Raw genomic sequence first — 144,179 nt, 5'->3', positions numbered from 1 at the left:
TGATATGGCTAGAATTCCGAGTTCAGGTAGACTCTGGCATTAGTTAATCCACAATTATCAAATATGGTGGGATTATTTGTTATATTTCCTCTTTTGTTGCTCTGAAACCAACTATGACGAATCTTGGTGTCTCCATTTGAACAGGGTTTTAATAGCCCACTTATGTCTGCTTACAAGTGGAAGCACGTGGTGTTCAAAACGCCTCCACAAGACAGTTAACAGTAGAAATATGGCTGCAGTTAAGACTTTTAAAAGCTTCAAACGCTGCTCGTCAGATACACTAATGTGTGGCATTTTCCATATTATTTTATTGATGGTGACCTCGTTCTCATCATCACCTCCTTGAATGTACGAGTTGTTATCCACTTGACATCATACCAGGATAAGTTCCTCTGTAACGTTTATAATAATCAGTTGCATATCTTCGAAGTAGCCCCAAAGCATTTTTAGAGGTATAGATGGAGTAAATCTCATGCAGTCTTCAACAGAGCTACCTTCCACTTTGTGAACAAAACTTTTCTAAATTGTTCATATCTGAGGGGGATGTAGAAACATACATTTATAAGAGCTGATGTTATATCTACGTGACATGTATGGTCAGTCTCAACCCCAATTAGTTCATACCCTATCTCTTGAAACAGGAACACTAAAACATTATGTGTAAGCTTCGATGCCACTGTAGTGGTACCATCCCTTTTTGGAAATGATGCCTCCAGAAAAATGAAACTCTTGGATAGGAGAGTTAAAGCGTCCTGGTGCTGGATTTCAATCCTAATTTTGTTGTTGTCCTTAAATTTTGTTGAATCACAAGGTTTACGCAAGAAATATTCCTGGCATATAATGTGCTCATCATATTCTGCGGTGCTAGTTAAATAAAACGACGTCATTGTGAGGTTTCAGAATACTGATTTAAGGAACTCATACTTTGCACACGTTATCACCTTGCTGTCCTGTTGTGAAGTGGCATGCTATGTGTTATGCACTTTGCTTTTATATCTAACGTCTATTGTTGATTTTTCTTAAAAGGTGGGCGCTAGTGCAATGAATGCTGCTGCTGCTACCGCTGCTGGCTGCCACAAGTTCAAAGTCAACACCATTTCCGGTGTTCCTTGTTCTTGCCAAGAGGACTGGTCAGTCAACCCCTCCACAATACGCAGCTCCAGATAGCCCAGTGTATCAATTGTGACTGGGAGGTAAATAGCGCTGGTGGGGGTTTCTACGATCTTACACCCTTTTCCAACTGTTTCGAAGAATCCACAAATCATATGAACCAAACTGTTATCGAGATATGAGTTTGTTGCAATGTTACACTCGACGCTGATCGTGCTGACAGCAAGTACATCTACCAACTAGTCGGATCTGTACAATTTATTAGGATCCTTCTTCAAAACTTGTCCTTTTATGCAACCCAATAGTGACCCTAGTGAACGTTTCTGGTTAAAGGCAATCATTGCACCTGTTGTCTTTATTTCACATTTAAGAGTATTGGTGTTTGCGCATAGCACAATCCCTTACAACTCTACAAAATTGTTAAGGCTTTCGTGGCCACTTGTTGACAAACTGCCTATTGGCTTCTGTCTCGGGTTCTTCGGCCGACGTTCATCTAATGATTTTTCTGACGTTTCGCCAGCACGAGTGGCTGGCATTGTCAAAGCTGCACCCTCCAGTTCACCACCGGCAATGGAGGGTGAAGCTTTGACAATGCCAGCCACTCGTGCTGGCGAAACGTCAGAAAAATCATTAGATGAACGTCGGCCGAAGAACCCGAGACAGAAGCCAATAGGCAGATTGCCTTACAATTCTGTTTTAAAATTTCGTTCAAATCGTCAATATCGTATGCACCAGGTTCTGTATCCACAATTTCTTTTCCACTATCATTTTCCAGATGAAGTTTATTGTTAGCCTTCAATATATTTGGAATGTTATCATGTGCCTCCAGTCCAATCAGTGAAAAACTCCACTCCTGATTGCTTAAATCAATCGGTGGAAAGTAATCAGTGTCTAATACTGGCAATCGTTCTTTTAAAGTCAGAGTATATGACATTGCATCTGAACTGCAGCTGATGAGTGGATTTTAATGCACTTCCTTAAATGATGATAGATGGCCACGCAAGTAAGTAGTAAAAGTTTTGGTAGCGATGAAAATTGTAGAACACTTGTCTACTGCCAGTGAAGTATTGTTGTAACTCTTCTGGTGGCTGCAGGTCTCCAAATGAGTCCATATGGTAGACGTTATTCGTATTTTTCTTAACATATGCCACCCAGTAGTTTCCCAGTCCTCCAGTAACATCTAAATTCACCACTCCAAATTCTCAGATTTCCAATACTCTTTGGTAACATATCCCACACAAACACTCTGTGGAATCCATGAATGCTGAAATTTGACTTCATAACAAACTGAAGCACATCTGTATTTGTAAGAGGCCTCTCTGGTAGGATGGCTAATGGGCTTTTTTTTATTTATGAAGAGACCTACTCCTTCCTTGTAAGGTTTTGGGCTGCTGCTTCCATCATGTGGTTATGTCTTCGTGCCTCCTCCAGGTGCTTCTAAGAGTTGTGTACATTCTTGACTATTCAGGAAATAGCCACAGCACCGAACCCATTGCTACGAGACCTGTGAGGGCTGGACTGAGGGTGCGGGTAGAACCCTGTATGCTTTAACTGGTCTTTCATGCTTCATAGCACTTTCAGCTGTATACATCTCTGTCAGGATGCAGTTTTTGAGACACTTTTTCTTCTTTGTCGTTTTATCCTTCTTCATCTTCAGTGCATGGAGCGCAGTGTTCATAACTTGGTTGAAACCCACACCACACTTAGTTTTACCACGCATGGTTTTGTCAACTATGTGCTTTCGAATACCAATATCCTTTCTCATGCAGTTTTCTTTAGATTTATCATCTAAAATTTCATCTGCAATGGGATGGATATCTGGGGAGATCTTTGTCTTTTGCATAGGAGATGTCTTGTTCCAAACATGCCTCCTCGAGCATGTTAATCCCTTTATCACCTGGAGCCAACCGGTTTTGAAGCTTTGTACCAGGTTCACAGTAGTTATACACAGGAATATGCAATTCAGCTGAAATTTTATCGATAATACTACAACCTCCTAAAATGCGTCTCTTATGTCGCATGTTACACTGCTGTGCCAGTTGTGCTCTATGCACTCCATTATATAGCAAATTGCCAGTGTCGATCCAACTGTTTTGTGTTACAGGAAAATCAACCCATATAACCAGTGCTTTATTCCCTCGACGTATTATGACCCACTCTATGAGAAACACAGAGTTCTTCTGTGTAAAAGTACCTTTAAACTTCAGTATCAGTGCTATCCTTTAAGATATAAGTTCTGCGATTTGTCCTCTGTGCTTTAGAGACTGTGAATATCTCACTCGGCCAGATCAGGAGGTGTGACTTCCTAAATCGGATCTAGCACTGTAATCATGAACATAGATTGGTCTCATTTTTATTCTGTGATGTTTTGTTCGATATCCTGTGTGCTTATCTGCCGAAGGATATCTCTCCACTTGTATGAACTACAGTGATTAAAGCACATCCACATTTTGGCTTTCACTGTTCTGTTCAGGTGTCCCACAATACTCGCCTTCAGATGGATGAAAGTCAAGTAATGCTGTAACCCATTCCACTCCACCTCAGTTTTGAAATATCTGTTGCAAAACTAACCACCATGATCAGTTTGGAGGTTATCCAGGCATCGATTCATTCCTGTCTGCAGCAGTCGCTCTAAACATCCGCAATATCCTAACCCCCGCCCCCGGTTTTGTTTTAACAGACAGTTTTCAAGTAAATTTAGAGTAGGTACCAATGACTATTAAGATATACTTGGAAACCATTATTCTCATGTGAAAATTCCCTCATATGTGCAAGATTAGCTTGCCAAAAGTCATCCAAACTTTTAATCGTAACATGCCTGCAAGGCTAAGTTTTGCATGCTGGTTTGTGCAGTTCTCGAACTACTGTTATTATTTAATTATACCTCTCTCGCGAAGGTCTGAAATTATTAAGACAACCTCGTTCGAATAAACAGTACTGCCTGCAGCAGCTGATGCCATGAGCAGTTGTAGTCGATCTCTTAGCTCCTTGGGATCATCGTACTGGAAAGGCTGATTGCTGATTCTTTTATGCTGGATGTCAATACCTTCACCACTCCTACACTGACTGCGTAATAATAATAGTTTTATATCATCTCTATATTACACACTGAATTGGTTTCCTGCTTACCTGTGTACACTTTTCAGTTGTAGTATCTCACCAAACATCTCCAGATCTTTGGGTGAAAATTTTACTGTTTTTAAGGATTTTAGAAAGATGTTCAGTAGACCTGGTGTTACCTGAAATTCTCTATCGCCTGTCTGTATTGTTTTTTCCTTTCAACTTATAGGTTGCGTGCCCAACATGTACACATTTACACCACTGACACTGAACATTTTGTCTATCTGATCATCATAGTGATGGGTAATGAAACCAACCATAGCATCATCATCATCATCATCATCATCATCGTTGTGTGGTTTTACCAAGAGTTCCCTGAGCAACCGCAATTTCTCTCGAACGGCCTCTCATGCCTCTATGACTGTGTGCTTAGTCAACATCTTGTTATAGACTAAGCGGACTCCTTCAGAGATTAGGTGTTATGTACACTCAATGCAGCTATTGTCTCTACTTTCTTTCTCAGAATGATCTGGTTGCACGTCACTACTTTCTTAAACTTAGCTTCTGAGTTATTGGTCATCCTCAGAAGGGTCTGGATATACGTCTCCAGGTCCTTTACTTTACACCCGAGAGGTTGAAATTTTCTATCTATGTATAGACGCAATCTTTGTCTATATGTACCTACTCTCTTGGGCTGAGTGTTCGATACACATGCGAACTTGTCCGTGGTGTGATACGTAGTAACGTGCCTGTCACATTTTTCATGGTTATATATAAAGAAAATCCTGTAAGATTTATTCAGTTTTCTTGTTTTATCAGTAACGAGAAACATATGCTGTGTGTGATTCCTGCAATCAGTGCATATCTTTACAAAGTCATCAAATGACATGTCTGTTAGTACATGCAAGTGGTAAATGTGCTTTAAATTCAAACTGTGTTATTTGAAACCTATCACGAGATTTGCATTATCCTGAACCAACCGTTACAGAATTCTGGAATATATCTGGCTCACATAAAATATGTTAGCACCCACACGACGATCAAAACAGAAATATTGTCGAATTTTATCGTCGTTTTCCACAGCAACGTTGTCAAATATGAACGCCATGTTTGGCTTTACTTTATCTGGTGGAAGGATTTGACTGTTTTGACTGAATGGTCCTATATGTTACACCCTATGCGCCCTTGAGTCTTCTGCAGGAGCTGATACTTGAAAAAATACAGACATGTTCAAAGCAGACTCCGTCTGGAGGTGTTTGCAGTGTCATGAGTACATTTTTCCTGCCATAGCTGTATGGTCCTAGCTTGTATATCATCATGAAGGAATATCCCATTCTCCTCCTCCTCCTCCTCCTCCTCCTCCTCCTTCTTCTTCTTCTTCTTCTTCTTCTTGTGGTCTTCTTCCACAACATCACAACAAAGTCTTTGTGTTGAGGACGCTTCATCCACCCTGCCATGGTACCGACTACACTGGGTTTTGGTGTGCAAAGGGCGTTTACAGAAAAAAAATGTAACCACCATAGCTCATTGACTTAACCATCTGAGCTTCAGTGAGTAAACAGAGATTTTAGATATATAAACCGCTAACTCATCATTCAGTTTGACAATGACTGGCGACAACATGACCGAAACAATTTCCTGCTGTTGTGAGGTAATAGATGTTGCAGTGAAATTACCAGCTTTAGTACCTGTGGTATTGTGAGAGATGTGAAATAAATTTTAAAAGCCCATATACAGTTTGACACACTTTTATTTAGCAATCATGCAGTAATTAATTGGTGCTTTCTTCACAGATGTATAGAATTTAGAAAACAAAGCTTTCTTTTAAGCCCAGAATTCAGCATGCATTTCTTTCAAACTTATTGCCAATCCATTAGCTTCTGTCAGCACCATGTTGATACACTCAGATAAACAGTATTAACATGCACGGTATTCACATAGTTCACAAAATAGAGGTAATTCACAATGTGCTTCTACGAAATTTGAATGCAAGGCAACCATATGTTCAGTCTTTCCAACACAATGAATAGCACCATCCATAGGCTGAACAAGTTTGTAATAGTGTAGTGTTGTAAAGAAATGGACTGACCACCTGAACTCAGCATGAGCACAGCACCTTGGAAGAAAGTGAGGGGTGGCTGTAGGATGGTTTTGAGCACCATCTTGTGGGAGTATTGTGGTCTATGGCAACCCATTGTCAAAGTTAGAGGTGAACATACACATGTGTGATCAGAAGAAGTGGGGATGGAAGGTGACAGAAAGTGGGAGTGGGGGCAGGGGTAGGGGATGGAGTGTGGATGACAATCCACCAACAGGATAAAACCACCAAGAACCAAGAACCCATTTCCAGCCAAAAGAAATAAGTAGATACCTTATGTCCTCCCTCTCCCACAGCTCAGCATAGACCAATTCAGAAGTGTGGGAGGGAGTCAAAGGGGTGGATGACGTCACAGGAGCAGGTGGAGCGGTAGCGAAAGTTAGGTTATTGGAGGTAGCCCAACTGACCTATTTCCCACCAAAAAAATATTCCCGCCATTTCTAGGGGTGAAGGGTGGGCATGATATCATGGGCTTTGGGAAAACTCAGCCACCATTCTGAATAAATGATTTGTGCCAGAACCCACTTTGTTCCTCTAGTCGATCTGACTTTCAGAAAAAACGTCATCCTCTCAATTCCCACGATTGCAAGAGCCAACAAGAGTGAGAATTATCGCACAATCAGCTTAACAGCTCATGCATTCAAGTTTCAGACAAGAATAATATACAGAAGAATGGAAAAGAAAACTGAGGATGTGTTAGATGATGATTAGTTTGGCTTTAGGAAAGGTAAAGGCTCCAGAGAGGCAGTTCTGACGTTGCGGCTGATAATGGAAACAAGACTAAATAAAAATAAAGACACATTCATAGGATACGTTGATGTGGAAAAAGCAGTCGACAGTATCAAATGGCGCAAGATGTTCGAAATTATAAGAAAAACAGGGGTAAGCTACAGGGAAAGATGGTTAACATACAATATGTGCAGAAGCCAAGAGAGAACAAGAAGTGAGTAAAACCAAGAACAAAGTGCCCAGATTAAAAAGGGTGTAAGACAGGAATGTAGTCTTTTGCCCCTAATGTTCAATGTATAGATCGAAGAAGCAATGATGGAAATAAAAAGAAGGTGCAAGAGTGGAATCAAAATTCAAGATGAAAGGATATCAATGATAAGATTCACTGATGAAATTGCTATCCTCAGTGAAAGTGAAGAAGAATTACAGTATCTGCTGAATGGAATCAACATTCTAATGAGCACAGAATATGGATTGAGACTAAATTGAATAAAGACAAAAATAATGAGAATAGCAAGAAACTTAACATCAGGATTGGTGATCACGAAGAAGATGAAGTTAAGGAATACTGTTACCTACACAGCAAAATAACCTATGATGGAAGGAATAAGGAGGACATTAAAAACAGACTAGCACTGTCAAAAAGGACATTCCTGGCCAAGAGAAGTCTACTGGTATCAAACATAGGCCATAATTTGAGGAAGAAAATTTCTGAGAATGTATGTTTGGAGCACAGCACTGTATGGTAGTGAAACATGGACTGTGGGAAAACTGGAACACAAGAGAAATGAAGCATTTTGACAAGGAGAAGGGAAAGGGTGGTAGGACATCTGTTAAGACATCTCAGAGTAACGTCAATGTTCATAGAGGGAACTGTAGAGGGTAAAAAACTGTAGATGAAGACAGAGATTAGAATACATCCTGTAAATATTTGAGGACATAGGTCGCAAGAACTACTCTGAGATGAAGGGATTGGTACAGGAGAGGAATTCGTGGTGGGCTGCATCAAACCAGTCAGATGACTGATGACACAAAAAAAGGCTAAAGGCGACTGAGTCTCACACCACACAAACAAAACAAAAATCAACATTTAAATGGCATCTTTGTCGCACTATATTGTAAACTTCAGCAACAGATCACACTCTGCTCACAAAAGAATTTGAAGCACAATGGAGACATCATGAATCTAACACACTATTTTGGATTACATTTAAATAACATGCTCATTCGAAAGAACAGTTGTTGCCAGTCTATATTAGACCATTATTTCTCAACGAGGGTGAATACCTGTCACTATCATTATCAAAGTTCAGCACCTGCCTACATTTGGATTTTAGGCACTCGTAGCAACAATGAGTATTCGGCAGCTATATTCCGGCGGAGTCGTTCTTCCCAGTCTTGGTAGCAGCTCTGAAAGGTTTCAACTGGTGGGTCACATTCTTTTAAAAGTTCTCCAGAGTCCCAAAATTATGTCATTTAAGAAATTTTTCAATTTCTAGAAAAGAAAGAACTTACAAAGAATCAGACAGGTGAATAGGGGACTGTAGAACAAAATAAAAGCTTTTTGAGATCAAAAACTCCGTGATGGATGTGGCCCTGTGAAATACAGCATTGTCATGATGTAGTATGCACTTGTCTACAACGTCCAGTCTCACTCGAATCACCCTTTTCCTGAGCCTTTGAAGGACATCTCCATAATACAATTGGTTGACAGTTTGTCCTGGAGGAACAAATTCTTTATCCACGATATCCCTACCAACAAAAAAGCAAACCAGCATTATTTTGCTCTTCGATTTGCTGTTTCGAGATTTCTTCACTCAAAGAGATGTCTTAGTGTGCCACTTCTCACTTTGCGGCCTTGTCTCAGGAATGTTCTCAAAAATCTAGGGTTCATCACATGTGACCACATGATTGAACCATCTATTCTCACTGGAAATCCTCTCAAGAAGATCAATGTTGTGAATTGGCAGGAGCCAATTCACGGAGTTTGGAGGAAGCCGAAAGGCACGTGATTAAGCTCAAGCAGGCTGGCGTGAGGTCTGGAACAGGTTAGAGAAATAAGACTAGCAAAACAAGAGTAACTGGTAGAATACTTAACTTTAATCCACAATTGTAGAACATCGCTCTTGTTACTGTACAGGCTTCACAATATTAATTATCAAATGCTATGGCGCCTTGCTAGGTCGTAGCAAATGACGTAGCTGAAGGCTATGCTAACTATCGTCTCGGCAAATGAGAGCGTATTTGTCAATGTAGCATCGCTAGCAAAGTCGGCTGTCCAACTGGGGCGAGTGCTAGTACGTCTCTCTAGACCTGCCGTGTGGCGGCGCTCGGTCTGCCATCACTGACAGTGGCGACACGCGGGTCCGTCGTATACTAGCGGACCGCGGCCGATTTAAAAGCTACCACCTAGCAAGTGTGGTGTCTGGCGGTGACACCACATTCCTCCCCAGCAAATCGGCGTAGAAGGCTTCCGCCCGCCGTGGGGAGGACCCCATGTTGACGTATGACGTATGCGACGAGGTGGGGAGCCTAACAACAGGCGAGGCTGTGCCACCCGCACCCGGCCATTCGGTCCGAGGGGAGCTAGGAAACGCCTGAAAACCTAGTCCAGAGTGCACGCCAACATGCGGTGTATGCGCCCATAGAGAGACAGGAGGGGCCGAAGGGTCGACCTCTATCGAGTCGGAGCACCCGACTGGCGAAGACGACAGATGGTCCGGAGCGGGCAAGAGTTCCATGGCGCAGGACAACTGGTCACGGGAAGCGACCGGCGGCGCGTGACCCAGGGAGGCGCCCGGCGGCTGCAGCGACGCGTCCACTGCGGGCGGCGCCGGTGAGAGAACAGGCGGCGGCGGTGGCGGCGCGTCGCCATGGGGCAAAATGGAAGGCAGCGTCGGTAACACCTGGGGATGAGGCGAGCCAGTAGATGGGTCCCCAGGGCGCTGACCGGACGGCACCGTCGCTGAAAGCAGACGGGGAGCGCCAGATCCCGTGCGACGACAGAGGCGCAGCTGATTGAGATGCCGACGCACCTCACCAGAGACCCCCAAAACCAGATACGTGGCGCGGCCGAGGCAGCGAAGAATGCGCCCTGCGAGCCAACGCCGTGAACCGCGATAGTTGCGATAATAGACAACGTCGCCTGGAGCAAAAGCAGGTGCCTGCCGCTGCACAGGAAGCTGATGCGGCGGATGTAGCAAAGACATTAAGGTTCGATGAGGGCGACCATGAAGCAGCTCAGCCGGCGAGCGACCATCTCGGGGCTGAGAGCGATACGAGGACAAAAAGAGCAATAACGCGTCCTCCCGAGAATGCGACTCTTTCAACTTCAACATCTGGGACTTGAAAGTCCTGACCAAACGTTCAGGGGCACCGTATGACTGTGGCGAAAACGGCGCGGACGTCAGATGTTGAATACCATTGGCCTTGCAGAAGGACTGAAATTCTGCGGACATTAATTGTGAGCAATTGTCGGAAACAATAGTCTGTGGAAGACATTCAATGCAAAAGATAGCGGACAACGCTTGGATGGTGGCAGAAGATGTCGTGGACGACATCTGGACAACAAAAGGAAAATTACTGAAGGAATCGACCACAACCAACCATCGAGCATTCCAGAATGGACCAGCAAAATCGATGTGTAAGCGTTGCCAAGGGGAAGTGGCTGTTGGCCATGCAAAGAATTTCCGCGGTGGCGCGGATTGTTGTTCGGCACACGCCATGCAAGAAGCACATATTCGTAATCGCAGCACCGATTCCGAACCAAGTACAGTGCTGACGAGCAAGTTGTTTCATTCGCACTATACCCCAATGTCCTTGGTGGAGAAGCTTTAAGACAGAGGACTGTAACGAACGTGGGACCACGACCCTGGACTGATCATTATCTGAACGCAACAGCAAAACACCACGTCGTACAAAAAGTCTCACCTTGTGAGCAAAAAATCGGCGAACCAACGGATCCTCGATCCGTGACTTTGACAAAGGCCATTGCGGAGCAACAAAACGCAGAACGGTAGCAAGGACAGGGTCGGCAGCTGTGGCTGTAGCTACACAACGAAAATCAATCGGAAACGATTCGACCACGTCATCGGTTTCTGAGTCAATGAACATGTAAGCAAGTTCGGAGGAATCAAATGCTCTATCCTCAGCAACAGGCAAACGGGACAACGCATCGGCGTTTCCGTGCTTAGCAGTGGACCGATACAAGATATCGTAGCGGTACTGCGAGAGGAAAATAGATCAGCGAATGAATTTCCGCGCTGTACGTTGAGGTACTGGCTTGTTCGGATGAAAAAGCGACGTCAAAGGTTTGTGGTCTGTGATGATGGTAAAGTGACGACCATACAAGAAATCATGAAACTTGGTAACACCAAATACGAGAGCCAAAGCTTCTTTCTCAATCTGTGAATAATTTCTTTGCGCTGACATGAGCATTTTGGACGCAAAGGCAATAGGGCGATCATGTGAGCCATCTTTGTGCGCAAGCACAGCACCGATCCCGAATTCCGATGCATCTACCATCAACAAAAGGGGTTTCTGGGGACCGAAGGGCGTAAGGCAAGTATTGGAAAGCAACGCCGGTTTCAACTGGCGAAAGGCACGTTCGCATTCCGTCGTCCAGACGAACGGAACACCTTTACGGCGTAAGCGATGAAGCGGAGCTGAAATGGAAGAGGCATAGGGGATATATCGATGGTAATAATTTATTTTACCCAGCACACTCTGTAGCTGCTTCAAAATCTGCGGCAAAGGCAAGTCTTGTATGGCACGAAGGTGCTCTGGACTGGGATGTATGCCTTGGGCATTGAGTACATGTCCCAGATATGGCAAATCACGAGCAAAAAACACACATTTGTCATTCCGCAAGCGAAGACCATTTTGTCGCAAGACCTGAAATAATGTTCTGAGGTTGGCTAAATGTTCTTCTTCCGTCTTTCCGGAGATCACAATATCGTCCAGATAGTTTGCTGCAGTAGGGACCGACGCACAAACAGTTTGTAAATATTGCTAAATATTGCTGAAACAACGCAGGGGCAGATGCACACCCGAATGGCGGTCTTTTGAATCGGTACAAACCAAGATGCGTGTTAACCACCAATACGCACTGGGATTCTTCGTCCACCGGTATTTGCAAGTACGCATCTGCTAGGTCCAACTTTGAAAAATATTTACCCGGGCACAGTTTGTCAAAAAGATCTTCTGGGTGGGGTAAAGGAAAAGTTGCAGTCACAAATTGTGGATTCACTGTTTCCTTGAAGTCCACGCAAAGCCTCAACTTTCCGGAAGGTTTCTGCAAAATGACTAAGGGTGAAGCCCAGAGAGAAGCCTGCACACATTCAATTACACCTTGTGATTCCAAATCGTGTAATGTTCTTGCGACCTCATCACGCAATGCATGAGGAACATTGCGCGCTCTGAAAAATTTCGGTTGCGCGTGTACTTTCAGTTCCAAATGTGCTGCATAGTCCTTAGCGCAACCAAGGCCCGGTGCAAAAATGTCTGCAAATTCTTCACATAGACGAGAAACACTGGCTGAAGGCACAGTCTGGTTCACTGATAGGACCTGATTTACGATAGACAAGTTAAACAACTGAAATAAATCTAAACCAAACAAGTTCACTGCAGAAGAAGAACGAAGGACGTAAAATGACACAAGTTTTGTTTGTCCCTTGTATGTTGCAAGAAGGCTGCACTGTCCGAACACAGGGATATGCTGTCCTGAATAACTAGTGAGCTTAACATTTGCGGCACACAACGGAGGTTTGCCCAGTTGTTGGTACGTGTCGTGATTGATTAGTGAAACTGCAGCTCCGGTATCGAGCTGGAATGGTATCACGTTTCCATTAATGTCCAAATCTACAAAAAGTTTATTGTCCTGCTGACGACAAGAGCGACTGTCTCGTGCAACGTGAACAGACACTGGTACAGAATCACTTGCAAAGAGACAGGATTTCCATCGACGCCGACGCATACTTTTTGTGGGACGAACACAGTCACTGTTAGAGAGAGTGGCACTGGGCGGAGTGGCATGAACTACATGAATTTCCATGGGCGAAGGTTCACGAGCCTGAGTATTCTTGGTTCGATTCCGATTCTGGCGCGAAGCAAAGGGCCTGGAATGGTTGTGAGAGTCCGAACTAAGCTTTTTCTGGCAAACACTATGAACATGACCTTTTTTATTACAGAAAAAGCAAATAGCTTGGCGTGACGGGCAATTCTCATGCGAATGTCTAGTTCCACACCGCGGGCATGATTTTAGCACTGCATTTGTTTGCTTACGCGACACACGTGGATGCGCGGACGGGCGCGAGGGCTGTTTACTGTTCCGTGCAGCTCGCCCGGCAGGCCAGTTAATGTGACACACGGCTGGCGAAGTTGCAAATGATTCCTGGGCAAAATCAAGTGTGTCCTGCCGATCCAATATGTCTATCACCTGTTGAAGGGAGGGATTGACAAGTTTCAAAATCTGTTCCCATATATGAACATCAGAAACGTTCTGTGCAATTGCATCACGCACCATAGTATCTGAATAAGGGAGTCTACATTCACACTCAAAAGCACAATCCCTAATAAGGCCTTGCAAAGTTGCAACCCACTCCCGAGTAGTCTGACCTGCCGTACGCTTTGTATGAAAGAACGTATACCTATTTGCAACGACATTGACTGATTCTTTGAAATAGGTATCTAAAGCAGACAAAATTTCTTCATAGGACAGAGTTGCTACGTCGTGTCGGGGAAACAATTTCACTATCACACGGTAGGTGGACACACCTACACAAGAAAGGAGATGAGGCTGCCACTCATTACCTTGAATTCTGTAGGCGGCGAGGTGGAATCCAAATTGGCGTGACCACTCCGTCCAGCTTTCCAACGCCGCATCGAAATGACGAAAAGATGGTGCAACTGCGTGTTGTGGCTGCTGTAGCGGTGGAGCGGCGGCTGCCGCATCGTTTTGCAGTGCACGTTGACCCTGGACGAGCTGTCCAAGGGCATCCAATAAGGCCTGCGTCTGCTGATTCTGCAAGCGATAAAATTCGGACAGCACATCTGGAGATTGTGGCGAAGCCATGACACAAGTAAATTAGAGCAATATTTGGTACAAACGCGATGTAGCTCGTCGCCAATGTTGTGAATTGGCAGGAGCCAATTCACGGAGTTTGGAGGAAGCCGAAAGGCACGCGATTAAGCTCACGCAGGCTGGCGTGAGGTCTGGAACAGGTCAGAGAAATAAGACTAGCAAAACAAGAGTAACTGGTAGAATAATTAACTTTAATCCACAATTGTAGAACATCGCTCTTGTTACTGTACAGGCTTCACAATATTAATTATCAAATGCTATGGCGCCTTGCTAGGTCGTAGCAAATGACGTAGCTGAAGGCTATGCTAACTATCGTCTCGGCAAATGAGAGCGTATTTGTCAATGTAGCATCGCTAGCAAAGTCGGCTGTCCAACTGGGGCGAGTGCTAGTACGTCTCTCTAGACCTGCCGTGTGGCGGCGCTCGGTCTGCCATCACTGACAGTGGCGACACGCGGGTCCGTCGTATACTAGCGGACCGCGGCCGATTTAAAAGCTACCACCTAGCAAGTGTGGTGTCTGGCGGTGGCACCACAATGAACACCCACGATTGTCCTTCTGCTCAGTTGTGAGGTTTTTCAGCACCATTTTGGCACAAACCTTCAGATGTGCAAATCTTCGGTCAAACTGTGATGTATAGTGAGAGTGTTTAAATTCAACAGGGCACTCACCGTCCTTGTTGTAAAACGTTGGTCTGATCTCATAAGAGCACGCACTCGTTCGACATTTTCGTCCGTTTTTTAAGTTGAAGAGATGTCTTAGTGTGCCACTTCTCACTTTGCGGCCTTGTCTCAGGAATGTTCTCAAAAATCTAGGGTTCATCACATGTGACCACATGATTGAACCATCTATTCTCATTGGAAATCCTCTCAAGAAGATCAACACCCACGATTGTCCTTCTGAACGACATTTGATAAGAAGAAATGGAAATCGTTACCACCAAAAATACACTGACGGGTAATAATCGCAACAATTTTACAATAGAAAGATAATTTCTGTTCAAAGCTCGTGCCAGTCGCATAAGAGTGGCGCTAGCAGCGTCACTATGAAGACGCAAATTAGGCTTGGTTTAAATGCACGCTGTAACGGTCATAGTTACCTTTGAGACTGGACGTGGTGAGTTGGTGTTAGTCAAGAATGTCTTTAAGGCGAAAAAGACGCCATTATCAATACCTCACTAAGTTTGAACGAGGTCGTATAACAGAGCTTAGAGAAGCTAGATGTTCCTTCTGTGATACTGCAGAAAGACTTGGTAGGGATATAGCCACCATACATGATTGCTGGCAGCGGTGGTCGCGAGAATGTACTGTGGCAAGAACACCAGATTCCGAACGGCCACGTGCCTCTACCAAGAGGGCAGACCATCGTTTCCAGCGTATGGCTCAGGTGCTTCGTACTGCATCTGCAGCAGCAATCTGGGCAGCAGTTGGCACCACAGTGACTCAACGAACTGTTACAAATCAGTTACTTCAAGGGCAGCCCCGAGTCAGTAGCCCTGTAGCATGCACTCCAGTGATCTTAAACCACCACCGTTTGCGACTTCAGAGTGTCAATGAGATCTCTCTCATTAGAGGGATGGGTGGAAGTCTGTTGTGTTTTCTGATGAAAGCTTGTTCTGCCTCGGTGCCAGTGATGGCCATGTGTTTGTTACGAGGTGGTCAGTTGAGGGCCTGAAACCAACCTGTCTGTGTTCTAAACACAATGAACCTACACCTGGACCTATGGTCTAGAGTGCAATTTCATATGACAGCAGGACCACTCTCGTGGTTATCCCACACACCCTTTGCATGCTTGCATTCAACATTCTGGCGGTTACACCAGTTCTGAATGTACCAGCATTTTACATTTGAAATGGCTTTTCTCAAGTTTACATTGCCCTGCGATCTTGCAATGTTAATCACTAAAATATGTTACCTAGACAAGTGTATTCCCAAACTTTCATTATTCTGCATTGATTATTTTTTGGTATCGCGCTTTTTTTTCTTCAGTGTAACTGAGAAGCGTGGGTGTGCATGGAGCAGTGATACCACTGAAGAAGAAGCGGATTCACATGATGCCAATACATACTATTACTCAGACTCCGTTCTGGCAGAACATTGTATCTAGAGCTGCAAGCGTTTCAACTTGGGACATAATAGCTGTGGTGGAGATGGCGACAGAGGAGATGAGTTTAAAAGATTAATTATTTTTTTCCAACAGTTCGCCTGAACCACTGGCACTGCTTTTAGATGTTTCATGGACATCCCACAGGCAGTAAGGGAAATAGAGAGTCCACCCTTGCAACGCACCACTTACGCGGTTAAACCTTGTACAACTGCGGTGTGGCACGTTCCCCTCTAACGACAGTTTCTTCTCAACAGCTCTCTAACGCCTTCAGCGTGTAGAACACGTTCAGGCTGACGTTTTGTTTACGGAGGTCATCGCATCCTCGCAGTCTAAGCAGTTAATACAAGACCCCATTTCCTGTGACACAATGTTCCACCACTTCACGACACAGTGGTTTGCTGAAGCGATCCCAGTATTTGTGCTGAGAGATTTACGGAGGACTGTCGGCATTTACCAGGGGAGTTATGTGCTAACCCCACGCCCTTCCATAACCGCATTCGACGACGCCTTTGAGCTGTAGATGAGACAGTGGTCGGTCGATACCCTTGCGCTGTTCAGACGAAGAGTAGTGCAGGAAAGCCTGTTTGTCAAACGCGAACCCAGACATTGTTCTGAGCTCCGCTTGCCATTTGGCACAACCTAGGAGTCACATGTGGCTCATCCAATGTCACAGACATGGTGAACATTGCCATTTGTAACTATTCAGGTTTTTATTGGCAGATAAAGGAAGAAACTAATTCTCTGATGTAACGAGAAATGTCAGTCACAACTCAGCACCTTCAAATGTATCAGACCTTTTTTTTTTAAAAATAAAAAATAATAATGTTTCTCACTGTTGATTTTCCTACAATCAGTCAACATCTTCATTCTTTGGTTCACAATAAGCCTGCCCATAAACAGCAGTATACCTTTTACATTAACACGTTGCCTGCTACACGCTTAAAGGCTACTAGCTTAGCGGCCGCTGCTTTGCTCGAATAGACCGTGTGGTCTGCGCAGAGTTTTTTGTTCTTGTTTAATCGACTTTGGATCTTGTTACGCCCATTGCTCACGTGTAAATCTACGCACTATAAAAGAGTTAATGACCCTTTACATGCCTGTTAGTCTCTGCATAATTAAAGTGTTTTAACGGCTTTGGTTTAATTTCACACAGAGAAATAAAAAAAAAAAGAGACAAATGAGACAAGTGGTTCCATAGTTATAAATGCTCGTCTTAAACCCAGTCCCGGATCTACGATACTTGATAGTTGCGCCCTCCCCCCCCCCCCTCCCCCCTCAAACGTTTGAGATAGGACGTTAAAATTTAAAAAAAAACTGTTTTTCAAAAAACTGTTCATTTTGTAGCGCAATCTTTCTGAAGGACTTGGTATATAAAACATGTATGTTCAACGAAATGTAAGACACATTATTTGGTCGTAAGTGTGCCAAAGTGCAGTGTCATGCCTCTTCACATACCATTCTTCTATCTCAAGTCACTGTATTTCGAAGTGTGGAATTCAAAATCGTATACTTTGTAATGGAACCATCAAAAAAACCTCTATTCAGGCCAGTGGAAATTAAAATGTCCTGTGGTGCCTCTCCTGCTCCAAGTCGGCCGGTTTGACATCCTACCCCTCATAATAAAAAATAAAAATAAAAACAACTCGCAACTAATACTGGGTGGGATTATTTGCAATCGGGAGAATATCAACTCTTGAGAAAATTTGCACTCTTTATTGCGTATTAGATAATAACCTTCTCTTTTGTGTGACATAAAATTAAATTTAGGAAACAAAAAACCAGTAAACACAAGAGACAAGGAAGACAGTACACATTTCTTCAATCCTGAGGTCCAGCATTTTTTCCTCTCTAATCTTGCCACAGCTTTACACAGCGAGCTTTCGTTTCTGCCAAAGAATCTATTATCTCACCACAGTTCGTCAAACGTTTTGCTACACGAAAAATCAAAATTTCGTTGTCTAATATTGAAAAAACTGTTAATACGAATAGTACCTAAGACTTGAGTGGTTTTTTGATTTCATTACGTTTACTTTGTCACCGTCTGCTATATAAAACGATATGCCAGTAAGTCTTTACAATATTGCAGCACTTGTAACACACGCCAAGTAAGCAGGACTGTTTTTGGCACAAATTGTCATTTTTATCTACCTCATTTACATAAATAACACGACAGAATATAATTCACGACTTACCAATACCAAATTTCAATTAGGCCTACCACATGAAAAAGTTTTATATTGGGGAATATTTTCGCCGCGAAGGATTAGCCAACTGCCGGCACGGTAGCTCAGCGTGTTCGGTCAGAGGGTTAGCTGCCCTCTGTAATAAAAAAAAAAAACTGAGCGAATGGATCAATAACGAACTTCAAAGGGCGTCTGGGGACGTCCGCCACGAACAATTGCAACGAACTATAACGAACAAAATGAGGTTACAATAAAAAAATTTAAAAAAAGCGGTTTAAAGCGCTTCAGTGATGGACTGTGCGGCTGATCCCAACGGAGGTTTGAGTCCTCCCTCGGGCATGGGTGTCCTTAGGATAATTTAGGTTAAGTAGTGTGTAAGCTTAGGGACTGATGACCTTAGCAGTTAAGTCCCATAAGATTTCACACACATTTGAAATACACTCCTGGAAATTGAAATAAGAACACCGTGAATTCACTGTCCCAGGAAGGGGAAACTTTATTGACACATTCCTGGGGTCAGATACATCACATGATCACACTGACAGAACCACAGGCACATAGACACAGGCAACAGAGCATGCACAATGTCGGCACTAGTACAGTGTATATCCACCTTTCGCAGCAATGCAGGCTGCTATTCTCCCATGGAGACGATCGTAGAGATGCTGGATGTAGTCCTGTGGAACGGCTTGCCATGCCATTTCCACCTGGCGCCTCAGTTGGACCAGCGTTCGTGCTGGACGTGCAGACCGCGTGGGGTCAAAGGTTTGTGGTCTGTGATGATGGTAAAGTGACGACCATACAAGAAATCATGAAACTTGGTAACACCAAATACGAGAGCCAAAGCTTCTTTCTCGATCTGTGAATAATTTCTTTGCGCTGACAAGAGCATTTTGGACGCAAAGGCAATAGGGTGATCATGCGAGCCATCTTTGTGCACAAGCACAGCACCGATCCCGAATTCCGATGCATCTACCATCAACAAAAGGGTTTTCTGGGGATCGAAGGGCGTAAGGCAAGTATTGGAAAGCAACGCCGATTTCAACTGGCGATAGGCGCGTTCGCATTCCGTCGTCCAGACGAACGGAACACCTTTACGGCGTAAGCGATGAAGCGGAGCTGAAATGGAAGAGGCATGGGGGATATATCGATGGTAATAATTTATTTTACCCCGCACACTCTGTAGCTGCTTCAAATTCTGCAGCGAAGGCAAGTCTTGTATGGCACGAAGGTGCTCTGGACTGGGATGTATGCCTTGGGCATTGAGTACATGTCCCAGATATGGCAAATCACGAGCAAAAAACACACATTTGTCCTTCCGCAAGCGAAGACCATTTTGTCGCAAGACCTGAAATAATGTTCTGAGGTTGGCTAAATGTTCTTCTTCCGTCTTTCCGGAGATCACAATATCGTCCAGATAGTTTGCTGCAGTAGGGACCGACGCACAAACAGTTTGTAAATATTGCTGAAACAATGCAGGGGCAGATGCACACCCGAATGGCAGTCTTTTGAATCAGTACAAACCAAGATGCATGTTAACCACCAATACGCGCTGGGATTCTTCGTCCACCGGTATTTGCAAGTACGCATCTGCTAGGTCCAACTTTGAAAAATATTTACCCGGGCACAGTTTGTCAAAAAGATCTTCCGGGCGGGGTAAAGGAAAAGTTGCAGTCACAAGTTGTGGATTCACTGTTGCCTTGAAGTCCACGCAAAGCCTCAACTTTCCGGAAGGTTTCTGCAAAATGACTAAGGGTGAAGCCCAGAGAGAAGCCTGCACACGTTCAATTACACCTTGTGATTCCAAATCGTGTAATGTTCTAGCGACCTCATCACGCAATGCGTGAGGAACATTGCGCGCTCTGAAAAATTTCGGTTGCGCGTGTACTTTCAGTTCCAAATGTGCTGCATAGTCCTTAGCGCAACCAAGGCCCGGTGCAAAAATGTCTGCAAATTCTTCACATAGACGAGAAACACTGGCTGAAGGCACAGTCTGGTTCACTGATAGGACCTGATTTACGATAGACAAGTTAAACAACTGAAATAAATCTAAACCAAATAAGTTCACTGCAGAAGAAGAACGAAGGACGTAAAATGACACAAGTTTTGTTTGTCCCTTGTATGTTGCAAGAAGGCTGCACTGTCCGAACACAGGGAAATGCTGTCCTGAATAACTAGTGAGCTTAACATTTGCGGCACGCAACGGAGGTTTGCCCAGTTGTTGGTACGTGTTGTGATTGATTAGTGAAACTGCAGCTCCGGTATCGAGCTGGAATGGTATCACGTTTCCATTAATGTCCAAATCTACAAAAACTTTATTGTCCTGCTGACAACAAGAGCGACTGTCTCGTGCAACGTGAACAGACACTGGTACAGAATCACTTGCGACGTGACGGGATTTCCGTCGACGCCGACGCACACTTTTTGTGGGACGAAGACAGTCACTGTTAGAGAGAGTGGCACTAGGCGGAGTGGCATGAACTACATGAATTTCCATGGGTGAAGTTTCACGAGCCTGAGTGTTCTTGGTTCGATTACGATTCCGGCGCGAAGCAAAGGGCCTGGAATGGTTGTGAGAGTTCGAACTAAGCTTTTTCTGGCAAACACTCTGAACATGCCCTTTTTTATTACAGAAAAAGCAAATAGCTTGGCGTGACGGGCAATTGTCACGCGAATGTCTAGTTGCACACCGCGGGCATGATTTTAGCACTGCATTTGCTTGCTTACGCGGCACACGTGGCTGCGCGGACAGGCGCGATGGCTGTTTACTGTTCCGTGCAGCTCGCCCGGCGGGCCGGTTAGTGTGACACAGCTGGCGAAGTTGCAAATGATTCCTGAGCAAAGTCAAGTGTGTCCTGCCGATCCAATATGCCTATCACCTGTTGAAGGGAGGGATTGACAAGTTTCAAAATCTGTTCCCATATACGAACATCAGAAACGTTCTGTGCAATTGCATCACGCACCATAGTATCTGAATAAGGGAGTCCACATTCACACTCAAAAGCACAATCCCTGGTAAGGCCTTGCAAAGTCGCAACCCACTCCCGATTAGTCTGACCTGCCGTACGTTTTGTACGGAAGAACGTATACCTATTTGCAACGACATTGACTGATTGTTTGAAATAGGCATCTAAAGCAGACAAAATTTCTTCGTAGGACAGAGTTGCTACGTCGTGTCAGGGAAACAATTTCACTCTCACACGGTAGGTGGACACACCTACACAAGAAAGGAGATGAGGCTGCCGCTCGTTACCTTGAATTCTGTAGGCGGCGAGATGGAATCCAAATTGGCGTGACCACTCCGTCCAGCTTTCCAACGCCGCATCGAAATGACGAAAAGGTGGTGCAACTGCGTGTTGTGGCTGCTGTAGCGGTGGAGCGGCGGCTGCCGCATCGTTTTTCAGTGCACGTTGACCCTGGACAAGCTGTCCAAGGGCATCCAATAAGGCCTGCGTCTGCTGATTCTGCAAGCGATAAAATTCGGACAGCACATCTGGAGATTGTGGCGAAGCCATGACACAAGTAAATTAGAGCAATATTTGGTACAAACGCGATGTAGCTCGTCGCCAATGTTGTGAATTGGCAGGAGCCAATTCACAGAGTTTGGAGGAAGCCGATAGGCACGCGATTAAGCTCACGCAGGCTGGCGTGAGGTCTGGAACAGGTCAGAGAAATAAGACTAGCAAAACAAGAGTAACTGGTAGAATACTTAACTTTAATCCACAATTGTAGAACATCGCTCTTGTTACTGTACAGGCTTCACAATATTAATTATCAAATGCTATGGCGCTTTGCTAGGTCGTAGCAAATGACGTAGCTGAAGGCTATGCTAACTATCGTCTCGGCAAATGAGAGCGTATTTGTCAATGTAGCATCGCTAGCAAAGTCGGCTGTCCAACTGGGGCGAGTGCTAGTACGTCTCTCTAGACCTGCCGTGTGGCGGCGCTCGATCTGCCATCACTGACAGTGGCGACACGCGGGTCCGTCGTATACTAGCGGACCGCGGCCGATTTAAAAGCTACCACCTAGCAAGTGTGGTGTCTGGCGGTGACACCACAATCAACACCCACGATTGTCCTTCTGCTCAGTTGTGAGGTTTTTCAGCACCATTTTGGCACAAACCTTCACATGTGCAAATCTTCGGTCAAACTGTGATATATAGTGAGAGTGTTTAAATTCAACAGGGCGCTCACCGTCCTTGTTGTAAAACGTTGGTCTGATCTCATAAGAGCACGCACTCGTTCGACATTTGCGTCCGTTTTTTAAGTTGAAGAGATGTCTTAGTGTGCCACTTCTCACTTTGCGGCCTTGTCTCAGGAATGTTCTCAAAAATCTAGGGTTCATCACATGTGACCACATGATTGAACCATCTATTCTCATTGGAAATCCTCTCAAGAAGATCAACACCCACGATTGTCCTTCTGAACGACATTTGATAAGAAGAAATGGAAATCGTTACCACCAAAAATACACTGACGGGAAATAATCGCAACAATTTTACATTAGAAAGATAATTTCTGTTCAAAGCTCGTGCCAGTCGCATAAGAGTGGCGCTAGCAGCGTCACTATGAAGACGCAAATTAGGTTTGGTTTAAATGCACGCTGTTACGGTCATAGTTACCTTTGAGACTGGACGTGGTGAGTTGGTGTTAGTCAAGAATGTCTTTAAGGCGAAAAAGACGCCATTATCAATACCTCACTAAGTTTGAACGAGGTCGTATAACAGAGCTTAGAGAAGCTAGATGTTCCTTCTGTGATACTGCAGAAAGACCTGGTAGGAATGTAGCCACCATACATGATTGCTGGCAGCGGTGGTCGCGAGAATGTACTGTGGTAAGAACACCAGATTCCGAACGGCCACGTGCCTCTACCAAGAGGGCAGACCATCGTTTCCAGCGTATGGCTCTGGTGCTTCGTACTGCATCTGCAGCAGCAATCTGGGCAGCAGTTGGCACCACAGTGACTCAACGAACTGTTACAAATCAGTTACTTCAAGGGCAGCTCCGAGTCAGTAGCCCTGTAGCGTGCACTCCAGTGATCTTAAACCACCACCGTTTGCGACTTCAGAGTGTCAATGAGATCTCTCTCATTTTCTGATGAAAGCTTGTTCTGCCTCGGTGCCAGTGATGGCCATGTGTTTGTTACGAGGAGGTCAGTTGAGGGCCTGAAACCAACCTGTCTGTGTTCTAAACACAATGAACCTACACCTGGACCTATGGTCTAGAGTGCAATTTCATATGGCAGCAGGACCACTCTCGTGGTTATCCCACACACCCTTTGCATGCTTGCATTCAACATTCTGGCGGTTACACCAGTTCTGAATGTACCAGCATTTTACATTTGAAATGGCTTTTCTCAAGTTTACATTGCCCTGCGATCTTGCAATGTTAATCACTAAAATATGTTACCTAGACAAGTGTATTCCCAAACTTTCATTATTCTGCATTGATTATTTTTTGGTGTCGCGCTTTTTTTTCTTCAGTGTAACTGAGAAGCGTGGGTGTGCATGGAGCAGTGATACCACTGAAGAAGAAGCGGATTCACATGATGTCAATACATACTATTACTCAGACTCCGTTCTGGCAGAACATTGTATCTAGAGCTGCAAGCGTTTCAACTTGGGACATAATAGCTGTGGTGGAGATGGCGACAGAGGAGATGAGTTTAAAAGATTGATTTACTTTTTTCCAACAGTTCGCCTGAACCACTGGCACTGCTTTTAGATGTTTCATGGACATCCCACAGGCAGTTAGGGAAATAGAGTGTCCACCCTTGCAAAGCACCACTTGCGTGGTTAAACCTTGTACAACTGCGGTGTGGCACGTTCCCCTCTAACGACAGTTTCTTCTCAACAGCTCTCTAACGCCTTCAGCGTGTAGAACACGTTCAGGCTGACGTTTTGTTTACGGAGGTCATCGCATCCTCGCAGTCTAAGCAGTTAATACAAGACCCCATTTCCTGTGACACAATGTTCCACCACTTCACGACACAGTGGTTTGCTGAAGCGATCCCAGTATTTGTGCTGAGAGATTTACGGAGGACTGTCGGCATTTACCAGGGGAGTTATGTGCTAACCCCACGTCCTTCCATAACCGCATTCGACGACGCCTTTGAGCTGTAGATGAGACAGTGGTCGGTCGATACCCTTGCGCTGTTCAGACGAAGAGTAGTGCAGGAAAGCCTGTTTGTCAAACGCGAACCCAGACATTGTTCTGAGCTCCGCTTGCCATTTGGCACAACCTAGGAGTCACATGTGGCTCATCCAATGTCACAGACATGGTGAACATTGCCATTTGTAACTATTCAGGTTTTTATTGGCAGATAAAGGAAGAAACTAATTCTCTGATGTAACGAGAAATGTCAGTCACAACTCAGCACCTTCAAATGTATCAGACCTTTTTTTTTTTAAAATAAAAAATAATAATGTTTCTCACTGTTGATTTTCCTACAATCAGTCAACATCTTCATTCTTTGGTTCACAATAAGCCTGCCCATAAACAGCAGTATACCTTTTACATTAACACGTTGCCTGCTACACGCTTAAAGGCTACTAGCTTAGCGGCCGCTGCTTTGCTCGAATAGACCGTGTGGTCTGCGCAGAGTTTTTTGTTCTTGTTTAATCGACTTTGGATCTTGTTACGCCCATTGCTCACGTGTAAATCTACGCACTATAAAAGAGTTAATGACCCTTTACATGCCTGTTAGTCTCTGCATAATTAAAGTGTTTTAACGGCTTTGGTTTAATTTCACACAGAGAAATAAAAAAAAAAAGAGACAAATGAGACAAGTGGTTCCATAGTTATAAATGCTCGTCTTAAACCCAGTCCCGGATCTACGATACTTGATAGTTGCGCCCTCCCCCCCCCCCCTCCCCCCTCAAACGTTTGAGATAGGACGTTAAAATTTAAAAAAAAACTGTTTTTCAAAAAACTGTTCATTTTGTAGCGCAATCTTTCTGAAGGACTTGGTATATAAAACATGTATGTTCAACGAAATGTAAGACACATTATTTGGTCGTAAGTGTGCCAAAGTGCAGTGTCATGCCTCTTCACATACCATTCTTCTATCTCAAGTCACTGTATTTCGAAGTGTGGAATTCAAAATCGTATACTTTGTAATGGAACCATCAAAAAAACCTCTATTCAGGCCAGTGGAAATTAAAATGTCCTGTGGTGCCTCTCCTGCTCCAAGTCGGCCGGTTTGACATCCTACCCCTCATAATAAAAAATAAAAATAAAAACAACTCGCAACTAATACTGGGTGGGATTATTTGCAATCGGGAGAATATCAACTCTTGAGAAAATTTGCACTCTTTATTGCGTATTAGATAATAACCTTCTCTTTTGTGTGACATAAAATTAAATTTAGGAAACAAAAAAACCAGTAAACACAAGAGACAAGGAAGACAGTACACATTTCTTCAATCCTGAGGTCCAGCATTTTTTCCTCGCTAATCTTGCCACAGCTTTACACAGCCAGCTTTCGTTTCTGCCAAAGAATCTATTATCTCACCACAGTTCGTCAAACGTTTTGCTACACGAAAAATCAAAATTTCGTTGTCTAATATTGAAAAAACTGTTAATACGAATAGTACCTAAGACTTGAGTGGTTTTTTGATTTCATTACGTTTACTTTGTCACCGTCTGCTATATAAAACGATATGCCAGTAAGTCTTTACAATATTGCAGCACTTGTAACACACGCCAAGTAAGCAGGACTGTTTTTGGCACAAATTGTCATTTTTATCTACCTCATTTACATAAATAACACGACAGAATATAATTCACGACTTACCAATACCAAATGCCAATTAGGCCTACCACATGAAAAAGTTTTATATTGGGGAATATTTTCGCCGCGAAGGATTAGCCAACTGCCGGCACGGTAGCTCAGCGTGTTCGGTCAGAGGGTTAGCTGCCCTCTGTAATAAAAAAAAAAAAACTGAGCGAATGGATCAATAACGAACTTCAAAGGGCGTCTGGGGACGTCCGCCACGAACAATTGCAACGAACTATAACGAACAAAATGAGGTTACAATAAAAAAATTTAAAAAAAGCGGTTTAAAGCGCTTCAGTGATGGACTGTGCGGCTGATCCCAACGGAGGTTTGAGTCCTCCCTCGGGCATGGGTGTAAGCTTAGGGACTGATGACCTTAGCAGTTAAGTCCCATAAGATTTCACACACATTTGAAATACACTCCTGGAAATTGAAATAAGAACACCGTGAATTCATTGTCCCAGGAAGGGGAAACTTTATTGACACATTCCTGGGGTCAGATACATCACATGATCACACTGACAGAACCACAGGCACATAGACACAGGCAACAGAGCATGCACAATGTCGGCACTAGTACAGTGTATATCCACCTTTCGCAGCAATGCAGGCTGCTATTCTCCCATGGAGACGATCGTAGAGATGCTGGATGTAGTCCTGTGGAACAGCTTGCCATACCATTTCCACCTGGCGCCTCAGTTGGACCAGCGTTCGTGCTGGACGTGCAGACCGCGTGAGACGACGCTTCATCCAGTCCCAAACATGCTCAATGGGGGACAGATCCGGAGATCTTGCTGGCCAGGGTAGTTGACTTACACCTTCTAGAGCACGTTGGGTGGCACGGGATACATGCGGACGTGCATTGTCCTGTTGGAACAGCAAGTTCCCTTGCCGGTCTAGGAATGGTAGAACGATGGGTTCGATGACAGTTTGGATGTACCGTGCACTATTCAGTGTCCCCTCGACGATCACCAGTGGTGTACGGCCAGTGTAGGAGATCGCTCCCCACACCATGATGCCGGGTGTTGGCCCTGTGTGCCTCGGTCGTATGCAGTCCTGATTGTGGCACTCACCTGCACGGCGCCAAACACGCATACGACCATCATTGGCACCAAGGCAGAAGCAACTCTCATCGCTGAAGACGACACGTCTCCATTCGTCCCTCCATTCACGCCTGTCGCGACACCACTGGAGGCGGGCTGCACGATGTTGGGGCGTGAGCGGAAGACGGCCTAACGGTGTGCGGGACCGTAGCCCAGCTTCATGGAGACGGTTGCGAATGGTCCTCGCCGATACCCCAGGAGCAACAGTGTCCCTAATTTGCTGGGAAGTGGCGGTGCGGTCCCCTACGGCACTGCGTAGGATCCTACGGTCTTGGCGTGCATCCGTGCGTCGCTGCGGTCCGGTCCCAGGTCGACGGGCACGTGCACCTTCCGCCGACCACTGGCGACAACATCGATGTAGTGTGGAGACCTCACGCCCCACGTGTTGAGCAATTCGGCGGTACGTCCACCCGGCCTCCCGCATGCCCACTATACGCCCTCGCTCAAAGTCCGTCAACTGCACATACGGTTCACGCTGTCGCGGCATGCTACCAGTGTTAAAGACTACGATGGAGCTCCGTATGCCACGGCAAACTGGCTGACACTGACGGCGGCGGTGCACAAATGCTGCGCAGCTAGCGCCATTCGACGGCCAACACCGCGGTTCCTGGTGTGTCCGCTGTGCCGTGCGTGTGATCATTGCTTGTACAGCCCTCTCGCAGTGTCCGGAGCAAGTATGGTGGGTCTGACACACCGGTGTCAATGTGTTCTTTTTTCCATTTCCAGGAGTGTATTTTCACGTTCCATTCATGCGCTTCAGCTTCTCAAGCATGAGACCGAAAAATAGTAGTATGAAATTTTACACACATTTGGAATCGTCATATTCTTCCATATAATTTGCGTGATGTCCCGGTTTCTCTTCCTTCCTCGTTCTAACAAACAATCTTCTCATCACTAATTCTGTAACTATTCCTGCCATTGTCAAAACTGATTCTCCGGTTAACTTTAGTGCCAGAATCGCCGCATTTGTTCTTCGGTTAGGTGTTATTGCTTCTGTGTACAACGCGTTTTCCGCGCTATTCCGAGAACGAACATAAAGCGGCTTCTAACCAGGGACTGTACAACTGGCTCTTAGCAGTGTAGCGATACGGTAAAAATTTTCTGTCAAAATTTCATTTTCTTAGATACACCGAGAAGGTGATATGTAATCTTTCTCACCTGTTATCCTGTTAGTTGTTTATTGTTTTTGGTCGTCTGAATCTATGGATTTCGCTAATAATTATAACAACGCTGATCATTCGTACACCAAGTCAACCGCGTAAACAGAGATTGGCATTCAACTGTTCATTCGGCTCAGCTGGTATAGCCCCATCCCCCTTATGTCTGCGGTAAAGTTTTTTTGTTTCTAGATGACACTGATCCCACTTTAGCGTCATCACGTACACTATGCACACATTAAAAAATCATCTTCTAATCCGTTCAGAAATCAGCTTAGAATATGTTCAGAAACCAGCAGAGATGCTTTTTAAAATAATATGAATAATCGATAGACCGAAGTGCGCTAGATGCCAGGCGCTTTGTGAAGTAACTTTTTTTTTTTATCCCTTCAAGAATATGAATTTGGCGGGCCCTGAAACTGCCGCCGACGCCAGATACCCTGGTTTACCTCACCATCGCCCCCCCCCCCCCCTCCCAGCCACGCCCCACCTTGATCAGGAGGGCCTCCTTACACCCAGTACTGAATTCTTTCATCTCACACATATGTTCCTGTACATGGAATCGCATTTAAACGTTGTGTCTATTTGGTCATCAGTAATGATTATTTTGCATAGTAATTACAACAAAAATTAATTTTGTAAAGATATGTTAGACCTACTGAAAAATTAATGTATTATAGATCCGTTTCTTTCATGCAATTCTGATAAAACCAATTTGTCATGGTGACTGTTAAATAGCCTTCTTTGATTTAATTAAGAAATTGCAATGCCTTCTAAACTTTTCGTTCAAATTAAAGCCATAGAACCGTGATCTTTCCCGAATGTACTTCTGACCAAACAGCAATTCTGTCTTTATAATGCAATACTTTTATGAAACTTTTCATTCCCTATTTCACCCAGTTAGGAGATGACTTTCCAAAAAGGCTGAAACATTATTTTTGTTTGTAACCAAGAAGTCAAATAGCAATTTTCATAGACATAGCTTTAAAATGCTTTAGTAGTTCTTTAATAATGATTTATTTTTTAAAAAATACTTTGACCCATTATTTCACCCCCTTACAGGTCGAATTTCCAAAAATGCTGAAACGTGTTTTTTTTTTATTTTTGGCCAAGAATCAAATATCAGTTTTCGTAGTTCTAGCTTCGACATTGCCTTAATAGCAACATATTTTCAAAAAACCCTTCATCCCCTATTGCACCTCCTTACAGGTGATTTTCTAAAAATAACTTCTTAAGTGATGCCTACAGTATAAGATAAGCACCCTCTATGTTTTAATATGACGAAATAATTTCATTAAAATTTTCATCCCCTATTTCACCCTCTTATGGGTTGAATTTCCAAAAATATTATTGACAAGCATATTTTTTTTTATTTCTAACCAAAAGGACAAATGCAAATTTTCGTTGTTTTTGCTTCAAGAATGCTTTCATAAATGAATATTTTCATAAAACTTTTAGTCCTCTTTCTCACCTCCTTTGGAGCTGAAACCACCGAAATAATTTTTTTAAATTTCTAACCGGGATGTCAAGTACCAGTTTTCATATCTACATAGCTTTAAAAATGCTTTTAGTAGTTCTTTAATAATTTATTCATAAAAAAATCATTTACAGTTCCATCGCCTTATCGGCTGCATTTCTAACAACGCTGGAACACACATTTTTTTTTTTTTTAACCGAGAAACCAAATATTGATTTTCGTAATTCCAGCTTCAAAATTGTCTTAATAGTGGCATATTTTCAAAAACCTCTCATCTCCTTTTTCACCGCCTTAGGGATGGAATTTCGAAAAACCCTTCTTAAACAATACCTACAGCAGAAGATCAACGCACTCTCGAAATGTCAAGTTTGTATCCTTGGCTGTTTTGGGTGGGCGATGATGAGTGAGTTAGTGACTGAGTCAGTACCATTTGTTTTGTATACAGACGCGTTTGACCACCAGGCCAGGCACACGGCTTTGGGTGAGTGGTTCTGCTTTGGGCGAGTCGTACTGCTGAGGCTGCCGGTGGCCACACGGCAATCAACATGCTGAATTGTTCCTCTCCTGTAGCCATGATGTCACAGAAAAAACACACTGTTAATATTTATTTTTTATATGAGGTATCTCTTTAATCAGCGTTGTGGGTAAAATCTTCGCAGGTATTGTTGAAAGGAAAGTGCGAGTATTAGTTGAGGACCAATTGGATGAAAATCAGTGTGGGTTTAGGCCTCTTAGAGGTTGTCAGGACCAGATCTTTAGCTTACGGCAAATAATGGAGAAGTGTTATGAGTGGAACAGGGAATTGTATCTATGCTTTATAGATCTAGAAAAGGCATATGACCGGGTTCCTAGGAGGAAGTTATTGTCTGTTCTACGAGATTATAGAATAGGAGGCAAACTTTTGCAAGCAATTAAAGGTCTTTACATGAATAGTCAGGCAGCAGTTAGAGTTGACAGTAAATTGAGTTCATGGTTCAGAGTAGTTTCAGGGGTAAGACAAGGCTGCAACCTGTCTCCACTGTTGTTCATATTATTTATGGATCATATGTTGAAAACAATAGACTGGCTGGGTGAGATTAAGATATGTGAACACAAAATAAGCAGTCTTGCATATGCGGATGACTTAGTTGTGATGGCAGATTCGATTGAAAGTTTGCAAAGTAATATTTCAGAGCTAGATCAGAAATGTAAGGACTATGGTATGAAGATTAGCATCTCCAAAACGAAAGTAATGTCAGTGGGAAAGAAATATAAACGGATTGAGTGCCAAATAGGAGGAACAAAGTTAGAACAGGTGGACGGTTTCAAGTACTTAGGATGCATATTCTCACAGGATGGCAACATAGTGAAAGAACTGGAAGCGAGGTGTAGCAAAGCTAATGCAGTGAGCGCTCAGCTACGATCTACTCTCTTCTGCAAGAAGGAAGTCAGTAACAAGACTAAATTATCTGTGCACCGTTCAATCTTTCGACCAACTTTGTTGTATGGGAGCGAAAGCTGGGTGGATTCAGGTTACCTTATCAACAAGGTTGAGGTTACGGATATGAAAGTAGCTAGGATGATTGCAGGTACTAGTAGATGGGAACAATGGCAGGAGGGTGTCCACAATGAGGAAATCAAAGAAAAACTGGGAATGAACTCTATAGATGTAGCAGTCAGGGCGAACAGGCTCAGATGGTGGGGTCATGTTACACGCATGGGAGAAGCAAGGTTACCCAAGAGACTCATGGATTCAGCAGTAGAGGGTAGGAGGAGTCGGGGCAGACCGAGGAGAAGGTACCTGGATTTGGTTAAGAATGATTTTGAAGTAATAGGTTTAACATCAGAAGAGGCACCAATGTTAGCACTGAATAGGGGATCATGGAGGAACTGTATAAGGGGGGCTATGCTCCAGACTGAACGCTGAAAGGCATAATCAGTCTTAAATGATGATGATGATGTAAATACAGTACCTGACAAAGTGAAGCACCTAAAGACATGGTCAGATGTCAATGCAACTTAGTGTATGTACACACCATCGGCAGATATATAAATGATTGGAGTTTCAATTCTTTGTGACAGGTAAACAGCCACCTAAGCACATTCAAGTTGTTACTTGTCTTTGGAGGGTATGTAAGGAGCACAAATAGATCATGTTGATCACCAAGGAGGACATGTAGATGCTGCTTACTTGTGTAAGGCAATGCATTCTGCTCCTGACAAAATTTTGAAGGGATCTCACTGCCATTTGGCTGGCTGGTTGAATCATGCAATCTCCACATTTCTGGGGAATTTGGTTGTGGCAGTGGCCTGAGGTTGGACTATGTGCGAATGTAAGGACTGGCATACTTGTAGGGAGCCATCTTGTATGACTTCAGGTTATGTCTGGCAGTGATTGAAGGAACTCTGACAGCACAACAGATACCTCACGGACATCCTGCATCCTCATGTGTTACCTCTCATGCAACAGTGTGATGATGAGGTACTCCTGTGACCAGCAAGATCTTCACATCTGTTTCCAATAGAACATGCATCAGAACATGTCGGACATTAGTGCCATCATAGCGACCCTACCCAGCACATCGAGGACCAGTTACAACAGTTGTGGGCTAGCTTGCAACATGAGACGTTACGACACCCTTCCAAACCAAATCAATGCATGCATCAAGGTTAGAGATGGTGCAAAAGAAAATGGGGCCATAATGCCAAGTTCCTTGTAAATTTGACTTGATTTTGTAATCATTGCAATAACATCACACACCATTCCCGAACTGGTGTCACCGTCAGGCTCTGCTGTGGCCCATGGCAGGCACACAATAGCATGAGGCTATACTGTGGTTACCAGCAGCCTCACTGCCATCAACATGTTAAATTACAACTGAAATACACAGTGTCCATAAATGTTTACCCTGATTTCAAGATTAAATATTAATTACATTTATGATCGTAACATTTGTTATTGTTAGAGGTCTACCAGGAAACCCATGAAGTTCCTGTACAGCTATGTCTCATTCAACACTTTTGCCAGAAGGTGCACCGTGTAAGCTATGTCATAAAAACACCTTCCCCCCAGGAGAAAGCGCAATGTGATGCATGACTAGCAGAAAGCAAATCATCATTACTGTGCAATGGAAGTTTGCGTCCCATTATGGAAAGAGGCACAGCACCTGATATCAAGTTAATCAGAACATGGATGGAAAATTTTTTTATTAACAGGGTTAGTTCAGAAATGGACAAGCACTGGCAGACCATCTGTTTCGGAGGAGATTGTGCAGGCAGTTCAAACCACATTTATGAGAGTATCACAGCTTTGTGGGAGCTTCAAGTGCCAAAGACTTAAGTGTATAAAGTGGTTTGCAAACGTCTTCAATTGTATGTGTACAAGGTCCAAATTGTTTAGGCATTACAACCAGATGATCACCTAAAACAATTTGCAATGGACATGTTGAAATGTTTGGATGAGGTCAATGATTCCTTGAAGCATGTGTGCTTTCCAGATTAAGCTACATTTCATATCTATGGCTCAGGCAACTCCCATAATGTCCGGATCTGAGCATCAGAAAATCCTCATGCTGTATGAGAATACATTCAGGACAGCCAAAAGTTAATATATGGTGTGGATTAATGTGTGATTGGCCCATTTTTTCCCTCAAGAGCATTGTAAATAGATATGTTTGTCTGGACATGTTGGTGAATTATGCTTTTCCCCAGCTGCAAGATATGCAAGGCATTATCACCTTTCAGCAAGAAGGTGCTCCCCATCATTGGGCTCTAGAAGTCTGCTATTTTCTTGATGAAACCTTCCCCAATAGGTGGGCTTGCAGAGAGAGCCTAATTTCATGGCCCCCGACATCACCTTACATTACCTCCTAATATTTCTGTCTTTGGGGATATGTGAAAGCTACTGTGTACAAAACAGCAGTTCCTCATATTGTGACATTGCAACAACACATCAGAGAAGCCATTGGCACAATCACTCCAAGCATGTTGCAGAATGTGTGGCAAGAGATTGTATACCAACTTGATATTTTGCTTGTTACCAGGGGGGTGCACATGCTGAAGTGATTTAATGTTGTGTATTAACTGTATTAAATATGTACATGAAGTTCAAAACTTAATGAGTTGAGGCATATGTGGTACAAGAGATGTCATTTACTGTATCCAGTAAAGAGTTACATTGTTTTGTTGTGAGGGTAAACATTTATGGAAACCCCAAACACTATTTTGAAAGCAACAGATAATTTCTGTTCTAGCACACAGACATATTTCATAATATTTCCAATGTTTCATGAGTTTTAACATGCTCGATCTGTGTAATCATAAGCCTGGTGGTGAAACAACCACCAGCATTCATACAGCAGTCAACTGTTAAGATGAAATAAAATTAAGAGTTGATGAAATCACAGTACGACCCTTGAAAAATTTTCAAATGTGTTTAGGGAGTTAATTAACAAATGCACAGCTGCATTTCCATAGCTTTGCATCATATATATTGCAGACTGACAGCTCTTGTACCATATCTAAATGTCCATGCTTCACTTTGTTAGCTTTACTCTTGCTCTCTGCCTGAATCCTTACTTTTTGTGAAATTATGTAGATCAGTCCAATTTGAGTAGTAAAAAATCAATTTACAGTCATATATGAGGGTAGTTCAAAAATTGGTGAAAAAAAAAATGTTTCTTTCATAAACAAGTCACCTTACTTCTTCAAATAATCTCCTATGAGGAGTATACACTCGGTCCAGCAATCTTCCGGCTTTTTCATCTCATCAGATAAATAGGTTCTGCCATACTCTGCAAAATACTCATTGACTGCAACTATTACTTCATAATTTGATGAAAATTTCTTTCCAGTAATTCAAGGTTTCAATTAGGGAACAGGAAGATGTCACTTGAGGCTAAGTCTGGAGGATGAGGAACCAATTCAAAGGCCAATACATGTACTTTCACCATTGTTATGGCTGGTGTGGGGGATAGTACATTATCCGAGTGAAAGAGCACTTCTTTGCACCAATCATGGTCTTTTTTTCTGCCAACGTAAGTTTCAAATGATCATCAATGAAGCATGATACAGTTCACTTATGGTTCTGCCTTTTTTCCTCCTTTTTTCCCTCCAAGTAATCTATTAGGATTATTCCTTGGAAATCCCAAAAAACAATGGCCATCACCTTACCAGCTAACAGCTTCGTTGGTTGATTTGGGGCAAGAGGACCAAACAGCAATGTCATCGGTTCCATCAAATTTAGGAAGGAAATCAGTAGTGCCCTTTTCAATGGAATCATCCCCACATTTGCCTGAAGCGATTCAGGGAAATCACAGAAAACCTAAATCAGGATGGCCAGATGCGAGCTTGAACTGTCGTCCGCCCAAATGCAAGTCCAGCTGACAAAATCGTTTTCTTTCACAATTTCTTCATCCATTGTTTTGACTACCATTTTGACTCTGGTATCGTTTCAACAGTCACAAATCAGTGCAAACAGTCTTGCAGATGGTGATTAAACATTGCCACACATTGTGCTGAAATGTTGCGTTGAATGTACTTTCGGTCAACTACGAGCAGTCGCGGCACCCACTTTGCACACATCTTCTTTGTAGGCAATTCTCCTTGTGGGATATTAACGCACTCACTCAGTTGGAATGCCTACAGTCTCAGCAACCTCTCAAAGTTATATTTGACAGTCTCGCATTACCAATCCAATGATTGTCTCAATGGTTTCCTTTGTGGTGAGCTCAACTCTACAGCTGGAGTGCACTTCATATTCAGTGGTTGTTTGCCCATGTTTAAAGTCATTAACCCAAAAATAAATTGCCTTCAGTGACGATACAGAGTCCACACGAACTTCATCCAATCCCGTTTCAATCTGTGCAGCAGTCCAACCCTACAGATGAAAAATGTTTAATAACAGCACAAAACTCTGTTTTCTCCACTCCCTATTGCAGTTGACACCCTGACCAATTCAGACAGCTGTCAACAATGAGCTGTACACTGTACATTGTTGAAATTATTTGTACAATTCTTGGAATAATCAAGCTTACCAACCACAAAGATGCAACAAAACTGTTCTTTTATTCTGTGGAAATTTATCAGACTTATGAAACCACCCTCATATAAGTCATTATTTACTTTCTAGCAATAACAGTTAATGTGTCTAAACTATGGGCAAAATAACATAGTTGCTTCAGTTTAATGTGTTACAGCTAGACTGAACATTGTTAGTGATAATGTTTTACTGACGCTAATATAAACAGCCACTTCATTCACATTACCTGTTAATGATTGTAACTCACTGGAGCCCTTCCCACATAAGGGAGGTGTCACCTATACAACTTACATGTGAGTTAAGAGGTTTAGTGATGGCAGCAACATCAGCAAGATCTAGGAAAGGACCTGGATCTGAAGTCTACTTGAATTCAAATATTAGCTAAGTTATAGAAAGAGCCACACACATTTTGTACCACAAAACTTACTAATTTCAGTTTTCTCAAATTCAGCAAATTATGGTAAACTTATTGAACATACATGTCTTAGTAATCTACAATAATGTGTTTCATATGCAGACCAAAAAGGTTCACACATTTTATCCTTTTATTATGTCTAGCTGGAACACTGTATTACTCAAAAGCGAGGTATTACTGATACTACTGAACTGGATGTGTTGTTTGTTTTTCAAGTTTACAGTGAACCAATTTGTATAAAACCAATTAATAAGTAAAATAGCATCCTTTACTATCTTCACCACTGTTGCTTCTTTGACTGACTTCTTATTTGTGCAACCCATAAAAATAACTAATTCTGTCTCTTTATTCAAATAAAATGGCAGATCATTAACATAGGCACAAACAGTAATAGGTCTAGTCAAATGCTTTTGAGCTTTTCAACAATGCGTATTGCCTGTAAACATTAATCTACAAAACTATACGCTTAACAGAAAAAAATGCTGTGGTTTTCAGCCAACCCTACATTCCTCAATTTACTTTTGAATTGACTGAAGTCTTCAGAAGCTTAGATCATATATTCTGAATGATCCATTGGTCACTGCAGGCGAAGCTCACACTGTAGGCAAACTTAACCAAAATTTCAGCTCGTTCAGTGATATTTTCTGAATACTGATGTATAAAGAACCACTCTCTGGTGCCTGGCTACAAGGTAATAACGCAAATACGATTTATTCAATTTGTTACGCCAACCTATGAAAATACCTTCACAGCAGAAACAAGCCTACCATATACAATCTCCAAAACGTACAACTCAGAACAAAGAGTAACACAACAACATTCAGATGCTAAAGTAATGCGATATGATTGTTGTTGCTCAGCAAACATCTCAGCATAGCGTCATTGTGCAGCTTGTCCATTGCATTCAATGAATCCACACACAAGTTGCATGTCAAGCAATTCATCATTCGTAAATTCACCACTGACTGGAGCGGCATACACCAATTCCTTCAAGTGTTCCCTAAAATCAAAATTCTGAGGTATTATGGCTGTTTGCTGCCCTGGCAGAGTTGGCATCAAAGTAGGAAATATATTAATGAAGAAGTCCTGATAACAAGCCCCATTTAACCTTTGTAGTAAAATATATGACCCCATTACCTACAGCAAAATAAACATGCCTTTATATTGATTGAGAAACACTCCTCCTACAATTGCATGGGGCTTTTCATCATCCTACACACGTTCATTATGAAAATTTGTGACACCATCTCTTGTGAACAGTGGATCTGCACTACTCTTTTGCCAGAGCCTCTGACAAATGTAGTGTGCCTCAGTAGTTTTGTGGCCTCAGGGCTGTAAGGCAGTAATGCCCACTGCTCAATGTTGCGGCAGTAGTCATGTGGGCTTGGCTATCAGCCACTGACGATGATCCAGGCAGTATGCCGGCTACTATTTTGAGGAAGGCGAATGGCTGTACTTCAATTTCTCTTGTGAACAGTGTTTCTTGAAGTGTTGGAATGAGAGAAAATGACTACTGAAACCTTCTGGCAAGCTTGCAAATCCATAATGGCATATAACACTGTGGTATGAAAAATCGCTGAAAACAGAAACAAAGCACCACAACAAGCAATAGGCACACAATAATGCCAGATATATCATAATGGTTATGAAAATGGAAAAAAAAATTATTTCCACTTAGTAGACGGTTGTATAAACAAAATTACCAAGTTATATTAAAAAACAAAGATGCTGTGACTTACCGAACGAGAAGGCACTGGTAGATAGACACAATAAAAACACACACAAACACACACACGAATTTCAAGCTTTCACAACCCACAGTTGCTTCATCAGGAAAGAGGGAAGGAGAGGGAAAAGGTTTTAAGGGAGAGGGTAAGGAGTCATTCCAATCCTGGGAGCAGAAAGACTTACCTTAGGGGGGGAAAAGGGACAGGTTTCCACTTGCGCACACACACACATATCCATCTGCACATACACAGACACAGGCAGACATATGTAAAGGCAAAGAGTTTGGGCAGAGATGTCAGTCGAGGCAGAAGTACAGAGGCAAAGATGTTGTTGAGGGCGGCAACTTGAAATTAGCGGAGGTTGAGGCCTGGTGGGTAACGGGAAGAGAGGATATATTGAAAGGCAAGTTCCCATCTCCGGAGTTCTGATAGGCTGGTGTTAGTGGGAAGTATCCAGGTAACCCAGACGGTGTAACACTGTGCCAAGATGTGCTGGCCGTGCACCAAGGCATGTTTAGCCACAGGGTGATCCTCATTACCAACAGACACTGTCTGCCTGTGTCCGTTCATGCGAATGGACAGTTTGTTGCTGGCCATTCCCACATAGAAGGCTTCACAGTGTAGACAGGTCAGTTGGTAAATCACGTGGGTGCTTTCACATGTGGCTCTGCCTTTGATCGTGTACACCTTCCAGGTTACAGGACTGGAGTAGGTGGTGGTGGGAGGGTGCATGGGACAGGTTTTACACCGGGGGCGGTTACAAGGGTAGGAGCCAGAGGGTAGGGAAGGTGGTTTGGGGATTTCATATGGATGAACCAAGAGGTTATGAAGGTTAGGTGGACGGCGGAAAGACACTCGTTGTGAAGTGGGGAGGATTTCATGAAGGATGGATCTCATTTCAGGGCAGAATTTGAGGAAGTCGTATCCCTGCTGGAGAGCCCCATTCAGAGTCTGATCCAGTCCTGGAAAGTATCCTGTCACAAGTGGGGCACTTTTGGGGTTCTTCCGTGGGAGGTTCTGGGTTTGAGAGGATGAGGAAGTGGCTCTTGTTATTTGCTTCTGTACCAGGTCGGGAGGGTAGTTGCGGGATGCGAAAGCTCTTTTCAGGTTGTTGGTGTAATGGTTCAGGGATCCAGAACTGGAGCAGATTCGTTTTCCACGAAGACCTAAGCTGTACGGAAGGGACCATTTTATATGGAATGGGTACTGTTGCTTGTTGGTGGGTTTGATGTGGACGGATGTGTGAAGCTTCCCATTGGACAGATGGAGGTCAACGTCAAGGAAAGTGGCATGGGATTTGGAGTAGGACCAGGCGAATCTGATGGAACCAAAGGAGTTGAGGTTGGAGAGAAAATTCTGGATGAATTACAAAGTTACATATTTATGCACACATGAGTATTATCCACAATGCTTTTAAAAATTTATAGCACATACACGCATCGAGTTACATTTGGGAGTAAGAATTGACATTAAAGCTTTGGGAGTGTGAATTGACATTAAAGCTTTCAAAAGACAGTTCCCCAAATATCTGCAGTGTCAATTAATGAACTTCTTAATTTTATCAAAAAACTGGACCAAACACAAACTGAAGCCATATGAATAGAAGTATTCAAATCAAAGGAGTGATAAGGACGCAGACTGGATCATGAACAACATCTGAGGCTTATGGTTCCATGAATTACAGATCTCGAAGCCAAAATAGGAATTCTGAAAAATAATATATGTCGCATCTCAGGTCTGAAGATGTATGAATAAAATAGTGATAAAACGGAAACAAATACAACAGGAAAAAATACCACATGCAAGGGAAAGAGCACATATGTTCACTGTGAATGGAATACTTGGCGATAATAAATTCTAGGGTAGATGGAACAGACGCAGCAAGAAAGGTAAGGTGCAAAGGAAGACTGGAGTAGATATCTTATTTAGTACTCCAGGAGTCAAAATGGAGAACACAGAATTAATTCAAGTGGAGAGTTGCATGTCTGAACTAGACACAGAAATGAAATCAAATGATACAGAAATTGGATGCACCGAGAAGTCTGAAGAGGTCTCACGCAGCATCATCATCATAATGAAGTGAGGGAAGATAATTTGGTGGTTGATGTTGTTGGAGAAGTCTGCTTAGCAATGGGCACATAAGCAGTTGACACACTAGATTAATGAATCTGCACTGAAATAAGCAATATAGTAATGCACAGGAGAGGGGAATCTGATGATTTTCAACATGTACAAGTAATTTATGGTGAATCAGCATTAGATAAGTACCTACCAGGGGCAAAACATCAAAATGTTTTACGTGAGGCAGATGTAAGTGTGAGTGATATTGTGACTTCTGTCATGGACACTTCTGAAGACGGGATAAGTATGTACAGTAGATGTGTGTGGCACACAACTGTGGAACAAAAGAAATGCGGTAATCTGAAATAACCCAACAGTGTTCCTAGAATGCAGTATGCTGTTACTCTAAGGCAAGCTAAAGTGGATCAACACTGTTCACTTTCTCTTGGGATGTTATATGAAAGTCTCAAGAATTTGTCTATTTTTCTCAAGACTGTAGAGTGAAGGACATTCCTATTCCTGATAGGCAGCCATTGCATTGGGAGGCAACAGTGATAATGTGAGAATGTTTATTGGCTCAGAAGAAGGACTTTCTCGAAAAGACAGGCAATTTTCTGTATGTTGACATGTCTGTAAAAAATATTCATTTTAAAAACAAAAAGTGGAAATAAACAGTTATGTTGTGTATGTTATACCACAACCTAGCAGATAATCTAGGTCACTGCATAAGTACCAAGTACTTTATCCAGTTCTGAGCAGCAGTTGTCAGATGTTATCAAAAAATAGAGCACTTTGGAACAGCAGAACAATTTGTGAAACAAGAGGAAACATCATTCAAATTGCCGTTAAAAATATCCATTGTTTTTGGAACATGAGAGCAGCTACTATCTTTGTAGCAGGTGTTAGATGTGAGGTAAGAATCTCTCTGTAATGAGCAAACATACACACACCATGTTGATTGGGGTCGCATAAGATTAGGGAAGGATGGGGAAGAAAGTTGACCGTGCCCTTTCAAAGAAACCATCCCAGCATTTGCCTGAAGCAATTTAGGGAAATCATGGAAAACCTAAATCAGGATGTCCAGACACAGGTTTGAACCGTTGTCCTCCGGAATGCAAGTCCAGTGTGCTGACCACTACACCACTTCGCTCGGTCACACAGCATGTTATGACAGAGGTTGCTGCTGTTTTTTTTCTGTTTTTGAGCTCATTTCTGTCAAAAGCCAAACTGAAATAAAAAAAAATTAAAAAAAACATTCCTTTCCATAAACTCCTCTACCACCCTCAAAAGACATTTTTATGTTGTCATGTCTAGAACACTTTTTGAGACCAAGGATGTCAGGAAGTGTCACACATCCCATTTAGTGTTGAGGCAGTGTGACATTGAGGAACTGATGTATGTTGTGGTGCCAGTGTAAAGCTCCATCCAATTGTAGCATGGAAAGTTGTGGAAAAAGTCACATCTGCAGCATTTTGTGATAAGTATCTGAAGTCCCCATGTGCATACGTTAAGCTGGTTACCCTTTTTCCACGAACTTGAAACACCTACAAAGAATAACAACAAACAATAGAGATGACAAGAAATGACAGAGGACAAGAAAGACACAGAGACCAGAAAAAAGGAATTAAAATCGCACCGAGTGTGACAGTGGTTCGCCGACCATAGAAACAAAAATGGAAAAGCCAACCACCAAGAAATGCATAAGAAATGCACTAAAAACCCCAGTCTAAAATCGTAGGCCAAAGGCCAGACTCAACACAAAAACATGACAAACACTTACATCAAGCGATAAAAATCCCCTGCATGAATAAAACTCAAAACTAAATCTGCCATCGCAACGTCATCTGATAAGAGTGCAGGAACGTATCAGGCAGCGCAAACGCCTGCCTGAGCGGAGTTAAAAGCGGGCAGTCCAATAAGATGTGTGCCACCATCAAAGCTGACCCGCAGCGACATAAAGGTGGGTCCTAGCAGCGCAATAAATAGCTGTGTGTCATTCAGGTGTGACCAATGCACAGCCGGCACAGGACAACAGAGTCCTTGTGAGAGACCCGCAAGAAGGAGTGCCACACACCGGTAGCCTCCTCGATGGCCCAAAGTTTGTTGGGTGAAGGAAGTGTGCGCCATTCTTCACCCCAGGTGCGAAGTACCTTCTGCCGCAAAACTGACCTGAGGTCATTCTTCAACAGGCCAATCTCCAAGGCTGGTGCACTGACAGCCTGTTTGGCCAGCGTGTCAACACGTCCATTTCCCGGGATGCCGACATGACCCGGGGTCCACACAAAGAACACAGAGTGGCCGCAACGGGCAAGAGTATGGAGGTACTCCTGGATAGCCATCACCACACGAGAGCGAGGGAACACACCGGTCGATAGCTCATAAACCGCTCAGGAAGTCACTACAGATAATGAAGGTCTCACCTGAGCAGGAGCGGATATACTCTAGGGCACGAGAGATGGTGACCAGCTCAGCAAAGAAAACAGTGCAGCCAGCCAGCAATGAGTGTTGTTCATAATGATCCCCTGGAGTAAGAGCATAACCGACACGACCAGCAACCATCAAATCATCAGTATAGACAACATCAGAGCCTTGAAACGCGGTAAGAATTGAGAGAAAGCGGCAGCGGAGGGCCTCAGGAGGGACCGAGTCCTTCGGGCCCTGTGCCAAATTGAGCCAAAGGCATGGGTGGGGCACGCACCACAGGGGTACACGCAGAGGAGCCCAGAAAAGAAGTGGAAGAGGGATAACCTCAAGCCCAGAGAGAAGAGCTCTGACGCGAACTGCAATCTTACACCCTGACCGGAGCCGCCGTTCCGGAAGATGGAGGACCGACTTAGGGAACAGGAGATGGTAATTGGGATGCCCAGGCAAGCTACAAATGTGTGTAGCATACGCGGCCAGTAATCGTTGGTGCTGGAATTGCAATGGAGGAACACCTGCCTCCACAGGTATGCTGTTGACAGGGCTTGTCCGGAAAGCTCCAGGCCGGAAAGCTCCACTGGCGAGTCGGATCCCACTGTGAAGGATGGGATCTAGCAACTGCAATGCAGAAGGGGATACCAAACCATAAGCCAGGCTCCCATAATCTAGACGAGACTGAATTAATGCCTGGTACAGCCGTAGAAGGGTAGACCGATCGACACCCCAGCTGATGTGACTCAAGCAACGAAGAGTGTTAAGGTGCCACCAGCACGTCTGTTTAAGCTGCCGAATATGAGGGAGCCAAGTCAACTGGATATCAAAAACCAATCCCAAAAACTGATGCGTCTCCACCAAAGCAAGAGGTTCGCCGTTAAGATAAAGCCGTGGCTCAGGGTGAACAGTGTGTCACTGGCAGAAATGCATAACGCAAGTCTTGGCAGCCGAAAACTGGAATCCATGCGCTACAGCCCAAGACTGTGCCTTGCGAATAGCGCCCTGAAGCTGCCGTTCAGCAGCTGCAAGGACAGTGGAGCTAAAGTATAGGCATAAGTCGTCAGCATACAAGGAAGCTGAGACAGACGTTCCCACCGCCGCAGCAAGCCCATTAATTGCAATTAAAAAGAGGCAGACACTTAAGACAGATCCTTGTGGTACCCCATTCTCCTGAACGCAGGAGGAACTATGGGAGGCCCAAACTTGCACACGGTAGGAACGAAGCGACAGACAATTTTGTATGAAAATCAGGAGCGAACCCCGAAGACCCCAACCATGAAGCGCAGAGAGGATGTGATGTCGCCATGTCGTATCGTATGCCTTCCGCATGTCAAAAAAGATGGCGACCAGATGCTGATGGCGGGCAAAGGTTGTACAGATGGCAGACTCCAGGCACACCAGATTATCGGCGGCAGAGCGGCCCTTATGGAACCTACCCGAGACAGAGCCAGAAGACCCTGAGACTCTAGTAGCCAACTCAACCTCTGGCTCACCATGCATTCAAGCAACTTGTAAAGAACATTGGTGAGGCTAATGGGGCAGTAGCTGTCCACCTCCAGCGGGTCCTTGCTGGGTTTCAACACGGGGATTACGAAGCTTTCCCGCCATTGTGACAGGAACTCACCCTCAACCCAGATACAGTTGAAAAGGTTTGGGAGGCATCGCTGGCAGTCCACCAAGAGGTGTTTGAGCATCTGCATCCTCCCGAGTTCAGGAGAATGGGGTACCGCAAGGACCTGTCTTAAGTGTCTGCCTCTTTTTAATTGCAATTAATGGGCTCGCTGCGGCGGTGGGAACATCTGTCTCAGTTTCCTTGTATGCTGACGACTTATGCCTATACTTTTGCATCAGTGGATGCGATCTGGTCCAGGAACCGTATCAAGGCAAGCTGTTAGGGCACTTTGGAATTCCCACCGAATGAATGGAGCATTGTACGATTCAGGGTGGCACGTGTGAAATGAAAGGCTCCGACGTTCCAACCACTCTTTCAGGGAGCGGAAGGCCAGTGGGTAATTCGCAGAAGCGGAACTCTGAGCAAAATGCTCCGCTAAGTGGTTTGCAATTGTGTTGGAGTCAGTAGAGACTGCTCCATTCAGTGAAAGTGCAGGTACACCTAATCTTGGCCCAAACCTGCGATGGAGAGGTACGGAGGCCAATACATACCTTTCGCAGCGTTGGCGAATGAGGCGGCGGGCTTGCACACGGAGCTGTTTAAAGGCAATGAGGTGTACCAATGAGGGATGCTGCTTGTGACGCTGGAGTGCCTGCCTGCAACCTGTAATCGCCTCGGCAATCTCGGGCGACCACCAAGGCACAGTCCTCCGCCGAGGGGACCCAGAAGAACAGGGAATGGCAGATTCTCTGGCAGTAACAATGCTGGTGGTGACGGAGTGAACCACCGCATCAATGGCATCATTGGTAAGAGGCTCAATAGTGGCAATGGAGGTGAACAAGTCCCAGTCAGCCTTATTCATAGCCCATCTGCATGGGCGCCCAGAAGAGTAACGCTGTGGCAGTGACAGAAAGATCGGAAAGTGGTCACTACCACACAAGTCATCATGCACACTCCATTGGACAGATGGTAATAGGCTAGGGCTGCAGATCGAAAGGTCAATGGCCGAGTACATGCCATACGCCACACTGAAATGTGTTAAGGCACCAGTATTTAAGAGAGAAAGGTCAAGTTGTGACAATACTTGCTCAACAATGCTGCCTCGGCCTGTTGCCACTGATCCACCCCACAGAGGGTTATTGGTATTGAAGTCACCCAGTAACAGAAAAGGTGGCGGCAATTGGGTTATCAGTGCAGCCAAGACATGCTGCGGGACATCACCATCCGGTGGAAGATAGAGACTGCAGACAGTAACAGCCTGAGGCGTCCAACTTAACCGTCAACATGGAATTTGCTTCATCACCAAAAATCACCTGTAGTATAATTCATGTCTTCTTCTCCTCTTCCAAGCTTCTAAGACTGCATTGATGATGGCAACACATTTCCCTCCTTCCTCAACATGAAGAGCTTGCACTAACAGTAGCTGGTAGGATTTGCAGACCAAACATCACCTCACCACTCACCAGACACTCATAGGAGATATTGCAAGTGCTCTGCTTGCATAATGAATAGACTTTTGTGAGCTCTGCTCAAAGGTTTCCCAAATAAAAAGGAAGAGGTCAATCATGAGTCTTAGCTTTGCACTGAAAACCTCTCTCTTCAAGCTGGCAAAACAAATGACAATTTACTTCTTTTTTCCCTGGGGGCGGGGGGGGCAAACCATTTAAAAATCTAATAAAACAGAAACTGGATTGTAATCACCAAGTTACTCATTGAACTACATCAGACACAAAAACTTTTTGTTGACTTGACACTATGCCCCTTCAGATTGAGGTTATAAATACGATAAATGAATAAACTGGCATCTAGCAGTATTTCTCTAAAATTCTACGCCACCTCATTTTATCAACACACATTTTCTTCCCACACTACTCATTGCATTGTAAATTTATATTGTTTTGCAATTGAATTTACAAACTGATCATAACAACACAGAAAAAACTCAGATTTGGTATTCTGGAATTTACCCTTGTTGTGCAGCATGTATCAATAGATATAAATGGCTACAATCAGTTCATTCACTTTGAAACACCCTGTACATCTGTCTTACATATTTCTAGTTTTTGTTATTCAGTGATGGCTGTTTGCACTGCTCTTACCTTATTATCATAAACTCAATGTCCAAAAAGAGTCTTTCAGCTTTAATAAGAAGTCAAAGTAGTAGACACCGACAAAAAAATAAAATATTTATTCCTTATATACATTTTCGAAGGATAATATACATTCAATATCAAGTATTAACTACAGTGCGTCAAATTTTCTTCCATTGTATTCTACAAAAACTCAAATATAAACAATCCAATACAGTACAGTACTTTGTTATTTTGGAAAGAAAGCAAATACTGTCCACTTGAATATCTCCTAATGCATGTATACAATGTTCATAAAACTTTTGTATCACAGACTGTTAATTATGAAAGGCAGATATGTTATAAAATACACGTATCATGGAAGAACAGTAACAATACAGGTTACACACACATCACAAATTCAAAACTAACACCCTGAAATTACGCACAGCGAAAACAATTACTCGTCCAGTTGTCACAATAGGTAACATCAAGAAGATACAGTGCATATATTCTGTAAAAGCCAATTCTTCTAAAATTAAAATTGCTTTCTCTATGTGCATAGGCCAGATTCATCAGCAACATCTTCAGATCACTTCCTGGTAAAGTAAAGGATATAGCCAATGAAGAGCTCGGTACTACCTCATCCCTCTAATTGTATATTTGTACTCAAAGTACTTGGAAACAATAATTATGAAGTCAAGGAGGGGAGCAGGGTCAGAATGAAATGTAAATCACACTAGCCTTTAAACATATGTGGTGAAAGAGATCCTCAAGAAGAAGCAGAAAACAAACAGGATTTACTACCTTGCACCAGGACACACAGCAACAGAATTTCTTGGTGCAGCAAGACCTGAATGTTCACTTACAAGCTAAGTATAGCAATATATCTGGACAATGATCCTGCATTTCAATTCTTCAGTAAAAATCTTTTGTCAAGTAAAACCCACTCCTCCTTATGAATGATGAATCCAAAAATTCAAAAGATAGCGGAAAAGGATTTTACATGATCAGACTGTCGATACTCCATTTAAATGTGGCACAAACTGGTACTTTTAGAGTACAATATTATGACTAGAGTATGCTAATTTACAAATAGAAAGCAAAGCTGCAATACAATAAAACTCAGTAAAGTTTTATATATTTTCTGTAAATAACATAAATGAGAATCAAATGCATTTTTATTCAACTCTACCTTAAATTTGAAACTAGCTTTAAATGAAGAAGAAGAAGAAGAAGAAGAAGCATGTTAACACCATTAGTTTCAAGCTGGTGGCATGTTCATTTCGTAAGGAAGAACGTGAGCTTAATTGACACCAGAGTATTTTTCTATAATGGTTCCACACCACTGACAGCAACTGAAAAATGAGACATGCTCCAGGTGTAAGTAAAAAGTAAAACTGTCATCAACCTGAAGGTTGGTCTGAACACCACAGTACTTTATGAAGCATGGTCCTATTGGAGGTGATAAGTCGTTGTCTTCCTCAAACCTTTGAACTGACTTACAAATGTAATGAGGCAATAAAAAAAAAAGTAAAAGGAAGTTAAATGCAGGCTGAAGAACTGTATGGTTATGATACTCAGTGGTGCACAATTTCAAATCACATTATGAGAAAAATGTATTTCAGCAGGAATACAAACCTTGAAGTAATTCCTTTTCATATATTTGCAAGTTCTCATTCACAAAGACAAAAACTCTTGATTGCAGCACTGCAAATGTTAATGGGGATGCAAATCAAATATCACTCATGTCATCACATTCATGTGATCCCAGAAACCAAAAAAAGAACGGCCAAAGGAGAAATTTTTGCAACAATATAGTGTCACAGCTAGAAATGCTGCTTTTGATTGCTATTCGGTGAGTATTATACGTCTATCAATGAGTCCAAAAATTCCATTACACACAACTATTCAGTTTCATACTGCACAACACGTTGAAATATTACAATACACGACTTAAAAATCTGCAAATTGCAGTATTGTCTTCTAATCGACCCAGAAACTTTTTTACATTTAAGACAGATGAGAAAATTACATACCACAAAATAAAAAAGAATATTTTAGTTTACATGTTTGTCGTCATTAACTTGTAGCATCAGACTAGTTCAGTTTAACAATGTAAGCTGGTTTACATTTAAGTGTTCACAAAGTTGGCGCATACAGCAACTAAAAAATTAAATGACATTAAGCTGCATGTGAAGGTATGCCATTACCTATCCCAATAATCAATGTACATGCAATGACTACTACACACAGTGTAACTGTACTTATTTCAATATACCGAAAATAATGCAGCCACAGAAGAAACAAGGCAACCAAATTATTGACATCTAAATATTACATAATAAATCCACTGTCTAAATGCCACAAATTAACGCCTGTGAGGTAAAAAATCCTGATCCATGATAAGAACAGAAATAAATTCAAATAATACCTTAAATAATAAAAGCATGGTTCTGTAAAGAAATCATTTTGCCCCTATCTTTATCTCTCTCCTTACAAGCAGGAAGTTAACTCTAAGCAACACACAACTGTGAATGAAGAACTTCAGTGAACACTAATAATTTAAAAGAACTACTATTTGTATCAGTAACATCAACCGTGACAACCATCAGTAAGCAGCAATGCCCAGCACAAAAGGATGGATTATGGCACTTGTGTGCACAAAATATCTAGTAAACTAATTGAGGCCATGTAAGAGAATGGCACGTCCACGTAATCCTGCTGCGACACCACCATGAGGCAATACATATCCACGGCCATCAGCTGCTCGTATCTGTAACAGGCAGATATCCAAGTGTAAGCTCATATGACATCGCAAATGCTGTTTGCAATCCAATTTGAAGAACATTTAAAATGGTCAGCCCAAAACACAGAACCATCAGGTTATAGTTAAAGGCATTGTTGTTGGTCATTTTTTAACTACTCCAGCTTTATTTGAAGCTGAAAAGCTTTATTCATAACTGTATCAAACTGGCTTTGGTCATTACATTTGCAGCATTACGGCATTTAAAATTAAGAAATTTTTGAGGTGTCAGTTGTCTTATATCCCAATAGTAGGGTTAAGTGACTGCCATACTCAATCTTTAGTGCAAAATAATTTGAATATATCTCTGTAGGTTCCACTGCTTTCACAAAAACTGTAAAGACTCTGCAATTTGATAAATTTCATCATCTGCTACACCATCAATCACACATTAGCATAATGCACATTTTTAAAATGAATAATGGCTGAGTAGCAGTGAGTACTGCAACTAGCTGTTGTTATCCTCCAACTTAAAAGACTTTTCTGGGTATACTGTAATGGGAAGTTATGTACCACATGTTTAGTTGTTTGCTCTTATCTTCAAACAAAATGTCTACAATTTACTTGCTACCTTCTTTTTTGTTGCCTTATCCCATGTCTTCAGGGGGTCTGCATGCTATTCTGAATTTAGTATTGTCTGTGGTAGGGGGTGGCCATATACCTTCCACCCTGGGATGGAATTTGTGTATCCAACCTATTTGTACCTAGCATTAGCCTAAGCAGAAGTGTGAGAACATTTTTGAAATATTTGTGAATTGTGTACCATGGGCGCCAGCTGGATATTCGCATAGCTGGATGCGAGACACTGCCTAAAAATGACATACAGGGTGGCCAGCACAGTCCTCATCATTAATCCGCTAGGCGAATTCGATCCAGCATCTGTGTGCCTCTGTAAAGCCTGGAAGCAACATGCTAAAGCACATGGTTAACCACGTGGCTTCACAATTTCCTTGCTATATATTACCCAAACTGTGCTGCCTGACCATGCCTATGGATGGATGCTCGTGTAATTCAGTACTGAAATTAAAGATGACACATTTCACTAGCAGTAAATTTTTGGCTTGCCATTTTAGCACAAGACTCAACTTGAATATGTTTCTGTTACATCTCCATCACTGTAAATTTCTTTTTTCAAGTTCCACCCACCAGCAGCAAACATTCCACCTTCTGCCAACATTTTTTGATACTACTACACATGTACTTATCAAATAATGTAAGCTGCTATTACCTGACATGATATATTGGATAGTATTTCTTAAATATCGTTTAGTGAGTCATGCACGGAACTTCAAGAACCCATATGTGATTGCTGTCTATCGAAGGCTTTTTTTTGTGGGGGTGGCTACATTTTTGACAGTGCGATTACCTGAAGCATCTTACCACCAGTTTTTGTGTACCACACTCACGGAACTGTTTGACCATCAGCTGAATGCAGTAGCTTCTGGTTCCACTGTGATGGATAATCAGCATATTTCAGTGTTGATTCATAAACACAGTTTACTGTTTTTGTAGAATGGTGGATGAGACTAGCAAGACCTGTTGGCGAGGCTGTGTGTTTACCTGATTTAACATTTTAGAATTTTTTTTCTTTGGGGGCATGCCAAGAGTTGGTTACACATTACTCAAATCACCAACCGAGTTGAACTGGTCACATTAATTAGTGCTCCCTTTCACAACAAAAAATAAAATCCTACAATACTCAATAAATCTGCACAACTACTGTGCAAAGGTTTTCCTTGGCAAAGGATGAGCACCTGTAGTGAATTGATTTAGATATGCCTTAAAATGTAATTTCTGTGTGAAATTATTCATTCTCAGTACTTTAGGAACTAATTTTCAAAACAAAACATGAACAGGGTGTATCAATCTGCATCTACATATACAAACATACTCCACAAGCCAGGGTATTGTGAATGGTGGTGGGTACCTTGTACTATTACAAGTAATTTACTTTTCTGATCACACTTTTTTTCTGTTTTTCATGAGCCAAAAAACCTGTTTCAGCTTGGAATTGAGGGCACAGCAAATGAAAATTGTGAAAAATGGTACTGGGTGCTGCCACAACAAACTTTTGCCGTTGAATACAAGAGCGCTACATATGCACGCTTTGCAGGAGGAGGCTAAATACTGGCACCAAAACTTCTACATTAGTAAAAATAAATAAAAAAGTAGAAGACGAGACTACTTTATTCTAGTTTCAATCATTGAATTTTAATAGAGCTTTCAACAAAGGAAACAGAAATTCAGTATTGCTCATCTTCAAATGTCAATATGGCTGACACTACGTCCCCATGACAAGAGATGTCGCCTATGAATGTTGAATCGCACACACTTTGGGCTATAAGAATGTAAATGTTACGCCATGTAATTTTACATATTAGCTGTTACCTCATTTAAATCCTGTCCACCTAACAAACTCCGAGTGAGAAAACAGCAAACACAAAAGAAAATACATATCATTTAATGTTTACATTAGTATTATTGTTACGCTGAATAGCGATATAGTCACGAGTGCAGCATGACAACTGACTTCTAGCGCTGATTTTTAAATCTTCTGCGACTAGAAATTCTATGCAGACAAGTTAAGTGGTTTTAAATGCCTGAAAGCATAAATTAATCTACAAAATAAGTTCGACTGCTAAACTTATGAGTGAAACACAACTATTGTAGCTCTGTCTTGATCCATTCTATCTAATTTGTATCTTGTGTTAGAATGAACCAACTTTGTTTTGGTTTTGAAGTGTGGCCCATAACTTTCTCCCCCCTGAATTTCGAGGGCATTTTTTTTTTTTTTTTTAATGCGGCTTATACTCGGGCTTTTTTTTTTCTTTTTCTTTTTTTTCCTCCTTCAGGTGCAGCTTAGATTCGGGTAAATATGTTAGAGTGAGGGGAAAAATGACTTTACGCCTCAAGGAAATGTACTCTGGCAGCATTAGAATCATTCTTCAGTCTGCTTCAAATGCCGGTTCTTTAAATTTTTGCAGTAGTGTTCCACACAAAGACCATTGTCTTCCCTCTAGGGATTCTCATCCGAGTTCACTAAGCATATCTGTAATATTCGCATGTTGATCGAACCAACTGGTAACGAATCTAACAGCCCACTTCTGAATTGCTTCTATGCTTTCCTTTAGTCTGACCTGCCGGGAATCCTCAAAATTCTAGCAGTACCGAAGAATAGGTCGCTCTAGTGTTCTACACACAATCTCCTCTTCTAATAAACGTAAGTTGACAATATGCCTTCCCTACTTCCATCCTTAGGTGCACATTCCATCTCATCTTTCTTTGCAGCATTATGCCTAGACATTTAATTAACGTGACTGTGCCAAGCAGCACACAACTAATGCTTTATTCAAACATTATGGGATGTTTTTCATACTCATCTGCATTAACTTAAGTTTAGAGAGAGCTGCCAGTCATCACAATGAATTTTGCAAAAGTCATCTTATATCCTCCAACTGTCACTCAATGACGACACCTTTCTGCCATTAAACTAACCCAATGAAGATGCAGTTTCCAACGGGTGTTGCAAGTGAAGTAGAGTGAGGGATGGAAAGAGTATCTAAGATAAGCATCAGTTCAATGTGTTTGTACAAGTGCTGGCCACACAGCTACACTAATGAAGAACATGCAGATACTGTGTGTGTTGGGGCTTCTACAATGATAGGACTCCTGCTGCTGTCTAAGAATACCGTTGGAGCTTTCAGCCACACTGAATCCCTGATTACAGAGCGTTTACCAGACTTTTCAGCACAGTGCATGAAACAGGTATTCTTTCAAGTTCCTACTTGTCTTCTGAATGTGTAGTTCAACAACCTGGACAGGAACAGCAACACGTTGTTGAAATGGTGCACCATAGTCCTGCTATCAGCAAATGTCAAATTCCTGCATGTATCAATGTCTCATGAGCATGCATATGACAAATGTTACATGCAGAAAACTAGTACCCATTTCACAATCAGCATGTCCACGTCATTGGCAACAATGCCACACAACTTAAATTTTGTCATTTGTTAAATAACAATCATTATTCGCTATTCACTGATGAAGTCACACTGGAATCAACAACACACTTAATCATATAGGGCCACAGGAAAATCCATGCACTACAGTGGAAAGCAACTTCCAAGTTCATTTTTCAAACAATGTTTGGTACAACACGATCGGTAACTTGTTGGCAGGTCCAGCCATTTTCGAAGAGGGAGTGATGAGACAGAATTATATTTTTTAAAGAGAATTTGTACATTGTGGTAGTACAATTAACAGGCCACCAAGATTGCAAGATTTTACATGATTAGATTTTTGTTTAAGAGGTTGGATAGTCTGCGGTGTACATACAAATGCTGACTATGTGAGATTAATTGCTTGGTCACATCATGGATTCTGCTGCCACCATTAGAGAATGTACAGAGGAACTACGACAAGCAGCTCACCAATCGCATTGAATTTATTATTGATTGTATGCATATACATACAATTCATGACAATATTTTCACACCAAACTACAAAAGAGATATGCAAAAGCTCTAGTTTCAATTGACCTTACAGGGTGATGTTCAAGAGAGGTTATCCATTCCATTGTTGTTGGAGAAGCATCAAACATATCCTCTCAGTCTCCACTGAAACATCTCTCGGGACACTCCTCAACTATGTGGGCAATAATGGTCTGCTCTGAAGCTTCACACTCACATAATGCAGAGTACCTATTTATACATGGAGGACTTAGTTCTTCCACATCAGATTTTGTTCCGTTTACAGCAAGTTGTTCTATGTAGTTGCAAGCCTGATATATGCGTGGCGTGTTCTACTTTGGAAACCATTCAGAGTGGGGCATATGTCCATATGAAGTTTTTTTTTTTTATTTGAAATGATTGTTCCTGCCATATTCCTCAATACTGACCATTCCTCCTGGGACATCCTGTACGTGTAGATGTAGTAGGCAAATGCTGAATTTGTATAGTAAAATTACCTTGAGTAATGAGAGTAAATCACATAGCAGCCAAATTGTCCAACCATTTAGACTCAATGGTAGAGATCTTATGGCAAAAAATCACAATCTGTAAACATAATTCAGAGTATAGGCCTTCCTTTACTTCAGGAACTCTGCAGCAGTGAAATCTTTGAGGGAGGCAGTCTGTTCTGTGGTTGAACAAAGTAGGAAGCACACTTTTTTCAACAATTATGAATCCAATTCCTTTTATGGAACATGCACAAGATTTACTGTGTTTCCTGTTAGTTTTATATCCCTTTTTTCTTATCTCTACTCTGCCTTCTCTTTCAATCTGAAAGTGTTTCTTCTTTTTACATAAACTTTGGTAAACAGTTTGTATTATTTTGGTTGCAGTGAGATTTATGTATTAGTAAATTTGTCAAACCAGCAAAATCTTTCTCATTTTAAATGCTTTTATGCGTACACGCCACTTTATAGCAAAACAAAGTAAACTGAAAATTTATGAAAGAACCAAACTTAATAAAATAATATGAACTAAAATGTTTGTGTAAAAAAAAATATGCCTAAACTGCAATTTTCAATATGCAACTAAAGCACAATGAGTAGCTCTGGTTGTTTTCTACAACTATCTTCTGATTAAATTATTTCTTTTGGAACATTGTTCTAGGAAAAACAGCAATCTATTAATATTGAAATTTATTTCAATGCACACTATCACAATCATATTTAAATTGTCTACTTTTATTTTTAAATGACCGGTTTTGATCTATCTTCTATGAGATCATCTTCAAATCTTACATGCCTTTATGACTATAGGAACTGTTGGTGGGGAGCAGCTGTGAGGCATGGAGAACACTGTCAGTCTGCCTGGCCTACACATTTTTTGCCAGGCAGAATGAACTAGTGCCATTTCACATTTTATAAAGGTGACTATTTCATGACCCATGCTGGATCACTCCTTTGTAAGCCAGGCTGTGGAACAGCAGACAATTCTTGTACCATTGCATATATTGTTCTCACTATAATTACAACTGTACAATTACAAATCATGGGCATGTGATGCAAGTTTTAGTAATGCAACCAGCAATTTTCATTCTCTATTACCATCATCTTGCAAGATTATCATTCAAAACCTGGCTTGCTCATGACAAAGTTTCTGATCACACACTGTCAGTGTTGTTGTGCATTTCATTGTGTGACTACAGTTAATGATCATGTTCTTCATCACTTTTTTATGATTTGAACAATCTGAAGATGGTTGTAGAAAACAACTGAAACTAATTGTCATTCTATAATTGTACACTGAAAATTGTGGTCTAGGTATAAACAGTTTTTTTACATAATTTTTTATGTTAATAAATTACATTAAGACTGCTGTCTCCTTCCTGACAATATCAGACTTCACTAACTTCATGTTGCTTAATGTCTCTAGCGAAGCATTCCACTTTCTTTTCCTCCTACATTATTCTGCAAAATGCAAGCGGAAATATGCGCTCACACACATTAAGTCTAATAAAATGCAAGCTACGGTACACTAAGAAAAATAATTAAAAATCATGTGGAAGATAAATTTAGTTGCAGGCTTACCAGGCAGAAAGGGGTGGGCTTGCCACTTGTTACTAAATTAAAGAATTTACTCCAACAGTTATGGGGCTGTTAAGACAGGCATAAAACTTTTAAATATGATTAACACTTATCTGATCTCATCTCATCACATTCTGTAAACCCCAATTCAGTTTTAGAATTGCTCTCTTATCCAAAACAAATAAGCACTTGTTTAAAATAATTTACCTTGGAATGTTTACATTGTAAGTACAATGAATTGGTGGGAAATAGATCAGTGTATAATGCCATGTTTTGAAGAGCAGTACCGCATATAAAGACAAATCAAGGTACATCTGACAATCAAGAGTATGCTGTGGAAAGACTGTGTTAGTTTTACTAACCTCATCTTTTTGTTCCTCACCTCCACTCTTCCTCCAACAGACACATGGCTCTCTGACAACACTGATATATTATCCTGCAATGGAATGGCAAATTGTGCAACAGTGTTTCCCTGGAAGTCTCCTTGGTTGATATATCATTTTGCTCATTTCCCTGGCTTACAATATGTCCTGAAACCCAGCAAATCACATAGTCTTAGCCTCTTTTTGAAGCAAGAAAAAGTTGTCCATGGTGTTTAAGACCATTTTGTCTGCTGGATGAATCTGATGAACTTGGAGGAACAGAGAGAACTGAAGTAGGTGAAAACATTGCTCCATACATCAATTCTCATTTATTTCAGATTGTGTGATCTGGTACAACTCCTCATTGTACACTAAACTGATTAGGAAGGAGCTTCTTAAAAACAATGTAGCTAAAATGTCTTACCAACAATTAGTTCACAAGAAATAAAGCACATTAATTAAAGACAAATAGCAAAACAAACTACCTATGGCTTGGAGGAAAATTAATCCCATAATTTGCCTAATATGATTTACATTACCTATTTGAACACAACTCCTCCTAAATTTGCCTTCATTCTCACAAACACTGTATTCCATCTAACTCTGCAATTCTAGCAGGCATATTCAAGGCCAAGAACTAAACAATTCTCAACATAAACCATATTCCATATATTCAGAAGAAAAGAGAGACATAAAAACAATAACAAAGTTCACACTCTGTTACAGGGTGCACACTGAAATGAAACTACCATTGAAATGAAACTACCTACACTCTGTGACAGGGTGCATACTGAAATGAAACTACCTGCAAACTTCAGAAGAGAGCCATAGTGTAACGTAACAGGTTTACATTGGATATAAATTTTGAATGTGCCAGGAACTTCACTGCAGCATACAGTCCTATTACGCAGTGAAATATTTGTTGAGAAAACTGCATCTAAATGCAGCTCAGTCATTCTACGTCATAACCTCCAAGTTTTAATGTCAGAATGTTCTTCATGAATTAAATATTGAATGTATTCCTTTGTAAGACTGACCAGTTTACAATATTTCTGAATCTCTCGTGCGGCCACAGATTGTTAGCTCAAACTTCATGGAAATATCAATGTTTTCTTCATCTAATTCTACAATGTGCATATTGAAGCAGACAATCTCGTGATGTACTGACCAGGTGACACAGCGCTCCCATACAATAGCCACCTAAGAAAGGCACTGGTTGCACCTTTTGTAGGCACGGGCCCAGGGCCGAGGGGCCCCTGGTGCATTTCACCCTGTCACTATTGTATGGCACGAGAATAAATATTCTTAACACTCTTCGCAGATGTCTTCCTGCTATGATAAGTGTGGGAGATGTAGCCAACTCAAACAAACATAGTCAGCCTGGGAAAAAAAGGGGATTATCAGATGCAGAGGTGGAGGTGGCAGCTGGGCAACTCCACAGGATGTGAGGCATCAATGTTAAATGGATGACATGCAATTTGCCAGGTGAGAGGACACTTGTCAGAAATAGCCTTTTTAGCATCTGCATGTACTCTCCTGCCAAGAGAATTCTGAGAATTATTGCAGACCCAAAACACTATCTAGCTGAAGTGAAGAGAGATGTTGGCAGTGGCAGAGGTGACAAATGGGTACGCTGGCAGGTCATAGGACGTCCATTCTTGATTGACAACTTGCAGTTTGATAGGCAAGACGAATTCTGGCTACAGTAATGTGCATGTGGTTGTCCAGCCATGGGAATTGTGGTGGTTACAAAGCTTTTAACAATGATACTGAACAGTAATTTGACTGGCCATAGGATGAGCTAGCCAATCGAGTGTATGGCCACACCCAGGGAGAGAGCTCTGGAGAACAACACAAGATTGCCCTGGAGGACACTTTTCATCGATACGGCAAAGAACACACCAGTTGCTGGGACAGCAAAGGAGACATTTTCCTGGCAGAGAGACAAGAGGGGACATTTGGGCTCTGAGTGTCACTGCTGCAAAGTGGGACATCCAAGCCTGGTCGCTGCCAACAGACATGTACTGCTGCTGCATCCATGCCACCACTGGTAGACACACACACACACACACACACACACACACACACACACACACACACACACACATCCTGCCTTCACACAACCACAAGATGTCATGAACCTCTAGTTCTGCTGCCAGCAGCCTTATCACCACCTAGTAAAATGCATTTGAAACCCAGGTAATGATGATGAGAATCATTTTACTGAAAATAGGCAAGCTATTGTTTCATTTCATTAATAATAATAAGTTATAAATTGTACCTGTAGAGCTGTGTTCCAAAAGCACTTTTGTTCCTAAAAAAATAAAAGTTCATGACTGATCATCATGCATTCTTGTGGCTGGCACTCTCACTCCTTTATTTAGTGTGCAAATGCCACACTAAGTGCAATTTAATATACCTTCATTATCAAATGCCGAGGTACTTTATATTGGCCCACCTATTATTGAACATGCTAAGGTCAGGTGTTGGTAAATCCAAGTATATGCTTGTCAAATGGGGACTTTCCAAGAAACTGGTTCAATTTGAATGCAGAAGAGAACAGACAACAGATCACCAATACCAATTTCCATGCTGTCTTGTGTCATGTGGTGATAAAGAGTAAACTGAGGATGAAGGCAGTATTGTTGTTGTTGTTGCTCAGTCCTGTGTGAATATCATTTAATTTATTATATATACTATCTACACTGTAAATGACAAATTATTGTTTTAGTAGTATTCCCATTAATATTGTACAGTCACATGATTTAGAGTTGTGTGCTACTTCTGACTCATGTAAATAAAGTAAAATTACTGAATGCTAAAAAAACGTTTATCACTACTTAAATTGTGCCCAACATGAGGCACGTTTTGTTGTTAGCTGCCCATGGGTGATTTTTTGTTTTTATGCACATTTCTTAATGCTTTGAAACACTGTTTTTCTAAAGTAATGTAATTTTTGTGTAATATTAACATAAATTACCAGAAAAACATGGCAAGTAGTTAGCAACATATTTATGGACAAGATGTATAATTGCATGTCGTATGTTATCTGAAAGTGGTTATCATCTGAAGTACTGTTTCAATTGTAATTTGCTGTGTTTGATATTCTGTATGATTTGTGTCATTTCAGCATTGCATATCAGCATTGTGTTGTTGATTTTTTTTTTTTTTTTTTTTTTTTTTAGGAAATTAGCAACCTTTGTGTGTTTAATATTTCCAGTAGCCTAGCAGAACATAGTTAATGATTATGAGACGTGGAACTGAAATCAACAAGCATTCAGACGAAGCAATGCTTGACACGAATGTGATGGAGTCTCAGTATTCATAAAGTTTGATGGACAGTACAGGACAGAAAGAGTGGCAAGAGTAGAATTAAAATAAATCATGGGGACACAAATCGATACAAAAACTTAATGTGGAACAAAAAGTTAAGAAAGTTGTTTGCAATGTTGAAGGACAATGCTGATGTAGGGATGCACAGTTCATAGAACACAATAATTTGCAATACGTAAAGACACAGAGAGACTTTGCCAGAGGTATGAAAGATTTCTGGAAGAAACTGACAGGAACTCTAAGCAAGAGCAGAAGGAAAATCTACGGGCGGAAACCCAACAACAAGAAAGTCAACACACACCGGCGACTGAAAAGAAAGAAGAGAATTATGATAGAAGTGTAAGAAAGACACAGAGCAAAATCGCTGTCAGTGTAAATGTACTTAACAAAGCCTCTGCGTATATTACTGTAGCATGAGATTAGGCCCTCACAGAGCTCCAATAAGAGATCTTTATGATGGAAGATAGTGTTGTGAACGAAAATAACTACGATGGAAGACAGTGTTGTGAACAAAAATAACCATAGATGCACCCTTTTTAAGTATCCCAGCAATTTAAATTCCTTTACCTAGATACAGGTGTACAGAAATTTGAACCCAAAAGCACTTCTCATAAATCTTGAGGCATATTTTCACTTAAAAGGAATTACTGAGGAATAAGATGTTAGTAATCTAACACGCATTAGACTGCAAGGTATGTGCGTGGTTCGCAGCCTCATTTTTGAAGCAGGCGATGTACCAAGGACTTAAGGTTAAGTTCTTGGCAACATATTGGAACATTTACAAATTTAGACAACATAGTCTAGAGAGAACAGTGACCTGATTCTATATTTAAGTTAGAATGAACACTAATTATCGCAGTAATATTTGTTTATTTACTGATTTCAACTTACGTAAAAGCCATCTTCAGAATTTTTGGCACCCCAAGGCTGGTGGTGGCAGCTCCTCAGTTGTCTCATGATACCATAATCATACACTCAATTGTACGACCATGGTATCACGAGACAACCGAGGAGCTGCCAGCACCGGCCATAGGAGCTACGAATTCTGAAGATGGCTTTTACATAAACTGAAACCGGTAAATAAACAATTATTATTTTGATCTCAACTGCTCATTCTAACTTAATTATATTGGAACATTTCTGCACAGTTAGCCATAAAACAGACAATACAATGCAGATTCAAGGCAGAATATGGCAATCTATGTCTCTTCACTTCGCCATTCTTGCAGGTCATTTGCATTGTAAAACATCTGAACAAGAGTGATGTGATGCTACCAGGTCACTTTTTCCAGACAATGTGCACTTGTTGGCACAAAACCAATCAATGACATTACTGAAGAGCTTAGATCTTTGGATGGCTTGAAGCATACGAATGGTCAGCAGTTGCGAAATTACATAACCAAGGAGGATGTACAAGACTACAAAGATTCATCCACAATAATAACAATAGTTCTCGTAACATCTCTTGTGACAGAAGACAGGAATTGAATGGAAGTGTCCCGCGAAATTTCAGCAGAGGTTATAGAGACTGAAACATGACATACAGAAATCATCAGTCTATGAATACTAAGTGCAGACAGGAGGGATGTGACTGTGGAAAAATACCAGGGGTTCGCCTCTACATGAAGGAGGCAACAGTATTATGTTCAGTCAAAGTAGAGTATTGAAAGGGGACATCCAGGAAACACCATTAATAATGCACATAACAAGAGTGAAATATTGGAAAGCACAGGCACAAAGCAAAGATATAGGTCATATAGATTGTGAAACAAATGAAGTGGTCCAAAAATAAATGTCCTCAGATTCAGATGAACACCAATGGCATTGAAGTAACAACTTACAATGACAATAGATCAGACGTGACAGCAATATCCAAAGCTCTTTTAAGAGAATAAAGGTTACATACCCGAAGAAAAAAAAAAAGACGTATAATACTGCTACCAGGATTAGGAGATAAAAACAGTATGACAAGTTTGCAGCACTGATTAGATTAGAAGTCAGGTGGAAGTGATAGCACCAGTATACATGCAGTGAAGAGCAGGGATGGAAAATGGACCATGGGAGCAACATTTGCTTAAACAAGGTGATCAAAAAACACCTGCACAAATTTTCATATGTACCAGGAAAAATTGAGGGAATGTCACACAAATTTCATTTTATTGAAGGCAAAGGTCTACGTATCAAATCGTATCCTTTTACTGTCAAATAACAGAGAAACAGCCTGAGACACAATACAAGTAATGGAGCAGACAATCTCTCATGCCACATAAGGATACGTAAACCTGATCACAGTTGTGTCAAAAAAGGATGGGAGTGTCCGATGTTATTTAGATGCAAAAGAACTGAATGAATGGTTATAAACATACAGCGTGCAACCTGAGCCTGTACAACATATCCTCCATCAGTTTTAATGAAAAGTACGGTTGACCACTCTAGACATTTTGCTGCATTCAACCAAGTGGAGTTGGACACATCATGCCAAAAATACAATGCACTTTTATTCTTGAATGAAACCAACGTGTGTACAACAGAGTTCCACTGGCATAAAAGATTTGAGTTATACATTTGAGTGAACAATAATGAAATTTCTAATGTTAGAACTCAAAACATTCTGCACGGTGTATACTGATGACATTATAATTGCATTGCCTACTTTTGACAATCATTTGCACCATCTGGGTGAGATTTTTGACATTCTCAGAGCATGTGGAGTCACACTGAGATCACGTAATCCCAGGCTATGCATTAACATTTCAAATTCCTCAGATTTGAAATTTCACAAAAGGACATTAGTCCTGCAAAAAAAGATCACCAAACTAGTTAACATGAAAAGACCATTGAGCAAGGAAGGCATTGCCAGCTTTTAGGATCATGCTGTTTTCATCCTGAATTTCACTGTTATGGACTCTACTACTAAAAGGTATCAGATAGATTATATAATGGTAAGACAGAGATTTAGGAACCAGGTTTTAAATTGTAAGACATTTCCAGGGGCAGATGTGGACTCTGACCACAATCTATTGGTTATGACCTGTAGATTAAAACTGAAGAAACTGCAAAAAGGTGGGAATTTAAGGAGATAGGACCTGGATAAACTGAAAGAACCAGAGGTTGTACAGAGTTTCAGGGAGAGCATAAGGGAACAATTGACAGGAATGGGGGAAAGAAATACAGTAGAAGAAGAATGGGTAGCTTTGAGGGATGAAGTAGTGAAGGCAGCAGAGGATCAAGTAGGTAAAAAGACGAGGGCTAGTAGAAATCCTTGGGTAACAGAAGAAATATTGAATTTAATTGATGAAAGGAGAAAATATAAAAATGCAGTAAATGAAGCAGGCAAAAAGGAATACAAACGTCTCAAAAATGAGATCGACAGGAAGTGCAGAATGGCTAAGCAGGGATGGCTAGAGGACAAATGTAAGGATGTAGAGGCTTATCTCACTAGGGATAAGATAGATACTGCCTACAGGAAAATTAAAGAGACCTTTGGAGATAAGAGAACCACTTGTATGAACATCAAGAGCTCAGATGGAAATCCAGTTCTAAGCAAAGAAGGGAAAGCAGAAAGATGGAAGGAGTATATAGAGGGTCTATACAAGGGCGATGTACTTGAGGACAATATTATGGAAATGGAAGAGGATGTAGATGAAGATGAAATGGGAGATACGATACTGCGTGAAGAGTTTGACAGAGCACTGAATGACCTGAGTCGAAACAAGGCCCCCGGAGTAGACAACATTCCAGTAGAACTACTGACGGCCTTGGGAGAGCCAGTCCTGACAAAACTCTACCATCTGGTGAGCAAGATGTATGAAACAGGCGAAATACCCTCAGACTTCAAGAAGAATATAATCATTCCAATCCCAAAGAAAGCAGGTGTTGACAGATGTGAAAATTACCGAACAATCAGTTTAACAAGCCACAGCTGCAAAATACTAACACGAATTCTTTACAGACGAATGGAAAAACTAGTAGAAGCTGACCTCGGGGAAGATCAGTTTGGATTCCGTAGAAATACTGGAACACGTGAGGCAATACTGACCTTATGACTTATCTTAGAAGAAAGATTAAGGAAAGGCAAACCTACGTTTCTAGCATTTGTAGACTTAGAGAAAGCTTTTGACAATGTTGACTGGAATACTCTCTTCCAAATTCTAAAGGTGGCAGGGGTAAAATACAGGGAGCGAAAGGCTATTTACAATTTGTACAGAAACCAGATGACAGTTATAAGAGTCGAGGGGCATGAGAGGGAAGCAGCGGTTGGGAAGGGAGTGAGACAGGGTTGTAGCCTCTCCCCAATGTTATTCAATCTGTATATTGAGCAAGCAGTAAAGGAAACAAAAGAAAAATTCGGAGTAGGTATGGAGAAGAAATAAAAACTTTGAGGTTCGCCGATGACATTGTAATTCTGTCAGAGACAGCAAAGGATTTGGAAGAGCAGTTGAACGGAATGGATGGTGTCTTGAAGGGAGGATATAAGATGAACATCAACAAAAGCAAAACGAGGATAATGGAATGTAGTCGAATTAAGTCGGGTGATGCTGAGGGAATTAGATTAGGAAATGAGACACTTAAAGTAGTAAAGGAGTTTTGCTATTTGGGGAGCAAAATAACTGATGATGGTCGAAGTAGAGAGGATATAAAATGTAGACTGGCAATGGCAAGGAAAGCGTTTCTGAAGAAGAGAAATTTGTTAACATCGAGTATAGATTTAAGTGTCAGGAAGTCATTTCTGAAAGTATTTGTATGGAGTGTAGCCATGTATGGAAGTGAAACATGGACGGTAAATAGTGTGGACAAGAAGAGAATAGAAGCTTTTGAAATGTGGTGCTACAGAAGAATGCTGAAGATTAGATGGGTAGATCACATAACTAATGAGGAAGTATTGAATATGATTGGGGAGAAGAGAAGTTTGTGGCACAACTTGACCAGAAGAAGGGATCGGTTGGTAGGACATGTTCTGAGGCATCAAGGGATCACCAATTTAGTATTGGAAGGCAGCGTGGAGGGTAAAAATCGTAGGGGGAGACCAAGAGATGAATACACTAAGCAGATTCAGAAGGATGTAGGTTGCAGTAGGTACTGGGAGATGAAGAAGCTTGCACAGGATAGAGTAGCATGGAGAGCTGCATCAAACCAGTCTCAGGACTGAAGACAACAACAACAACAACAACAACAACAACAACATGGACTCTACTGGACGAGCTACTCAAACAGGGGAGGAATTGGACATGGAGTGAGGAGCAAGAGGAGACTTTTAGTAACCCCACGGAAGCATTTAAGGACTGTGTGTGTTTGGGACAGCCACACTACACACAGCCTTTCCATCTCTATTGGGATGCAAGCATTACAGGGTTTGGTGTGTGCTTACAACACATTGATGACGTAGGAAATTTGTGGGTAGGAGTGACATGCAGGCAAAAACTACCAAGATGTGAAGAGGCAGTATTCCACAATAAAATTAGAAATACTGGCCACAGTGTTTGCTATCAAGCAATTCAGAAATTATATGGTGGAAAGAAAGATGTATCTTCATATCAACCGCCATGAGCTGATGTTTATGAAGTCTGTCAGATTCACAAGCAGCTGTGTCACGCATTGATCCAAGATTACAACCTAGAGATTTGATTCTCTGAAGGTAAACAAAACAAGCTAGCTGACTGGCTCAGCTGTAACCCAGTGCAGGACACTGGTAATAATAAGTATTTGTGGCATAGTGATGAGGTGTTCATGGTAATGACAAAGTGGGACCATACCTGCTTTCCATAATTAGGGAAAGAAGAGTGTTACAGTACAACACCTACAGCCAAACATAAGAAGGATAAAGGACTTCATTCATTCACAAATGTGTCTGGTGGTGCAGATTTATGGCTCTAAATATGGTTTTAATGTGCAAAATTAAGAGATTTACCTGCCTCACATAGAATGTGACGGATCGAAGCCACCAGAGGAATTAGTAGAGGATGTTGAAAGAATGTACCATAGTCACCTTTGTCACGTCAGTACCAAAAACTTGTACAGAACTATTTGTATTGAAAGGGAATGCAAGGCACTACAAAACTGGATTGCAACAATCATTAACAGCTGTGACCTGCATCAGCATATGTAGCATACACTGTGATTTGTGGTAAGTTTCAGGCTACAAAACCATGTGCGCCGAAAGAGTTTCTCTGCATGGATTTCTATAGAGCACTATCAAAAGGGCAATTTGGAGGACATTACTTCTTTGTATTTTGGATACATTCACTAAATGCTCACAACTGTATGCAACTAACTGTTCCACAATGACATGGTATCTCCAGATTCTGAAACTGTGCATACCAGAATGCAGGACGCCAAAATGTAGTTTCTGAGATTAAGTCACAGTATTTACACAGTCAATGTGGAAGAATGAATTGGCAAAGAATGGGATAAAAGTAAAATTTTCATTGATTTACATCATTCAATCGAATATGGCTGAAAGATATACGCATCATTTGGGTGTATACTTTAGGATTTTACTATGGGACAAGCACTCAAGCATGGGTCAAATTTCTTCCAGAAATCAAGAGATATTTCAATAAAGTGTTCATTGCAGTACCAGATATGGCCACTCAATTTGCATTTCTTGAGATGAAATCAAACTATGGGCACAAAGCTTGTAAACGGAGAAATGGGAAATGAAGGTGAAAATTTTGACGAGAGAATTGAAAAAGCATGACAATACATATTAAAGAAGGCCGACAGGAGAGAGAAAAAGAGTGGGGGGGAAAGCAGAAGACAACTTTCAAAGTGGGAGATCATGTCCTCATCAAAAGTCATGAAGTATCTAAAAAATGCAAACAGAAATAGCAAAGTTATTCCATTTATGCACTGGGCCATATACAGTCCAAAAGGCTGTGGCACTGAATGCTTATCTGTTGGTAGAAGGTATGAGGCAAGTTGAAACCTTTAGTGCTAGAAACATGAGATAATATTTCCTAGCATAATGGCATATTTACGAAAGGCAGGTTAATATCAAGTAGAAATGAGGCAGCATTATATCTACTGATACTTTGTAAGTTCATGATATGAAGGTTGTACGTTTGCAGTATTAAACCAATGGATGAATAAAGTTTTGTAAGTCTATGATTGCTGCACATGAAGAGAGCAAAGCCCATCAGCAAATAGTGTAAAGTGCAATTCCTTGTAACAACCAATACACTGAGGTGTCAAATCACAAAATAGCTCCTCATATAGTGCCAGATATCCTTTTGCCCAGACCTGTGCGGCAACTTGACATGGCATGGACTCAACAAGTCATCTGAAGCCCCTGCAGAAATACTGAGCTGTGCTGCCTCTATAGTGTCCGTAATTGTGAAAGTGTTGCTGGTGCAGGATTTTGTGCACTAACTTAACTCTTTATTACGTCCTATAAATGTACAATGGGATTCATGTTCGCCAATCTGGGTGGCCAAATCATTCACTTCCATTATCCAAAATGTTCCTCAAACCAATCGCGAACAACTGCAGGCCAGTGACATGGCGCACTGTCATCCACAAAAATTCCATTGTTCTTTGGGACCATGAAGTCCATGAATTCTGCCAGTGGTCTTCAAGGAACTGAACATAACTATTTCCAATCAATGATAGTTTCAGTTGGGCCAGAGGACCCAGTCCATTCCATATAAACACAGCCCACACCATTATGGATCCACCACCAGATTGCACAGTGGTCTGTCGACAACTTGGGTCCATGACTTTGTGGCGTCTGTGCCACACTCAAATCCTATCATCAGCTCCTACCAACTGAAATTGGGACTCATCTGACAAGGCTACAGTTTTCCAGTCATCTAGAGTCCAACCGATATGATAATGGGCCCAGGGAGCTGCTGCAGGCGGTGTCATGTTGTTAGCAAAGGCACTTGCATCAGTCTGCTGCCGTAGCCTATTAACATCAAATTTCACCACGCTGTCCTAATTGATATGTTCATTATACATCTCACATTTATTTCTGCAATTATTCCATGCAGTGTTAATTGTCTGTTAGCACTGACAACTCTATGCAAATGTTGCTGCTCTGGGTTTTTAAGTGAAGGCTGCCAGCCACTGCATCATCTGTGGTGAGAGGTAATGCCTAAAATTTGGTATTCTCAGCACACTCTAGTCATTGTGTATGTCTGAATACTGAATTCCCTAATGATTTCCGAAACCAAATGTCCCACGAGTCTAGCTCTATCTACCATTTCACATTCGAAGTCTTAATTCCTGCCTTGCGCATATAATTACATTGGACACCTTTTCAGATGAATCACCTGTGTACAAATGACAGCTGAGTCAACACACAGCACTTTTATATCTTGTGTACATGATACTACCACCACCTGTTTACGTGCATATCACTATACCATAACTTTTGTCACCTCAGTGTGTAGATCAATAAACATTTAAAGTAAGAAAACAGTACAAATGACAGCAAAAGGACTGTTACTTGTGCTTACTTATGAGTGTTAATAATTAAGTTCAATTTTTGCTTGAATTTCGTTGCATTATTGTATTTATTTTCATTTACATATCTTTATTTTTGATTCTTATTGTGTTTCTTTCATTTCCATTTTATAATAAAATGGTACGTATGAAAACACTGAGGGTGAAAATGTCGCTACAACACGTGCAAAATATTCAATGTAAACTGTATCTAGACCTTGGGCCATGGAACTTAGCAGCATTCTTGTTTTCACGCTGTACGTGTCTACAGCTACTTCTACATACACATGCTGCAAGCCACCAAATGGTGCATGGTAGAGGGTACCTTGCACTATCATTAGTCATTTCCATTCACAAATCGACTGAGGAGAAAACTACAGCCTGTACACCTCTGTACTACCTGTAATATCTCTTCTCTTCATGGTCCGTATGCAAAATGTACATTGGTGGCAGTAGAACCATTCTGCAGTCGGCTTCAAATACCAGTTCTCTACATTTTCTCAATAACATTCCATCTTCCCTCCAAGGATTCTCACTGAAGTTCACGAAACATCTCTGTAATACTCACGTGTTGACTGAAGCTACTGGTAACAAATCTAGCAGCCCATCTCCAAATTGCTGCAATGTCTTCCTTTAATCTGACCTGGTGGGGATCCCAAACAATCTTAACACCTCTCAAGAACTGGTAACACTACTGTTCCCAACATAGCCTCCTTCACAGACAAATCACAGTTTCCTAAAATTCTCGCAATAAACAGAAGTTGAGCACTGTCTTCTCTACCACCATCCTTATGCACTAGTTACATTTTGTATGACTTTGCAACATTACACCTAAATACTTAATCAAAAAATCTACTCACCAAGCAGCGGCAGGAGAAGACACATGTAAAGGTATTAAAGTTTGCAAGCTTCCAGAGCCAATGGCTCCTCCTCCTAGAACAAGGGTTGAAGAGGAAGGAAGAGGAGTGAAGTAGAAGGACTGGTGAGGCCAAGGAAAAGGGATACAGTTCGGAAGAGTTACGCAAAACACCGGGTCTGCAGAGACTTACCGGACAGGATGAGAAGGAAAGACTGACTGTCAGGGACTGCACCGACAGAGATTTGAAAACCTGAGAAGCTTAAGTGTGGAAGATACGGTACTATGCAAGACAGAGATTACTGCCAAAACATCGTGTATGAGTTAATAAGAGCCTACAGGTGGGAGAACGGCAGTGAAAAACAGACAAGTCAGAAATATTTACACACACACACACACACACACACACACACACACACACACACACACACACACACACACAAAGTGTAGCTGGAGTCAGCCCACACAAATACTGCTCATTCCTCCTTGCATGCGATGCCCAATATAGACTGACAGAAAGTGTAGATTTGTTTTCAATTACAAGGAAAATATTTTTACAGCTGAAGTTTACATGCCCATTTTACAGAGCAGACTCAAAGTAATCCAGTGTGATATTCACTTTATCCGTACATATTAACAAGGACAATAAAACAAGGAGTATCACCAGTACATTAGTGGAACTCCTGCATAGCGTTAGTAGTCAGTGCACGCCAGGGCAATGCTGTCACAGCTGGAGTACTGGTTATTCTCCATGTTTTATTGCCACTGTTAATACATACCAGTTAAATAAATATTGTACTAAACAGTTTTGGGACTGCTCTGTTGAATTGGTACATAAAATTCCACTTCAAAACCCAGTTTCTTTATAACAAGAAACAAATATGTGCTTTCTGTTGACAGTAAGTGACTTGATGAGCAGAATTTGGGCAGACTCCAGATACACATTGCAAAAACAAAATTGCAAATATCTGCCAAAACACCCGAGAAAATGTGCCCATCATCTCTTAAGGGAGGCAGGGAGAGAGATAGAGAAAAACAGAGAGGGAGAGATGGAGACACACACACACACACACACACACACACACACACACACACACACACACACAGAGAGAGAGAGAGAGAGAGAGAGAGAGAGAGAGAGAGAGAGAGAGTGGAGTCCTCTCTGACTTTCCTGGGGCACTTCTGATGACATCCGTATCTCTGATGATCACTTGCCCTCGAAGACAACGTACTGTGTTCTATTACTTAAGAAGTCTTCAATCCACTCACTTATCTGGGAACTTATTCCATATACTCAGATGTTTAACAACAGGCCAAAGGAAGCACCATGTCAAATGCTTTCCGGAAAGTTATGAATATGGTATCTGCCTGTTGACCTTCATTCATGGTTCACAGGATATCATGTGATAAAAGGGAAAACTGAGCCCAGAATGAATTTTTCACTCAGGTAGCAGAGCATTCACTAATATGACTTTCTGGCAGTTTAAAACTGTGCGCCAGACCGGCATTCGAACCCAGGATTTTGGCCTTCCATGGGCAAGTTTGTCAACTGAGCTACCCAAGCACAACACACAGCCCAACCTCACAGCTTTATTTCCACCAGTACTTCATCTCCAACCTTCCAAACTTCACAGAGGCCCTCCCGCAAATCCTGAAGAAGCAGTACTCCTGGCAGAAAGATATTGGGAGATGTGCCTTAGCCACAGCCTGGGGGGTATTTCTAGAATGAATTATTCACCCTGCAGTGGTGTGGGCACTGATTATATACAGACGCACTGATCGGCCAGAACATTATGACCACTGACCTACTATCAGTATAAACCGATCCAGGCGATAAGCAGTGTTACCTGGCAAGGAATGGCTGCTAGTCAGACACGCATGGTGTATGTAGTATCATTGAGCGTTCTGTGCGTATGAAGTATGAGGAAGGTGTGAATTCTGTCGGAGTTTGACCAAGGGCAAATTGTGGCAGCCCAAAGGCTCGGCATGAGCATTTCAGACACTGCACGACTTGTCGGGCGTTCGAGGAGTGCGGCAGTAAATGTCTCCAAACAGCAAAATCAAAATGAAATCATGTCCAGATTTCATGGGGTCGGGCAGCCACCCCTCATTAGAGATGTCGGACGTCGTAGGCTAGGCAGACTGCTAGAACAGGATAGGTGGCAAACTGTGATGGAACTAACATCAGACTTTAATGCTGGGAAGAGTACTAGTGTGAACACACAGTGCACCGAATGCTCCTAAAAATGGGCCTCTGCAGACAATGACCCAAGCATGCACCAATGTCAACACCATGACATTGCCAACTACAACTGAAATGGGCATTTGACCACTGGCACTAGATGTTGGTGCAGTGGCAGAGCTATTCCATCATGCCGATGGGAGTGCGTGAATCTGTCCTCTTCCAGGAGAGCAGCTCCTTCACACCTGAACAGCAGGACTAGCTGGTGGTGGCTCCATTATGCTCTGGGAAGCATTCATGTGAGCATCCACGGTTCCAGTGGAGCTTGTGCAATGTCCTAGGAGTATCGCACAGAGGTTGCAGACCACATACACCCCTTTATGATGCACATGTTTACCGAAGGCAGTGGCATTTTTCAACAAGATAATGTGCCATGTCACAACACCAGGAGTGTGATAGCATAGTTTGAGGAACACAGTGGCCAGTTCCGACTGACGTGCCAGCCCTCTCATTCGCCAAGTCTGAATCCAATCAAACACAACTGGGATGTGATTGAAGATGGCAGCAGAGCTCGTCACCCCTCTTCCCCCCCAGAATTTACAGGAATTAGGTGTGGCTTCTGTGTGTAGATGTGGTGCCAACTACTTCCAGTGACCCACCAAGGCCTCATTGCTTCCATGCCACGATTTGTCACCGCTGTTACCATGCAAAGGTGGACATACTGGCTATCAGGTACGTGGTCATAAAGTTCTGGCTGATGAGTGTGTGTATACGTTTTTTTATGTATTTCTAACGATGTTTGCCTAAGACTCATGAATGGCTGACCATTTATGTATTTCTAAGAATGTTCAAATTTTGTGTTGCTGCACAGGTAAACATATAATTTTCTTTATAATGCTACAAACAGTAAGAGATGCCCTAGTTCAGAGACATATATCCACAATGGCTATGTTAAGTGCAGACCTGGATCTCTTTTAGACAAACATGAAATGCAAATAGTTACATGTGAGTTGAAAGACAATTTACAATTTTATTTGCAGACCTCTGCATCCTAAATGGAAGATATTTTGAAGTCCTTAAAAATTATCAAAATTAAAGTTTAGAGTTGTTGGATACTATTTATGTAGTGATACTTTTTTTAGGATTTGATAACAACAGTATATTAAAATGCATTCGAGTGCAGCATTTGGACATTAAATTATGGATTGGGAGCACTAGCTGAAATAACATATGGAGTCTCATCATGAACCTTTCTTTTTTATTAACAGAAGTGCTTTTGGACGACAGTTCTAGAAGTACAATTTACAAATTACTATTATAAATTAAATTACATAATAGTTTTCCTATTATCAGTAAAAAAATACTCAGGGTTACCAGGGTTTCAAATTGTGGTTGTTAAAACACATACAGAACTGGCAGGCAGACTTGGATGACAGACCTGTAGTGCACTTTACCAGGTGATGATAATGCTGCTGGCAGGAACTGAAGGCGCATTGGAGTTGGTTAATAGCATCTTGTGGTGGCATGAAGGCAGTGTGAGTGTGTGCTGGGGTTGGATGTCATCATCTGCCAATAGTGGCATGGATGTGGTAGCAGTCCATATCTTTTGACAGCCGCTATCTTGGATGTTCCACTTTTGGAGCTGTCACACTCAGAAACCAAGTGCCCTCTCTCAACCCTCGCCAGGAAGATGTTTCATTTGCCAGTGTGTTTGTAACATATCGATGAAGATTGTCCTCCAGGACAATCTCTTCTTGTTCTTCAGAATTCACTCTGGGTGTGGCCATACACTCAGCTGACCAGCTCATATTCTCCTATGGCCTATCAAATTATCGTCCAATATCATGTTAAAAAGTTCTGTACCACCCACAATTCACACGGTTGGATGACCACATGCACTTTACTATAGCCAACTTTTCTCTTGCCTATCAAACTGCATGTTCAATTAAGAGTGGATGTCCTGCAACCTACAACTTGTCTGTTTCCTATGCCACTGCTATAATCTCTTTTCACTTCAGCTTGACAATTTGTTTGGTCTGTGATCATTCCCTTTTTTTTAAAAAAAAAAAAAAACACATACAAACGCTAAAAAGGATATTTTGAATATGTTTCCTAACCTGCATACTATCCATTTAAGTTTGGGTCTGGCCAGGAGTGGTGCAGCACAGATAGCCAAATGGTAAGGCGACCGCTCGCGATAAGTGGGAAATCTGGGTTCGAGTCCCAGTCCGGTACAAATTTTCATTATCATCCCATTCTACAGCTGATGGTAGTCATTATTCGTAACTGTGAATTCATCTGATGTATTTAACATTGATATCCCGCATTCTGTGGATTTGCTCAATTGTCACCTCCACCCATCAATATGATAACATCCCCTTTTCTCCAGCTTGACAATGTGTGCGTGAGTCGGCAACTTCTGCCACACTCCTCACAGCAGAAAGACATCCATATGCGGTGTTAAGAATTTTCACTTTCCTGCTGTCAGTGGCAGCTGGGTGAATCACACTGGGGGTCCCTCACGTGTGGCTGCAATATGTGCTGCCAGTCCATTTCTTCAACAGCTACTGTATGTTAGCACTGTATCATCTGGTCAATAAACCACAACCTCTATCTAGTCGATATGTCCTATAGCCTAAAATTTAGAATTTTGGACTGCTTTATGGCATCAAGTCTGCAGATTCTTTTGGTTTGATACTAAGGGAAGCATACAAACATGTGATACCTAAAAACCTCACTGAATCTATAAACAAATGCACAACTTTGCAGATGATAAAGTGAAACTAGTTCTGTCTATCCAGTTCTCCTGACTTCTAATTGCCCATGGTCACTGACATGTCACTGCTGACAACCTGATGTGGAACAGAACATATAGTTGTTCATAAATGAAAACAATGACCATTTACCATATTTTACAAAATTCACCGCAACAGCAGAAACAGTTACAGATAAAGTACTATCTTGACGTATCATTCCAAAACAAATCTGAAAAGGTATTTTAAATTTGGGGTATCTAAAATACATCTGAGATAGAAAAACCACAGAAATATGCAAAGACAGTCTTCAATGATCTGGATGCCAGGTGTCTAACGATACTATGCTCCAGCAAATATCACAGAGCATTTAAAGGTGAAAGGAAATACTTAACAGTTAACACCTGCAAAGAAAATCATGTAGCACATTGAAAACCAACTGTCTACCAATACTGTTTTAATTTTTTATCATTACCAGGTGGCCACAAGCATCTAATTTGCCTTACTGAGAACTAATTTCAGTTGCTCAAAATGGTAAGAGAGAAGTGTCCAGGGGAATATCACATGCTGAAAGCACTCGTGAATAAAATGTCAGTTATAGTAGCAAGTAATCTCCTTACTTGTTTGTAATACATCTTTCCCTTCAGTGAATATGCAAATTTCTGATGTAGACACTCCATAAAACAGTAAACAATGACCAGGCTTTTATACCCATCAGTCACTATACAGCCATCTTGGTATCCTGAACAGGACTGAGGTCAGATGAAGCTAAGAGCCAAACAAGTATCCTCATGTCTGAGTGTTTGCGGACATATAAGATAGGATTGAGTTGAGCGTTATCTTGTTAAATCCATTTATCTAGGGCAGTGTGTTGCAGACAAACAAATAGTGTGTTTGGTCTGCCAGTCGAATCCTATATTTTTCACTACTGACTGATGATAGCAGATCTACTTTCCCCGCAGTTTCTTTGCCACATTGAGAGGAGAATGCAAGGAGCAAAGTGATGAAGTCTCATCCCAATTTGCAAAAATATTGCACACAGAGATGCAGTGTGGATGGACAAGGTGCATATTGCTCATATACTGATGGTAACAAAAGTTAAAATGACATACAGAACTTGCACACATTTGCCTGTCAATGTTACTGAAGATAGAAATGCCTTTTTAATTAGCATAATGTAATATTGTTATACTACATCATCTACTGACAAAGTATTACTTTGCTCCAAATGTCATCAGTTTCTGGTGCAGGGGTGCTATCTGTAAGAGATAATTTCTACTGTCAAGAACTGTTGAGCTGAAACACACAGAAATTAGAGTGCAGGTAATATCCTTGGTACACTCTCATCTGATATAAAAAAAGTATCGAGTGAGGACACAACTACTAATCTGTGCTCTCCTCTGCTTGCAAGAGAAATCCATCTCCTTGTACTGTGTCATTCACACATTTCAAATGATAACATGATATGTCCATCTAGGCAATGTTCTCTCTCTCTCTCTCTCTCTCTCTCTCTCTCTCTCTCTCTCTCTCTCTCTCCGGCAGGGTTCTTGTACGCGTGCTTAACTCTGCAAGCTGTATCATATGATGAATGCAAGTGCTCATGTTGTCAGTCAGTGGCTTCCATGTTCCAAAGCAAGCTGATGTTTCTGCGTAGTCTAGTTGCTGCCACATTTTTGTTATTCTTCTTAATTAGCAAATAATTTGTCAGGGTGTCTGACTCAATCAACTGTAGTCACTATAAGAGCTATGTAGTAGCAATCAATATTATTCACATGCTTTTCGAAGGAAAGTACTTGTGGCAAACCCTTGACACAACTGCCCATGGACAGTCCAGTATTGGTGATTTAGCCATGGTCAAATGCAATTAAATCTCACGTCTTTCCCATCCTACACATCACTGTCATAAAGCTGGTCAAAATAAAGTTTTACAACACCATTTTGCTTTGCTGCATTAACTATTCCATTCATCATGCAGATACAAGAGATCTCTCTTAATAAAGAAACTATCTCCAATGCAACTGTTCATCAATTTAAATCTGACATTTTCCTTTGTTCACTGTTTACAATCATAATAATGTTTTTCATTCCCAAGTCATTTCCCCTCTTTTCCATTTTTGTTTTCATTTATTAAGAGAAAGTCAGTAATTGAATTTTTGTGAAAAGATCTTGCTGCAATGGAAAATGGTTGCCACCCCAACTAATGTATTGTATTTGTGCCACACTTTCCCCTATTTCACAATAATACAAAATGAGCTGCCCTTCTTTAAACTTTTTCCATGCTCTCTGTCAATCCTATATGGTAAGGATCCCATACTCCAGAAGACCGACAAGCACATTGTTGCAGCTCCTATAAGTTCTGCCAATAGAACACAGTCTTAGGTTTGATTTCCACACGACATTTTCCATGTCATTGTTCCAATTTAAGTTGTTTGTAATTGTAATCCTATTAATCAAAACAGATACATTTAATCAAAGTTCAACATGTAGTGAATGAAGCCAAATGATGGTAGAGGGAGCAGCACTAATAGTCATGGAATTGTCCTGGATACATTCTCAGAGGGCATTCTTTGACAATATGCTCATTGGTTTGTTAATGGGCCCTGCAACTGCAGGCTGCAAAGTTTCGGAGCCCCCACTTGTGCTGCATAGCACTGAATCTGGTGCAACCAGCTATTCTGTCTTGTCCACTCCTCTTCAGATCAAATCCTGGTACGCTGGCTGATGGATCTTAAACTCTTTATTGTTTTATTGTTGAAGCATTCCATCTCTTGCACCACATTTCTTTAAAGTAAAACTACTTGTTGTTTCTTCCATTATGCCACAGATTGTTTCTTCCATTATGCCACAGTGGAGTGCATGATATCAAGCAGTCAGGAGGGGGAACATTTAAGACTGTATGAACTGGAACGTCTTGGGAGTAATAAGGTTTATGCAGCTTTCTCAATTGTTTGCTTCTTGGCATCACAATTCAGATGGTGAAACTTTACTGATGGCTTGCAGCCAAGACATCAGTGTGGATTTTAGTGTACCTGTAGTAATACTCACTGCTCCACTCCGATACATGTCTAGTTTCCCTACATGAGCACTGTGTTGCCATATTAGGGCATGGTATTGACTATGTGCTGACAGATTGTTTTCTTCAAGTTAATTCATAATGTTTGAACAAAGTATATGTTCTAAAGTCCTAATACAAATCAATGTCAGTGATATTGTATTTCAGCAGATTACTTCTGTTTCCTTTCTTGTATACTGATATGACTTTTAAAACTTCCTAGTTGTTACATATAAATCTTTCGCTGATCAAGCAGCTGTACACATTGTTACATCAGCACACTGTGAAAGAAACCTAATTGGTATACAGTCTGAAATGGAAGATTTGTCCTTATTAATTAATTCACATTGCTTTGCTACAAAGAGGGTGTCTACTTCTGCTGTTCTTGGGCTTTATAAAGCTCCATCACAGCTGAGCAATTATGAAGCAAATTAACTTGTGTGTCTGTGTAGCATAGAAGGGAGTTTACTACTGTGTCATCTTGCAATACTCCAAAAATCTTCCTGAATGTATTATAGCAACACTTATTTCCACGATTTTGTACTTCAGATCCACCAAAATTTCATCAGCAAGATCAAGTGTGACTGTCTCTGCACAGCAGCGTTTACACAAAATAAACTAAGAAGTTGTCAACAATGTATTGCCTGGGATGTATCACAGTCCATTTTCTCAACTTGTGATGGCTGTAATGACATTTCCCTATCCTAATTTCATCCATTTCAACTAATGATAGAATGTGCACTCACAAAATTACCGTATTTACTCGAATCTAAGCCGCACTCGAATCTAAGCCGCACCTGAAAAATGAGACTCGAAATCAAGAAAAAAAATTTTCCCGAATCTAAGCCGCATCTGAAGTTTTGAGACTCGAAATTCAAGGGGAGAGAAAAGTTTTAGACCACACCTCCAAATCGAAACAAAGTTGATCCATTGTAATATGAGACACAATTTAGGTCGAATGAATGACGATACAGCTACAGTAGTTTGGTTCGAGTCGTAAGCTTAGCAGTTAAGCTTTACCAGGTAGCCATTGCTATGCGTCAGACGGTCTGTCCGTATTTATACGGGTACCCTGCCTTTTTCACGTGCTTCATCTGGTTTGAATTGATTGCTTATTTTTCTTTGATCTGATAAGCGCCATTTTCTTTGTTCTAGGTGTTTACGTCACTCTACGCTGAAAATGCATTACTGTACTGTGTCATGCATTGTTTATCACATTTTGATAGTGCGTGTTTAAGGCCTGTCGCCGCTCGCGGCATGGCTTGCTATTGTGCGCTAAAAAAAAAAGAGAGGAATCGTCTCATTATGGAAACATTGGCAAGAGACTGCTATTCATTGTTACTTACACTGCTGCTTTCTTTGATAATGATCAACAAGAACCAAATAATAGACTGCGTATGATAGAAGATGTTCTGAACGAGAGTTTCGCGAAAATTTTTCTCCTTTTGAAAATCTTTGCAGGTGCCTCTTTAGTACATTACGTTCTGCACAGAGATTAGAGTCATCTTAGATTTAAAAATCTAGTCAATTGCTGTGCTTCATTTCTGACTGTATCACTATTAGGCATAAGAATAATACAAATACAAACATGACATGATACGTATATTCTTCCGCGTTTGCTGTTGTCTCACTCTAGTTTCGTAGTTTATTAGGCAGACAGGATTTAAATGAGATAGCAGCAAACACGAAACAATACATGGCAAAATGTTTACATTATTCTTATGGTAAAGTGAATACTGCATGTGATTCACAATTCATAAAAGTTCCTATTAGCAACCATCTCTTCTCACAGGTAGGAAAAAATTCAGAACATAGAGTTGGCCATATTGACAAACATCCCAAACAGTCTTGCCAGTCGGATTTTCGTAATACATTGAAATGCTGGTACATTCGAAGATAAACAATATGTAATTTGTATTTACTTCGTTGGATAATGTATGAAAATGCAGTGATCGAAACTCGGGGTGGAGAAAAAAGCTTGTCTTCCACCTTTTTTATTTTTTTTTTTTAATTTATTTACTGACGCAGAGGATTTGGTGTCAGTATTTATCTTTTTGCCTACAAAGCATGCCTGTGTAGCGCTACATATATTCGACGGCAGAAGTTAGTTGTGGCGGACCCACAAAGATTTTTCAGAACTTCCGCTTGCTTTGCACTCGATTCTAAGCCACAGGCGGTTTTTTGGATTACAAAAACTGGAAAAAAAGTGCAGCTTAGATTCAAGTAAATACGGTACCATGAATTAGTATGTTTAATTAATTTGGAACTACAATGGCCTGAAAGTAAAGAATCATACTTTAATACATAGAGCAAAAGGACTGACTTCATCCCCACTGAGAAAACTTACAGTTCAGATTAATATAAGGGTCACTTTTAAGTTTTTAGAAATGCCCACAAGATAGTCCAACTGAAACGTGGCACAACTATCATTTTAAAATTTGTCATTTGTTATTGTTTCAATGACGATAGCTTATAAACACTGGGTAATTTGTTTACAGTGAGTTTTTAATGTGGAAATTTCACAGGAAAGTTGCTTCTGGATTTGTTTTTACAATTTTCGTAAAGGCCTTACTCAACTACAATGCCACAAATTCATTCATTCAACTTTTAGTAATCAGCTACTTATAGAAATGACTGTTTGCAATTTGTATACAGGATTTCGTCACAGCTGTGCTTCTGTCAATAATTAATTTCATGAAAGAAGGAAAGAAGATTAGAGTTTAACACCCCATCGCCATCGAGGTCATTACAAATGGAGCACAACCTCTGACTGTTTCAAGGATGGGGAAGGTAATTAGCTGTGCCCTTTCAATCATCCAGCATTTACATGGAGTCATTTAGGGACATCACGGAAGACCTAAATCTGGATGGTCAGACACGAAATGGAGCCAGCATCATCACAAACGTGAGTGTGCTAGCTGCTATGCCACCACACTTGGTAACTCTACCAAAATCTGTGGCTGTTACAAAAAATATGAGTGTTGGGTGCAAGATGATTGAAGAAGATCAGCGCGTGACTCACCGTAGGGGTACAGGTATACTTCAGCATATTTAAGACTTGCAAATTTGTTTGCCACAGGTCATCAACAAAATCAGTAAAAACAACCTAAGATGCTGTATCTTTCTCCACAATGCTGTCACATAGCATGTCAAACAACTGAATATTTAACTGAAGACTTTCTTGGCAATTTAAATTCTTTTGGCTCTAATCGGGTACAGTCATTTATACAACACAACTTTTCAGGTGCTATCAGTTGGCCCACTGCTTATTTCTCTTAAAAAAAAGGGTGCACAAATGGCCCCACTCTCCCCATTCCTCAGCAGTTCATTGAGGATGGCAGCAAGACTTCTTGTTGAAAATTTGTATGACATTAATGACTACACTTGGTTGAATACCCAAGAACAATTAAAATGGTTACTTGACAGAGAGAAATGACACATCAGTAAATAATTGTTTTCTTTTGTTCTCTTATTTAAAAAAATTGTGGACAGTGAGATTAACCATAACAGAAAGCTACTGACTCTTTTCAAAACAATTTGTTATGTACCATCATCAGAGTAGATAAACTCAGAGTATTTTTTAAATCATGCAAAAGTGTGTAAATTTTGAAGGCAAATAGGCTGAGAAATAATTTGCACCAAAAACATATTTTATCTACACCTCCAATCTAGAGACGATGGAAATGTATATCACAGGGGAACTGTCCACTGTACCACAAAATACAATTTCTCCCCATTCCACTTGTTTGACTCATCCTTTAATGTTGCTCAGTTGTGTGGAACCAAACAGGGCTAATAGGAGATATTGAACAGCTACATAGAATACTAGGACGAATGGTCACAGGTTTATTTCACACAAGGGATAATGTCACAAACATGGTAAAAAAAAAATGAGCTGGCAGATTTTTAATGATAGACACAAACTATCCCATGAAAATCAATTTACATATCACTTCCACAGGGAACGCGAAGACAAGATTAGATTAATGTGTGAATGGAACTAATAACTGGTACAATGGAATGGGATGTACCCTTTATCATGCAATTAACAGTGGTTTGCAGAGTATATATGTACATGTTGTGGAAGTAGATGTGTATGGAAATGGAAAGAATGATTGCTTAAATGCCACTATGCACACTGTAATTAGTCTAGTCTTAAATTCATGGTACCTGCAGGAGCACTTTATATAGATGGTTGCGGTATATTCCTGACTTCACTGTATTTTTTTTTAACAACTTATAATATAACCTTCATATTCATGCTCTTATATTCTCTATACAAGAACAGCACATGAAAACTAAATTTCTATGGATAATATCATTTCACAATTTCAACTTTTTTACACAATCTGAAGCAACAGTTATATTGTAACATGCAATAAATCTTATTTAAATGGATGTAGCATGATGCACAAGACTAAAAATTCAACAAACCGGATCAAGCTCAATGAGGTTCTCGTTGCTGAGGCGGAGTTCTTCATATGACCACAAAGCCAGTCGACGACTCTTTCCCTGTCGAGCAACTACATAAACAGCAGATGAGTCCAGTCTTACTGCCCCACACACAGCAGCCCAGTGAGCTTTGTGTCCACGTCTAAGACATGGTGCGTGGTTAGCATCTGCATCATAGCTAGGAGAAGGTAAGGATTACAACTTCTTCAAAGGCAATAAAAAAAATATTTTTCAAAATTATTGTTTGACATGTAATTTAAAAAATGCGGTGGATTTTTAATCCATCTGAAAATGGACAGTTACTTACAAACAACACAAAATAGCTCACTACTATAAACACTGTGCATTAACTCACAACATTATGGGATCATAATAGAAACAATGTGCTCACAATATATTTCATTTTTTAATTCCCTGAATTCCTCTTCACTGTCATGAGTTTTATTGTGCGCCACATATTCTGTCATTTTAGATTCTACATTGTGTCACTTTTACGATCACAGCATAATTCTATAACACCCAATCTAATTTCACAGAAATGCTACTTCATGTAGCAGTTGAGAGAAAAGATGTTAAGTCCCATAGTGCCCAGAGCCATTTGAGAGAAAACTACTGTGTTCATGTGAAAATAGTAATGCTGGTTTATCTTAACACATACTAGTGACCACCACTATGATCTAGTGGCTAGTGTTACTGGTGCCTGATGCAAAACAAAACAGGGTCAAATCCACAGATCCACCTCAGCTCAGAGAGAGGTCTGGAAGTGGCCAATGGCAAGTTGCTTCTGGATCAAACACAAGTGCAGTGGTAATGTAGGAAAGTTTGTATATGGTGTGGGTTCTTTGACAGGTGCTCTGCTTCTGATGAGGCAGAAAACAAAAGTGACAGGGCTGTAATAGAAGCCAGTGGGCAGATCAATGGAAGATGGCTTGCACCTGGGTCTGCCACAAGGATATGACCCATGGATCAAGATTTGAGAGTAGGAAGGACATTATGACAGAAAATGATATTCCATAGGTAGAGTGTAATAGCACTTTTAGAGGGATGCGAATAAAAGTATGAAGGACATACACCAGGTGGATGCCAGAGATAATCAATGCCTAGCAGAGTGTATGGTTTAGCATTTTCAGTTGTAACATTGCTTATATTTAGGTGAGAATTGACCATCCAGTATTAATTCAAGATGAGATGAATTTGTTGTACGACTGAACACTAGCAGGCCCAGGTTTCAGGGCATGCCATGGCAGGTCCGACTAGGTGACTGGTACAGTTAAGTCCAGGTACAAAGGCGAGAAGCATCACTGAAAATGAGTAAATCTCAGTATTTGGAATTTTGGTGATGGTCGCTTAAGAGATCAGACAATGCTCTATGAAATGATGGATTGTCAGACTAGCTTCTTCCAGCTCTTTACAATCTTCAGTTAGTCACAGTCAAGTATTAAAGCAAATCTGCGATCTCATGAGAGTGAAGTGCATCCAATGACCCAACAATATTCCAGTATCTCTAAAGTTACAGAAGTCAGTGTTTCACAGTAAATATGCATTTTCGTAATGAACCTCTGAATTAACAATTTCTTAACACTACTTGCAACTGCAACATACAATATCTTAGATAATAGCATAGCCTTATTGCCGTCATTCCTGGAAGCTACCTGCCTGTATTTATTTTATTTCTTAATTTACAATGTCTTTTATTCTGAAGAACAAACATTTGGTTGCTACATGCTTGACTATGGATTCTCTTAGTCAATTGTTTACCTATGCTAAAGATGATTTCGTGAACAACTCTTCAGTGAAAACCTGTAGATTAGCCACACTTCCTGAAGATTCTAGATAAACAGCATTTTTGCAGAATCTGTAACAGTTCCAAAGGAATGGAGAAGCCAGGAGCAAGTGGAAGTTTGAATTGTTCTATGAACTATGATCACATTCTTATGGATAAATGACACAAGGAGTTCCACAGGGCTCCATTTTGGGTCCACTCATATTCCTTGGCTATGTGAATGACCAACTTTACATTTAACAAGTAGAATTGATACTTTTTTGCAGCAGAATTAGTATTATAATAAATCCCATTAGAGAGAAAGCCATAGAAGGAATTATTAATTTTATTTTTCAAAGAATTATTAAGTGGTCCTCTGACAATGGAATCTCCCTAAATTTTGTGAAAACACACTGTATTCAATTCTGTCCAGCAAATAATCATACCATCAACTGGTGTAGCACGTAAACAGGGGTCGATAAATGGAATGTTCCAAATTTTTGAGTCTATATACTGATGAAAATTTTAACCGGAAGAGGCATATTACTGAGATTCTTAAGCAACAAAGTTTAGCTATGTTTGCTGTTCATATAATTTCTGGTCAAGGAAACAAATGAACCATCCTGCTGACATATTTCCTTTCAATAATGTCATACAGAATAACTTTCTGGGGTATCTCTTCACTTACAAACAAATTGTTGACTGCACAAAAGAGAACAGATAGAATATTATGTGGTGTTCACCCATGATCACCATGCAGGTACCTCACCAAGGAGTTAGGCATTTCAACTGAACCATCACATACATATATTCACTTGCAAAATTTGTCGTAAACAATCCATCACAATCTGGGAAGAATAGTGATGTTCATTCCTACAATAATTGAGGAAAAATTGACCTTTGTTACTCATTTTTAAAGTTGGCATTGGCTCAGAAAGGAGATCAATATGCAGCAACAAAATGTTTTATCATTTGCCCAACAACAAAGTGTTTGACAGGAGTAGCAAAGCATGTTTTAAACCTAAACGAGAATCGTTTCTCCTGGACAACTCCTCCTATTTCCTGAACAAATTTCGTTAAAAAAAAAAATGGTAGCCGGGGAGGGGGGGGGGGGAGGGTTGTTAAGTGTAGTTGCACATGTAGCACAAAAAATATGTTCACTAATTTTAACACTAAGCACGCATACATATCCTGTAAACTGGCTCATTTCACATCATTTTGATTTAAAAAAATCATTCAAATGATCTATTGAGTATATAACTACATAACTATTACAGTAATTGGTAGTGCACTACACACAATAGCAAGCATGCAGATTTCAGGGCCAGTCTGGCAAACTGTTTTAATTGGTCATATATAGTTAAATGTACATTTAGAGCTTTCTTCAAGTAAACCCTGCTTATTTCTGTTTATCACAATAAAAAAAATGGCAGCTCCCATCCCTCTTTCCTTTATGCACGACGTCCCTAAAATTTTTTGCAACCATATTTACTTCCTACTGGTCACCAGTAATGCAGTATTTGCATGTAATGAGAACATCACATGCAGATTCTGTATTACTGGTGAACAGTAGGTCATTTATGTCTTTTTCATCTTGTACTTTGTTTGTGTTTTCAACATATATAATCAAGTCCACCTATGGCCAATTCATTTCTTGTTGTGCACTACTGGTACCTCTTTTTTCTAGCTGAGTATTTTACCATTTGTCCTGCCATCATATCCAAGTCTTTTTTTTTTTTTTTTACTTTCTGTTCTTCAACTTTCTACTCCAGCTATGATTACAAACTGTAATGTTTCAGTTCAACTTGTGAAACTGTATGCTTTCGCTCCTGCTTTCACTTATGCTTATAACCACATAAGAAAATGTGTTAGAGGCAACATATTTTGGGGTCAAAACTATAAAGAGAAGATAAGTAAGAACTCTTGGAAGATGTGAACAGATGGCAGTTGAAAAGGATGGAAAAAATATAAAACAGTTCTAAAGATATCACTACATTTGATTGAAGATAACTACAAAGGGAAAACTGTACGTTTGGTATGATATGTTTCTGAAGATATAATCCTGACTATGCAAATAAAATCAATGATGAGTGTTATCACATGGCTTAATGGCTGCATATAACTCTAAAGTATGAGGTGTGACTATAAAATAACAGGACTGAGGCTGCCATAGAGTATGTACGCATGTAACAAAGATTTACAAACCAATAGCTGAGCAGCTTGAAGCTTTCTCAGTCGAATGCAGCATCACTGGTAACTGTAGACAAATCAGTGTGGCCGTGATCTCCATTTGTGTGAGAGCTCTTACTTTGTTTTCCCAGAAAAATGTTAAATGTAACAATAGAGCAATGAATTGTCTTGAAGTTTCACACTAAACTTTGAAAAAGGGTTACTGAAACATTTCTTTTACTAAAAGAACTGTATGCTAAAGACTGTTAACACATACGTAAGTTCCTGAGTAGGTCAAGTATTTTCAAGATGGCTGCCGATCGATTGATGAAACCGTAAGAACTGATACAGAATGCATAATGCAAATTTTACATAACCAATTTAAAATAAGAAAAATGTGTGCAAAACTGGTGCCAAAAATTCTCATATAGCACAAAAACCTCCTGAAAATGTATCCAGAAACTTCACTGAGAGTGAGAGAAATTCAAATGAGCAAATAAAGATTCAAAGAGGTGGTGAATGATTGGGGTTTTTTCCCCCAAGACTTCAGTGTTCACGTAACTGTATCTCCATTGGGTTTCCGAACGTCAAACTATGAGGTTGTTGCTCCGTGAGAAAATAAGAACAACCTGAATTGTGGAAGGACAGGGCATCATTTCTGCATTAAGACACAACACCAGCTCATACTGTACTTTCTGTTAAGAGGTTCCTGGTGAAGTACAGCATCCCAATGTCAGACCATCTACCTTATTTGCCTGATCTAATGCCACATGACTTATCTATCCCCCAAGGTCAAATATGCATAAAAAGGAATAAGATTTCAGCCCACTGAAGCAGTGAAAGAAAAAAAATGACAGGTGTCATCTATAAGACACTCACAAGGGAAGATTCCAGCACTGTTTCCAGTAATGGAAAATTCACATGAAGTGTTGTAAGGGTAAAGGTGGGGTGTATATTGAGGATGACAACTGCATATGTATGTTTTTGAAATAAAATATTTTACCACAATAGTTCCATTATTTAATAGCCACATCTCTTATAGCATATAATTCCTTCGCTGTTAAAACCAATGAATACAAACAGAATAAGAGGTAGTTAACCAAGTCTGGGGGCCACCTCTGTAGCTTGAATATCAGCCTACGACTGATAAGTGGGGGACTTCAATTTGAATTCACTTACTTGTGAAGACTGGTACTTACTGGAAGATTATTCGCTGGGTTTAATCAGCTTCACATAGATTAATAAAAGAACTACCTGAAGGAGAAGTAATGGCTCTGGTTTGATGAAGATGGTATTAATGGCCAGGATTGCAGAGTGCTAACAATAGTGACATCCAATGATATTGCTAGATTATGACGAAGTGACCAACTGACAGCACAACACTGGTCGATTGTCAATGTTTTTAGTTCTTGTGTGCGAAGTCGATGGTATGCTGCAGGAACAACAAGTTCATAACGTGGAAGAAAAAAGCAATAGGAATTACAAATTAAACAGACTATTGAAAATTAAAGGAAACCACACACTGATTGGATGAAAAAGTTGAAAGAAGCAAAAAAGCGACAGTGAAATAGTGAGATCAACAAATGAAGAAATAAAAAACAGAAGTATCAGAGGAAAGGACAGAATTTATGCTGTAGGGATTTTTTTTTTTTTTACGAATTTACATCTTCTGATACAATTATTATAACTCTAATTTTCCTTGTGCTTGGCAAACCATCATTTAATTAATACTATAGTCAGTTAAGTCTTTTTACCAATACATTTTTCATCAAATATATCTCAGAAAACAGATAACTCTTCTATTTCCTAATACCCTAACATACCACAACCAGGTTAGCATCACTGCCTGTAGACTGCGGGGTCCCAGGATTGATTCCCAGCTTATTTGAAGATTTTCTTCATCTGCATACTAAGTGTTGTTGCTGTCCTAATCATTTCATCCCATCTTCATCACAATGACTTGGACATCACCAGAGTGGCATCAAACAGAAAGAATTGCACCAGGCAACCGAACAACCCAACAAATGAGGTCTCCTGGTCAATAACACCATAAATATGATCACTTCAGTTTTACCTTCTCTGTTACTTTTTTTCTCGGCTTTCTCTGTCATCACATTTTGGGAAAACTCGGCTGGTTTTGAAAGGAGGCACTGATTACTACTCTTCACCATTTAAAACTCCAAAACAGCATTCTGCAGAACGTAAAGATTCTTGAAAATCCAATAAAGATTTCACAAAATGTGGCAGATGACTATCATAGAAGCCTACAACATTACTGATGACAAAATTAAGACAAGTTACATGTAGTATAGATGCATTTCACATTTCAAAACTTACACTAAATACATACATAAAATGTCTTAACAAACAAATTCAATGAATTGAGAAAAGGATACGGGACAAGAAGTATTGCACCATGAGCAAGATGACCTAAAATGTATGTCACATCATGACCAAGTCCTCTGTTCAGTACCTCAACTTGCTGACAACTGTCTTGCAATGTTTCTGCTGCTAGTGCTGCCATATTGTCCACAGAAAACATCTCTCCATGGTGACTGAAGCCACGATTAACTGCCTTCCAGAAAAGTTGCTCCACAGACAGCGGCTGCCTTGTCAAAGTCGAAGCCATACTGAGAGCGACAAGCCCACATCTAAGGATTAAATAAGTTGTTATACTAACAACAACAACAACAATAACAATGAGCAACCATCACCACTACCACTACTATTGAAATGATTTTTCCTTGAAGCAACGCTACATTAAAAACATATCACACAGTCCTGCAAAATTTCTGCAAGTGTTGAAAACAGTAAAACACAAACAAATATAAGGGGCCATCAAATAAAAATAATGACAGATGGAAAGAAGTAGGCAAACTGTTCATTATTTTAAAAGCTATCACCGTAATTTCGCACTGTGAGACAAGATGGTCAATGTCTTCATAGAAAAATGCTTGAGGTTGCCTATGGAACCATGATTGTATCCAGGCAGGCACCTCTCTGTCTGCAGTAAATCGACAACCATGATCGTCTTTCCTCAGGGCTCCAAAATATGGAAACCGCTTGTGGGGAGATGGGGACTGTATGGAGGATGTGCAAGTGCTTCTCAGCGAAACTTCTGCAGCATTGTCCAAACAACCTTGGTGGCGTGGGCCCGCTAACATTTTTATATGAGTGCACTGATTATCTTGTCTCTAAGTAAGACAAATGTAGTAACAGTTATGTTGATTATTGTAGAAATAATAAACAGTTTACTTAGTTTTTCCCCCATCTGTCTCATTTTCATTTGACTGCCCATTATGTCAGATAATGGTGGTATTATTGTAAAGCCTCTGCTGTATAATATGAAAAAAATGAGTTGTGTAACAACTATCAACTCCTTTGATTATTAACTTTCTTCTCCATAGTTTGGAGAAAGGTATTTTATTTAAAGTTGGTTGAGCATATCTGCAAATATAACCTTCCGGGTGTCACAATTTGTATTACAAAAGGGCATCACCACTGTATATGTCATCTACCATTTCACTTATTATGTATTAAAACATCTGAATGATAAGATTTCACCTACCAGCACATTTTTGATCTGTCTACGGCACTTGACTGCACAAATCACAATATCCTTTTATAGAAATGTTAACATCATGGATTTTGAGCCACTGTGTAATTGTAAGTGATTCACTTCATATATAACCGATAGGAAGAGCAAACTGTCATGTTAAATACCTTACACAGCTCGAGATGAATCTTCTTCTCAGTGGCAGAAATCACAACTGTTATTTCAAAGGGCTTAATTATGGAACCATTCCAGTTCTTTGTACATATAAATGACCTACCATCTTATATTGATAAAGCAGGAATAGTGCTCTTTGTTGCGATGCACGTATCATAACTGATGCCCAACAGGGCATCAAGAACAGGAGGTACATTAAACAAAAGTATTCGCAAGTATTGACTGGCTCTTGATGAAAAGCATATCACTTAACATTAGGAAAACATAGTTCATTCAATACTGTAAAAGGTAATTTGTTCAAAATTTGAATTGGAAATCACACAGGGCCTATCACAAACACTTTGGTCCAGCAATATTTACTGTACATGTAACCACTGATTTTTGGCAATGACAGCATTACAAAGTTAGCTTACTCTGCACACTTCCGTTCATTGTTGTGATACAAAATGATTTGCTGAGTCAATTTCACAAAGAGAGAAAGTATTCATTGCATAGAAAGTTACTGTAATATCTGCCATCTATCTTGAATGAAACTGTTCTGGCCAGCAATTCTGTCTCATAATGCTCAGTACATTTACAGGCCTATAAGGTTCGTTGAGAGGAACAAGGCACATGCTGATAAAACATCATTCATAAATTCAACATGAGTGACAAAAATAGCCTGCACTACTAACAACTTAACCTTAAATTTGCACAGAGATAAGCTGATAATGCTGTCATAAAAATATTTGACCATCTCCTTTAAGAATCAATCTAGAAAGAATAGTGATTACAAAACACTTGGCCACCTCATCCTAGACTACAGCCCAAGTGTGGGATGCTGAAAGAACTAAACTGGCAGACACTCAAAGACGAATGTAAAGTATCCCATGAAAGCTTACCTAGAAAGTATCTAGGAACAACTTTAAGTGGTGAATCTAAGAATATGCTGCAACCCACTACTTATAATTCCCACTGGGAGTGTGAAGAGAAGATTAGACTAACTGCAGCTTGCACAGAGGCATATGAGCAATCATTCTTCCCACATACCATATGTGAACAGAACTTAAAAAGTCTAAAGAACTGGTGGAATGGGAAGTACCCATTATCAAACACTTTGCGGGTCAACAGAAACATCCGATCTCACGCGTCGGCTTTGACCCGTGACGTAAGGGTGTTGTGGTGTGTGACGTCATTACGGCGCGGAGTTTGGCTTGTGAGTGTGGCGTGTTTGTAGATGTTGCCTCGTTGACGTTACCTTAGTAGGAGTTTTAGGGCCTGTAATATATAGTTTACCTTTTTACTGTACTTTTTGTTTTAACGTCGTCTATGAGGCTTTTATCAGTTTGCCATTAGATTGTTCAATCTTTATGGTCTATATGTTTTGTCGCTACTCGTTATGTCTAATGAATCAATATTGTTTTTTTCTTTTTTTTTTATTTGTTTCTTTTTTTTATCTTTTGATTGACCTACACATTGATCTGTAGCGTAGCCCTGAATACGAGGTTAGGTTGGGAGTTTTTTTTTGGCGGGGGGGGGGGGGGGGGTGTCAGGGGGGGGGGGCGCAGCCCCCCCCTGCCTGGCCTTGAGTACCACTTGTTTATTATTATCTTTGTTTGCTATCAATGTTAGCAGATTGTTCTTGTGAAACCTTTGTGTGTGTTGTTTTTCTGTGTGTTTTCGTCTTTGTGATATGTATGCAACGTTTTTATATCCGCCATATTGGAATTGTCGTTTATGGTCGTTTCCGCCATATTTGTGACGTCATGGGTCAAAGCCGACGGGTTGGATCGGACGCTTCCGTATTTCCCACTTTGCAGTGGTTTCCAGATTAAAGTCTAGAATTGGAATAAAAACACCAGCAGATAATAAAACAAAATGAAATCAAACCTGCATGACAACACCATCTACTCTATAAATAAATGTTAGAACAGAAAGAATCTGTATTGATCCACGTAACACACAAAAAACTGAACTAGTCTGTATACATTTCATTTATATGCATACCAGTAGTTAATTTAATTTAACATCTTCCATGTCAGATAAGTCCCTGCATAGCAGTGTCTTTCTTGGATGATTTGTTCCAATAATCAAACGAGGCTCTCTTTCTTCTCTTTTCCCACAGTAATGAATCATGAATTACATCATATGTATCGTTACAGCATGAAAGTACTGAAAGAAGAGTGCCTGAAACCATTGTTTTAGGGGAAGGATCTTGGTGCTTGGTTCGTATTTGAACTAGGAACATGAAGTAAAAAGGTTTTGGTTTAGCCCATACCAACGAACATTTGTATAGCCATTCAAACAACTGTCTTACTGTAGTTATGTTACATTACATCAAACAAGGTTGAACAAAAAATCAGAGCTGGCACCCAAGAAAATTGTGTGAACTGATTAATTCCTTCTTCAAAAAAATTTTAAATGGGATGAAATTAATGCTCAGTTAATGGCACCATTTGTATGTACTCAGCTCATATTTTACATGCAATAGTCACTCTATGGTTTTTCCAGGTTTAAGTTTGCAAGTACGTACACTTCAGAACTTTCTACCCTGTTTATTATTTCTTGTGACAGTATAAAACTGGACAATTTTTTTCCCCAGAAGTTTAAAAATAGCCAATCTGTGTAAAACCAGTCAGTAACATTCATAAAAAAATATTATTTACAATTTCTTCTGCTGATTCTTTGCTCAGCTTCACACCAATGCTTGCATCATCTGCAAACAATTCGAATTCTGGCTTTTGAGGCAGATGATGTGGAATCCTTATTTGTATTCTTGAGCAACCTAGGAAGCTTTCTAAATTCTTCTTCTTAAATAGCAACAAAATCAGAGATAGGCTGATTTACATATTCCATACATATCTAACGTTTCTAATAGAATATTATGAGTGATACAATCAACGACCTTCAATAAGTCACAGATGATCTCAACTGCTGATATTTTATCATTTATATACTCTTACATATCGGCAATCACAGACCCTGAATACTCCATTTCTGTCTTCTTCGCATTAATGCTCAGTCCAACAATGTCATTATTTGCCAAGTCTACTATAGTTCCTGCCACAACAATTGACCAGATATATACAAACACAACTAAGAAGTATGACCATAATCTTGATGACTGGTTTAGAAGACCACACTGCTGCCAAACATATCTCTCACAAAGGTTGAGCCATATACCATAAATAATAAATTAAGAACCAATTGGTATTGTATGAAAAAATGTGTACTGTGCACAGACAAGACTTCTTGTTAAGATGTTGATTTATTTTGTTTATGGAAATTCTCATTTCAGTGGATGATTTTAACACAAAAAGATAATTATTTGAAAGAGACCATCCAGAAACTCGTGCAACCATTGTTTTAAAAATTACAATTCCTTACACTGCCTTGCTTATGTATCTTGGAGATCACATAATTTGTGAAAATAATTATGGGGAACAAACACAGCCTTGTTCATACAAAACAAGATGTTCACACATACAATACTGTGTGGAAGCTGCATTTACACAGACAACACAAACAAAAATTAAGGAAAAGTACCACTGTAAACAAGTTACCAGTTTTATAAAAATATTAGGTAACTGACAAAATTACAGCAATACATCTACCTTTCTAAACAAGTTCTATAATAATAATAATAATAATGATTTTTTAATGGAACTTAATATGGTAATTGATATTGGTGGCCTTCCAGACTTTCCTGTATATCCTAATGTTTTAAATAGACTACTTTGTAAATTTTTAACATTGGCACAGTATATTTTTCTCCTGGCTGTAAAAGCTGTAAAGTGGCAACTGGAATTTCCAACTGTGATTACAAAGGAAGATGCTACAGCTGTGTCAAACAACAAAAACAATGATACACTAACAGAACAGGGAAGGACACCAGCTGTTAATGATTTGGTTGAAAAACAGACAAACTAAAACTTCTGCATGAAAATTATTTTGAGCTATCATATAACGAGGCAACAGTTTATATATGCAGACAAGTATCAACAACAGCTGGATTCATCTGAATTACAGCTTTTGTGTCGCTTTTCACAATCCACCACAAAACCAAACAACTTTATTGGTTAGTAATCAACTACTATTCAGTCTAAATTCATTTATAATTCCTGATAGTACTTTGAGCACAATGGTCATGCATTCGCTATAGCTTCAATTCTGAGTAAGATAGATAAAAATTTTGTGCCGGAAAACTTACTTTGGTCCATCTTGAAGTATTGGCTGTATGTGGTTGTAACATAATACTTCTGGAGGATATTCGCTTCTTTCTCGTTCCCACAGCAGTCTCGTTGCCTCAAATAACTCTTGCTCCGGATGCTGAAATCCGCATGGTATTACACTGACTGGTACAGTAATGAAGCCACACGCACTAATCGGATTTATCGGCGGGATGCTATTGAGCAAAACAGGCATAACAGGTGGAGGTGGCGGTGGGAAGTACATGTCATCTCTTCCAGACATCTGAGCAGCTTTATACAGGGATGACGGCAGCTAACAATTTGATTTATAGTGTCAAACGCTGTCAGCTAAAAACATTACATTTAAATGTCTGCCGATGAAGCGCGCCGTAGCCATCAGACATATAAAAATCAATTCATAACAATGAAACTTGTGATCTACATTATTCAAAAAATATATACACCACTTACTCTAGTATTCACTATTCACCTACACTCTTCTTGCATGCTATTTGACACCTCCACCACTGCATCCCACTCTCAAAGAGATAACAACTAAATCTCAGAAATCGAACAATGTTGTTTGAATTGACTGCATCTCTTCATAAAGAAACGCTTTGCTAACTGTTTCAAATCCACAATCGACATTCTCATCCACTCTCTACTACTCAACCGAAACTTAATTCCTATAAAATAACGATAAAAAGTAATAACTCCTGATTTTGAACCCTGTGAAACTGACGTCAATATTTCCTTTTAGAAGGGTTATAAATCGACTGCAACTAAACAGCATATTTACAGTTCGTCTCCACTTCCCTATGGAAAAATCAGTAGATTTTATTGTAAGTTTTCCATTCAGTTTGCTGATCGGTTTTGTCACGAACAGTCACTGTGGCAACAACGAAATAAAGAAGTATACATTTCGTTCTATGAATAGATCGATAACTAAAGGGTGGAAGCCAATTAAGTAAAACATTTTATTTTAAGCAAACTAGCCACACGTGCGTGCAAACACACACAGAATGTCGTTGTATAAGTTTTCACTGAAAAAATGTGTAGCAGATCTTTATTTCAACCTCTCCTGTAGAAATGAATAAAGCAGGACCAGCAGCAGTGCCCAACAAGGTTAGCAGAAGGAAAATTTGCCTCCTTCCCACCTGAATAATTTTTATTAGGAAGCAGACTAGAGAAGAGCATAGTATAAGGAGAGTCAGGATGTTATATGAGATAAGTGGTTCATCAGAAGTGACTAAAAGTAGTAGTCATAATAAGCAACACAAAACCAACTTTCTCTCATTTCATACAACACTCGTACAATACATCATAATGTTCAATCATATTACAAGAACTGCAAATAATACTAGACTCCAATCTGAAAGATAATATCTGCGTAGCAGAGCACTGACTAAAGAAACAGCAAATAGAAACTGTATAACTCCCTGATATTTCCACTCAGTAATCTGATATGGAGTAATATTCTGGGGGAATGCACCTTGTAGTCGATCCCTATACAAAAGCCAATGCCAGAATATCAACCTATCAGAGAACTGTTCTTCATGGGGACAAGCAATTATATAATCATGGCCCCAACATCAACAAATTGTTAAAGGAAGGAAGCTTATTGAAAAATGAAGCTGATGCACCACAATTTCCAGTATTTAAATGAATTCTTCACTAACTGAAATGGAATCTTATTATGTAAAATTACCAAACATAATACAAGAATTTGTGTGATACATCACACTAACTGCATGTATGATATTATATTAACATAACAATTTTCATTTACATCACACTTCAAAACAGTCATTTGTAATATATTCTATTATTGTTATTATATACATATGTAATCTTGATCTCCTCTGTATTTTTATTACCACATATATATCTTTATAAGATGTCACAGGACCAAAAGTAAATAAATAAATTGTTATGTTGTCATTTGACCTAGAGTTTTATGGCATCATCAGACATACATTATATTAGAGCTGTCAGAAATCTAGATAGCACTGTGCAAAGTTATCACTAACTTATTATCTTGGGACTCTGATAGCCATGGACAATAAACTGTGTATCGACATAGACTGTGACAGTTCAGTGAACCATTTATCTGAATTAATGAATTAGTCATTAAAATTAGACGACATAATCTGTCTCTCCGAACATCATGTGATCAACAGTATAGATGTGACAAGTGTTACCAGATTTAAGTTAACATCTCACTTCTGTACAACAGAAATGGAGAAAGGAGGAGTTCCCAGATTCGTCAGGAATTGCCATAAATTTAAGAAAATAGACGTCTGTAAATTCTGCTGAGATCTTCATATGGAAGTATGTCTGACAGAAGCAGATATCATAATAAATCCTTTGTAATAGTTAGTGTATACTGGGCACAAGCTGGTAATTTTAAAGTGTTCATAAACCACCTTGAAGCTCTAATAGTGTATGTAATAGTAAAAAACAAGGAAATAGTGGTTGCTGGTGGTTTTAATGTAGAATTTCTCTGTAACTTTTTTAGCAAGAATTCATTACAGTCACTAGTATTATCTACAATAATTAATTAATTAAAATTTGTACCAGCTCTGAGACTTGAAACCATGTCTCCTGCTTAATAGGCAGATCCACTATCCATTGCACCACACTGGGACTCAAGCCACTACACCTGAACAGACTACCTAGTATGTCTCTCCCTCCTCCCCCCCCCCCCCCACAGATAGCGCAACTGCCTACTAAGCAAGAGACCTGGGTTCAATTCCCAGCACTGGTAAAAAAATTTAATTCATTGTTTCATCAAACATTATTATTGTAGATAAAGGTGAGACTTGATATGTCTGAGAAACACAAACTGTATATGGTTCATAGCATTATCATTGAGCTTAATTTCTACTGTAAACTACCCAATTAGGGCACCTAATTGCCCAAACACAGCAAATGATAATATCCTTATACAAAGGTCTAATGGAAATCACTCTATTACAAAACCATAGTCAATTATCTCAGACCATGACATGCAGGTCCTATGGTTAAATGTTAGTAGAGTACTGTCAGGATACAAAAGCTCCCAGAACTGAGTTGCAGAGAGTTGTCAGTCACCAAAAAATTGATTGTTTTAGAAAACTCCTAAAATACATGAGTGGGAATGACGCATGACAAGAATAAAAAATTCAACACTTTTTTAAATGACGTCCTTACGTTATTTGAAAGCTGTTTTCCCCCAAAAGTAGTCCAGATTAAATCATTGTCTACAAAGAAGACAAGTACTACTTGTATGACAAAAAGGAAACTCTAACTGTCAGCCAGAAAGAGCTGTAATATTGATGCTAAAGCCCATTATAAGACATGAATGGGAGACACAGGGTAAACAATGGGTGATTGTCGACTGACCTTTGGTTATTTATCATATGTTCTCTGCTTCTGTTAAAACCATGAAAAATATATCATGCTGTGTAAAAGAACATTTTACAGAACAAATGGAAAAACTGTATTGTATATCTTATGTAATCTAATTTTAAGATTGTATTTTAAGTTCAGGTCAGTACATTATTATACTGTGGTGCAGCAATGTGTATGTTTTATGCTACAGTACATACAGTATTTCCATATTTAGCTCACCTGAAATGAGACGTAATGGCCTTTTGTTTTTTTGTGTGACCCACTTCTTCTTCAAAAGCTCGTTACATACAGTATATACATTCATAATTTGTGCAGTGTTGTACGATTTGTTGCTTTCAGAAATTTTGTAAGTGTATCAACAGCGGCAGCTGCTTCATTCCAGGTAGGTGGAGGTGTTGAGTTTGTTACATCAGTCCCTTCATCTTCATAGAATTTGATGTCTAGTAGTTGAAGTTTTTGTTGTGGCCCCATATACTTTTTACTATCAGTCTGACTGATATTCTTCAGCTACAATTTCTTTATTGCCAGTGTCTTCATCTTGCAGGAAATTTATTTCATTTTGAGCAACATCTAACATTTTAACAACAGCGTCATTTTCGAATGGAATAGTGGAGTCTGTTTCTTTTCCAAGACTTCTGAAGAGTAGCAGGTTTAACTTTATTCCACACCAAAGTGGTTCCAAAAATAGCGTATTTAATGTAAATTTTTCTTAATCTGCCTCTGAACAGTCTGAATTGATAACCTCTTGAAGAAAAGAAGCTGTGTAAAAACTTCTGAAATTTTGGATTATTCCCTGTTTTACTAACTGAATCAGTGAAGTAATACTCACATCAAGGTAAGTCACAAATATATAATGTGAGATCAATTCAGAAGCTAGAGAGTGGGCTCTACACTTACCTAGCAACTGTAGAGCCGTTCTCTGTTTAGGCAAACCAAGTTCTTTTTCAATTGTAGTTCACAGAATGTACGAAATTATCGTAAAACTAGTCCTTATACAATTCTGAAGTCACCTATGCATTGGAATGAGCTCCATAAATTACAGTAAAATTTAGAAGCTCTTGCATTTTTGGAATTGCCAATAATATAAGATGTCAACATGTAGACACCTGAAGAACACCATACATCTGTCAAGTAATACTTAAAAAAACCTTTGTCTCACTTTTCATCTTCACCTGCCACAGCTGAACTAGGCGAATAACGCCAAAGTAGCCTGTTTCGTTGGCATTGCATTGTAGATTTGATAGGAAGTTAAGTTATGGTGTTTAAACACATTGCAAACAGTTTCTTTGCATTCTTCAGCTGCATTTTGATCTACCGATCATAACTCCCCAGGCTTCTGAATTCCATGCCTGGTTCTGAATCAGTATAACCAACCATAAGAAAATACATCACAGTATTCCTTACTTTTTCGATAATTATAGCTCAGTTACAGGTTCCCTTCAGACCTTTTGGCACAGAAGCACTTGTACAAAATTTCATCCAGCTGATCTAGTTTGGGCTTTTTCAAAGAGTTTCGTGATTAAGTTTGCTTTACTGCAAATGCCTGTGGGGCAAACCGTTTTTTTGTGTGTCCTATTTTATCTTCAAAAGCACGTTACATATAGTATACACATTTATAATTTGTGCAGTATTGTTCGATTTGTTGCTTTCAGCAAATTTTGTAAGTGTATCAACAGCGGCAGCTGCTTCATTCCAGGTAGCTGGAATGTTGACTGTAATTTTTTTTAATATCATAGATTTTTGAAGAACCACCTTTGTACTCTTCTATAATCGTATTTCCATTCTCACCTTTCTCAGCCTGATTAATGATGTTAAGCTTTTGTCATATTATAAGCATAGCATATTTACATTTCACTTTCACTTTTTTTGAGAGAGGTGTGGTTGAGAAAACATTCCCATAATAATACACAGCGCCACTGTAATTGCAATATAGAACAGCTATAATCACGATTACATCATGATTACACTTTAAAACATCACTTTTTAATTGCTGTGGACTATTTGTACATTACAGAAGCTGTCTGGCAGGTTACTGAAACTACTGTTGGCACTACACAACTCGAAATTTATGAACACGACCAATTTCCGCCAAACACATCTGAAATACTCAGTACATACGACACAGTGGATTACTGAATGTTGGATTATTGCCAGATACGAGACAGACTGGCAGATACCAGCAAATTATTTAACATGATGGACTGCCAGATGCCAGATTAACGGGTATTTACTGCAATATGAAAATTATCTTCCTCACACCAGTATACATAATACCTACAATAAATCTTTAAAACCAAGAAAATTTTATTAGTTATGATAAAATATCAACATAGTTAATTAAAAAGTATTCTTCTGAGTTTATTCATTAAGTTATTTGTGCAACCAGTCATTTGCCAGTGGAACATTTACCAAACATATGAAATATGCTGAAGTTAAGCTTTTTATAAGAAACGAGGTAAAGAAATACTGTCAAATTTCACTTTTGGCAGCATTCGTCAAAATTTTAGAAAATATGTTGTAGAGGCACCTGACTAAATGTACTATATTCTCAAAATCATAGGTTTCTAAAGGATTCTGATATTGAGGTTACTTACACATACAGTGAGAATGTACTTCATTTCTTAGACAATACATTACAAGGTGTCAGTGTAGTCTGTGAAATTCCCAAGGCATATGACTGTGTAAACCACAAAATCGTTTTAAGTAATTTAAAATGTTATGGTGTAACAGGGAAAGTTGCAAAATGGTTCCAATCCTGTCTCTCTAATAGGAAACAATGGATGTTAATAGGAAAGAGTTTTACCTCAAGATATAAGCTGTCATCCAGCTGTCAAATAGTTACATATGGTGTCCCACAAGGTTCTATCTTGGTGACCTTATTTTTTCTTGTATACTATGTCAGTGACCTTACCAGATGCCAAGTATGTTTTTTTTGCAAGTAATATAAACATGGAAATAAATAGAATATCAAGTATAGTTTCAGGAAGGTCGATTAAGGGAATTTTCATGGAGATTAGTAAATGGCTCCTAACAAATTTTTCTCATCAAAGTTCGAAAAACACATTTCTTCAGTTCAGAAGAGGTTTCCCCAACTATATGCCTAAAATATCACAACAGGCAGGTAGAAGAGGATGGCAGTGTCAAAGTCATGGGATTACCCCTTGACAATAAAATCAACTGGGAGCAGTACACCAAATAAATTTTGAAGCATGTAAAACATCTCTGTTTGCAATGCAGATTTGTCATACATAGACAAAAAAGGCCAGCATACTTCGCTTACTGATGTCATATGGAATCATTTTTTGGTGTCACTCATCAAGGCGAGCTAAATTTCTCAGAGTCCAAGAAAGAGTAATACAAATTATCTGTTCTGTGAACTCAAGAATGCACTGTAGAGCCCTTTTCAAGGAATTGATGGAAGTAACTGCTAGTTTCCGATATATTAATCCCTTAACAAAATCTGTAGTATATATTATACACCTTTTTCACCTCCAACAGTTCAGTTCATCGAATTAACGCTCGAAATAAGAATAACGTTCACAAAATTTTTAAGATCACTTACTTTGGTCCAGAAAGGTGATGTTTATACATGAAAACACATTTTCAGTAATTTTCAAGCAGCCATAAAAGTTTAAATATAAACAAATTTCACTTTAAAAGAAATCTAAAGGATTTATTAGTTCCCAGCTCCTACTCCACTGACGAATTTCTAATCAGAACCAGCTGATGCATTATTTATTATTAATAATGTCAGATAACAGGTATTATATAAAATCTGAGTTCTGTATGTCTTTAGTGCAGCAGTACAGTCAGAGTAAATAATTGTAAACTGATTTTCCTCTTTGATGCTGTGTGGCTACAATAACATAAGAATTGTCATATACACATAAGCATATCGTATATTTACATGTTTTGTGACAAGTTTGTCATTATGTTTCAAACAAAAAGATGTTTCCAATTTTTTAACTTTTTCCACATCCTTAAGGACTATTTCACTGAAGGTACATTAAGTTTTTTTCTTTATGGAAATGTATTGTGTATTCTTGTTTTTCTGATAAGTTGAATATCCTTGAGGATGTCCTCACTATGAATCCATGTAATGAAAAGCACATCTAATCTAATCTAAGGGCCTCATTCTATTGACTTTGCAGAAAGCTATGATAACAATAACAAGGCAGTGTAGACTTACATAACGCAGAGCTGTTACACAACATTCAACTACTATTATTCTTGCGTCAAATATGAACATCCTAGAATAAATGGACAAGTAGAACACCACATGTCATAGGTTATGAGTAATTACTTAGCAAGGAGGAAACTATGTTTATGTACTGCTTATAAACACTATATTTATCCAACTTCACTGCAATCCCCCTTCCACTAGTTCACTCCCTTAACATTTCTAAGAGAATTGTGTTTATTTAATTATAAACAAATCCCATTATTAATGTGTTGTTATAACTGTGTATAGAAAAATGGAAATACAAGCAGTCTCAACATAAAAAAATGCTGCTGTGCTGACACTCTTAAATAAGTAATCAAAATTACATAAAAGTCATCTAATTATTAAATACATATACAGGGTGTCCAGAAAAGGACTCCCTGATTTCAAAATTGAATACCTCGAAAACAAAGATCGATAGAGGAATTCAGTAAACGGTATGTTTATTGTGAAAGCTGTAAGAAGTTTATACAGCAGTTTGAAATAATAGTTACAAAACCTGCTAACAGATGGCGCTGTAATCGGCATACATAATGCCTAGTATAAATAGTGATCCGAAGCCCAGAGCGATCAGTTCCACTATTGAAATGTGAAAGGAGGTTAGCGTACCGAAGGAAGAGATTAAAACCATGTACTCCATTCCACACCGCGTTTTTCTGATGCTAGAGTACCTCAGGTTAGAAGAGAGTCCTATGGCAACAAGGCCAAGTTTTCAAGCACGATTTAATGTTCCAAAAGCACCCGATGCGAAAACCATTCGTACGCTCTTCGCAAAATTTCAACGAACAGGCAGCGTAACTAATGATCTAGTGGGACATGTTGGCCGCAAGCAAACCGCAGTTATGCCTGAAAATATCGTCACAGTTTCTGGAATTATTCAGTGAAATCCAATGTCTTCCGTCCGTAGAATTGCATCTGAGACTGGTTTGAAGCGTTCCAGCATGCAGAAAATACTGAGAAAGAGCCTACACATGTTTCCATTCAAAATTCAAACGCACCAGGCCACATCCGCACGAGCTGTGCAACAAAGAGTTGCCTTTGCTAATCGGATACTCACAATGATTGATAGTGGAGGATTTGATGTTGGCTGCATCTGGTTTACAGATGAAGCACACTTCCACCTGAATGGATACGTGAAAAAGCAGAACTGGCGATTTTGGGATTCCGAAAAGCCATATAGATGTGAAGCGAAACCCCTGTATTCTCCTAAAGTTACTGTGTGGGCTGCAGTATGCAGCAGAGGCATTATTGGCCCTTTTTTCATTCGAGAAACGGTCACTGGTGCACGTTACTTTGCAATTTTGGAACAATTTGTCGCCACACAGCAAGCGTTAGAGGATCGAGCAGGTACTGAATGGTTTATGCAAGATGGAGCCCTATCACATCGGACCGAACAAGTGTTTCGCTTCCTTGAGGAATACTTCGGGAATCGAGTCATTGCTTTGGAATATCCCAAAATTACTGGTGCAGGCATGGATTGGCCTCCATATTCGCCGGATTTGACTCACCGTGACTTTTTTTTGTGGGGCACAGTGAACTCATGGTCTACCCGAAGCATCCCACCACTCTGGACGAGCTTCAATCGGCGATCTCCGTGGCATGTGATTCCATTTCGGTTGAGACACTACGAAATGTGATGGCGGATTTCATTCTTCGTTTGCGCCACCTCTGTAGTGCCAATGGTGAACATTTTGAAAACATTGTGATGTGATTGTTTGCAAAGATTGTTTTCATACGATTATTTCACATATGTATGCTGATATGAGCTGTATAGCGTACAGCGCCATCTGTTAGCAGTTTTTGTAACTATTATTTCAAACTGCTGTATAAACGTCTTACAGCTTTCACAATAAACATACCGTTTACTGCATTCCTCTATCGATCTTTGTTTTCGAGATATTTAATTTTGAAATCAGGGAGCCCTTTTCTGGACACCCTGTACTTGCTTGTAATATGGACCCACAGCTTCTCTAAAACTTTTAAATCTTGTCATCTTGCTTTCACTGGTTAGAATATTATTTTATGATTTGAAATTAATTACTGAATGCTCTATAAGATATTGAAATTTATAACTTCTTCAGAGAACAACCACAACATGTACTCTATTAAAAAAAAAAGGCCTCAAAAATAAAAATTTTCTCGATTGTTTTAGACATTTACTCTAATATATTGTAAGTGCACACTCTTAAATGCATGATATACGCAATCCATTCAAAACCACACTACATAAAATGAAATATTGACTAGTATTGCTGACTAGTTGTACCTTGATATGTATATTACGCTGTTACCCCTGCCTAACGTAAACCTATATGTCAAAATCTCATAATTACAGTATGTGAATGTCAGAAAATTAAAAAACTTGATTACATACTGCTTATACCACTTTAAATATTTCTCATTACATTGCATTACATTTAGAAAATGCCTGAAAATGGCTTAATGCCAACATTGCAAATACAGTTCTGGTAATTGAAATTAAGGTGATGTTGTTTAAAAAATTATTAAATATATACACTAGTAGTGGGTAATATAGATTAGCAAATAGTCATGGCGTGGCCACAGCTGATCAACATGTTTGCTAGAGAAAATATGAGATTTATGATTAGGGCCCACTAACACACACTGTTTGCTTACTAAAACTAAGGTAAGACAGGTGATTCAACATTAGTATGACACTGTAGAGGCCATTCATATGGAACTGAGATAAGTAACTGTAGTTAACACAGATGTAAAATGTAAATAAGATTGGATGAAATTCACTTATACAATTCTCCATGAGACATAATTTCTGAACAAATCAGGGATAAAAATTCTCCAAGTGTAGGCTACATTGAAACATCCAACTGTAAGCTATTATTTTTTAACATGCAAACTCGCACAAGATCATCTAGAACTGTTTCTTTTTTTTGGCACCAGATCTAGGTTTGGTTGGAACAATAATCCCCACCACATTACAGTTCCAGTCTGCTCCGAGGACAACCTTGTTCAAGAACAATGTTACTGTAAGAGACAAGAATAATGTAGATGTCATTGAGAAAGTGATCTCTTTCAGTGCTCATGAATTCATGTGCTATAAGAAGCAAAGTGATAAGTTCACTGATGATAGTGAAGACACTAGTTACTTTGAGGCTCTTGATTCAATACTACTCAGTAAATACCAGGAGAATACTGTTTGTTGCGTATCAGGGTATCTTATGAGAAAGATTATGCAAATGCTAAGATTTGCTGAGTGCAAATAATTTATTGCTGTTCACTACATGTGCCCAAGTGATCACACTTACTGAAAGATTCCTGTGTCAAACCAGTTACCATTACTAGAAGGTTGACAGAGGTTGTTTGGATCACCCATCTGTAGCAGTGTTTGAAACAGTGCATCATACAGAAAAAGTCTTTCGTTCTGATCCAGTGAGACTTACTTTAAATTCAAACCATTTTTATGACAGGCTTATTAATTCTATTTGTTGTTTCTTTGGTGAACAAGTCAATGTATTCGGCAAAGTACGTTAGCTAGTCTCTACCATCGACTGTGAAGAGATGCATGAGTCACAGTTAATATGACACATTTTTCCTGCATACCTTCAGTTTATAGTAAAGGCACGCACGAAGAAAACAACTGCTACTGCACAGGGTAAATATTCTGGTATGGGGTAGAGATTGAGGAAGCAGCAACACTCCAGCAGGTCGCAGGGAATGGGTGCGGACCACAGAGGAAGCGCCTGCAGCCGTTGGTGGAGGGGGAAGGTCATAGGCATAAATACTGGACCAGGTCCACTCGAGGAGCAGTCTCAGGTCGCACCTGATGAAGGCCACGATCTACGTGACCGAAATATCGTGCAAGTACGACGCTGATATCCGGCAGAATACCCAACAACCCAAGATGTCAAGCTAATTACATTTGTGAATGTATGACATGTGAATATATACTGAATAAAGCAAAAATATAAATAAAAATAAAAATTTGATATTTGCGTATTACTAATTTGATCACCCCTTTACTTTCCCAAAGTCCTTGCCTTTAAACTACTAACATAACAACCTGTAAAGTGATTCATATTAACATTAAAGATTTTTACACTGCTAGCAGCTTAAGTTAGCAAAAAAACAATGGTTTAGCAGAATGAGATTTTCACTCTGCAGCGGAGTGTGCACTGATATGAAACTTCCTGGCAGTTAAAACTGTGTGCCAGACCGAGACTCGAACTCAGGACCTTTGCAAGTGCTCTACCAACTGAGCTACCCAAGCATGACTCACCCCCCGTCCTCACAGCTTTACTTCTGCCAGTTCCTCGTCTCCTACCTTCCAAACTTAACAGAAGCAGGAGTGCAAAGGTCCTGAGTTCGAGTCTCGGTCCGGTACACAGTTTTAATCTGCCAGGAAGTTTCAATGGTTCAGCAGTTTTGTTGCCTAATGATGTGCACAGAACTTTTCTCGTTAGGTGTAGATAGATATTTTTCTTCTTTAGGGCCAGCACCGTAATATATGTCTGATACAGTGGCGTAGCGTGAGGGGAGACTTTGAGACTTAGTCTCCCCTGTATTCGTGATTACAAAAGATGCAATTGTAATTCATAACAAAAATATAAACAACTTTCTATTGAGAGCACTAAATGTGTGAAGACACCAGCTTTTGTAGCCCGCACCGCCACACCCTGAGTATTGGTGTATCTGCCTGCTTGAGACTCGACTGCTCTCAGTCTCTGCCTCCCTTCCCTTACCTGGCTGTGTGCGCCTGCGCCCCCTCCACTTCCCCTCTTCCTCAAAGGCCGGTGCGGTGCACTTGCTAGCAGGTATCGAGACTAGTCTCTGCCGTGTCTATGCTGGCTTTTAACGTGGAAGTGAAGTCACACGGTTTGTGTTCATAATCATTATTATGTGATTTTAGTGCATATTTTCGTTGTTTCGCCAACATGAGTGAGCCAGCAACTGAACGCCTTATAGTCCTGCATCGCAGGACCAGAATATTAAACTCATTTTTGGCTCATGACGGAGTGCTAGGGGCTTGCTCCACCTCTGTCGCGGGTTGGCCCGGCATTGCAGTACCGCCGGGATCGGCCCACCTAAAATTAATTAAAACACAGCCTGAAATGGTTTAATATTCTGCAGTGATCAGATATTCCGCTGGTGGCAAAACTTGTCGTAGTTGTCGATGTGCCCAGTAGTTAGCTGCTTACACAGCACGTATTGCTTTAATTAATTTAAGATTTAATTTTTATTAAAAACGCCTTTTTCTACATTAACGTACAAAAAAGTGAGAATTGAAGGACAAACGACCTACTCCTATACTCAGTGTAGTTTTAAGTGAAACCAAACAAAAACGCACTTTTCAGGCAGCCTGGTACGAAAAGTATGCTTGGCTGACTGCGAATGCAGTCAATAACATATTATATTGTTATATATGTCTTCTGTTTGGTGGTGAAAAGGAATGATGCAATGAGGGCATTGCTACAATAAAGAACTTTGACAGGAAAGCACAAATTCATCAGATATCAAAACGTCACCTGCAGAACAAAGAATCATTTCAGTTATTGGGCAAAGTAGAATTGAGCACGCCCTTTCTGAAACCGCTCGTATGACAGCAATAAAATACAACAAATGAGTTGCATCCAGCAGGAAAGTATTGGCTCGTCTTATTCAGGCAATTGTATTTCTTTGTAAAGAAGAACTAGCCTTTCGCGGCCATCGAGAAGACGAATCCTCCAGCAGCAAAGGTAACTATCTGGAATTGTTGGATTTACTAACTCAAGGAGAGCGTTAATCCGAGACCATCTGTCATCATCTTCTACCTTTAAAGGAACATCTCCAGATAAACAGAATGATATAATAGAAATGATAACTCTGGCAGTTAATGAGAAAATAAAATCTCAAATTCAGAACCGAAATTTCATTTCGATTCAGGCTGATGAAACATTAGACGTGTCATGCAAGAGTCAAATGAGTATAGTATTCAGGTACTGTATTGCAGACTAAATTGAGGAAAGATTCGTTGGATTTTACGATGTTTCTGGCGACACAACTGCTGAAGGTTTGTGAAACATTATTCATGCAGTATTGAAAGAATGGAATGTGGAAGGACAAGTGATAGTCAAACATATGATGGCGCTTCAGTAATGGCGGGCAGAGAAAGAGGACTATAACAATTCGTGAAGCAGTTCTGTCCCTATGCGATGTTTATTCATTGTTATGCACACCAACTGAATTTTGCACTGTTACATTCCTCCAAAATCAAGCGACAAGTAGGATCTTTGTAAGTGATCTTACTGCATTCCATTCGGTTTTCAGTAAATAATCAAAACGAACTGTATTGCTAACTGAGAAAGGATTTAAACTGCGACATGCGAGCAACACTCGCTGGAACTTTCGTTCCAGGGCAGTTTCAACAACATCTAGTCATTTCTCAGGGCTATATACTGTTTTTAATTATATATTTGATGATACAGACTCTCGATGGGACCCAGAATCTTTGAGCTGTGCTGTGGGAATGAAACAACAGATGGATGATCCTACGTTTGTCTACTTGCTTTGCTTCTACCGAGGGTGCTTTGTTTGTGTTGATCATCTCTTTAATGTTCTTCAGTCAAAATCTGTCAGTATAACTGCTAGCCAAGACGAAATAAAAATTGTTTTGAGAAACTTACGACAATTAAGAACATAAACATTCGTTGATGAATGCATTAAATACAGCTTGTGTTTGAATGGCAACTTATCATTCTGTGACAGTCAAAAGACATCTCTCAGGACACTAACTTACGAGATACTGGATTTGCAAATTGTTCAGATGGAAAGAAGGTTTCAAGACTTTCCCCAAATTCAGTTTGTTGAACGTTTGAACGAAAAGTGTTTCCCAAACTACCAAAAAGAATTCCCAAAGTTGAAACTCCTTCAATTATTAGAAGAGTACCCTTTTTTCAAACAAGAACATCTTGAAAATGAACTGTGGAACATATACGCTGATGAGAAAAAACACTATCTCCAAGAATCCTCTTAAAGTACATTGTCAACGATGATTTAGACTCCGTTTATGAAGTAACAACGAAGTTCCTGCGTATGGTTTTGACCCTACCCGCAACTACAGCAAGCAGGGAGAGAAGCATGAGTACTCTTAAACGAGTGAAGAATTATTTAAGGCAGGGCTTCCCAACGTGTGGTCCACGGACCCCTCAGGGGTCCGCCGGCTCTTTCTAGGGGGTCCGTGGCCACCCTTCACCAAATCGTGTAAAATAATGAGTAAAATTATTGCATAAAAAAGTGAAAATCAAATTAATCACTGTTTTTCGTGGGAAAAACATGTGTACTTTTACTTCAGGTCGTATTCGCAAACAGCCTTTGCGGTTCCTAAGTGAGAACGCATACACAGTTTAGTGCCGGAGAATGCGGCTTCTCTGATTGTTTCGCAACAATACGGGGGTCGTTTGTGCGCCGGCTCACGGCGGTAGATGCGTTGAAAACTTTTACACAGGCGCGGAGCGAGCTTTGTCGACCAATCACAGCGCTCGCTGGCACGTATGCGGCCCCAGGCATCGTTAAACGTTAAACTTGATTTGTCAGTGGACTACCTATTCTGTAAGTCGATTTTTGGCCTTCAAGTTGTTTTCATACATCTCTTAACCAAAGACTATTGATACTTCGGGGTGGGGGTTCATTGGGAACATGGAACTTGCATTAAGAAGCTTTCAGTTCCCATGGGTTTCGCTCTGAAATTTAAAGTTGCTGTGCTCTTGACTGACTCCGCTATGGAGTTTCTACTGAAGAAGGGGTCCACCAGCTGAAAAGGTTGGGAAGCCCTGATTTAAGGAATTCAATGTCCAACATCTGGCTGTCGTGTTTGAGCATGTAGGAATAGAAAAGACACTATTTGGAGAGCTATCCAGTGATCAGATCTTTGTAGACCGAGTTATAGACTTATTCGTGGAAAGAAAAGACAGGCGCATTGCACTTGTGTACAAGAAAATATAAGTGGTACTTCTCTTGCTGCTGAAGCTCTACAAATTTGTCATCGTTTCTTGAACAAGTTATTATTATTATTATTATTATCATTATTATTATTAGTGGTGGTGGTAGTGGTAGTAGTAGTAGTTGTTTTATTTGATGCACTTTGTTTCATTTGTTTAAATTATTGTTTATTGCACCATTTTGTCTCCCTATAACCTCTGCAGAGTTTCTCCAACCTTTTCAACCACGCTACGCCACTGGTCTGATAACGACATGATTGTTAGAGTAGATACATCAAATAGCTGCTTACAACAAGTAATCTTTATTTATTCAAGATCTGCAATTACAATTTTGATGAGAACAAGTAAAGATGCCAATGTCATTCATAGTAAAGTCGATGTCTTGTTCTCACGTCTAGATTGATGTGACATCCATATTGCGTCGTTAGTGGACTGTTTTTAACAGTCACAGCTTTAATAAGATTGTAAATGTTGTCAAGATGTAGAAATTAAATGTTAATTACAACGTGACAGCAGTTTGACAGTTCCACTCTTATGATCCTATATGTTTACAAATATTGTGCAGATGAACAGCGATATTATTTTATTAACTAAAATTTGTTACAGTTACCTTTGGATGTTGCATGTGTTACTTCTGATTTATCCATTTCCGTGTTCTAAAAGTTCAATAAGTTGTAAGGTAGTACTTGTGTCTAAATTCTGGAATCTACTGAAGGACAAGATACAACCTGTCCGCTTTGACCAATCATGTCAGAATTTGCCAGAGACCATTTATTACACAAATGTAACAGCTGAGAGGAGTGTTCAGAAACAAAGGAATAAAGGAGACAAAAAATATGGTAGACATATATCAAGTAGAGTAATATTTTGACTTTAATGTTAAGGATATCGCTAGTTTGTGTCCTAGCACTTCTGTGGAAAATAAATGGGAAAAAAGGAATAGAAGAAGCGGTAGCATAGAATACCTCACGTCTCATATATATATGAATTGTATCTTGATCTTCAGTCGAGTTGTATAGCTTAATTGCAGTACAGGATACAAATTTAACATATGTCGATTTCTTCCTTGTTCTAATGTTCAGGTGAGCTATATAGGTCAACTGAAGTATGGGATACAAATTTTACATGTATCGCTTCTTTCACCTCCGCTACCACTGACAGTCTGTTCTTACATAGATAGCAGTACTACTGGGGGTGTAAAGATCTATGTACATAATACTTGTATCCCATATTTCAGTTGACCTATATATATACCGCTAACGGAAACGAGGAAATCGATGTACGTTACATTGTACCTCACTTGAACTACGCAAAGGTGCAAGAAGACGACACACACTAATTTTGTATCCCATAATTCAGTATGGGATTTTTTCTTTTTTTTTTCCTTTTTTTTTTTTTTTTTTTGCTAATACTATCGACTTAAAGTTATAGTCTTGCTAGCGACGACAAGGAAACCAACAGCAGTGAAATCTGTATCCCATTATTTATCTCAGTCATATAGGTCAACTGAAGAATATAAAAGTAGTGCTAGCGAATGGGAAATAACGACATTTATTACATGCACATTCCATACTTCAGTTGACCTATGTACCTCAATTGAAGAATAGGATACTAGTGCTACAGAAGACGAAAAATAGCGCCTTACATAAATTTTGTATCCTGCTCTTCAGTTGACCTATGTAGGTAAATCACATCAGTGTTACATATATCGCTCTTTTCGTCTAGGTAGTACCGGTATTCCATACTTCAGTACACGTTTATACGTCAACTGAACTACAGGATAAAAATTTTACTTGTGTCGGTCTTTTCAACTTTAGTAGTGTTAGTATAGACTCGAAAAAATCGTACTGATACTAGTGCTGGGAAAGGGAAGAAGAGCAACAGCTGCAAAATTTGTATTACTTACTGCAGTTGACGAATACATACATAACGGTGTAACACAACAATGAAATACATCAAAATAGACAAATGCAGTAAAACGAAAAAATAGAAAACTTAACTCACCACATGGAAATTCCTCCACAAGAAAACTGAAGCTCGCCTAGAAAGACGTCAATGAAAACCACATAGCCACATACACAAGAAACACAACATTACGAAAGCACCACACACACACACACACACACACATACACACACACAGAGAGAGAGAGAGAGAGAGAGAGAGAGAGAGACAGACAGACAGACATACATTCACCCCCCACCCCCCATCCCAGTTTGAAATTAGCTAACAAATTTTGGACGATACATTTACCCAACACGTTTAAGAAAACATTTAAATGGGCAATATGTATTGGGTACACTACGCCTCCATGAATATTCATCTAATTGACTTTGTAGTGTCGAAATCCGCCATTTCTCCCTCAGTACAACAGATTATATAACTGACCTACAACCTTTTATGCTATTTGTACAAGCCCCAGAGCATAAAGATCTGAATTCAATATTGTGATCAACAACAAGATGCTGATAACCCCTATTCCCCAAATCCCTATATGAAGAAAAACCATCTGAAATCACTACAGAACCCTCTGCAACATGATCTTATTTAATGTGACTAAAACTCCCTTTTTTCGATTGGAAACAACTTTAAAAACTACATTGTCACATTCTTGACCTGAAACTAAAGCCCTCCCAAACCCATAATCCTACCACAGGTTCCCCTCTGTTGTACTTCCTTTTGCCAAAATACGATAAAATATTCCCCACTAAGTTCCCTAAAAGAAGAGAACCAATCTACAACTGTACGCTCACTCACACTACATTCATACACACAGAGCCACACAGGATACCTCGAACACCAACAGTATGTAATTTTTATGATATCCCTCAAGACGAGCTTAGATTTCTAGAATCATGTTCCTCGTCTAATGGACCGCCGCAACCTATCTTTGCTGCAGCGGCATATGAATAAGTCGTGAGTATGGCGAGCGGACACACTTGTAAGGTACATATGTCCGCCACACTCACGACATCGATCGCAATTGGCAACAAGACCCTACATTTGTAAAAATCGAATATCGGCCATTATGTCTATGACAATAGCCTCCTTTAAATCATCCAGATTTATTGGAATAGATAAATCCATACCTACAAAAGAAAATGAAAAACTAAAAATTATTCTAAAATAAAAACTATTAGACAATATTATCTCAGACTCACTAAGAATCAAATTAGGTACCGAATGAAATGCAAACAACCAGTTACTTAAATCAATGCACACAAAAAAAAATTACGCAGTATCTAGCACTGTCTTTTAGAAAAAGATTCAATTTTTAAATGTACAATGATGGTGCTTATCCACAGCAAACCACCGATTTATTATCTATGGCAGGAAAGTAAAGACATTAATATCTATGAGCAATCTATGACATCATTGCTCAAAGCCTACAGGTTGTATCCCATGCTTCAATAGACCCAAACTCTGTATGTTAGTTTAATATTTTTTGTGGGTATTTTCTCGTGTACATATAAATTTCTAATTCCTCAAGAATGTTCACTGCAAAACCTTTTGGTATTTTATGCAGAATATGTAGTGCATTTTCGATTGTATCAACAGTATGCCTGGGTTATCATATTTCGATGTCCTAGTTTAGATTAGATTAGATTTACTTTCATTCCAATTGATCCGTAGTGAGGAGGTCCTCCAGGATGTGGAACATGTCAGAAAAACAACAATACATGACAAATATTTACAACTAAAACAAATAAGCTAATGTACCATTCCACAGGTCCCAAGTGGAATGATCGCAATTTTTTAATGAACACTAGGAGTCATTTTACAAATACTAATGCACTGAATTTAAAATAAAAAAGTTTTTTTTATTTATAAGGTAATAAACATGTAATACAGCTACTGTAATACTTATTTACAATGAACAAATTACTGCACTGAAATGGTGCAGAAGTTAGATTATACTTACACACACACACACACACACACACACACACACACACACACACACACACACACACAGACACAGACACACACACAGACTCAGACACACAAATTTTCAGTGAACACATTACTGCACTGAAATTGTGCAGAAGTTATGTTGTACTTATATACAAATCAGTTGGTTTTACTAAGAAATTCATCAATGGAGTAGAAGGAGTTGGCAACCAATAAATCCTTTAGGCTTCTATTAAACTGAATTTCATTGGTTGTTAAGCTTTTTATGGCTGCTGGCAAGTTATTGAAAATGTGTGTTCCTGAATAATGCACACCTTTTTGTACAAGACTAAGTGACTTTAAATCCTTGTGAAGATTATTCTTATTTCTAGTATTGATTCCATGAATTGAGCTGTTGGTTTGAAAAAGTGATACATTTTTAATGAGAAATTTCATTAAGGAATAAATATATTGGGAAGCTCTAGTTAGTATCCCTAGTTCCCTAAACAGGCTTCTGCAGGATGTTCTTGAGTTCACACCACATATAATTCTTACTGCACGTTTTTGTGCCCAGAAAACTTTAGCTTGGCTTGATGAATTACCCCAAAAAATAATCCCATATGACATTATGGAATGAAAGTAAGCATAGTATGCCAGCTTTTTCATTTTTATATCCCCTATGTCTGACAAAATTCGCATTGCAAACAGAGATTTGTTAAGACGCTTCATCAGTTCTGTGGTGTGCTCCTCCCAGTTGAATTTATTATCAAGCTGTAATCCCAAGAAATTAACACTGTCCACTTCTTCAATCTGCTTGTCATTGTATGTTAGGCACATACTTGTGGGGCACCCCTTACAAGTTGTGAACTGCATGTAGTGTGTTTTTTCAAAGTTTTGTGACAAATAATTGGCTAGGAACCAGTGATTAATGTTCACAAATATTTTATTGGCTGATCTTTCTAAGACTACACTTGATTTCCTATTTATTGCAATGTTTGTATCATCAGCAAACAAAACAAACTTGGCATCTGGTAATGTTACTGATGAAAGGTCATTGATATACACAAGAAAAAGTAAGGGCCCCAAAATGGAACCTTGTGGGATCCCACATGTAATTAGTTCCCAGTTGGATGATGCCTGATAGCTTGATACATGTCTCTTTCCTAATAACACCCTTTGTTTCCTGCCAGAAATATAAGATTTGAACCATTTTGCAGCATTTCCAGCTACGCTATAATATTCTAGTTTACTTAAAAGGATATTGTGATTTACACAGTCAAATGCCTTTGACAGATCACAAAATATACCAGTTGCCTGCAATTTTTTGTCTAATGAATTAAGCACATTTTCACTGTAAGTGTAGATAGCCTTCTCAATATCAGAACCTTTTAGAAATCCAAACTGTGACTTTGACAGTATGTTATTTGAGATAAGATGGTTATAAAGACGACTGTACATTACTTTTTCGAAAATTTTTGAGAATGCTGGCAAAAGTGAAATTGGGCGGAAATTTGAAGCTATTTCTTTATCTCCCTTCTTAAACAGTGGCTTAACTTCAGCATATTTCAGCCATTCAGGAAATATGCCACTTATAAACGACTGGTTACACAGATAGCTTAATATGTTACTTAGCTCAGAATCACATTCTTTAATTAACTTTGTTGATATTTCATCATACCCACTAGATGTTTTTGATTTTAAAGATTTTATGATGTACATTATTTCTGTTGGGGTAGTGAGGGTCAAATTCATATTATGGAAGTTACTTGAAATGTCTGGTCTAAGGTAATCCATAGCAGCATCTACCGAACCTGACAACCCCATCTTTTCAGTAACAGTTATAAAATGTTTGTTAAAAAGTTCTGCAACACTATACACATCTGTCACCAATGTATCATTTACTCTTAATGCTATTTGTTCCTCTTCATGTCTGGTTGTACCGGTCTCTTCCTTCACTATATCCCATATTGTCTTTATTTTGTTATCTGATATGACTATCTTTTCCTTGTAATATATTTGCTTTGACATCCGTATTACAGTCTTTAATATTTTGCAGTATTTCTTATAATGTGCTGTAGCATCAACATTGGAAATGTTTCGGATTGACAGATACAGTTTTCTTCTTGTTTTACAAGATACCCCTATTCCTTGAGTAATCCATGGCTTCTTTGTAGACTTTGCTCTAACCTTGGTAAGTTTTGGGGGAAAGCAGTGTTCGAATAAGGTAAGCACTTTATTAGCAAAAATGTTATATTTTTCATTCATGCCATGAGCACTGTAAACATCAGTCCAGTGAATGTCTCTGAGGAGTGTCCTAAAATAATCAATTTTTGGCTTACTGATTACCCTCTTGATCTCAGATTTAACAGATTTTATATTCTGTTCAGTATAAACATTTAACAGAAGGAACTGCATGTCATGGTCTGAGAGGCCATTGACTATTGGTTTTGTAATATAATTTTGTTCATTGGACTTTTCTATAAAGATATTATCAATGGCTGTTTGTGAGCAAGTGGCTATCCTAGTGGGGAACTTTACTGTGGGAATTAAGTTGAATGATAGTGTTACTAACTCAAATAAGTTCTTATTGGGAGAGTCTTTAAGGAAGTCTACATTGAAATCACCAGCAAACACTATTTCTTTGTTTTTGGTTGTTAAATGGGCCAGTACAGCTTCAAGGTGGTTTACAAACAGATTAAAGTTACCTGCAGGTGCTCGATATACACTTAATATTATGAAAGATTTTTTGTGAAAATCTAATTCTGTTGCACATGCTTCCATATGCTGTTCTAGGCAAAATTTATGAATGTCTATGTTCTTAAATTTATGACAGTTCCTGATGAATGTGGCAACTCCTCCTTTCTCCATTTCTGATCTACAAAAGTGAGATGCTAACCTAAACCCTGTAACACTTAAAAGTTCTATACCAGTTGTCACATGATGTTCAGAGAGGCAGATTATGTCGGCTGGGTTTGAAGACTCTAATTCATCTATGCAGATAGTTAATTCCTTAATTTTATTTCTCAGTCCTCGAATATTTTGATGCAATAAAGATAGCTGACATTTCACATTGACTGAGTTAAAATTGGGTGGAGTTAAAATATCTACAGACAGTTGAAAATTCTTAGCCAATGGCTGTTTATGCTGATGTAATAAGCTGGAATTATGTATGTTCTTTATATCTCATGTTGAAATTTCTTCCTGTTTGGCCAATGTAAAAGTTATTACAGCAAACTGAAGGTTTGTCTCAGTTCTAACCTCTCTTAAAATTTGCTTTCTTTCTGTCCTCCCTACCCTAAAAAAGGGTCTTTTCTGAATCCTATAACCACTGGTATTTTACCACTCATGACAGTGCCTCCCCCCTTTAACTTTCCTGCTATTTCCCCAGCCAATTTACCCTTCCCCTTCCTGTTGAGGTGAAGGCCATGCCTAGTATAATCCCACCTACTGAGAGAATCAACATGAACCACACCAATGTGTGACCCCGCACCCGACATGAGCAGCCGTTCCAGCTCCAAATTAACTCTCTTGACAGAAGAGTTCAAATGAGGTCGGTCATGGCGCCCAAGAACAGATACAAACTCAACACTAGTATGCTTCGATGCTGACAGAAAGTAATTTTATGACATAACCCTTACACAGAAATGCCACACAACCCTACTAACAGGATTGCAGCTAAAATAAAAAAAGCTATTAAATACTGTAATACCATTCTCACTGAACATAAGAAAAGAACATACACTCCTGGAAATGGAAAAAAGAACACATTGACACCGGTGTGTCAGACCCACCATACTTGCTCCGGACACTGCGAGAGGGCTGTACAAGCAATGATCACATGCACGGCACAGCGGACACACCAGGAACCGCGGTGTTGGCCGTCGAATGGCGCTAGCTGCGCAGCATTTGTGCACCGCCGCCGTCAGTGTCAGCCAGTTTCCCGTGGCATACGGAGCTCCATCGCAGTCTTTAACATTGGTAGCATGCCGCGACAGCGTGGACGTGAACCGTATGTGCAGTTGACGGACTTTGAGCGAGGGCGTATAGTGGGCATGCGGGAGGCCGGGTGGACGTACCGCCGAATTGCTCAACACGTGGGGCGTGAGGTCTCCACAGTACATCGATGTTGTCGCCAGGGGTCGGTGGAAGGTGCACGTGCCCGTCGACCTGGGATCGGACCGCAGCGACACACGGATGCACGCCAAGACCGTAGGATCCTACGCAGTGCTGTAGGGGACCGCACCGCCACTTCCCAGCAAATTAGGGACACTGTTGCTCCTGGGGTATCGGCGAGGACCATTCGCAACCGTCTCCATGAAGCTGGGCTACGGTCCCGCACACCGTTAGGCCGTCTTCCGCTCACGCCCCAACATCGTGCAGCCCGCCTCCAGTGGTGTCGCGACAGGCATGAATGGAGGGACGAATGGAGATGTGTCGTCTTCAGCGATGAGAGTCGCTTCTGCCTTGGTGCAAATGATGGTCGTATGCGTGTTTAGCGCCGTGCAGGTGAGCGCCACAATCACGACTGCACACGACCGAGGCACACAGGGCCAACACCCGGCATCATGGTGTGGGGAGCGATCTCTTACACTGGCCGTACACCACTGGTGATCGTCGAGGGGACACTGAATAGTGCACGGTACATCCAAACCGTCATCGAACCCATCGTTCTACCATTCCTAGACCGGCAAGGGAACTTGCTGTTCCAACAGGACAATGCACGTCTGCATGTATCCCGTGCCACCCAACGTGCTCTAGAAGGTGTAAGTCAACTACCCTGGCCAGCAAGATCTCCGGATCTGTCCCCCATTGAGCATGTTTGGGACTGGATGAAGCGTCGTCTCACGCGGTCTGCACGTCCAGCACGAACGCTGGTCCAACTGAGGCGCCAGGTGGAAATGGCATGGCAAGCCGTTCCACAGGACTACATCCAGCATCTCTACGATCGTCTCCATGGGAGAATAGCAGCCTGCATTGCTGAGAAAGGTGGATATACACTGTACTAGTGCCGACATTGTGCATGCTCTGTTGCCTGTGTCTATGTGCCTGTGGTTCTGTCAGTGTGATCATGTGATGTATCTGACCCCAGGAATGTGTCAATAAAGTTTCCCCTTCCTGGGACAATGAATTCACGGTGTTCTTATTTCAATTTCCAGGAGTGTATGTGGTAATGAATCCAACCACACCAACATTACGAGCCCAACCAGACACACATAAAGCAACAGTTCCGGTTCAGCCAGTAATTAATTGCATAAATAGCCCATCATATTTGATAAGCAGAAAACTGAACACACTAATAACAAAATTTTACACTTTCAACAAAAAGTCCACAATAAAAAATTCTAATACTGTGGGAACAGATATAAAAGACATACAAATACCTCCTAATGGTAAATTTGTTTCATTTGATGTTACTAGTCTACACACCAATGTGCCTGCACAGGAAACAAATCCAAATAATGAAGTATAACCTGTTACAATATAGGAAAGTACCCATGGCTGGAACATTTGAAATTATAAATCTTTTGGAAATAGCATTAGGACAAAATTATTTTGATTTTAACAACAAAATTCGCATCGAATATGATGGAGTAGCCATGGGTAATAGTGTAGCAGGCACATTCGCCGATATTGTCCCAAATTTTGTGGAAGATAATATCTTTAACTCAGATTAGCCTACTCTCAACCAAATTGTATACTATTTTAGGTATGTAGATGATACACTCATGTTGGTAGATGGCAACCACGCAGATGTCGAAAATATCCACCAAAACCCAAGTAACTGTATCCTAAAATTAAATCCACTATGGAAACAGAGAAAGAATATACCATTAACTACCTAGACTTCGTTATATAGCCTATAAAAATGATTTTGATCCCGACATAATCACAAAATTATATTACAAATGTAAAACACCAAAGTGGAACACAATACATAACAGGATATGCCTAACTCAAGAAACATCACCGACACAGGAAATAAGATACTTTCCAGCAGTCTACCTTGGTTAGAATCCCCAACAGAATTAATGCACCTTTTAAAGCCACAAATATTCAATTAGCATTTCGAGCCAATAACTACCTTTCAATAAAATTACTTCATGCCAGCACTAGGACATCGACATATGGTAGCCCAGGCATATATAAAATCATGTGTGGCAGCTGTAATAACTTTTACATTGGCCAAACAGGAATAAATTTCAACATGAGATATAAAGAACATACTAGAGGGAGTGAATATAATCAGTAGAGATTCTTTCTACACTTGAAAAATCAAAATGATCCTGCTGATACGATGCACTACAGATTCTGCACAGAATACCAAAAGGTTTTGCAATGGGAATTCTTGAGGAATTAGAAACTTATTCGTACACGAGAAAATACCCACAAAAAATATTAAAACATGCAACACCCAAAGGCAATCTTAACAATTCTAGTGTATAAAATAGTATCGCTGTTCATCTGCACAGACTTTGTAAACAAATAGCATCGTAAGAGTGTAACTGTTGAACTGCTGTCACGTCGTAATTAATATTTAATTTCAACATCTTGACAACATTTAAGACCTTATTAAAGCTTTGACAGTTACAATATGAGCGTCACATCAATCCTGACATGAGTACAAGATAGCTACTTTAATACGAATGACATTGGCATCCTTACCTGTCCTCAGCAAAATTGTATTTGCAATTTCTTGAAAATGACGATTAAGCCGAAACAGTCTGTCATAAATAAAGATTACTTACTATAAGCAGCAGTTTGGTGAATCTACTCTAATAATCTTGTCGTTATCAGGTAGACAGAAACGCCCTTTGCATCAAATGTGTTATTGTGTGAAAGTTCGCCACATGTCTGATGAGGTAACTATAATAATAAATGTCTCATGTAATTGTTTTGGTCATTTTGTATCGCTATGCAGTTTCATCATTCAGAAAATAAAATGCAAAAAGTGAAAGCAAACAGTCTGTTGCACAGAGGTAAGATTTTTGAGAAGCATAAAATTGTCAGCATTGTTAGCAGAAGTATGGAAATTACATATGTAAACACAGCATAATAATTGCAAAATTGATCTTACAGGGAATGGTTATAAGGTACAAGGCAATAGCTAACAGTGAACTATAAAGTAAACACACAGCGTCATATAGTGTACATAAAGTGTAATTTTAATTTTTTCTATGTAGCAGAATAATTTGATACCTTGCCCTGGTTTAATATGGCGACTGTGACGTCACGCATCATAGCCTAGCTTTTGTAGTAGTCTCTCCAGTTTACTATCGAGATCACTGCTATCAATGTAAGTTGAAAGATTGTGTACACAGTCTAACAATTCGCATCGATTTTGTTGCCTACTGCGCCAGCAGGGCGTCAAGTGGCCAGTATGTTAAACTGTTTGAGTTCGGCGCGCTTGTGAAAGCGAAAACGAATGGTACTGTTTATTTTGATTTGTACAATGGTTTTTACAAATGGGAGCATAGTGTAGACTGTAATATGGACATCAAAGCAAATATATTACAAGGAAAAAATAGTCATATCAGATCATAAAATAAAAACAATATGGGATATAGTGAAGGAGGAGACCAGTAGAAGCAGACATGGAGAGGGACAAATAGCATTAAGAGTAAATTATACATTGGTGACAGATGTGTATAGTGTTGCAGAACTTTTCAACAAACATTTTATAACTTTTACTGAAAAGATGGGGTTGTCAGCTTCGGTAGATGCTGCCATGGAATACCTCAGACCAGACATTTCAAGGAACTTCCATAATATGAATTTGACCCTCACTGCCCCAGCAGAAATAATGACCATAATAAAATCTTTAAAATAAAAAACATCTAAAGGGTATGACGAAATATCAACAGAGATAATTAAAGAATGTGATTCTGAATTAAGTAAGATACTAAGCTATCTGTGTAACCAGTCGCTTATCAGTTGAATATTTCCTGAATAGTTGAAATATGCTGAAGTTAAGCCACTGTTTAAGAAGGGAGATAAAGAAATAGCTTCAAATTTCCGCCCAATTTCACTTTTGCCAGCATTCTCAAAAATTTTAAAAAGCTAATGTAAAATCGGCTTTATAACCATCTTATCACAAATAACATACTGTCAAGGTCGCAGTTCGGATTTCTAAAGGGTTCTGATATTGAGAAGGCTATCTACTCTTACAGTGAAAATGTATTTAATTCATTAGACAAAAAATTGCAGGCAACTCGTATATTTTGTGATCTGTCAAAGACATTAAACTGTGAAAATCACAATATTCTTTTAAGTTAACTAGAATACTATGGTTTAACTGGAAATGCTGCAAAATGGTTCAAATCTTATATTTCTGGCAGGAAACAAAGGGTGTTATTAGGAAAGAGACATGTATTATGCTATCAGGCATCATCCAACTGGGAACTTACTACATGTGGGGTCCCACAAGGTTTCATCTTAGGGCCCTCACATTTTCTTGTGTATATTAATTACCTTTCATCAGTTACATTACATTGTTTTATTTGCCAATGAGACAAAGATTGCAATAAATAGCAAATCAGGTGTAGTCTTAGAATGATTGGCTAATAAAATATTTGTGGACTTTAATTACTGGTTCCTAGCCAATTCTTTGTCACTAAACTTTGAAAAAACACAGTATATGTAGTTCAGAACTTGTAAGGGGTGCCCCATGAGTATGTGCCTAACATATGATGACAAGCAAATACAAGAAGTGGACAGTGTTCAATTCTTGGGACTAGAGCTTGATAATAAATTCAACTGGGAGGAGCACACCACAGAACTGCTGAAGCATCTTAACAAATCTCTATTTGCAATGCGAATTGTGTCAGACATAGGGGACATAAAAATGAAAAAGTTGGCATACTATACTTACTTTCATTCCATAATATCATATGGGATTATTTTTTGGGGTAATTCATCAAGGCCAGCTAAAGTTTTCTGGGCACAAAACGTGCAAAAAGAGTTATATGTGATGTGAACTCAAGAACATCATGCAGAAGCCTGTTTAGGAAACTAGGGTACTAACTACTGCTTGCCAATATATTTATTCCTTAATGAAATTTGTCATTAAAAATAACACTTTTTCAAACCAATGGTTCAATTCATGGAATCAATACTTGAAATAAGAATAATCTTCACAAGGATTTAATGTTACTTACTCTTGTACAAAAAGGTGTATATTATTCAGGAACACACATTTTCAATGACTTGCCAGCAGCCATAAAAAGCTTAAAAACCAATGAAATTCAGTTTAAGAGAAGCCTAAAGAATCTGTTGGTGGCCAACTCCTTCTACTACATTGATAAATTTCTCAATAGAACCAACAGATTGTGTATATATATAGATATATAGAAGTACAATCTAACCATTTCAGTGCAGTAATGTGTTCATTGTGTATATATATATATATATATATATATATATATATATATATATATATATATATATATATATATATATATATAGGTGAGTCACCTAACGTTACCGCTGGATATATTTCGTAAACCACATCAAATACTGACGAACCTATTCCACAGACCAAACATGAGGAGAGGGGCTGTGTAATTGGTTAATACAAACCATACAAAAATGCACGGAAGTATGTTTTTTTAACACAAACCTACGTTTTTTAAATGGAACCACATTAGTTTTGTTAGCACATCTGAATATATAAACAAATACGTAGTCAGTGCCGTTTGTTGCACTGTAAAATTTTAATTACATCCGGAGATATTGTAACCTAAAGTTGACGCTTGAAACCTCCGACGTTCAGTTGCGTGTTGTAACAAAAACGGGCCACGGTCGGCGAGCAGTATCTGCAGGGACATGTTCACGATGACGACCGTGTTTACGAGTGTGGCTGTAGTGCACTGTTGTGGTTTGATCTAGCTGTCGCAGTGCCCGCATGTAGCGCTTGCTGCTATTGTTATTCTGCATTCGTCTCCGCACGCAGACCAACTGTAGCACACCGTGTTACCAACGTCTGTGATAGTGTAGTGTTGTAGGAACTGTGACCATGGTGTATTCGAACTCTGAAAAGGCGGAGATGATACTCATCTATGGCGAGTGTCGACGAAATGCAGCTGAAGCCTGCAGGGTGTATGCAGAACGGTACCCGGACAGAGAGCATCCAACGTGCCACACATTGCAAAACATCTACCGCCAGCTGTATGCAACAGGTATGGTCGTAGCACGCAAACGGGTCGGTAACAGGCCCGTCACAGGAGAAGCGGGTGCAGTTGGTGTGTTAGCTGCTGTTGCCATGAACCCACACATGAGTACACGGGACGTTGCGAGAGCCTGTGGACTGAGTCAAAGTAGTGTCATGCGCATACTGCATCGTCACCGCTTTCACCCGTTTCATGTGTCGCTACATCAGCAATTACATGGTGATGACTTTAATCATCGAGTGCAATTCTGTCAATGGGCATTAATAGAGAATGCGTTGCAGTTCTACCTGTTTACCGATGAAGCGGGTTTCACAAACCACGGGGCAATGAATCTACGGAACATGCACTACTGGTCCGTGGGCAATCCTCGCTGGCTCAGACAGGTAGAGCGACAGCGACCGTGGACTGTAAATGTATGGTGCGGAATCATTGGCGACTTCATTTCATTGCAGGGGCCAAAACAGCTGCAACATACATCGTGTTTCTACAGAATGATCTGCCAATGTTGCTCGAAAATGGAAACGCGTCGACGTATGTGGTATCAGCATGATGGTGCACCTGCACATTCCGCAATTAACACTAGGCTGACCCTTGACAGGATGTTCGATGGGCGTTTCATAGGACGTGGAGGACGCATAAATTGGTCAGCCCGTTCTCCTGATCTTACACCTCTGGACTTCTTTCTGTGGGGTACGTTAAAGGAGAATGTGTACCGTGATGTGCCTACAACCCCAGAGGATATGAAACAACGTATTGTGGCAGCCTGTGGTGACATTACACCAGATGTACTGTGGCGTGTATGACACTCATTACGCCACAGATTGCAATTGTGTGCAGCAAATGATGGCCACCACATTGAACATCTATTGGCCTGACATGTCGGGACACACTCTATTCCACTCCGTAATGGAAAACGGAAAACACGTGTGTACGTGTACCTCACCCCTCATGGTAATGTACATGTGCGTCAGTGAAAAAGACCAGTAAAAAGGTGTTAGCATGTGGATGTAATGTGTTGTTCCAGTCTCTTCTGTACCTAAGGTCCATCACCGTTCCCTTTGGATCCTTACGTAATTCGGTGCTCTCCGATACACACGATCGAACAGCGGAGGAGTGGTGCTCAAGCGTCAACTTTAGGTTACAATATCTCCGGATGTAATTAACATTTTACAATGCAACAAACGGCACTGATTACGTATTTGTTTATATGTTCAGATGTGCTAACAAAATTAACGAGGTTCCATTTAAAAAAACATAGGTTTGTGTTAAAAAACATATTTCCGTGCATTTTTGTATGGTTTGTATTAACCAATTACACTAGCCCCTCTCCTCACGTTCAGTCTGTGGAATCGATTCGTCAGTATTTGATGTGGTTTACGAAATATATCCAGTGGTAATGTTAGGTGACTCACCCTGTATATATATATATATATATATATATATATATATATATATATATATATTATTATAACGATTGTTCCCCTTTAGGAGAGCGATTAAACTTGAATTCATAATTTCATCTTCGGATGTTTTTCTTCTTTGCTTCCCAAAACCTCCTCATCCTCTCAGAATGCTCCTTCTTCCGTTCCTCTGTCCATTTTTTACCAGGCTGACGGGATGTTCTTTCCCCAAACTTCACACTTGCGATTTTATGCTGGCACTCGGTGCGATCTTCGAAATTTTTTATGTTGATCTGCTGTAGATCCCTCTGGACTTCTTTCAGCCATTCTGTGCCACATTTACTCCTTGTTATAATATTGAATAATTTCTTTGCTGTTCTGGAGTCTTCCATCCTGTAGATGTGTGTATAAAATTTGGCTCGGCGCTTTCTGATTTCATCTGTTACTATGTTGATCTTTCTATAGAGCTCGTTTTGTGGTCTCTTCATCCAAATGCCATTTTTGTTGATTGGACCGTAAATCTTCCTGAGAATTTTTCTTTCCTGCTTTTCTATTTCCTTAATTTTAGAATGACCGTCAATCACCATTGTTTCAGCTGCATAGATTGCTTCTGGAAGAATCACTGTTGTATAGTGCCCTAATTTTGCGTCTGTCGAAATGCACTTCTTGTTGTAATGCGTCCATGTTAGCTTGTAGGCTTTCTGGAGCTTGGTGATTCTTTGTTCATTGGCAATTCGGTTTAATCCTGAGGACTGTATAGTTTCACCGAGGTATTTAAAATGGCAGACTTGTGCAATTTTACCATATTTTGTTATTAAAGGGGATTTATTTTCTGGCTGCCTTTCCATACATTGGGTTTTTTCATAAGATATCTGTAGTCCGGTTTTTTGTGAAATTTCATGTAGTTTTTCCACTGCATGAATCGCTTCTGTTCTGTTATTGGTGATAATTGCAATATCGTTAGCGAAAGCAAGGCACTTGACTTTAATTCGGTTCTGTTTCTTGATACCAATTTGGATACCCTTTACGTGAGGTTCCCATTCCCTGATTATCTTTTCTAGAACAATATTGAAAAGGATTGGGGATAGTCCGTCCCCCTGTCGGACTCCAGATTTGATTTCGAAGGGTTCTGATACTTCGCCCATGAATTTCACTTTGGCCGTTGTTCCTGTAAGTGTCCGTTCTGTGATTTTTCGTGTCTTTCGGTCGATCCCAAATTCTTCCATGATTTTAAACAGGATTCCACGGTCTACTGAATCATATGCTTTCCTGAAGTCGATGAATGTAACTACTGCGTTTCTGCATTTCCTCATTTGTAATATAGTCTTTAAGCACCAGATCTGTTCCGCACATGACCGTCCTTTTCTGAATCCGGCCTGGTATTCACCAATTAGTGTATCTGCTTGGGATTCTATCCTGTTTAAAAGCGCTTTGGAAAGGATTTTGTAAGCGACTGGGAGCAGGGAAATTCCTCTGTAATTGTTCATGTCTGTCTTGTCGCCCTTTTTGTGTAGCGGGTGAATTAGTGCGCATTTCCAGTCCTCTGGTATCTGCTCCGTTATCCATATGTCTGATATTATATGGTGTAATTTCTGCATAAGTATAGGATTGTTTAGTTTCCAGAACCCAGCAATGATCCCATCTTCTCCTGGTGCTTTGTTATTTTTCAACTGCTTGACTATCTCCATAATTTCTTCAAGATCCGGGGCATGTGAGTCTGGGTGTGTGAATACTGGAGAAGAGAAGACAAGTTTTTCTTGGGGTGGTTCGCAGTTGAGGAGGGAACTGAAATATTGGGCTAAGATTTTGCAGTTATTTTTCGTGTTGGTTTCCAAAGAGCCATCGGGTTTCTTGAAGCACAAGCTAGGCGCTTGGTATCCCTGTAAGTTTTCTCTGAAAGTCTTATAAAAATTTCTTGTATTATTTTTGATGAAATCCTGCTGGATTTCAGAGAGTCTGTTGTTGTCATATCCCCGTTTTTCTTTTCTAATTATTTTTGAGGTCTGTTTTTGGGTTTTAAGAAAGTTCTCCCAGTTTTCTTCAGTTTTGTGACTGCTAAATTTTTTCCATGCAGTTATTCGGTTGTCAACTGCCTCATCACAGGTTGCATTCCACCAGCGATGTTTCCTGTTGCGAGGGGGTTGTCCTAATTTGAGGGCTTCCTGAATTTTCTCTGTTAGTTTCTTCCAGTCTGTTGATTTTTCCTGATTAATTTGCATGATGATTTTTTCTTTGTTCAGTTGCAGATATTCCGGATCTGGTTTGGTACTTTTGGGTGGCCTTTTTAGCATTCTGTTGGGTTGGAATTTTGTTTTTATTTGGAGAAGATGATGATCTGATTCAAAGACACCTTTGCGGGTTCTGATGTTTTGAATTTCTTTTATGTTTTCTTTGGAAATTGCGACATGGTCTATTTGGTATTCACCCTGTCTAAGACTGGGTAATCTCCATGTGGTTAATTTATGTGCAGGTTTTTGAAACTGGGTACTCATTATTTTAAGTCCAAAGTTTCTGCAGAAGTCGATTAGTCTTTCACCATTCTTATTGGTACGTTTGTGTTTGGTGTGGGGTCCAGTGGTATCTCTGAATTTTTTTTCCTTCCCTAATTGTGCATTAAAATCGCCTACTAAGATTTTCACATGGTCCCTAGGTACTTTATTTGTTGTTTCTTCTAGTGTTTCCCAGAAATTGTCCACTGTTTCAGGGTAGATTTTATTGTGGTGATTTGTGGGGGCGTGCACATTGATCAGAGTGTATGCTTCATTAGCTGATTTTACTGATAACAGGGAGACTCTTTCATTGGGAGACGTGAAGTCAATAACTGAGTCGAGTACGGAAGTGTGTACGGCGAATACTGTTCCGAAAAGTGGTAGTTTGTCTCTTACTTTTATGGCAGGTTTGCCCTTGTAGATCCTGTAATTCTCTGTATTAAAGTGTCCTTCATCTGTGAATCTTGTCTCTTGCAGTGCAGTGATTTTCAGGTTAAATTTTCCCATTGCGTTGGTGAGTTGCTTTAATTTTCCTGTTTTAGTGAGGGTGTTCACATTAATTGTACCAATAAAATTTTTACGTTTCGTTTTGAGAGTGTGACGAGTTTTTGAGAAGCTCCAATTCTTCTCCGCATGGTGTCCCTGATCCCCCAGAATCCGATGATCAGGTGAATCCAGTCTATCGACTGGTGCCTGGGGTAGTGACTCTGTGGTCGTCTTTTCCATCATGCTTTCAAGTTGAATTTTAGTTTTTGTGGTGTTCTCTGTTGAGACCACAGGTATACGACTCGATTTTTGAGTTCGAGAAGATTTTGTGCAGCCGCCTCAACTAGAGGAACAGACGCTGACCACTGGCCGCCAGATGCTGAACAGACACCACTGGGTTTATTGGTTTTTGGTCCGCCCTGGGTATTTCATTTCCCCAGTACCACCTATATCTAGGAAGCTTTCCCCTATCCGCCACCCGGGGAGGCGCCCAATGGGGGTACCAACAACCCCACATGGGATATATATATATATAGTAGACCCGCAACCGAGCGCCTCCCCAGGTGGCGGATAGGGGAATGCCTCCTAGATATAGGTGGTACCGAGGAAATGAAATACTCGGGGCGGACCAAAACTACTAATAGCGTCTGTTCCCACAGTGGGCGGCTACAAAAGGCGTCTGCTCCACATGTCAGAGGCGGCCTCAACCAACCTCCTGATCTGGAAAGTCAGGTTGTACTCGGCAGCATGCCATACATCCAACTACTAAACATCATGATGGTACAACGAGAAAAATCTCATTACCCTGGGCCCCAGTCAATAGACTGGGATTGTCGTGAGCATCGGATTCCGGGGGCTCACGGACATCATGAAAAGAATCGGAGCTTCTCAAACTCCCTCAAGACCAAACGCAAACACTACATCGGCACACTCAACGTGAACACACTGATGAAGACAGGAAAGATGAAACGACTGACAGACACTCTCGAAAAATTTCAAATCAAAATATGTGCACTGCAAGAAACACGATTCACAGATGAAGACCATTTCAATGCGGAGAATCTCATAATATACAAAGGAAAACCATCGAGACAACTGAAAAACCTAAGGCTTTTTGGCACAGGATTTGCAGTACACAGGTCCATCACGGACAGCATAATCGACTTTTCGTCACCAAACGAAAGAATCAGCACCATCACAGTGAAATCAGCCAATAAATCCTACACAATAATAAACGCACATGCACCGACTAATGACTACAACAGGAAAAACCTGGACGAAATTGATGACTTCTGGACGACAATGGAAGAAACTATCAGAAAAATTCCTGCACATAGAGTCAAAATAATACTGGGAGACTTCAACGCCAAACTCGGAAAAGAAAAGATATACAGACATATCACAGGAAAACATACTCCACACAAGGACACCAACAGAAACGGAAAACACCTGATAGACTTTTGCAAAAGCCACAACCTCACCATTATGTCAACAAAATTCAAGAAACCAACACGAAAACTTACCACATGGAAATTCCCCAGCGGAAATCAAGAACTACAAATCGACCACGTAATAGTGCAGAAAGACTCACAAAAAGAAATTTTGAACATAGACACCCGTAAAGGCTACTTCGACTCAGACCACCACCTACTACAGATCAGGATTCGTCTTTTGCCGAAGAAAAAACTCCAGAAGAACAAAATTGTTAGGTCAGATCCAGAATACGTTACTTTAAACCAGACACAAATATTACACAAAATTAAAATGGAGAAAACGACAGACTGGACACAACTTTCACGAAGAATCCGAGAGGCCATGAAACTAGCACAAGCGCCACGCACACGGAAACACCGTTGGTGGAACCACACATGTGACCAAGCTATTGACCAACGAATCAGTGCATGGAAAAAATTTAGTAGCCGTAAATCCCAAGAGAATTGGATGAATTTCTTGAAAACACAGAAGCAATCAAGCAGAATCATTCGCAGTGAAAAACGACAGTATGACAAACGGCGACTGACAGAGATCGAATCGGACTTCATGAAGAACAATACAAGAAACTTCTACAGAACGTTCAGAGAAAATATGACTGGATATCAACCACCCAACTTGTGCTTCAGAAGACCGGATGGAACCCTAGAAACCAATACCAAAAACAATTGTGACATTCTGGCAAAGTACTTTGAAAAACTGCTCAACACGGACCCCCCCCCCCCCCCATGGAAGAAATGATGACAGAAACGAGCACATACAATCCAGATAGTGAACCTCCAACTCTAGAAGAAGTTAAAGAAATAATAAAGTCACTCAAGAATCGTAGAGCACCAGGAGAAGATGGCATCATCGCGGAAATCTGGAAGTTACAAGACCCAGAACTCACCAAAGACATCCACAGGATCTTGGAAGACATCTGGAAGACCATGATAATTCCTGACGACTGGAAAACTGCCCTGATACACCCACTACACAAAAAAGGTGACAAGACTGACCCGAACAACTACAGAGGAATATCCCTACTACCGGTCACATACAAGATCCTCTCTAAAGCTTTACTGAACAGACTAGAACGCCAGACCGACCACTTGATTGGAGAATACCAAGCAGGCTTCCGTAAAGGGCGGTCTTGTGCAGAACAAATGTGGAACCTGAAAATGATTTTACTACACAAACAGAACCTGATCGTTACCTTTGTTGACTTCAAAAAGGCGTACGACTCTATCGACCGGAAAACTCTCCTCAAAATTCTAGCAGAATACAAAGTAGACAACAAAACACGGGCTATCATAGAGCAAACTTTAACCAACACGACCTCCAAAGTAAAGTTCTGTGGGGAACTATCAGAGCCCTTTGAAATTCGCACAGGTGTCCGACAAGGCGATGGCCTCTCACCTCTCCTTTTCTATCTGGTGTTAGATAAGGTCATAAAAGAATGGGAAACATCACAACAGGGGGTAACCTTAGGAAACCTACAGATTAAATGCCTGGCTTTTGCAGACGATTTGGCGATTGTCACGAAAGGTATAAAGGAAACAAAAGACGCTATTGAAAAACTGCACGAAATCGCTTCCAAAACTGGACTACAGATCTCTTACGAAAAGACACAGTTTATGAGCACAAAGAAACTCTCATCTCTGAACACAAAGTATGGCACGATTTACAAAACGGCAAACTTCAAATACCTCGGTGAAACAAGAGACTCAAACGAAGAAAGAAAGACTAAACTGGACAAGGCATACAAAGTAGTGTGAAATCATTACAACAAGAAATCTATCTCACAAAAAGCCAAATTATGCCCTTACGACACGGTGGTGCTCCCCGAGGCACTATATGCAGCAGAGACCACACTAATCCTAGGGCATACACGTATGAGACAATTAGAAAAAGTAGAACGGAAAATACTTAGGAAAATATTTGGCGCAACTAACAACAATGGAATATGGATCAAGAAACTACATAGGAACTGTACAAACATATGGAGTCTATCACAGAAAAGATTAGAAAACGCATACTACAATTCTATGGACACCTATACAGAATGCCATCACACAGGCTGACCAAACAGATCTTTGACTGGGTAACCACTAGAAACAACAAATGGGTGGCAGAGGTAGAAAACGACCTGAACCAACTCAACATAACAGCAGACACAATAAACGACAGAATAAAGTTCAGAAACATCATTAAGAAAAGTAAACTACATGAGATACAATGTGACAAACGAACAGGCATAAAATGGACCGAAGAACGCAAGCAAGATCACAGCCAGAAGATGAAAGAAATATGGGCAACCAAAAAGACAATCAAGATGAAGCCGAAGGCACAAAGCCGACAAGAAGCATGGACAGAGGACCGGAAACAGAAACACAGCGAGCGAATGAGGGAAGTTTGGGCAGCAAGGAAGGCAGCAAAAGGACTGGCCATGTAGTTTAGTCCAAATGCGCTCTTTAAGGGCAAAACACCAATAATAATAATAAATATATATATATATATATATATATATATATATATATATATATATATATATATATCTGTGTGTGTGTGTGTGTGTGTGTGTGTGTGTGTGTGTGTGTGTGTATAAGTACAGTACAATCTAACTTCTGCATCATTTCAGTGCAGTTATGTGTTCATTGTAAATAATATCATATGGGATTTTTTTTGGGGTAATTCATCAAGGCCAGCTAGTTCTATTACATATTTATAATCTTATAAATAAAAATTATTTTTTTAATTTTAAATTCAGTGTATTAATGTGATCTTAGTAAATGAGTGTTTATTAAATGATTCTTTCATATAGTGTTTATTAAAAAAAATGCCGATCATTCCACTTGGGACCTGTGGAAGGTACATTAGCGTATTTGCTTCAGTTGTAAATATTTGTTATGTATTACTGTTTTCTGATATGTTCTACATCCTGGAAGACCTCCTCACTATGGATCAATTGGAATGAAAGTAAATCTAATCTAATCTTATCTAATAAATTGCAGCTACAAGAAGAGGAAGATACCACTTCTGTATGTTTTTTAGGTTTCCTAAAGACCCTGAGAGGTATATACCACCATGTTACTAAACTGCATCGTCAGGATTTGCTTGCAAATTACATGTATATTGATGATTAACGTTTTTAATGTTTTTGGGAACAGTGGCTAGTGAATAGCAAAGAACAAGATCTTATGAAAAAGACCCTGTTTACCATTACTATAATGTTAAGTTTTGTCTGCTAAACGTCGAACAAAACCAGTTCATGAATGCAGACAATAGTAAACTCGTGTGGAATACAGTTAACCTCACTGTTTTACATTCCAAATATACCATCTCAACTGACGATGATGAGGAGACTGTCACTAAGGCTCGATGATCTGTCTAAAGCTGTAAAACACTCCTACAGCACAAAAGCAGCCAGTTCAACTCTCCATATATCAGTGCCACATTCATCTGAATCGTCAACACAGACCTGCTTTGATGATGAAGTTGTAAAATTAAGTGCAGTTACTCGTGTTTAGAAAAAGGGTGTGGAGTACCAGAATACGAGATCGCTACACTTTGTGCAAAACTGTTATGTGACAAGGAAAGTGTCTATTATTGTAAGTACAAACAGCAACAGAAACTGTATCAGAAGGATCAAGTGAAGAAGGACCAAGAAATTTTGAAGACTACAGGAACCCAATATTTTAAAAATAATTCTCTTGGCTTGTTGTTAACCCTTTGTTTCCTGACATAAGATAAAATTTACTTTTTAACATTTTCTTTGCAGAATTTATGCTATTGTGGCCTCAAATGATGGTACGATTTTTTGTAAAATTTTATTTTATTTTTCACAACTTTTTTCTCTCCTGGTACTCAGAAGTACCGTCAGACTCCATGGACAGAATCACAACATGCGCAGAAAAATGCTCCAATTCCTATAACTTGCACTTTATGCCACGTAAATATTAAATATTTTTACATTAAAAAATTAATTAACAGAAATATGATATTTCTGAATTTTTTTTTAAATTTCGCATAAATTTATTCTAGAGCAACTTCACAATACATAGTAACTTAGCTATACATTTTTGACAGTATATACATATCACATATTTAGTGATACCTCATGAAATTGTCGGAAACAGTTCTTTTTTTCATTGCAGCACAGATACACTTTACATGTACTACATTGAGAATGTGGTCTCGACTGAATTTTATTTTTCGCACACATTTCGCATCGTCCTCTTTTACAACTGAACACTACAAAATGGTTCCCTCGGTTGCCAAGACGTACATCCTTCGGAACAGAAAAGCTATCCTTCCTTCTCTTTGGGAGAGTTATTTCATCTTTACCAGAGTTTCTCTTTTTGAGATTTGGCACTTGCTGTTCAATCATTAGCCCTAGTGCCACACCACGCCTGAATTCCAGCAGTGGCAGTGCCCCATATAGATCACTGAAAATAACGTAAGCATTGACAAAAGCAATTTCCATTGCTCCCCAGAAGAGACGGTGCCACCATTTCTTTGATCGCTTGTCAAGACCATAAGTTGAACGTAATCTGTCTGCATGATCCACACCACCCATGTTTTTATTGTAATCACGTACAATAACTGGACATGGTATAGTCATACTAGTTCCATCTTTCTGTTTTCTTGTCACTACGCTCTGTTCAGTGCCATGGAAGTTTGACGCAAAATACACTACTTTATTTTCCTTCCATTGAAATACTGTTAGGTCTAAAGATAACTCTCTGTGATTTGATTTAGACATTTTTCTTTAGGTAAATTCCCTGGCAAACCTTTCCTGTTTGTTCTAATTGTTCCACAGGCAAATGTATTTACTGATTTCTGTGTGAGAAAAAGTGGACAGAACAACTAGTGAGAGGTAACGCATTGTTGCTACAATAAAGTGTTCGCACAACCTGACGGTACTAATAAGTCCGTCTTATATTTTCCACTTTATCTCATTCACTTGTAATGTAATGCTTCAAACTATTACAAAAAAACAAAGAAGGTAAGTACGTACAATGGAAAACTCAACGGAAGTTTCAATAAATTGCGCACAAATTCAGGCAACACCATGGAAACAAGCACATACAATCTTCTGTTTTCACAGCAGCGCGCGAAAAACAATTTCAAGCTCTGACCGCCAGAGAGGTCTATGTATTGCACAATAACATCTATGAAACAGTAGAGCAGAGTTACTGTTACGTACCGACAGGCTCACAGATCACGAAACTGCACCACGAGAAAATAATGAGAGTCAAAACTTACTGGTACTTTTAAGTACCGTCAGGCAACAAAGGGTTAAACCAGATTAGCATGCCATCTGCAAGATGGAAAGACAAAACTAAGCTGTTTGCTCTAAATTTACTATATTACACCACTCAGGCATATAGGTTTTGTCAGAATGTTTTATGTTTCCATCAGTGTATAAATTACAGAAGTAAGTGGAAAGCATACAAATAAAATATGGAACACGTGACAATATGTTCCACCTTTTAAAGCAGAAGGTACAGTATTTCTCCGATACTGATAAACTGGTACATATGAGGACCTAAGAGGTCAAGGCATCTAAGTGACATTTTTAACCAAAATGGGTTAATTACAGGAATGGGACGTGATAATACTAACCTGTTTGGTGGTAAAGGGATTCTAGTGATTTTATCGACAGTATGTGCCATCCAGCGTGAAGCCCCTTGACTACTTGGTGGGTTGTAGTTAAACAGTGGGGCGCTAGAGGTCCAATATCACTAGGACCCCTTTACCACCAAACAGTGGAAAAGATTCCGTTCATGGAAGCAGACATCAGTGCTAGTGACAAAGCGTGTCACCACATTATCTTTCGTACAAGACTATCTGCCATGTGATCATTTAGTGCTGTCTTTAGTCACATTTGGGCGTTTCATACAAAGTAATTGTAAATACATCGTTTGTATGCAATGAATGGGAATGTGAAAGACGTAAAACCTAAGCTGAAAATATTTGGTACGTTTTATTACACTACTAGTTTTTTCTAGTAGCTTACGTATTTTCGAGCGTTATTCGGAAAAAAGTAACGATCGGTCGCGAAATACAAATCACAGTGGGTTGGGCGGTGTCTCTAGTATGCCCGTCGATCGCGTTACGCCGTTCTGTTTAGTTCTGAGCACACAGGGATCCCATAAAGATACCTAGAACAATAGTGTCGCCCGCCAAGTACGAGGGACAGGTGAAAAATTTCGCCTACATAACTGCCATGCGTTTTATTCTTCAAGACAATAACAGCCACATTCTGCAGGGGCAATTAAGATGCTCCCGCATCGTTTTCAATTGGAAATTTTTGATTATACACAATACAGCCCGTAATTGTCTTCCTCTGAGTTTCATCTCTACTCACATGAACCGCTGGGCATGAAGACATTTTTGCACAGACAACGAGCTGTAAGCCAGCGCAGAGAATCGCGGAAAGCACTGGCTGCTGCCTTCTATAACGAGGGTATTGGAAAGTTGGTACAAACGTCTAAGTCGGATCGGCGACTATGGAAATAAGTAGCTGGAAGTTGTAGCTAACTGTTGCAAATAAAGCAGTTTTGATTTTCACTCTGTTTTCCATTTCGCGACCTATCGTTTCTTACTTCCCTAACAGCTATCGTACAACTGGGTAACAATTTATTTATCCGGATCTGTTAAAGACAGTGATTGGAATTCCTACGATGACGATGACGAAACCAGTGAGGCTTCTTCCGGTATATTACATTTGTAAGTTGTATACGTCTGAAGCTAGATATTTAACGTGTTTATTTTTGTGTTTACATTTTAATACAATTCAAGATACCACAACGTTATTAGCCAACATTTTAAAAACCCTGATTTAGTATACATTATTTTTATATGACAGAGAAGAAGAAACAGAACGAAGACCTGGTCATACTGAGGACTTGCCGGCCAGTGCTATTCCCCCTGAACCTCAGCCCGGAAAAAAGGTAAGAAAGGAGCACACCTGGAAATCTGAGAAGAGAAAGACTTTGAGGAACACAGGATAGGCTCATGTTGATCGTGATATGACGCTGTGTGGGGTTGGAAACTTACGTGAATACAATCACCTGTGTAGGTACAAATGTAATGAAAATATTCCCCACGAGCAGAGACAAGTAATATTTAGATTATTGGAAACTAGATAGCTGCGAACTTCAGACATCGCTCTTGAATGGTGCTGTAGACGTACAGCCTGTGTTGAGGAAGAACACAGCTGTTACGCACAAAGACATATCATGTATTTATAAACTGACGGTTGTAGAGAGAGCAAAATTTTTTTTGTAGAATCGATTGACATACCTAACAAAAGAATAAGAAACGTTATCATCAACAAAAAATCAAACCCATCTGGCATTTTGCCACGTGACAAACTGGGAATGAAAGTGCCCCCAAATAAAGTTCTAGCAATCAGAATTTGCTATAATCAATTAACATATAAGAAGATTCCCATCGTACTCAAGCCATTAATGTAGCGCAAATGCTCCAAACCGAAAGTATTTACATTCAAAATTAAGTGTGGCAATGTTGTATAAAATGTAAGAACCATTTTGCTACAAAGACAAAAAAGTGAAACCTAAAAGTGAAAGTTAGTACAGACATACATTCAAGACAGAATTTAACCTAAGCTTTCACAAGCCTAATACCGAAACCTGTGTAACTTGCGACAGGTCGCAAATGAAAATTGAACATGGTACGTCTGATGAAAAAAAAGGCAGCTGAAGTTGAGAAAAAGAATTTCATCTCAGGAATGTAGAAGCAGGAAAAGAAACCAAAAGGAAATTAAAGGAATTAACAGATGATAACCATGCTGCAATATGCTTTGACCTTCAAAAGATGTTGCTGATACCACATGTGACCAACTCGAAAGCCTACTATATGCGACAGCTATGGACATACAACCTCAATATTCACAATTTAACCAGTGGTACTGCCCATATGTTTATGTGGCATGAAGGACAAGCAAGTAGGGGTAGCCAGGAGATGGCATCTTGCCTGCTGAAGTACATCCAGAGTCTTCCTCACACTGTGAAGCACACCTCAGCCTGGCCCCTCCCGCCAGAGGTTCAAGTCCTCCCTCAGGTGTGGGTGTGTGTGTTGTTCTTAGTATAAGTTAGTTTAAGTATTGTGTAAGTCTAGGGACCGATGACCTCAGCAGTTTGATCCCTTAGGAATTCACACACACACACACATTTCAGCCTTCAGGGACAACTGTGGAAGCCAGAACAAGAGCCACCTAATAGTAAAATTTTGGTGTTATATTGCTACGAACACCCAAATTGAAACTATTGATCACTATTTCCTCGTTTCTGGACATTCATACAATGAATGTATTCAGGACTTTGGGATCATTGAACTTAAAAGAAAGAGGAAGCAACGTGACATTTATATACAGGAAGACTGGATGGATCTTGCTGCCACAGGAAGTCGAAAATTTGTTGTTACTGAACTGACAGATGAAGACTGCATTGATTTTCTACCACTAAACTGGAACTTTAAGAACACTGTGACAGATAAACGAATGCAGGTATTTCGTTTTGAAAAGGCAAACACAAATACCCTTTTTTATAAAACAACACCAGCTGAAAGTATTCTGTCTTAGTGGAAACTGCCAATGAAGAAAGAACGAATAGGAAAAATGCCTAAACAGCTTCCCAGTCTTCAATACATTGCTGTGAAGCCAAAGCTAAAATACTCAAAATATGAAGACCTGATGGAACTTCTGCAATTTGTCCCACCGATACACCACCAATTTTCTAAACGTTTATCCCATGAAACAAAGACTGGTGAACCATTTGCATCTAGTACTCATGCGGATGATGATGATGATGATGATGATGATGATGATGATGTCACTATGGAGTTGGGTAACAACATCTATGTTGATTGTGATATATGTTAATAAGTGTTAAAGCCGAATATTTGTGTTTTGCAAATCAATCAGTACACTACTGATGCAATACTGTGTTCTGTTATAACAATAAATGTCTGTTATGTTGAGTATGTACTCTGAGCATTATCATTTTAATCTATCGTAAGTGATGGGTAAAGTGGTCTAAGTGTGTATTGTCCATTCTTTGTACCTATCAACTATAAACAGGATGTTCTACTTATTTATTATCATTGATAATAAAAGGCTAAGGACATGAGTATTCGTCTGAAATGTTAGAAATGGTGAAAATCTCATGTCCCCTCCTACGAAGACCGTTAAACTTAGACTTGCGTTTTCTCGAAACTCTGATTGTGTCACTTAGACCCCTTGACCTCTGGGGGTCCTCATATGTCATTGATGATACGTCTCTAATGGCAAAGTTATCATATGATAGCACTTCGGACTGTGTTATTGGTTTTGAGGACCATGATTTACATTCACAGTATATTTTTCTCACTATATGGCAGTTGCTTGTCCCACTTACAATAATATAAAGATGAAGGTCATACTTGTGGCAACAGGCGACAACGACTAAGGCCTATGGAACAACAAATGGGGCGTCGATCCCTTTTGCATGTAGGGGTACATGTCTGTGCTTCTTATATGTGAATCTTTGTGTTTATATTCCGTTGATATCAATGTCGTAAGCTGCAGTTCTATCCAACGTCACAAGTGTTTCTTCGCAAACTATTGTAACTTGCCACTGGATTAATGAGTTTTATCCCTACTTGCGCTTATTTTAGAATCATTTTTAGGAACATCTCTGTCTTGGAAGCAAAAAAATAATTCAAATATTTCGTAAATTACGTAGAAAAGGCATGAAAACAAACACTATGCTTACGACGCAACTGAAGTTCTCTTTTCTCGCCGCTTGGAGCGCTAGTGTTGCTCCAGCTCTCAAATGGTAACAATCTTTACAGCATTGAGTGTCGCGACTGTTATGTCAGACTGTGATTTGGACGTCTGCGGATTTCCGATCGCTACCTATCTTAGGTCTAACACTAGGTGATCAAAAGTATCCGGGCACCTGGCTGAAAATGACGTACAAGTTCGTGGCGACCTCCATCAGTGACACTGGAATTCAATATGGTGTTCGCCCACACTTAGTCTTGATGACAGTCTCCACTCTTGCAGGCATACATTCAGTCAGGTGCTGGAAGGTTTCTTGGGCAATGACAGTTGAAATGGTTCAAATGGCTCTGAGCACTATGGGACTTAACTTCTGAGGTCATCAGTCCCCTATAACTTAGAACAACTTAAACCTAACTAACCTAAGGACATCACACACATCCATGCCCGAGGCAGGATTCGAACCTGCGACAGTAGCGGTCGCGCGATTCCAGACTGTAGCGCCTAGAACTGCTCGGCCACATTAGCCGGCGAAAGACAGACCATTCTTCACGATGTGCTGCACTGAGGAGAGGTATCGATGATGGTCGGTGAGGCCCGGCATGAAGCCGGCGTTCCAAAACATCTCAAAAGTGTTTTATAGGATTCAGGTCAGGACTCTGTGCAGGCCAGTCCATTACATAGATGTTATTGTTGTGTAACCACTCCGCCACAGGCTGTGCATTGTTAACAGGTGCTCGATCGTGTTCAAAGATGCAATCGCCATCCCAGAATTGTTCTTCAGCAGTGGGAAGCAAGAAGGTGCATAAAACATTAGTATAGGACTGTGCTGTGATAGTGCCACGCAAAACAACAAGGGATGCAAGTCCCCTCCGTTAGAAGCACTACCACACCATAACACCACCGCCTCAGAATTTTACTGTTGGTGCTACACACACTGGCAGACGTCGTTCACCCGGCATTCGCCATACCTACACCCTGCCATCGGATCGCCACATTGTGTACCGTGATTCGTCACTCCACACAACATTTTTACACTGTTAAATCGTACAATGTTTACGTTCCTTACACCAAGCGAGGCGTCGTTTGGCATTTACTGGCGTGATGTGTGGTTTATGAGCAGCCACTCGACCATGAAATACAAGTTTACTCACTTCCCGCCTGTCATAGTACTTGCAGTGGATCCTGGTGTAGTTTGGAGTTCCTGTGTGATGGTCTGGATAGATGTCAGCCTATTGCATATTATGGCCCTCTTCAACTGTCGGCAGTCTCTGTCAATCAAGAGATGAGGTCGGCCTGTACACTTTTGTGCTGTCTGTGTCCCTTCATGTTTCCACTTCACTATCACTTCCGAAACAGTGGACCTAGGGATGTTTAGGAGTGTGGAAATCTCGCGTATAGACGTATGACACAAGTGACACCCAATCACCTGACCACATTCGAAGTCCGCGAGTTCCGTGGAGCGCCTCATTCTGCTCTCTCACGATGTCTAATGACTTCTGATATGGAGTACCTGGCAGAAGGTGGCATCACAATGCACATAGTATGAAAAACGTATGTTTTTGGGGATGTCTAGATGCTTTTGATCACACAGGGTATCTTCTCGCAATCATATTAGTCCAACTTAGTTTCACCGTGTTGTGTCTTGTGACTTGCGATCCAATTTATTACTTCAGAGTGGGTGAATCTGATGCTACTACTCCACTGATGCTGACACTTTCAACTCCTTCCACTCCTGCTCACGGTAAGAGAGCAGTGATTTGCAGCAAAGTCCGCAAATTGATGACAGAACAACAGAACAAACTGCTACACCCACTTGTTTTGTCAAGAAAGCGATAGGCTGCCTACAATGAAAAAAGCTTGTCCAGCCTAAAGAAACTCCTGAAGTTCGCAAATACTCATCCGCCAGGAGCTCTAGTAAAGAAGAATAGGTTAGTTTCAGTAATTATGTTATTCGACAGTCCTAGTCTATGAGGATCATTTTAATATGTGCATTCGATTACTGCCAGATCACTTTATATAGAAGTACAACTACATTTGGGTTATGTGATGTACTTTTACTTCATACAATGTACAACATGTCTACATTCCTATAGTAGGCCTTTATCGTTCTTTTCTCCCATTAGGAGTATTGCTGGTAAAGTATAGCGTAAAATCGATGATTTCAGCAACAATATGACACGTGATACCATGCACAACTTTTGCACTTTGCAAAAAGATATAGGCGTACCAACTGCCAGGAAACTGTTACAACGAAATATTTGTTGAGGATGGGGTACCACTCTACTGTGGAAACTGTTAAAATCAGTAAGTTTCGAGTGGAGAAATGTTCAGAATGAAAGGACAGTGTTAACAGAACATGAAGACATTGTGGACTGTCATTCTTGATTCCTTTTGGAAATGAAAGCGATGCATGAAGCAGGTAACTAAATCTTTTATGTAGACGAGACTTGATTGGATAATAGCTGACATTTGTATAATGCTGACAATATAAAGAAATAGTTGGTGTCACAGCATGGGGAAGCGCCTCAAAACGACTAATGTTGCAAGTAGAAGTTCCAAAAATATTTTTATCACAGAAGCCCAGTTGCAGTTCTGGAGTAAATTCACCCAAAGAGACTACCAGGCAAATGAAATCAACGAACTTTGAGAAATGCTTCCAAGAATTAGTTTTGCCAACGCTTCTTTCACTTTTGGTGGTTGTCCTGGACAATGCGCCATATCACAACAGGCAGCTTGACAAGTCAACAATAAGGAGCAATAATGGTGGAGTGGCTGCACAAGAGGAAAGTCAGCTGCGACAACAACATGAGAAAAAGGAACTCTCTTCTCCCTGACTGAACTGCACAAACCACAAGAGAAAACATGTGCCATCAACGAAATAGCTTTAAGTCTAGGCCATAAAGTCGTCTGCTTGTCCATATGTAACTGCAATCTCAACGTAACTGAACTGACTTGGGCAAAAGTTAAGAGATGTTTTAAAGAAGCAATGTGACTGGGGACATGCCCAGTGGAAACTTACGCAGGCACCTGCCTTTACAGTGTCACAGCAGAAGATTGGAGAGGGTACTGCAATAAGGCGGCACGAGTAGAAACTGACTACTGGATGAACGGTGGCATCATGGAAATTGCCATCGATGAAATAATTATTAACGTGACACAGGTCACTAAAATGGTGATGAATCAGAACAATCCAGGACTGACGTAAATGTTACTGATAGTTCAAGTGAAACTGATAAAGGTGAGTGAATCTGTATGCAGTGTTTAGGGACTGGATTTATTTATTTTCAGAAAAATTAAAAATAAAGGCATCATTGGTAATCTATTCAGTGTTTTGTAATTTTTGCCTCCATCTGCCTAAATTAGATGTGATTTTAATTCCATTTGCCAGTATGTTATTAGTTGCTTTACAATTATTAAAGGTATTTGAAATACATATTTGCACTTTGCCTGTTAATAAATGTGCAAGCAGATGACATATCCAGATGCAAACGGAATTAGACAAAACTACTACCCTTGTCAGTATGAGAGAAACGAAACATGTAACGCAGAACTGTAAACATTTTTAGTACTATCAAATGGCTTTTCATTTGTACAGTAACTGCTATGTATTTGTAGTAAAGAGTATCTTCATTAACCATATCAAATTTAAACCAAATTCACTTTCATTTATCATTTCTGTGATAAATATGTGATAAACGAGATAAAATATTCTGCTGTTGTTCACGAGTACAACACACTGTCGTCCACTAATTATGATAGGTTGGCTATGCTGAAAGCACAGTGTAGCATAACAGTCGCGAGACTGTCTCGTCTTTGTTACCCCCCAGTGATAGCAGGGCCACATATGGCCAGCAAGCAACTCTTCTTAATATGGTATCGAATAAGTGCGGATACTAACGCTTATACTGATTTGCAACGTAGTTTTTACAATAGGGAGTGTAGGTAATGTCATAAAAATCGACAATAACTAAAAAATTACACCACTTTGTGATTAATTAGTTTCATAAGCATCCTGGGAGATATGAAACAATGAATTACAGGACAGTTCATTTACGATTCTCTTTTCTTTACTGTTCTGTGTCAGTGGCTTTTGATGTGGTCATATAGCTGAAATATGTTTAGTGTTTTCGATTAAATGATAATACATTTTCTGAAAGCACTATGATTTTAGTTTGGTTAAGAGATGTTTATGATGAACTGGGATATAAAACGTATCAACAGCTGTCTAATGTTGAACTCAAGATCACTCTTCAAAAATTAACTCAAGTGTAATTAAAGTAACTTGACTTGACAGTGTTGTTCAAAGCGATTGGAGAGGAGTGTTGCTTCCAGCATGTATCATAGGCATCATATGTAATAATGTCATATGATGATTAAGCAGATAGTAGTGAAGCATTGCTAAGTAATAAAGAGTGACTATATCAAACAGGTTATTTATGTCAATGAGCAGCTTATAAATATTCACAATGACTGTTAAGGAGGGTGATCCCAATGGAAAAATCATCACTGTTCTTTGAGACAGAACCGATACCAAAGCATCCATTCTGTTTTCCCAGCAACTGCTTACAACTCATGACCTGTCTTACAATCCTTGCAATAGTTTCTTTCATCAGCATTTAAACCATACTAAGATTAATGTTTTGTTTCTTGTCATGATACTTTTTATCTGTGTTCATATATTTTCATTCACACTGAAGGAGGCATGAGATAGAAGAAACCTGATTGTGCTATGCTCATTTGTCGGCCTGGTAGAATAGATATTTTGGTTTGTACAGGCTTTATGAGTTTCAGTAACTCGGCCTTCTTCATGCCAGGTTAGACTTTCTGCAAAGCAACGCTTTTCTCTATCCAAAACAAAATATGTGCTTTCTTCCATTACATTGTTGAAGTTTTTTCTAAAAACAATCGAATAGCACTCTGTATTGTCCATTACTACAGTTCAATTTTGAGGAATGATTGAGTGTCATTTTGTCATGAAAGTGGTATGCAAACTGGAGTGAAGCCATGAATTGGGTAGTGTGTTGGAAGATTATTCTACCACCTTAGCTACTGGTGCTTTTGTCATTCCTTGGGAAGTACAGCCTGTCCAACATTATATAATGTTAACCCATAGAAAGTTGAACTAAAAACTGTCTTCAAATGAATTTCTCCCAAGGCACACAGATACCAGCAACTTCTGGCCACTACATCATTTTTATTGATAATAAATGTCCAAGATGAAAAAAAAGCCAGTGACAATAATTTTGAAGAGACAAGATACTCCCTTCAGACGAATCTGCTTCTTTGATGCTGAAAAGAGGCAATTTAAAGTAAGGTAGTCCTGTCATTCATAATAACAATTCTTGTCTGCATTTTCCATCTTTCTTTGTTGTTCCATGTTAGTTACACATTTGTTGTAACTTCCCTGCCTGATCCTATGTTTCCAGGGAAGAATGATCTGACCTTGTATTATTTTTCTCTTCTTCGTTAATCTCTTTCTGCTTTCCAGTTCTCAGTGCCATATATCTACAGTTATTAAATACGGTGAGTAGTCTCTCCACTACTCCTGAAATGTCTAAATTTGGACTCCCACTGTTTCACTTCAAAGTACAAGTGCACAAACCTGGTCCCTTGTCTACAAACTGTACTTTACCTTCATCCACACAAAACCATATCGTGGTGGACTCACAACAGAAATCTATTTTGTACACGAATCCGCAATTCAAGCCTAAAGCTCTCTCAACCTCCATCCCAAAAACAGTATGTTGGTAAATACTTTTCAGTTTGTATCACATTGGTACTTGGTTAGCATCTGGGTACTGCCAACTACCATTTCAGACATAGTTAAGATTGTTAACATTTCTGGCATCGTCTGTGAGCTGGGTCAGTGCCCATTGTATACTGAGCAAAATAAATTAGATAAAGTCTGGTGTGCCTGTAAGCATTACAGGATGGCCTTCACAAATGCAAAAAATAATCTATTGTTATGTTAACAGAAATCGTACTGCATCATTTGGTCCTTCCCAAAAAAGGGAAGGCACTGATAATTGTTGTTTTCAGAATTGTAGATTTGCAGTGCTGAAATTATTGGCGTCAAAAATTACAGCTCTTTTTCATCAACATCCAGTGGAGTGTAATGACA

At 40.0% G+C, this 144,179-nt stretch overlaps 1 protein-coding gene and 1 pseudogene across 1 annotated transcript; one reads left to right on the top strand and one right to left on the bottom strand.

Annotated features, from left to right (window-relative positions):
- Positions 1-46,285: 46,285 nt before the first annotated feature.
- LOC126168413 (UPF0692 protein C19orf54 homolog) lies at positions 46,286-93,340 on the bottom strand. Its single transcript, XM_049920554.1, has 4 exons — positions 92,817-93,340; positions 87,294-87,548; positions 80,949-81,144; positions 46,286-48,972 (listed from the first exon to the last, which is right to left on the bottom strand). The coding sequence occupies exons 1-4, from the start codon at positions 93,077-93,079 to the stop codon at positions 48,877-48,879; spliced, it is 810 nt and encodes a 269-aa protein (XP_049776511.1). The 5' UTR covers positions 93,080-93,340; the 3' UTR covers positions 46,286-48,876.
- Positions 93,341-105,299: 11,959 nt separating this feature from the next.
- On the top strand, positions 105,300-105,476 carry LOC126096571 (U2 spliceosomal RNA; annotated as a pseudogene).
- Positions 105,477-144,179: the final 38,703 nt, after the last annotated feature.

The sequence above is a fragment of the Schistocerca cancellata genome, chromosome 1, assembly GCF_023864275.1.
Source record: "Schistocerca cancellata isolate TAMUIC-IGC-003103 chromosome 1, iqSchCanc2.1, whole genome shotgun sequence".
Lineage (NCBI taxonomy): Eukaryota > Metazoa > Arthropoda > Insecta > Orthoptera > Acrididae > Schistocerca > Schistocerca cancellata.
The sequence above is the reverse complement of the archived record's forward strand: the minus strand, read 5'-3'. Positions and strand labels throughout refer to the sequence as shown.

Bases quoted from the DNA above. Each gene is read 5' to 3' on its own strand.
- LOC126168413 (XM_049920554.1), bottom strand. From the start codon at position 93,079: ATGTCTGGAAGAGATGACATGTACTTCCCACCGCCACCTCCACCTGTT. The intron at 81,145-87,293 runs GTATCCTTTTCT...ACCTTCTCCTAG, and splicing joins GGTGCAATACTTCTTGTCCC to CTATGATGCAGATGCTAACC. The intron at 48,973-80,948 runs GTTTGTTGAATT...TGCCTGTTACAG, and splicing joins ACCTCATTGAGCTTGATCCG to ATACGAGCAGCTGATGGCCG.